The sequence below is a fragment of the Notolepis coatsorum genome, assembly GCF_963971535.1.
Source record: "Notolepis coatsorum genome assembly, chromosome: 3".
NCBI classification, from domain to species: domain Eukaryota; kingdom Metazoa; phylum Chordata; class Actinopteri; order Aulopiformes; family Paralepididae; genus Notolepis; species Notolepis coatsorum.
Window position 1 is genome coordinate 46,267,744 of NC_140167.1, and position 127,934 is coordinate 46,395,677.

General features: G+C 43.9%; 2 protein-coding genes across 2 annotated transcripts; both read left to right on the plus strand.

Annotated features, from left to right (window-relative positions):
- Positions 1-643: 643 nt before the first annotated feature.
- Positions 644-47,943, plus strand: rlf (RLF zinc finger; the record flags this gene model as incomplete). The annotated part of the gene is made up of 8 exons (XM_084310223.1): positions 644-823; positions 26,371-26,525; positions 27,030-27,111; positions 30,316-30,451; positions 30,602-30,804; positions 36,787-36,923; positions 39,039-39,180; positions 42,669-47,943. The coding sequence occupies 8 exons, from the start codon at positions 644-646 to the stop codon at positions 47,271-47,273; spliced, it is 5,640 nt and encodes a 1,879-aa protein (XP_084166349.1). The 3' UTR covers positions 47,274-47,943.
- A 6,792-nt stretch (positions 47,944-54,735) lies between these two features.
- zmpste24 (zinc metallopeptidase, STE24 homolog) lies at positions 54,736-80,983 on the plus strand. The gene is made up of 9 exons (XM_084310421.1): positions 54,736-55,124; positions 56,247-56,393; positions 59,482-59,685; positions 59,806-59,958; positions 60,246-60,387; positions 72,839-73,014; positions 73,165-73,269; positions 78,097-78,240; positions 79,528-80,983. The coding sequence occupies exons 1-9, from the start codon at positions 55,017-55,019 to the stop codon at positions 79,750-79,752; spliced, it is 1,404 nt and encodes a 467-aa protein (XP_084166547.1). The 5' UTR covers positions 54,736-55,016; the 3' UTR covers positions 79,753-80,983.
- Positions 80,984-127,934: the final 46,951 nt, after the last annotated feature.

Here is a 127,934-nt window from a genome sequence, read left to right on the forward strand (position 1 = left end):
TCATCATGTATGTCATATATGTTACGATGAATTGAAAATGGGGGACCCTGATGTAAACAAGACGAAAGTCTTTCTCTGGTCTGCATCCCCTTAACAATTGTATGTATTGAGCTGTACTGTACTGTACCCATTCTGCAATCTGTTAATAAAGTTTTCAATCAATCAATCAATCAATAGTCAGCTAAATTATTTCCCAGCCTTTTGTACAACGGTAGAATAAAATAAAAAGAAATATAAACTAGAAGCTAAAATAGAAGCATAATAGAATATAATTATACATTTTTTTCTTTTTCATTTTTCTTTTTTTTATAGGCCAGGGCTGTACAACTGTGCACAATGACATGTGGTCAAATACACTAATTAGAATAAAAATAACAATACAGTGTGGTGGAATATTTAGCAGGGCTGCGCAATTGAGCAGTGATGTGCAAAAAGTATGAATAGTGAAGTATGAACAAGTATGAAGAGTTTTGATTGTTTATACAAATATTACTACTACTACTACTAGTAATACTACTAGTGCAAAGCCACTTTGCTGGAGGAGAGTGAACGCGAGTATTGTAGGCAGACCTATAAAAGCCCGGGGAGTAGGTCACGTGACGTGACAGAATACACTGCATACGCGCCGTGTTGGAGTGTGAAGATGGCGGAAAATAATGTCGATCCAGAGCCTGACTGGAGCATTGGGGCCCTGGACACCGCTGATGACACGTTAGTCGCAATGGAAACGTTGCTGGCCACGCTGAGAGCCTTTGAAGATGTACTCAGGCAACAAGAGATGTCTGCGTTATCTTCCACCGAATACTGCGACAACTTCTGTCAGGTATAGTGCACAGGCATGATCGAAAGCTCGCCTGGCTAACGGCAGTTAGCAGGAATGTTTTCTTCACTGCCTGCTAGCGACATGACGACGGCTTGGCCAAAAAGATAGGCCCGCTTGCTAATGTTGGCTGAGATTGGCTAGTTAGCTTGCTAGCTTAGATAGGCTTTTCATTCCGTTTACAAGACTGTTGCGACTGAGCTATCATAATTAACATAATGTCGAATCAAATGTTTAGTTATCATCATCACTCATCAGTAGACTAAACGATGCGCGCTGTCTGCGTGACGTGCCAAGGTTCTTTTGCAGCACGTAGACTGGTATTTGCAGATCCGCTGATTTTACCTGCGTACTAACATACCTAACGTTAGACAAGTTAACCATTAGCTAGTTTTATTATGCAAGTTATATTAAAAAAGTATTGCAACGTAGCATTTAACAATGTGAAGGTAAAATAAACAGTATACGGCATGCTAACAGTTAGAAGTATAGTAACGTGTGGGGCGGGGCGGCATCTCGTTTTGTTTATCTCAAAGCCTGCAAACGTGCACGTTACAAGGCCTGTATGTGGTCTTTATAATTGGTTGCTAATTATGTCTTAAGATATTTCCCTGTTTTTTTTAATTAAATGTGCATTTATATCTATAGCATGGTATCACCACGCTATTTGCGTCATTAAGTAACGTATAACCACGTTTTCATTGCAAAAACGGGGATTGGCAATCTTCCATGTTGTTGACAATGGCAACTATTTCTATTCCCAGTTGTGGATTGGATTATATGCTTTCTTTTCACATGTAAACTCGTGGATAGTTAGTATAGAATTCCTAACACTAACAAGTCTGCTGGTTAAAAACGAGAGATTCATTAGACTCTATTCATAGTATTCTATAAACGGGTGATTTAACCAAATGGCAGGTGAATGTCATTAAATGACTGACCAATGAGCTTGGCACTGCCATATTGTATGCCATGGTAACAACAAACAACAAAAGACCTGACGAGAATATTATGAATTGATAATGTTACCAAGAGATCTATTATGAATATGATTTGATTTTGAAGGAATGGAAAAAGTTAAATTTGGGTGCAATCAATTGGTTTGATTTCTTAGAGACTTTCTTTTGCTTCTACCAAACATTGTTGCAGTAACGCTTATAATAGGTTTATCTTACTGCACGTTTATTTTTCGGAAACCTTTTTAGAATCGGAAGCAATCCTAGTGACAATTGGCACACCTGGCTTGTCACCAGGGTTTTGCTTTGTCTCTGGAGGGAGGCCTGCTATATAAACTGAAGGGAAGTCATTTGCCAGCTCGGGGAACAAGCCACCAGGGTCCTTCCGTCTGGCAAATGGGGCTCATGGGATGCTGCAATAGGTGGATAATATTAACCTCGCATCAAGAACCCAGGGTTCAAACCCAACATGGGGAGGGGGGTCCTTCTGTGACTGTGCAGTTGGCACTTTTCCCCTGTGTTTGTGTGGATTTCTTCTGGGTACTCCGGTTTCCTCCCAGTCCCACAGCAAAAGACCTTTGCCATTGCCTTTGACTAAGGTACTGGCCATAACCACAGCATGATGTGACGTCTGTGTCTGCACACACTGCAGGTGTGGTCGTGTGCCAGAATTGACATTAACATTTACCATTGTCAATGATGGCAAACTGGTCTGTTGTATTGTTATTAGCTGCACGCACCTGTGTTTACTTACGTCTGTGAGAAGGGTCCAAAGTGTAGGTGGATGAAACCTTTGGGACTTTCTGATATTTTTCTGTCGTAGACGTAGGATGGCTCGCATTATAAAATAATAGTTGCTATTCATATGGCTTCATGATGGATGGATCATACTGTATATAACTGACGTTCGAACCATCGTTTCCACATTTACGCATATAACGTAGCGCATATGCGCACATTGCTGCGTTAAGAGTACTGACTATGTACTGGTCACGGGAGGCTTCAATAACGTTTGTATGATAATCCATTTTGTGAATCCATTTGTTGAAACGATCTTTGTTGGCCTGACAGCTCCTGCTATCTTAATGTTAGCAAGCTAAAGGGCTGCTCTCTAACGTTACATAGCTTAATTAACGTGCATAACATAACTTACCTGTGTAACGTTAAGTAACTTGTGTTCTGCTGGGAAAGCATCAGCATCACTGCATACACTTGGTTTAATCCAAATGTCTGTTCGGAAACATTGTATTATGAAATAAGACTGGTGAGTGCAAGTCACTCAATTCTATTTTTTCTTTCATTTCCTGATATGACGGTAACCCCTCTTCATCTTACTAGACTGTGATTGTTGTTGTGTCTGTGTTCGCGCGTGACTTTCAAATTATTGTAACCGCAACATAGTACTGTGATATTCTGATATATATCACATTCTGATATATATTTTTAGTGTAAAATAAATGACAAATGTAAAACAAAAATTTCAAAATAAAAAAGCGGAGGTTCGAACCCATTAATTAACTCATTGACCGCCATGCTCTTTTCCCATCTTTACTCAATGGCACCAAGCCAGCGTTATTGACCATTTTAGCGATGTTTTCAGACCCATCGTGTGTTCTGTATTATAGCCATGGAGACAATAGTATGGCTCATTTGACAGGCATTGTTCATAGTCCATCACTGACTAACCGGTTAATTTCTACATACTGTAGTTTGTGCACTATTACACGCTAAACATCGCCCCTTTCCAAAATAATCCAGTCTTTTTTTATACCATGTATATATGTGTCTTCACAAAATCATCAAGGGGGGGGGGGGGTGTGTGTGTCGTTTTAACTCAAAACGGCGATCGTTACCAAAAGCATGTTTTGGGTCCGGTAAAATACGACACTGTGATCGGTACAAAAACATGTTTCAGGTTCGGTGACATAGAATAGACCTTACCTTAGCCAGAAGGTACTCCAAAAAGAAGAATCCCCAGTGATCCCTTTGTCATCGCTCGTGTATACGGGAAATAGGTTTGAGGCGATAAAATCTCAGAGCAATCGCTCTGTCCTCTGAGGGGGAGGAGTTCTTTTTTTTAAAGATTTTCTTTTAGCGTTTATTGCTTTTTTCTACTGGGCAGTCCAGTAGAGAGAGAGAGAGAGAGGAAGAGCGGGAGACAGAGTGGGGGGAAGACATTCGGCAAATGACGCCGGGTCCGGGAATCGAACCCGGGTCGGCCGTGCCGCGACGCAGCGCGTTACATGGATCGCCACTTGGGCGCCCCCTGGGGGGAGGAGTTCTTGCAGACAAAAAAAAAAGTGTCCCCTCCCCACACTAAACTATCCCAGTTCAAAAGGCAGGTTTTGATTGCCATTGCAATTTTAATGTAGGCAGCGGTGCAAGGGAAATAAAGGGAGGTCCGTGCTAGTCGTTAGAATGGGGATCAGAGAAAAAAGATCCAAGGATCAAAACCCGATACTCGGGTTTTGGCTCTCAACGGTTGGCGAGTAGAAAGAGTTAAGATTCGAACGCCAACGTAACGAACGAAGGTCCGAACATTCAAACGTTTGGGCTAGGGCTGGGCGATATAACGATAAATATTGCGATATATTTTAATAATCGATATCGTTGTGACCTGCAACAGGGCAGTTTTAAAACCAGAGACAGTGGACAGACTTGTCTTTCTTGCCTGCAACTTAAAGTAATGGCTTTGCTTGTCCAAATGACAATACTGACCAAATTGAGATTTATTTTTCTCTTGTCCATTTATTTCCAAGTTTCTTTAATAGTTGTCATACAGAAGTACAGAATACTTTTATACAAAATGCTTCTTACTGTTACGCTTTTGTTTGCTTTCTAATTTAAAATACAGTTTGAAACAGTCTGTACACAGTATATGTGTGCTAGCATAGAGCCATATGAAATCCGTTTTATTATTTTCCAAATTCCATTAAATTTTTTCCCAAATTCCGTTTTTTTCCGTTTTAATATTTCAGAATTCTGTATTTTGCTTTTTATGCTCATTTTACCATCAGAAATAGTGTCTAATAAGTGGGAATGAATAAATATCCACAATTGAATATGATATAACAGTCCATTTAATGTTTTTAAGTGCTGCAACTCAGAAATACAGTTCAATTTTACACAACTTTTCAAATAATATTGTGACAAAATAAAAATACACATTTCAAGTGTAAACAATAGATACAGCTAGCTACTACTGACATTATCACAATGACAATGTCGGTAGCCTAGCTATTATATTGTGATGAAATATAGTAATGCATAATTTAGGCACCTTTAGTTTAGTTTATTTCGTTTATAAAGGACAGTGTATAATGACAATCGTTTGCATTAAACAAATGGATGAGTGCACCAGATTTAGCAAGAAGCTATTTCCATCTAATATAGTCCTATGTACTGTAACGTTTCATAGCTATTTAATTTTATTTAGATTATAAAGGGCAGTGTATAATGACAATCGTTTGCATTAAACAAATGGATGAGTGCACCAGATTTAGCAAGAAGCTATCATTTCCATCTAATATAGTCCTATGTACTGTAACGTTTCATAGCTATTTAATTTTATTTAGATTATAAAGGGCAGTGTATAATGACAATCGTTTGCATTAAACAAATGGATGAGTGCACCAGATTTAGCAAGAAGCTATCTTTTCCATCTATAGTCCTATGTACTGTAACGTTTCATAGCTAAGTTTATTTAGATTATAAAGGGCAGTGTATAATGACAATCGTTTGTGGTATGAATGACTGGTTTGGCCTGTTTTTCGAAAATAATTTTCCTGATGGCATTTCCTATAAAACAGTAAATTTAGTCATAATACAACAAAGTCCTAATACAACAATATATTATACTTTTATGTGCTATGTTCATGTTGAATTTCTTTTTGTTTTCTACTATTCTCAGCATTTCATTGAGAATTGATATAGTGGAAATACTTTTAATTGGTTATATATTAAAATGTGTATTAACATAGAAAGATATAGACCTATAAATCAACTGAACAACATAACTCCTATATAGAAATGTCCAATAATGCCCAGCCCTACATGAGATGGGTCACATGGTGTATAGTTTCTGGTTGTTAGAGGTAGGTGTCATGAGCTCTTCAGTCTATTCCCAGTAGGTCCAATCAGGGGAAGACTGGCATCTCCTGGGTGTCGCACCCCTGTTCAACCAGATGGATATCTCCTCATCTAGTCTCGCTACGATGTTAGGAAATCACTACACCACACACCAGGGCTGTCCAACAAAAACATTTCTCAAGTCGACCCCACATGGAAGGCACTGCACTCGGCTGTCCCTGCTGCCTCGCCAACAGATCACACTTCCTTCCCTCAACCTTCACTTCTGTCACATCCACAGTCACACGTGCCTCCCAGGTGTCTGTCCACTCCTCTTCATCTACATCCTCCTTCTTGGTCAGGTTCTCCGCCATTCCAACCTGGACTCTCGCTGCCTGCTACACTGACGACACTCTGATATACCTCTGCACCAGTTCCCCCTACAACCCACCCCTCTCCCACATCGACTCCTCCAGGCTGGCAATTATCAAAGGACGTACAATACTGCCCAAGAAAGACCCTGGTAATAACGTTATGACAGAAACAAGCCGATGATGGCTGTTTTGTGGGCTGTTTCAGACAAATGACAAATGGTATGCACGCTTTTTATTGCCATTCTTTGAGTAGTGTTGATGATCAATAAAGATGATTGAGAGACAAGCATATCCCTGTAAGCCACAGAGCTAGTGGGTGTTTGTGCTGTGGTGTCGTGAATATTATTGTTGTGGGCATACAGTCTTTACTTGGCTCCAGGGAGCGAAATTAACTTTTTGACTCACCGGCAAGTGGCGGGTAGATGGGAAGAGTCTACCCGCCAAGCATATTTCTTACCTGCCAACATTTCTTTGATTAAAAAAAAATATATATATATTTTATAATTTTTTTTTTAAATAAAATATATATTATATACTCATACTTGTAGTTGTATTATCTGCGAGACATCGCCACCACGCAATAAGTCAAAATGCTTGCTATCTGCAAACAGCTCCACTGTCTGTGTGTATACTTGAGTAGCCTCCAGCTCCAGCAAGGATTCTCCGGCCCTGCAGCTAGACCCTATATTCAGCTAGACCCTACATTCAGCATGCAAGGATTCTCCGGCGATGCAGCTGGACCCTATTTATTATAACGTTACCGTTCTTTTGTCAAATCACATTCAACATGCCCTCAGCTAGAATATGCATTCAATCAATGTTATAAGACATTGATATCAGGAGCTATCTGTAGCTACTGCTAGCCCGGTAGATAACGTTAAGACAATTTAGTTTACTGGGACAGATGGATCAACGTGAGCTAGCTAAGCTAGCTAACGAGGGAACGGAGGTATTATGCACTCGAGTAGACTATTGCTGGAGCATTTGTTGATATCAGCAGCTATCAGTAGCTAGCCAGCTAGATACCGTTAGACAATGCCTCGTCATGTATTAAACTAAAAGTGAATAGTTGACTGGGTCATTGTTTAAACAGTAACGTTAGCTCTTGGAGGTTCGATATAGACTAGAGCAGACGGAAGTAAACAAGCCAAATGATAGCTTCCGATTGGTCATTTGCTTTTTTTTCTCATGAAACCAGTCACGTCACTCTACTGTGATTGGACCGTTGACTTGAGTGCGATGTGGGACTTGTAGTTTTTTAACGATCTCGCGGCGGAGAAAAAAAAGACGAGCGGCTATAATCTGTACTCGCACAAGAGTATCGTTATGACTATGGTTATGAACTACACGTCTACACGCCACACGGCGGGCAGCCCTCTAAGTGTCATGCGCCAAAGGTAAAAACAGACCGCCCCTGGCGGGCGGCGGGCTTTAGTTTCGGTCCCTGCTTGGCTCCATTGTCATGTCAGTAGATGCAACAATATTTTCTTTCGGTGCGCTGCACATGGTGTTTTTATCGAAATTGTTAGAAGTAATAAAAAAAAATTATCTTTTTTCCTTTTTTTTAACATATGTATGTTTATCTTGCAGCAATTCTTTGTCGTTGCCGCATGCCAGGTGCCGCTCCATCGGCGCTGATTTTGTTAGCTTACATGCTAACGCGATAGGAATATGCCATTATAACAGTATAGCATTGTGGCTAGAAGCTAACGTTAGCTCACGTTAGCCAGCCAGCACCAAACTGATGATATCGGGAGCTATCAGTAGCTAGATAACATTAGAGACAACGCCTTGTGTATTAAACAAAGGTGAATAGATGACTGGGCCATTTTGTTTAATGCTTGTTATGTTGAAAGATGAGCTCTGAGCTAACAGGGTCTGGTAGCTACGGTAGGTAGCTAACGTTAGCCAGCTGCTCATGCAATCGTTAATGCTAGCAGAATGAATGGATGTAAACTTTATTTAACATATCGCAGAATGGGTACAATACAATACGGCTCAATACAAAAATTGTTAAGGGAATGCAGACTGTTGTAGCTTGGACTGGGGTCCTTATAACAATAACTTGACAACACATGGTAGCTGCAGCTATAGCTCTGTTGTCACCGGACGTTGGTGAGGGCACGCAGATGTGGGTATCTACTGCGCATGGGCGTTGAGCAACAACGGCTCCGCGCAGATTACACAACACGTTGTCGGCAAGTATCCAAAACGAAAACACAATTTCAGCGTTCCTGCTAGGGCAACGCGTTTCCTGCCAAAACGCCATTTCTATCTAACGGGGACAGCAAACTTATTCAAAACGTATTCAAAACGAAAACAAAAACGGTGTGTGTAACAGCAATATCGGACCTACGTGGAGCGCCGGTTCTGGATGAGGCCGGGCAGTTTTAAAACCAGAGACAGTGGACAGACTTGTCTTTCTTGCCTGCAACTTAAAGTAATGGCTTTGCTTGTCCAAATGACAATACTGACCAAATTGAGATTTCTTTTTCTCTGTCCATTTATTTATTTTGTTTGCTTTCTGTGCCTCAAATAGATTGCTATCAGCTCTATCTTTAATCTTTCAAAATGTTCAGTTGCTATCGCTATTAGCTCTATCTTTAATTTTTCAAAATGTACAGTTGCTATTGCATGCACTCATCTAGGCCTGCCGCGATAAGCAATAAATCGATTAATTGCCGCGATAATTAAAATGAATGCAATGATTTTGACGGGCGCGATTAATTGCTATTTGCGCGTTTGTTTTAATGAGGCGGACCCAGTGCCCCTTGTCAGTCACTGTCCGTGTTGGGAGGCGGGCCGCTGGCTTTACTACAGAGCACAGTACAGGAGCTCCGTGGGGCTAACGTGGTGTCTATTCTACTAGCATTAACGTTACTCATACAAACAGAGTAAACACAGTTTTCAATCAATCAATAACAACATTAACGAGACCCTCGTTGTGTCTATTCTGCTAACGCTAACGTTACCTCTCATTGTGTCTATTCTACAAGCGTTAACGTTAGCTAGGCTGTCTATGCTAACGTTAACGAGCATTAGGCTAACAAGCTGTAACGTTACCAGTCGCGTCTATTTGCTAACGTTAGCATTAGGTAATAACCGGTTTAAAATGGATGGTGATTACCTCACGTTGTGTCTATTCTACTAGCATTAACGTTACTCATACAAACAATCAATAGCGAGTTATATTGATCACGCTATGTACGATAGCCATGCTAAAACGCTAGCACAACATTAGCACCTAACCTAACAACAAGCCTTAACAAGTCAGCGATCTTTTTGCGAGACTAAACTCTCCGCTCGGTGGCAAATTGTGTTGATGTCGGTTTTGTTTAATCAATAAATGAGGCAGAATACACAGTGACTGTATCCTTTGTTTATTGCACTTGTGCCTGCTGCAAACATAATGATTATGAAATCCTAGAGACGCGTCTCTATTCAGTGGTCTGCAGTGTTTCACAACAATACTTCCGGTCCGGTCGGTGGGCTTCAAAATAAAAGTCTTAAACACCGGAAAAGACGGAGCGGTGGGCTTCAAAATAAAAGTTTTGGGAAATAAATTTCTCCAAAAAAAAAATTCTCTAACCGGTCGCAATAATATCGCTTATCGCGATATTTTCGGGGGCAATTAATCGCCCAGCAAAATGTGTTATCGTGGCAGGCCTACACTCATCTGTGTTCCACTACACACATGAGTGCATGCTTACCAACTGTCCGTCTGCAACACTACTATCACCAACATCTAAGAAGGGAGATCCCCCCTTGAATGGCCCTTCTAAGGTTTCTCTCCTCCACACTGCCTGTGGAGCTTTTTTCCCTATCGTTAGGTTTTAGTGAGTTTTTCCTTACCTTCGCGTGGGGTATGTCTGGGAGTGCTTGCATTCTTTCATTTATTTGCATCCATCTAAAAATGTTTGCACCTTATGGTGTTCTTGTTCTGTTCTTGACTTATTATGTTTTCTTCTTGACTTGTTTAAAGAAGATCTGTACGGCCCATGGGGACATTAACGTGTGTTGTCGGGCCCTATAAATAAATTTGATTTGATTTGATTTCTAATTTAAAATACAGTTTGAAACCGTCTGTACACAGTAGGCTATGTGTGCTAGCAGAGCTAGACTCCAGTCACGGTGCACATGTGCGGTGGTTTGTCCACCAAAAAAGCGCCAAAAGATAGAAAAGAAACTAGCAGAGCCAGAACTGTTCAACTCCCCTGGAGCCACAGCCAGCAGAGAAGCTGGTTTACTTTCGCTTTTAAACCAGCTGCAGCCTGAGAACTGGAGTGTGAGGGGATGTAACACTAAAGATGGCGGCAACGACAAAGAATTGCTGCAAAATAAACACATGTTGTTTAAAAAAAATTATTTAACTTATAACAATTTCGATAATTATCGATATCGAGTGATATGATAACATTATCATATCGTTATCGCGATATGATTTTTTGCCATATCGCCCAGCCCTAACTCTCGCCATGTGTTGAGTTGAGTGCTTGTTTTTTTTGGTTGTTTCTTTTTATTAGATTTTTTTATTCATTACAGGTTCACGGACGTCGGTGTTACCATAGGAAATCATTCTGAAATCCCAAAAGCGCAATACCGGCTGCATCCTGCTAGGTGGCAGTATCACCCACCCTTTGAAACCTTATTTCACACTGTTACATCGTATATGGTCCGGGTGCAGAATTTAGACCAAGCCAAGTGAATCGCTTCATACGAGCACTTCGAAACGCGTTCAGCACACTTGAGGCATATCCCGTGCCACTTCGTGTCAGGGACCCGATCGACATCAATACTGGAAATCGCGATCAGACAATTGGAATATTCTTTTTGGGATACCTCCTAGTAGAGCTGCCGTGGTATTGATGTTTTCCTTCCTCTTTATAGCATATAGCCTGCCTCTAGTCTAAATGTCTATCTTTAGAGGATGACTTTGCAGCGTGAATATTGTTTGGGATTCGGCAAGCACGCATTCGTTATTGAAAGTGAAACACGGATTCGAAGTATCCCCTCTGGTCGTGCGCTGTTCACTCTGTGTCGCGGGCAGGGGTGGTAGCGGCGCGCCCGGCGGTTACCCCCCCCGACCCTTTCTTCTTCTTATTATAACGTTACTACTTATGATTACAAAGGCATTCGTTTTGTGGCATTAACGTTATATAGTTACACGTTCAATAACATCAGCGTATTTACCGGACCATAGCAAGGCAAGCATTAATCAATTCATATCTCGGTTCCTTTCTTTGCTCAGAGCGTGCCGAGTTGTGCCCATTCTGCGGTCTGTTAATAAAGTTTTCAATCAGACAAGTGTATAGAACGAAGGGCTTTTATTATAACATTCGTTGCAGTAAAATCATTATGCCTCGTTTAGTACTCCTGAGGAGCGACGGTAATCCACTCCGGCGGGAGCTAACGTATTAGCCGTGTTGTGAGCTCTGATCAATGGCTGACATTCAGGAAGTAAAAACCTAATACACGCTTGCCGATTGGTGGTAACACACTGCAGGACGCTCCAACGTGTGACGCGTCTCTCTTCTGACCAATCAGTGGTCTGCAGTGTTTCACGTGACTTTTCTGGTACCCAATAGGGTCGCTTGGAACCTCGACAGAGGAGTAGGGTATATCTGCAGAGCCGCAAGCCCAACGAGAGCAGGGTACTTTATTATTATTATAAAAAACAGCTGTGATGCGGCATTTAGCCTAACTCTGCGGTGGGAGTGATGTAACAGCGATACCGCGGTAATACCGATACCGCGGCAGCTCTACCTCCTAGTAAAGGTAAGGACTATATGACATCAATTCCACCTTGATCCTACAATGATTTCATATCGATCGATCAACGTATGTAGTATTCAAAACGAATACCGTTACCGGCGATCAAAGCATCAAAAAACGACCCCCCCCCCCCCCCCCCCCCTTTCATGCATTCATGATGAAACATAATACCTGTTATATACCTTTGAATTGGAAATGGTAGCGTGTACAGGCGAGCAACGCCAATGCTTTTAGCTAAATTCACGTATTGCTCCATAGCGCCGTTTTCAGGAATTAGCCAGGATCACTCTGAAACAATACAATATTCACCACGGTATAACACGCAAACGTATACAGCAGGGTGTCCGCGGATCCTTAAAAAGTCTTAAAAAGTCTTAAATTGGTTTATCAATAATTAAGGCCTTAGTTTGTCTTAAAATGTCTTAAATCCATTTTCAGAGGTCTTAAAAATGCCATAGAAAGGAAAGATAAAATGCCATGTCATGTTTTATTATGAAATCTGGGGAAGTACGGTTAACGGGAGATAAAGTCGGGAGTTTTTATTGACCGCGTTGTAGCATCACGCAGACCGGAATGGGGCGGAACCAACACGGGTCCTTATGTTGGCCGGGAACAATTTCAGTGGAGTCTAGCTAACGTTAGCAAGGCGAAGCGGAAGCGATAACGTTACGTTTAGTTTAGCATTTGCACTCGTTAATATGGGAAAGTGCCAATTTAACGAGAACTGGCTCGACAATCCACTGTTTGCGCGATGGTTGGTCCCAGTCAAAGTCAAAGACCATTACGAGGCCCGCTGCAACAACAAAAAAAGAGCAGTCGAGTCGCACATGCTGAGCAGCGCTAAGCGTACCTCTGCAAAAACGGCGCCTGCAAACTACTATTTCGAATTTCTTTTCGGCCCCGCCATCTCAGGTAGGACTATAACATCTGCACCAACAGAAGTCTGGATAACATGCGGCTCCACGCCAACACTTGAAGCTGAGGTCTTAACTTGAAAATAATCTATTCACGGATGTAAACAAGGACACGTTTGTGTTTATGTTCGATGAGAGTCACCCACTATGTATTTTTTCCTCCCACCCACCCCCTCCTAATGTACAGTATCCTCCCATCATATGTATGTTAGGATCTATGGGTAACAGTACTGTATATTTGCATATCTTATATGTCACAAATGTAACAGTACTATATACCTGTATGTCCCTATGCCATAAATGTCATGTATGTTGAGTGTCATAAATGTCACTATGAATTGAAAATGGGGGACCCTGATGGAAACAAGACAAACGTCTTTCTCTGGTCTGCATCCCCTTAACAATTGTGTGTATTGAGCCGTACTGTATTGTACCCATTCTGCAATCTGTTAAACAAAGTTTTCATTCATTCAACCAAACCACAAAAACAAAACGACTGGATGAATAAATGAAAAACTGTATTAACAGATAACAGATAAATACACACAATTGTTAAGGGGATGCAGACCAGAGAGACTTTCGTCTTGTTTACATCAGGGTCCCCCATTTTCAATTCATAGTAACTGTACTGTTACATTTGTGACATATGCAAATATACAGTACTGTTACCCAGAGATCCTAACAGAAAATATATACATATGATGGGGAGGAGACTGTACATTAGGAGGGGGGGGGGGGGGGGGGGGGGGCGTTGGACATTTACGGTGCCCAGTTTCTAATTGCAGCCTCCCGTAGGTGCTCTTTAAGAGCGGTTTTGAATGTGGGCAGGGGTAAAGTGGGTTTTAGGAGTGAGGTTAAGCAGTAGTCTGACCAGTTTGTTTTGTGATGTTTGTAATCTTGTTTTTTGTGCCTTTGAGGTGCTTTGGTACCATGAGGTGCAAGCATAGTCGTAGTACCCCTGAATGAGTGCTCCTGCCAGAGTCTTCAGGGTATTCTTGTTTACCAGAGAGCAGATCCGGTACAAGAATCTAGTTTGTTGGTTGACTTTTTTGATACCCTGGGGAGGGTGGTAATAGTTATGTGTTCTGACAGGTATCAGTCCTATGGTGATAATCATGTGTTCTTACAGGTATCAGTCCTATGGTAGTATGTGTTCTGACGGAAATGTGGCTGTTGCACTTGCTGCTTGGCCCCTGGTATATTTTGTATAGCTATATTTGCTATTTATGTTTGGTCACCCCTTTGTTGAAATTCATCCAATCCAGTTACTCCTTTAAGTTCAAGATTTTTAAGTTTCCAAGTTATTTTTTAATAAACATCTTTGGACCAACGTGTCCCTAAACTTAAACTAATTGGTGTCGTTGCATGATTTTTGCCATTTTGTTATTGTGAAATTGGTATTAAATTTAATTCTGAGTGGCATTAAAAAGTCTTAAAAAGCCTTAAATCTGACTGGGCTAAACCTGCAGATACCCTGTACAGAGAGAATTTCTTTTTCACATGTTGAACAATGGATTGTTAATGTCAAATGAGCCATAGTATTGTCTCCATAGCTATAATATAGAATATAGATAATAGCCCTGCAAACACCGCAACACACAGTGAAAATCCCTATACTTTACAGCGCTGGCACACTAAGTACAAAGATGGGAAAACAGTGTGGCAGTCAATGTGTTAATGAATATTATTGAATAAGCGGCTAGGTGGTGTAGTGGTCTAAGGCACTCGCCACCAGTGTGGAGACGCTAGGATTCGCGTGTTCGAATCCAGCTCTCCACATTGTTTTTCAGTTTGGCTGGTCGTCCGCAGTAATACACATTGGCCGTATTACGGGGAGGGAAAAACTGAAGGGTGGGGATCGAACGTTGTGAACAAGCGACTCCTACAAGTCGGTTGGTGCGCCTGCGCAGTAGAATCAGGAAGTGTCGGGGGCAGCGTGAGCCTCCCACGCGTTACTCCTCGACACTGAGAGGTCGAGCTGCGCAGGTGAAAAGATGCGACTGCTGTTACCTCAAGTACCGGAGGGGACTTGTGCTATGTATGACTTAGTCCTCACTGCAGCCGGCTTGTGGGAGGCAAGAAACAGCGTTCGTGACAGGGGAGGGTTGAATTGGATGATACGAAATTGGGATGGGAGAAAAAATATAGAAAATGGGAGAAAAAGTGGATCAAAAAAAAAATGAATATTATTGAATAAATAACTAACAGATAAAAGGAAATTAACAATAGGTGTTTATTGATTTAAAAAAAGGCATTTGATACCTTGGATCCAGGCCACGTGAGCGGATCGGCGCGGCCGAGAAATCCGCTCTTCGCTCTTTAAAGCTTGGTCCGCTCCGCTAATCGCTCATGTTGACCCCGCCCCCAAGTCGCTCTCCGCTCGCTCCCCGCTCACCTTGAATCGAGCGCTCCCCGCGCCAGATCGCTCGGCAGATTTTTTAATTTTTTTTTGGAGCATGGTGTAAATTAGCTCAAACTACAACAGTCTACACCCCCTGGGCCCCTTAACAATTGTTTGTATTGAGCCGCATTGTAATTGTACCCATTCTGCAATGTTAAATAACGTTGTTTATCCATTCACTAGCTCTATTAAGCGATGATAGGCTAGCCGAGCCACAATGCTATGGTCGCTGCCATTAACGTTAGCATGTAAGCTAACGACAACAACAATGGCGTCGATACTTTTTCTAACAGAAGTGAGTGACAAAGCCTGAACAGGATATCACAGGTTCACCCTTCTCATTGGTTGAAAATGGCCTTCATGTTTGTACATCGCCATCTGTTGCTTTGGCATTGTACTGCATGTATATATTACATCAACAGTGTTAAACCACTGTGAGCGGCCTGGAGTGGATTGGAGCGGAGGAGAACTCTCACTCCGGACGTCGCGCCGACTCATTTTAAAACCCACTCCTCGCTCACGTCAAAACCGCCCGCTCCGCGCCCCGCGCCGCTCACGCGCCGCGCCGCTCACATGGCCTGCTTGGATCATAATATTTTAATTTCTAAATTACATTCATATGGTATGAGAGGAAGTGTTCTTGAATGGTTGAGTAGTTATCTCCACAATAGGCAACAATAACTCTTTCTTTGATATATTAATGATATTTGTGATGTTTCAAAACTATTAGTTTGTCTTGTTTGCTGATGATAAAATTGTTTTGCTCTGGATATAATTTAAAGGAACTAGCTGAATATATTGTGTATAATAGTTACTGAATTTTGTTTTCTTGGTGTAATTATGGATGATAAACTAACATGGAAATCTCACATAGCACATGTTAAAAAAATTTTTTTTAACTTTAACTCACTTTTTAATTTAGAAAGTGAGTTTAGTAGGAGGAAATGACATTTGAAATGGTATGTGCACTGCAAAAATCTGTTTGCAGTGCACATACCACACAGGACAGATGTGTCCTTCAGTTATTGGTGTAAAGTTGTGGAATTCTCTCCATAGCGAGCTTAAGGGATGTAATGGTGTTTGTCAATTCAAAAATAATTATAAAAAATATATATTTAGTCGGTATGAAATTCAAGTGTGAATCTGAATAGTGAGATTTTCTTTTCTTCTTCTTCTTATTATTTTTTAGTTGTTTAATCTGTGGATTGTTCGTTTCTTTGTAGGGCTGACCTTTGAAGCTTTTTTTTGGCTGTCGGAAGCTTCTGGGCCCAAGATTCTATTTGAATTCTACGCTTCGAAAAAAGAAAAAAGATATCAATTCCCTTTTTTATATATAAAAATAAATAAATAAAACCTTTGTTGTTTTAAAATGTGCTCTTTAAATAAAGTGGATTGAATTAATTAAATTAATAATGAGCCTGGGAGGCTGCTCTCCGTTACACAGCTAACAACATTAATGGAGACAAAGGTAGAATTCGACTTAATTAAGCACAGTTTATTAAGACATGTTTTTATGCGGACTGAGTGTCTTATCCAACACAGGTAAAACAAAAAATTAGGGATCCACCGAATGGGAAATTCTTGGCCGAAACCGATACCGAAAATAGGAAACAGTTGGCCGAAAACCGAATGCCGAAAGGCCGAAAATGATTAATATAAATAAATATATATATGTTTTTTCTTTTTTTTTTTTTGCTACCTGATTATGGCAAAAGACATGATTATGGCTAAACTTAACTTAAATAATATTAATAATCACTATTATGGGCCCATAAAACATTTATTCAGCACTTTTGAATGCATACATTAATTCCAGACTGTTGAGACTAAAAGACTACAACGATTGATGACGACTTCCTGTCCTCGCATTTCCATTTCCGGTTTAACGATACATTTTCAACAACAGATTGCTGCTAATTAAACACTTCATTTAAACGGAGTAACGTTAACGTTATGTCTAGTTCATACGTGTAGTGTAGTATGAACTCGTCATAACGTTAACATTACTCAGTGTCCACTGTTGCTGCCACCGTTGCGTCGCAGATGGATGGTACAATGTTAGCTACGTAGCTAATCCGCTCCTAGACTACTGATAGCAGTACCGTTAACGTCGGAGCTGATCAATACTCCGGTTTTTTCTAATTTAGTTTAGAACCGGGTTTCGGGGGGCATCCCTACTCCCAAGTAGGGATGGGAATCGAAAACCGGTTCCCGTTGGGAACCGGTTCCTAATTGGCCGATGCCTGGAACCGTGTGGCTCCTGTGACTTTCGATTCCCTTAACGCTGCCAGGTTTTTCCTACAGTTGCGCGCGTTAGCATGTAGCCATGGCAGACTCTATTTGATTCCTTAAGGGCTCGAAATTGCCTGGCTTTTGGTCATATGCTCCCGAAATGCTCCCGCTGTTTGGCTACTTCTATGTGCAGTGAAAACTACTTGAATGCTTTCATTGATTTAGTTTAGGGTGAGCTAAAATTAGCCGCGGAGCTATCGCTAGCTAACGTGAGCTAACGCTATTTAATCAAGCTCACAAAGAGAGATAAACAGCTGACAGCGGATAGTACAGGTACAAATACAATAAAACAGCGGGTGGGGACTGTTCTGTAAACATTGTACTCTTTAGTTCACATATAATAAGAGCCGGATTGTTTATTTACTAAGTCCGTCAGACAGGAAGTACCATGGTGCAACATACAAATGTGTCCGTGTAGCAACACAAGCCAATACCTACAGGACAGGGGCCCGGGGAGGGAGCTCTGTGTGTCTGTGTGTGTGTGTGTGTGTGTGTGTGTGTGTGTGAGACAGAAGTCAGAGGAATAACGACTGTTATTCAATAGATTAAATTAGTTTAAGAATAAAAAAATAAATACATTTTAAGAGAATCTCAAATACATTATTTTATTTAAGTGTAGGCTATAGTTAATGTTTTATTTTTTACAGTTTTTGTATTTTTCTGACATGGTAAATGGCTGCTTTTTTATATAGCGCTTTTATCCAAAGCGCTTTACAATTTGTTCCTTACATTTTACCCAATCACTCACACATTCACACAACGACGGCGCAGGCAACCATGCAAGGTGCCAACCTGCTCATCGGGAGCAGTTAGGGGTTAAGTGTCTTGCTCAAGGACACATCGACACGCTGCCCGGGAGGAGCGGGAATCGAACCGGGAACCTCCGGATTGCCAGACGACTGCTCTACCTCCCGAGCCACTGTCGCCCCTGACATGGGGGCTCAACAATAAATGACAATCAGAAATGTCAAGTTGCATGTTGTTATTCTAACCAGCTTAGTTCTGTTGCATTTCCAATTTATTTATTTAAATTATAAATTGATCAGGTATCGATAAGAGAATCGATAAAGAATCGAATCGATAAGCAGAATCGATAATGGAATCGTATCGATAAAATCCTATCAATTCCCATCCCTACTCCCAAGAGGAGTTAGTTATCACAGGCTGTAGAATGCAGGAAGAGCTGCCAAGCTGCTCACGTTACATGTTGCGCATGCTACCGGTATGTCTGTAGCCGCGTTTTGATGACGTCATCACAACAACACGTTATTTGACTTTCGGTCATATATTTTCGGTGCTAAAACCCTTTCGGCCGTTTTAACCATTTTCGGCAGATAATTTTCGGTAGCCGAATTTTCGGTGCATCCCTACAAAAAATACTGGACTTGGGTTTGCGACGTTCTGGTGAGCAGCCACATGAAAGAGCTCCCGGTCAATGAATATCAAAAAAAGGAAGTAAAACAATTCAAAACGAAATAAAAAGTGAAGATTCAAGGACAAAAGAAAGAAGGAAGAATGAACACGAGGACAAATGAAAGAAAAGCAACCCCAGATGAAGTAAATACACGATGGAAAAGACTCGACACGAGGCAATGATGCAACAGGTAGAACAAGCTAGCGGGACGCTGAATGTCAATGCAGAGAAGCTACAGGCTATCATACGAACTAGCTTACAAGCTAACATAGAGGCTAACCAGGCCACCACGCAGATTGGATTAGGAGCAATGTGGAGCATACAATGTAACACTGAAAAATCCAACGGCGGTGGCAATGAAGCGTCGGAGCTATGTAGAAATAAAGAAAACTCAGAAAAAGAAACGAACCAGGTCCCGACAACGTGCAGGAGGCGGCGAAGGGACACGGCGCGGAGAGGATGAAAGATGCCGGGAGGGGAAGGAGAGAGGCCTACAGCCTAGGCCTACGCTGACGGATGGAGAGGGCGGGCAGGTGGACCAGAACCGAGAGACGAGGACGAGGAGAGGACGGGAGGAGGAAAAGAGGGGACCTGAACCGATTCAAAGCAGATCAACTATGAAGAACGACAAAGGGACACGAGAAAGGGGCATGAAGGGACACAGTGATCCAAGGAAAGATGCAAGACAAAATCAACGTGGAAGAGTACCCAATACAAACATACACAAGGGGGACCTGGGGATAAGAATGGATACAACAGAGGAAAGATAATTGAACAGTTACCCCAAGTAGTATAAGAAAACTATAACACCAGAATTTAGAATAATTAACTATGATTTACAATACACAAGTTATAGACAAACGATTTGACATTTCTTTTTAAAAAAGGGACACGTTGATTCTAACATTGGGGAATAATACACGATGGACTGGTATGAAGGAACTACAGGATTACACGTGACACACAATACAAATGAACATGTGCATAAGAAAGACAAATTCAGAACATTTACCGGGAGCTCTGAGGCCGTCCACAGAATGAATGTTGGACTAGTGCGCATTTCGCCACTAGGGGGAGCCCTCTCACTTCCAACGGGGAACAGAGGGATACGACTAAGATCCTCTAACACCATGGGAGCGCCAAATGTTGTCTTTTTTTCTTTGAGTTATGTTAGAATCGCAGTTATGTTAGAATAGCAGTTGCTTTAAACGTGCACATGGACATTTGTGAAGGACAAGAATTAAAAAATGTTGGACATGAAGAGAGGCTTGGAGAATCTCCAGGGGGTATCTCCAAAAAGTGCTAACCATATAGCTTATTTTCATTTCATTTTTTCTTATTGTGTTGTCAGTTTTATTTATGTTAACATACATGTATTGAGTGATATCGGTGAAATGGGAGGTACAGAGGTGGCAGGCTGAGTTCAGTGGGGGGGAATGTCGGGGGGAGGGGCCATCGTTCCGGCGGTTCAACCCGGGAGAGGGGGGTCTTGCGTGTTGTGGGATCAGTATGGGTGGGGTGGGGTTTCCTGGGGCCCTCGGCCGCCGTGGCCTGGGCGCCGGGCCGGGGGGACACCGAGCTTGGGGGGGTCGGGAGGCCATTGAGGCGTGGGGCTTTGGCCTTCTGCAAGCCTGGGCTTGGGGTTCTCGTGGGCCTGGGGGGCGGGTGGGGGCTCTGGGTGCTCGGCTCCGCGCATGGTGGACCAGAATATGGGGGTGCTCTGTTTCTCGGGGAGGAGGGCGGGAGGGAGGGGTTTCTCTTATGGGGGTCAGAGCGGCTGAGGGGCGAGGGGGGGCATCGTTTCTGCGGTTTGGCCCGGGAGAGTGGGGTCTTGTATGTTGTGGGGTTGTTGTGCGTGGGGTTTGGTGCTTGGTGACATGGTGGGAGGTAGCGGGCTTGGCTCGGTGGGGGGGGGTACCTTCCCTCTCTCCTCTACTGAGCCTGGCCCAATTAATTTCAAGGGACCTGTGTCGCTGTGTGCTCGACCCCGCGTGGGATGGACCTGGGATGTGGGGGAGCCCTATTTCTGGGGTTGGATGGGGGGGGACCCTCTTATGGGGGTCTGGGAGGCTGAACGCAGCCATATTCAAGGGGCCCATGTTAGTGCATTGTTGTGTTATGGATCTCATTGTAAGTATTATCTAAGAAAAAATTTAATAAATAAATACTATAGAGAATTGTCAGTGCTGTAAAGTTTAAACCTTTTTAAATCTTAGACAAACGAAAACACTTTGCTTTTATCAAATATTGTAAGCCGTCATTTGAGGCTTTATAAAAGCAGCACAATGAACACAAATCTGTCAGTGCCGAGTCCGACCTCATCTTAAATAACAAACGGCATTGCTTATTGTAGTTAAGAAATAGAGGCAGAGTTAATGAGGCGTATGACGTCTGTTGCATTGGAGGCGCAAGATTTTGCAGGTGGGAGGGGGGAGGAAAACAATTAATATATATATATATATTTTTCAAATGTTATTTTCCCGTTCGAATCCCGTGCCCATCGAACGAAGCTTCGAAGTATTTAAGACAGCCCTATTTCTTTGTATATGGTATGAATGATTATTTTGTGTAAATTAGGTTGTACGCCAACCATCAAGTAATACTTGTTTAGTTTAGGAATAGGGGGCAGTTAACTATAAGAATTCTTGTTCTTCCTGCTCCTTTTGCCTATGGTAGAACGTTATTTATGATTTTGTATCATAACTGTATGATTGTATTGCTTCCATGTGGCAAATAAAACTCTGAATCTGAATAACCTGCGCAACGTGTAATCTAACTAGTGCGCAATGAATCACATTTAAAATATAAATTACTTCTCTTAACTCATTCAGCGCCAGAGGTTAATCCGCGAGATGGTGCTAGTACGCCACCGCTGTAAGTCAATGGGGGGGACTGCGCAATTTGCGAGTACTTAAAATTAGGGGTGCACCGATGTATCGGCCGATAAGTGCCTTGTTGACTGCAATCGGCCTATCGGCCGATAAGCTCGAATGTGCCGATGGCAGTAGCCGATAAATTCAGTCGCGTCCTGCACAACGGCGCCGCCCCCAGTCCCCCCCACACACACACAAGCTACTGCATCAAAGTTACTACTAAATATTCAACATTCTCTTTTGAGACTCCGCTTCAGACTCTTATCATTTGGCACTAAAAGCTAAACATTGTCACCGATATGGCTGTCCGCAACATGTCATTAATTGTGTACGCAGGGAACAAAATAAGTACCAGCCAACCGCCAATGGCTGGTAAAAGATCTGCCTGGCTGGTAGTTTTTAAAATCTACCAGCCAAATGGCTGGTAAGTCAAAAAGTTAAGTTTGTTCCCTGAGAGCAGAGCTACACAGCAGTGCGCCTATTTTGCGAGCCGAAATAAGTCTGTGGTTTTTTCTTCTTCTCACAACGGGTCAAATGCATCTAACATGCATTGCATCGTCGCCATTCCTTTATGCCCACATCGCCCGAAATGAACGTTATGTTAGCGTAAGCTAACAAGCTAATCCTGATCAGCGGCAGAGCCATAGAGAACAGCAGACAGTGTGGACTGGGGAAAGGGAAATGGGGGGGGGGGGGGGGGGGGCACTCTCCCTTTCTCTGTGTGTGTGCGTGCGTTTGGAAAGACGATGAAGTCACTAGTCAGGACTCGGGAGAGGAGTATATTGTAGTAAATTGAGGATTACTGAGGATGCACAGATAATGTTGATATTCAAATATAAAAAGGTTTCGAGAGGAGTGGAAGTTTGAAGACAGACTAGACTACAATATGATGCGGGGGTGGTGAGCTGAAACAGTGTGTGTGTCCCCGACCCCACTTCTATGTTTCAATAAATTATTTGCATTTAAAACTATTAACGCTGACTCATTCCTTCAGTCTACTCAAAATTATGCTAATATTCCTTATGTTGTTTATGATATTAATTGAAAATAGCACATGAGAGTATTATATAGTAATAATAACACATGGCGATATACTAAAAAACTATTTTTAATTTTTGGCTGGTAAAAAATCTGCCTGGCTGGTAGTTTTTAAAATCTACCAGCCAAATGGCTGGTAAGTCAAAAAGTTAATTTTGTTCCCTGTGTGTACGCGAGGTGGTCGCTCAGTGACTACGTTAACATGAGCTAGGTTAGCTAGCATGAGCTACCGGGAGATGGAAGACTAATGTTACTGGTGAAAATGTGATTTACGTTGGAATACTCCTTTGCCAACTTGCTGTACTTTGCTTGCAGGTCTGCAGCCATTATTGCTGGATTATGAATAGCCCCAACTTTAGCCAAGGTAACGTTATGGCTAAACCTTTAACGTTAGTTAACGCTAGCTTTCGGTTAGCTGTTCAATGCTATTAATAACACAACCAAGCGAACCCATCACAGCTCACTGTCAACACCCCTCTCTCGGGAAGATGGCATTTAAGAAAGTATCTGCTGTTAAAATGACACAAACATTCGTTTTGTGGCATTAACGTTATATAGTTAGTGTTACACGTTCAATAACATCAGCATATTATTTACCCGAAGATAGCAAGTAAGCAAGGCATTACTCCGTTCATAGCTCAATTCCATTCCGTTGCTCATTCCTTACCCAACTACCCATTCTGCAATCTGTTAATAAAGTTTTCAACCAGACAAATGTATAGAAAGGCTTTGTTTTATTATAACATTTGTTGCAGTAAAATCATTGTGTCTCGTTTGGTCATCTTGTGGAGCGCTGGTCGGCGGGCAGCTAACGTATTAGCTTGTTGTGGTTCTCGCAAGCAGATCAATGGCGGCATGCCCGGAAGTAGAAAATGAATAAACGCTTGCCGATTGGTGGTAAGAACAGCAGGAGGTGGGTGCTAGCGGTGTCACGTAATTGGCAGAATCGACTGTCAATCAAAATGGTTCTATTGCATTGGTTGAGAGCGCTGGTTGAGCGAATAGTATCCATCTGCAGGCCGCCAGACGATACTGGGAGAGTGATAGTGCTACATGGCATGGTGGAATTAATACCATAAACATATTTCTTGATGTTTCCTTTTTTTAAGTAAGTAAAGAGGCCTACAAATACAAACATACACATACAAATATACAGTAGTTTCATTAACACTTTGACTGCCGGGAAACGCTTTACAGCGTCATTCCCGGCCATGCTCAAGTTGCCGGAGGACGGATATCAATATTTAAAAAATCTGCGATCGGATTCATATTTACCCTCCGCTGGCCTGAGATCCACCAGGAGGACCCACTGAGCTCTCTGGCGGTTCAGGAGCGCCATCTGGTGGCCGATCGGCGCAATCGCCAAACAGGAAGTGCTATGGAGGTTGTGCTGGTCGGCCATATTACTTCCGGGCACTCTGTTTGGCTCCCGGGACTCGATCTCGACACAATACATAGCGATCGATTGCCAATAACTCGATAAACAACATGATTTGGACATATATACTATTATACAAGCTGGAAATGGACCCGATATTTCTACATACCATAATAGGTAAATGACTGTTCCACGCTCATCGCCCAACGGCGCGAGGAGGATACGGTAATATTCAGCGTTATTTTTTATCGTATTCCATATAAACTGTTATGATGAACATATCACCCACACTAGATGAATGATATAACGCTGCCCACGGAATTATAAACGATCCCCCGCCCATCCGGTCATCATCAGATCATACGTAGATCATTCTAGAAGTACGTCCAATTGAAATTTTTTATATCGCCCCGATTGCCATCAAACTGTATTTCATCATCAATATGCATTTGGGGCTATATATCACGTTCTGGAGAAAGCTGCAGAAAGAGATGAAAACATACTTATACATTAGACCATACTTTACTATGAATATGTGAATGAAAAAGTTTAACGTTGCTACACAATGAACAATACATATAGGACTTTGAATGGGCCCTAATAATGGCAATGTAGCAATAGAATTTAAAAAGTTATAGCCCTGCAAAGAAGGGGAATTTCTCCATAGACAAATAGCGCTGGCAATCCACAGTCATTTTCCGGATTTCTGGCCGGCACCCATAGTGTTAAAAAAAATTACAAAAAATATATATATAAAAAAAATATTAAAAGATATTACAAATACTTATTTTTTGCCACAAATATCGGTATCGGCCGATTGTGTTAGTTGAACAATCGGTATCGGTGGCCAATTTTCATATCTGTGCATCCCTACTTAAAATATATCTTAAATTATAGCTATGCGTCTAATACACCCGTCGATTATCAGTGAGTTGCTTCCAGTCAACATGTACAAAACTGATTGTTTTTTCATCGGTACATTTCCGTTTTATAGCGTTTTGATTATGAGTAGTTTGGGTGCTTCTGAGTAATTCCAGAGAAAGACGCGATAATAGCGTTTTAGTGGAATACACTAAACAAGTTGTAATTTTTCGCCTGATTATCGAATCTTTCTGAAATCAACGCTAGATCACCATTATTATCCTTCCTCGTGCAAGCATACAATGTTGTTTAGACCTTTTTTTCTGATCCATTTTCATTGAGTCCAATCCAAAAGGGTGCATTACCATCTGGGAGACTATAGGGGCGATTTTTTCACATCTGAGCGCCTGGTGGAGCTGGTTTACCAACGGTAGACTCGGTTGATGAAATATGAATTCAGATCGCTAATAAATAAAAAAAATCACGAGATATCTCGTGATGGGCATTCAAAGTGTTAATAATACAAGATGATAATAATCGTAACTCCTGTGCTGGCACAAGCACTACCATAGAGTGGAGAGATAACACACAATAATGATATACTAAAAAGCCATTATAATTTTTGGCCAGTAAAAAATCTCTCTGGCTGGTAGCTTTTTTAATCTAAAGGGTTAATTTTGTTACCCGTTTTGTAGCATTTAGCTACAGGCATGGATACATTGCATGTAATGATAAACAATGTCAAAGTAATGGGTGTGTGTTATATTATATCAAGATAATAAAGTAGCTATAATGAGTCGATGGATAAAAAGCATTAATGGCATGTAGGTCACTCACCCTACTCATGTACAGTAGGTATCCACACCACACAGCATTTATAGACATAAATAAACTTCATGACTCATCGCCTACTTTGTGTATTCAGTAGGTGGTGTCAAAGAGGCAACTACCCATGTAACCTGAGGATACTAGTAAAACATTTTGAAATATTAAATTGCAAATAGAATCAAATTAATCGTTTAGATGAATTGATAAAATAATCAACAGATTAATCAATAACAAAATAATCGTTGGATTATTACAAAACACACATTTCTTACCGCTTGCTGGGCTCGACGATCTACAATCTGTTCATCTCTTGGTATATATTTTTGTCTTTTCTCATCCTTCTTTTTGCTGTTAACATTTTGCTTGTGTTTTCATTTCCAGGCGCTGATGCACTATGCTGGTAGCAGGAACTCTGTGGAGCACGGACTGCCTCTTTTGGAGGTGTACTGTCTGTCCATAAACTGCTTTGCTGACGCCCGGTCCCACCTCACTGCAGAGTCGGACAGCGTGGCCCTGGTTTTAAAGAGACTCGCTTTGTTAGTAGTTTTACTTTTTCTGTGTCATTGTTTTGTTTTATTTTAAAAATGCATTATTTAAAAGCATTTGTGCAGTGAAAGTTGTAGTGAGGACGGTGATGGTGTAGCTCTGCATAATAGCCTAATGTGACATCAATTACACCATGGTGACGCCACACAACATTTTAATAGGATGGATTGGACTATTGGGTTGAGTATGTCATACTAAGTCGAATAACTTTTCTAAAATATCAATGTCAACGGATACCTTTGGCTCGACCTTCAATGAGACAATATTTTGCTCATACCATCAACGTAATCAATAATGATGCCGTATTAGTAAAAGTGTCTGATCGCTATCTGCCATGTGTTCATCACTACACAAGAGTAAAGGAAACACCTTTATTTGTGTTTTAATTTCTTAGGAGATCCTGCATTTTAAGAAACTGTCCTGAATTGATCTTAACTTTCACATTTTTACTTGACACCTCACACCTTTTTTCTTTTTTTCTTTCTTGCTTGCAGGAGCTGTTTTGAACTGTTGCTGTCAGTGCCTGAAAATGAAATCCCTTACGAAGCCTGGGTTCAGTTCCACCAGTCTGTTCGGGTAAATAATCTGGTTTCAAACTAATGGTGTTGTAGGGGAAAAGGGCAGGAGTGAAAGTGAAAATGGGAGTGAGACTGTTTTTGAGTAAAGTCAATGATTTATTGTTTTTTTTAGATGAATGAGATTAAAAAAATAATATTTTTTTATCCACTTTTTCTATTTTTCTCACATCCCAATTTTGCCGTGCCAATTCTCCCCATCCCTGTCTTGAACGTTGCTTGCATATGCCCCCCACTGGCCGGTTGTAGGGAGGATAGAAGCCTTGCATCACATGTCCCCTCCGATACATGTGGAGGCAGCCTGTCACATCTTTTCACCTGCCAGCGCGGACTCTCATTTGGCGAGGTGTAACGTGTGGGAGGCTCACACTACCCCCGCCATTTTTCTGTCTCTGCTGTGCAGGCGTCCCCCAACCGACCTGTAGGAGTCGCTGTCCACAACGTCCAGATTACCACCCATCGACTTCCACCCGCTAACTCTGCCAATTGAGTTAGTATGACGGCCGGCCCAAGCCGGAGGCAACGCCGACAGCCGGAGTCGAACCCGGTGTCTCTTGCGTTGGTGACGAGCGCAATGTCCGCTGCGCCACCCAGCCGCAGATTAAAAAATATTTAAATTTATTATTATTTCTTTTTAATACATTTTTAGTACATTTTCATAACGCGATAATTTGCTGTCTTAATTAATTAATCTAATTAACGCGATAAACTGACGGCCCTAAAAAATACATGTAGAACCCTTTTCCCACAAGTTGACACATTTCTGAAGAACCATGAGGCCTATGCATCACATTATAAGCATAATGTTTGATATTGTATGGATTGCAACAATTTCCTCAGTAGGACATATCAAGACATCTTATTATACTGTGAAATTCCTATTTTGGAAAAAGGCTCAAATACGTTTTAAAGCTAAGACACTTGCCCCAATGGATTGCATTGTGGTAAGAAGATACACCACAGTGCTATGTTTCTCAATACTAAAGCGATCTATGAAATGATGACCTGTACTTGTCAGTCAACATCATGCCAGATGTTTAAATGGAGCCTGGGTTTAAACGAAGACAAGAATTGTGAACCTGTCTTTTTGAGTCACTCACTAGGATGGTCTAAAAACCTTCCGCTTATGGGGATTTATCCGACTTCTGCTCGGTATCAAAATATTCTTGGAAAAAAAACGCAAGCACAGGGGTTTGTTATGGGGTTTCTTATCAGGTGCATATTGATATAGGCTTGTCCAAGGCTGAGAAAGGGTGCTGCTGGGAAGCCTAGTTATAAAGAGTGTATTTGGCTTTGTTCCTGCTGACTTGCATTCTAAACATATTTCCCATAGATTCTGGCTTCATTTCTGTCATGCTAAAGTGGTGAGGAGGTCACATGTTCGGCTGTAATGTGATCACAATGGGAGCTCACTCTGAAATGTATGATCTAAGCAAATATAAAGTTATTGAATCATTTTAAAGTAACCTTAAGTTAGAATTTATTTTCTCTTTGCCTGCAGTTGGCGCAAACATCAGTTATTTGGTCTAATGTAAAATATCTAGCAGGACTAAGCCATTGTCATACATTTTACCACAATATAAAAATCACTCTAAATCATGTACATCCACTGATCATTATTTAGAGGTACTTTGGTCTAAATAAGTGTTAAATGCTCCGCACATCAGCACCTGGCTGACTACACTTTTAGAATTTAGCTCGTCAGAACGCAGTTTCGTCCCAAAAATGTTCAGCCACTCCCCTCACAAAAAGCCAAACCATAATTTATATTGGTAGATCAAACAACCACTCCGATTGTCACCCGCGCCTGTGCGCACACCTCATCGGTTGATGATTGGTTGGCGAAATACTGTCAAAATGGCATCTGCGTTTTTTTCATTCAAACTGCTATTCCCCTCAAATAGGAGCTGACAACAAACTTTTTGCATTCCAGATGTTTCCCAAAGATCGGATTATTCTTTCCGTTCGGGACTTCTGAGTTTTTAACCAAAGTATTTGGAATCCAGCACAGCGAAAGCACCCGAGTAGAGGCCTGAGTGTTCTCACGCTGCTATTTGCAATTCCTAACCTGATTTTGCTTTTAGAATTGGTAATATACGCGCGCCATTTGCCTAAAAGGGTAATATTTAACTAGGGAGTTTACTGCCGGGTCAAGTATTACAGGCCTAGTAACAAAAAATATGAATTTATTTTGCCACTAAAAACTAACTAACTAAACTAATTTATTTTACGTTGTAGACTATCTCCCAGAGGTGGAATATGCAATTTAAATAAATATTGGCTCTACCACCGATATATATATTCCCCCCAATGACGGCAGAAAATTTTTTGTTCTCCCTACATGTGTTTCCCAGCAATTTAGCGTATGTTGATAAAATATGTTGATAACATTTTGCTGGCCAAGCATACTTGTACAGTATACTGATACTGAGCACTATTTTCTTGAATGAATGAAAATATTTGTCCCTGCCACGTCATACTATCAAAAAGTTTTAGCCCAGTTCACCATCAACAGTTTGTATGGAAATAAATCAACATGGAACCAATAATCACAACTGTTACATCCCCTGGTGAAAATGTATCGGAGAACACCCAGCTAGCAACTGCATCTAGCAACCAAGCTTGAGCTATAGCATTAGTTGGAGTCTGAGGATTTATGTTGCGCTGATCATACATCTTAACTTTTTGTATCTTCTTGGGGAAGTCATATTTGTAAGGAATTCTGGAGCTTGTTTCTTCTTTCATAGTAATTGTCCTTCATACTTTTCTGCCATTGTGGCTGTGAAATAGATATTTATATTCTATTCAAAGTGGTCTTAAAAATCTCAAGTCTTAAAAGAACATGCCAACATTTTGGGAAATTATCTTATCATCTTCTCCAGAGAGAGAGACAAGAAGATGGATCAGCCTTCGGGGGAGGTGTTAGTTGGACAATACCTAGGATAACCGGTCATGTCCGCATCCATTCATTGTGCAAAGCTAGGCTAACATGCAGCCAGATAGCTTTCTACTGAACGCACAGAGGGGAAACTGGTATCGATCTTCTTGTCTCTCTCTCTCTCTCTCTCTCTCTGGAGACTGTAAGCTAATTTCCCCAAATGTTGGCATGTTCCTTTAAATGTAACTTATTGAAACCAGCAGGAACCCTGTATGATCTAATGGATTCAAGTAGATAATTACATGTTACCCTCTCTGTGTATTGCAGGTTGCCCATGATACCTTGTTACAGTATGGGAGCACAGACCTCCAAGCTCTACTCCAGATCACAGGAGAGGGAGGGGCATGGAGCAACCCAGTCCTCAATGCCCTCCTCACCGGTCAGCCCACAAACTCTGACGAAGGTTAGCATCTACATTGTTTAATTTCCAGTCAGCAGTCTCCACAGGCACCACTGAATTTCACTTTAATTTTTAACAGCTTAGTACCTTATCGATCACTTATCAGTCCTTTCTCTCTCTTTTTCCCTTTTTCTTTCTACCTCCTGTCCCTAGTCGATGCATACATTAGCTTGGAGGGTGAGGGCTTCATGGAGATGAGAGTGAAGCACTTGGAGAAGATAGGAGAGGTGGCCAAGGCTGTGGTCCTGGCCAAGGCCTGTACTGAATGTTGCCTCATCTCCAACCACTCCACCTTCCGCCAGACCTACGTCAACCTGCTGTGCCACCTGCTGCCCAATGAGGAGGCCATCATGGAGGTATTACGATGCTTGATTGGTATCACACCAGGTGGAGGAGTAATTTTGCTGGGTGTTTAAAGCCACTAGTCTATATGAAACAGCTGAAAACATCAAAGTTTTGGCAGGTAAATTGATTAACTTGGTTTAAACAACTTCTGGTTTTAATTATTTACCATTGTGAAAACTCATTGTAGGCTTAATTTTTCTGATTATTACTACAAGTGTAATAATGGCTCCTCGGTAGTGGAGCTGTTGGAGGACCCATATCAGGATTTCTAAAGGGTGAATTGGGTCGGACTCTTCCCTCAGTTTACCTGGGCTAGTTCAAGTCTAGTTCCCACCTTTAGGTTAATTTGAGGTTACCCCAGGCAAGGCAAATGTATTTATGTAGCACATGTCATACACAAAATGCTTTAAATAAAAATATATTAACACTTTGAGTGCCACGGACGCGTTTTGTCGTTCGTTCATGCCGACTGTTGAATGCCACCAACGCTATATAGCGTTTGTTTCTCGTATTTTTTTTTATTAGCGATTTGAATTCATATTTCATCAATCGAGCCTCACGCTAGTGCTGCAGACTCTCTCTGAGCTCCATTGGGAAAATACCGCCCCTTATCGTCTCTCCCTGTGTAACTGCACCCCATTGGATTAGACTGATGGGGGGGGGGTGGGGTCCAGTTTCCTCATTTTACTTTTCCGTCAAGCCAACTGAAGGATCGAAGTGATTGCCGAGTCGCAAAACGATGTGGAATACATATTTACAGTACCCGGCGCTGAATCAATAAACACGATCGATATTTGGAATGGCGATCAGGAATTGGAATAATCTTTTTGGAGAACATCTGATCTGAGGTAAGCAATTTATTTGACCTGTCTTGGGGTAATCTGATCTATTTTCACAGATATCAGCATTTGCCCCATGTGTGTGTGTGTGTGTGCTGATCAGGAAATGAGAGAATATATTTTTCAGATCGCTTCTCTAGCGTGCATAAGTACACATATACTATCGATAATCTAGCGTTTATTTGAAAACGATTCATAAATGGGCCAATTTTTTTTTTTTTTTTGTGTATTTCAGTAAATGCCGTTTATCACAGAATCTATATATTTTCCTGAAAACGAGGGCTTTTCAAAATGCTATAAAACGGAAATGAACCGATTATTAAAAAATAAAAATAAAAAATCTGTTTCGACAATGTTTACTGCAAACATGTCATTGATAAACGACGGGCAGATTAGACACATAGCCATAATTTAAGACATAGATTATGCGTTTAGAGCGCTATCATTGAAGTGGGTGGTGGCATTCAACGATAAATAGTGCACGCCACGCTGGCAATCAAAGTGTTAAAAGTAACACAATACTTAAAATCTTAACACTTTTGCCCCTTTTCCACTGCATGGTACCTACTCGACTCTACTCTACTCTACTCGCTTTAGGTACCTGTTACTTCGTTCCTTTTCCACTGCAGGTACTAAGTAGTAAGTACTCAGTTTGTCTCCGTGTGGGGAGGCGGGGCCGCTGGTGATCAGCATGAGAGCTCCAGCATAGCTATGTCCGTGAGCTTGATAGCCCCTTTCGTGACTGTGATGCACCGAGTGAATCCACAGTCACTTGCTCCTCAATAGGAAACCAACCTAGATTTACCCTGAAGGACTGGTTCTGGCCGAACCGTTCATTATACAAGTATGACAGAGACATTTCAAAGGTACTCACAGTTGCACGAGGGTTTCGGACAGAGATACGGGATGGTTTGAAAGCTCTGCGTTGCTAATAAACATTTTAAATATTTTTTATAAACTGCTCAAAACTGCATTATTTCCGGCGTTGGCTGCCTGGTGTGATCACAGCGCATGCGCATCATGCACCCAACGCCGGAAATAATGCCGTTTTGAGCAGTTTATAAAAAATATTTAAAATGTTTATTAGCAACGCCGAGCTTTCAAACCATCCCGTATCTCTGTCCGAAACCCTTGTGCAACTGTGAGTACATTTGAAATGTCTCTTTTGTTGGTTTCCTATTGAGGAGCAAGTGACTGTGGCTTCACTCGGTGCATCACAGTCACGAAAGGGGCTATGAGCTTGGCAAGCCAGAGTAAAACAGTTTTCAATCAATCAATAACAACATTAACCAGACTCTCGTTGTGTCTATTCTGCTAACGCTAACGTTACGTCTCATTGTGTCTATTCTACAAGCTTTAACGTTACCTAGCCTCTCGTGTCTATCTGCTAATGTTAGCATTAGGGTAACTAACGTTACCACTCACGTCCCTAACCCCAACAACAAGCGTAACTAATCATTGATCTTTTTGTCAGACTAAACTCTCCGCTCGGTGGCAAATTGTGTTGATGTCGGTTTTGTTTCATCAATAAATGAGGCAGAATACACAGTGACTGTATCCTTTTTTATTGCACTTGTTTCGTGCTGCAAACATACATATGACATTCTACGCGAGCCATTCAAGATGGCGGCTTTCTGTTTTCGTTCAGACTCTCCAAACAGTGACGCGTCTCTCTTCTGACCAATCAGTGGTCTGCAGTTTTTCACGTGACTTTTGTGGTACCAGTTCTACTCTCTTGGCACGCGCTAAGAACCTCGACAGAGCAGGGACTAAAAAAGTACCCAGAAAGTACCCAAAAAGTACCTGGTACCAGGTACTTTGGTAATGGAAAACCGAAAATGCCGAGTAGAGTAGAGTCGAGTAGGTACCATGCAGTGGAAAAGGGGCATTTGAGTGCCAGCAGGGGGCGCCAGAAATAGCGCTTGAGTGCCAGCGCTGTAGTCAATGGGAGGGCGATCACATTTGCGAACGCATAAACTATATCTTAAATTATGCCTGTGTCTAATATGCCCGTCGCTTATCAATGACTTGTTTGCAGTCAACATTGTCGAAACGGTTTGTTTTTTAATCGTTACATTTCCGTTTTATACCATTTTGAAAAACGCTTGTTTTTTTAAACTTCCAGAAAAAAAAAATATTCTGCAGGAATCGCGCTTTACTGGAATACACAAAACACGTTGTCATTTTTAGGCCTATTTATGAATCGTTTTCAAATAAACGCTAGATTATCGATAGTATATGTGTACTTATGCACGCTAGAGAAGCGGGCTGAAAAATCGATTTATCTTATTTCCTGATCAGCACACACACACTCACAGCCACACACACACATACGGGACACGCTGAGATATAGGTGAAAAGAGCTCAGATTATCCCAAGACTGGTAAAATAGATTCCTTACCTCAGATCAGATGTTCTCCAAAAAGATTATTCCAATTCCTGATCGCCATTCCAAATATCGATCGCGTTTATTGATCCAACGCTGGGTAGTGGAAACACATATTCCACGCTGTTCTGAGGGTGGGCAATGACTGGGATCGTCTCCGGTTACATGCCTGACAAGTAAAATGTGGATTCCGGACTCTTTTTTTCCCCCATCCATTTCATTCAGTCCAATCCAATGGGTGCAATACCATCCGGAGAGACGATAGGGGGTGGTATTTTCCTTTTTTTGTATCCACTTTTTATCCCCATTTTCTATTTTTCTCTCATCCCAATTTCGTATTATCCAATTCTTCCCTTCCCTGTCTTGAACGTTGCTAGACTATGCCTACCACTGGTCGGCTGTAGTGAGGACAGAAGCCTTGCATCACGTGTCCCCTCCGGTACACGAGGAGGCAGCCTGTCGCATCTTTTCACCGCAGCAGCTCGAACTCTCAGTGGCGAGGAGTAACGTGTGGGAGGCTCACGCTGCCCCCGCTACTTCCTGCTTCCGCCGCACCGGCGTCACCAAACCAACCTGTAGGAGTCGCTGTCCACAACGTCCAATCCCCACCCACTTAGAAACGATATATATATATATATATATATATAAGCTATATTAAACTATTCAAATTGTAATTCCTCTTTAGTCAATCTTAATTTAATGATTTAAACCAGGGGTCGGCAACCTTTACGATATGAAGTGAAATTAATATCAGTGTGCCATATCAACATTAAGTTTAATTATGACTCATACAAATTTAAATATCCAACGGATATGTGATTTCATTCCATCCATATAGGCAATGTGCATAGTGACAGTTTTGATAACCATTTGTCTCCCATAATCAGGACATTGTACGTATGCATGAGCACTATACAAGAACGCTGCCATACTTGGCTACATGAAATGCTTGCCTCCCATATCTAGACACTGTTTTATTCAGCCTGGTCTGCCTCGTCCTTGAAGGTTTTCTCATGTTTGGTCTAAAAAAGGCGTTAAACACTTGACGTTCGGCAAACAATATTATCAAGACATAATAATTTTGAAATTGTCACATGGTACTTCTGAAACCCAAAACCCTGCTCTTCTGTCGACGAGGGGGTGATTCAACTTTAGTAATTACAAAAGAAATATGGGCCAGGGTTTCCGTTAGAATTTTTTTTTGCAGGTCTGAGTGTCCGGTAGATTTCACTCTACCGGACAAATGGGATAAATTCCGGTCAGAGTTTATTGAGCTTAAAAACAATTGATATGCCTATATAAAGAATGACATCCTCAAGGCATTTATAACATTTTAACTTAAAACTAGGCTACTTTTGCGTATATACAGTCATTAATATATTCCAAATAAAATAAGTCCCTCGAGACTTCGTGCTGCTGCGCTGCCGACTTGAGGTGTCTGTGGGCAGTCTGCCCGACATTAATAAACAGCAGTCTGTTATAATCACATTTTTATGAGCTAACGAATTCCGTTATATTGGACATTTGTATTAATTATATCAAGCGAAGAACTGAGAAATTTGGCAGAGAGAGACGGCAACATTATCGTGGGTTTGCGTGATGTATATCTCCACCTCCCAACGACTTGGTGCTGGTCATAATGTCCGGTGAAAACAATTCCCTCCAAGCACAACCCGACCACCTGAACCGTATCAAAACAGGCCAAAATCAAATAGCCCATGCGATGAACGATTCATTACATTCGTTTCATCGTTGCTCCACCAAGCAGCCGGTCCAACAATGAAAGCTGTTGTCAGCGCGAGCCGGCCGCAGTTAGATTTGCAAGAAGCATCCAGCTGCAGACCCGCAGAGCAGCTTTCCAGGTCTGGGGACCGCACTGTGCCAGCAAAGCTGGTGGGTTCTGTGGGTCTGCAGCTGCATGCCTTTTCGCAAATCCAGCAGCAAGCTCTCGCCGACACAGCGTCGTCACCACCAGACCGGCTGCTTGGCGAAGCAACGACAACAAATGCAATGATTGTTTCGTTCATCGCATAGGCCATTCAACTCCAGCCCACCCGAATACAACCCAAATAATCAAATTGTGCCCAGAGGGAATTACTTTCACTGGACATTATGACCGGAGAGATTAAATATGTCGGACTTCAACAGATTTTGTCGGTCAAATACCGGTAATTACCGGCTAACGGAAACGCTGATATGGGCTACTAATGTACTGTGGCATCTACACCGCTATGCTTCAATTGGTTTGCTAATATAAATGCCCTGTATTGCATGGCGAATTGCAGGCTACATACTGTAGCCAAACTATGGAACAATCGACAGTCATACTGTTACATAGGTGTAACACGAGCACCCCCTACTGGTTGAGTGCCACTGTTGTGTGTGTGCAGCCCAGTGACATGGCGGCGAGAGCCCGGCGTGGATGTAAACTGGAAGAAATTCTGAGCTAGGTCTGTAATTCATTGCTTTTGTCCCCCTTGTGACATCAAAAAGCACAATAAATCTGAACCGCTTGTTAATCTGAAGACTTGGCCAAACGGTAAGGAGTACCTATGTCATTTCCCCCCACCGCCTAAATATTGCATGCTACCAAATCCACAAAAAGCGTTTTCCATAATTAAAGGTTTGCAGGGACACACCAGTGAAGACAGAAATACTATTCCACATTTATTTACAATTTGATTGTCTAAATGCCATTGCACAACAGTAAAAGAGAGAAAATAAACGGCTCTTCATATGTCTAAAAAGTTCTACTCCCTCCCTTACAGATATCCAGGCTGGACTGTAAGGACGTGCTGGAGATCACATGTACCCTGGAGACGGAGGGGGAGGAGAACACAGCCTTCATCTTGTGTACCACCTTCCTGACACAGCAGCTCCAGCAGCAAAGCCTGTACTGCTCCTGGTGTGTAGTCCATGTCGAAGGAGCACTGGAAAATTCCAATGGTTCATATCGGGCTTTCATTTCCAGAATACAGCTTATGCCGTCATCATATTGAGTCAGATTTGACATCCAAACACATTTAGAGTTTAATGAACTGTTGGAAAGAGCAAGGATGATGGCTCTCTAACAATATATTTTGGTTATTTCTCCACTCATAATATTAAAGGGGAACTATCTTATAAATGGCCTTTTCCAGTGGTTTGCATTGTTTTCTAGCAATGTGGGGTTGTACCAACACTGACTAGATGTGAAATTCTCATTCCTCAGATCAGATGAGACAAGATCCTCCCCCAGTGAACTAAGCCATTCAGAATTGACTCGCTATCCTACGTAGTAATGCGCTGCTGATCTGCGTAACCTCAGCTCCTTCTGTGGTTGTAGCCACCGGCCACCGCCCACAATCAACAATTCGAGGAAGTTAGTGTAACATTGAAGTTATGACAAACGGAGCAAGTGAAAATAATGTGGAAGCGGTTTCCCTGTCAGACACTTGCACTTCCCCAAGAGAGAGAGAGAGAGAGAGCGATCTGGAGCGATCTCTCCTCTGTCTCCCCCTGCATTTGACACACACTCGAGCCGCGCACACGCGTGCTCTCTGAGCGATCTCCTCTCTCCCCCTCCCTCTCTATCTCTCTCCCTCTCTATCTGCCTCTCCCTCTCTCTCTCTCTATCTCTCTCTCTCTCTTCCCCAAAGTTATCTGCCAGTGCAGGTGGGTGACTGTCACTCAAAGCGCGCATTGCGAGTATGGGCGGAGCCCAGCCAAAAACAGCTTGGAAACTGGCAGGGCAGAAAGTGGTGCACCAAAGTACTTGATTAAAAATACAAAACAATGAATTTTATTGGGTGGGAAAACGTACAGATGTGTTCCATAGATTTGATTTTAGCCCCATTAGCTGGTGCCATAGCAACCAGCTAGTCTTCTTGGGGTCCACACAAAAAAAACATACAAAAACAATTATTATTGCAAAAACAAAATTATTAAAAGTCAGTACACACAATGCATAATGAAACTAACAATTAAGATGGCTAAAATTACATTACAGTGTAAAAACTAAATAATAATAATACTTTACAGTGTTAAAAAATTTGTAAGATTATTTTTAAAAGTGAATCTACTGTAAATGCAGCAGAGGTGTTGAGGCAGGTTATTCCAAAGAGTTAATGCTCTAAAAATAAAATATCTCCTTAAAGATAGACTCACAGGAATAGTGTAAAATTGCCCAAATAGTGAAGGAAATAGCTAAATAGTTCCCCTTTAAAAGGGGACGTGCATTGCTATTCCTTGCAACAACAAAAAATCATTGTTTTATATTTCATCAAGTACTCAAAGGCCACATTTTTCTCCCTTTGGATTTCAGGCTCTGTTGGCCTGGCTCCGCCCATAAGCACTTTGAGTGACAGAGAGAGAGAGAGAGACCCCGGTCTCTCGCTCGTTGTCTGCCTTGCTCTGTTTGAGGAAGTGAAGATATTTCTGCTGTCGCTGTCAACCATGGAGGGGGTGTTAGTTATGCAAATCAGTGCCATATTCACGTCAGCAATACGTCAAATCAGAACAGCTTAGTTGAGTGAGGGAAGATCTCGAGACTAGACTGATGAGTCAATATGATAATTAACTAAACAGACCACATTGATATAATCCCCAATTGCTAGGATACAATGCTAAACACTGGAAAAGGCCATTTATAATGCATGGGACCTTTTAAGCAAGGAATGTTCTGTTGATTATCAAGTGTTGCCAAACCATGAAACCAGAATATTTTCTTTTTAAAATTGCGCAGGTAAAAATGCTGGAATAAGGCAAATGTAAAGTGTTATCCACTATATTTGTACTCTGAATTTATAGATGATGCAGATTATGAAACGCGTATTAGTCTACGTATTAGTAAAATATGACACGAATTCCATTGTCTTTATGCAAATGAGCCATTGCAATTTCCTACTAGAAATTAAATTAAATGATCGCAAATGTTGTGGGGTTGTAAGGGTGTCTTGATATATTTTTGTGTTTGTCTTTAATGCCTCTCCCAAGTTCATACTTTTCTCATTGCTTATTGTTTTCTACTTCTTATTCAAAGGGAGTTGACACTGTTGTGGAGTAAACTTCAAAGGAGGATTGACCCGTCTCTGGAGTCTCTTCTGGAGCGATGCCTCCAACTAGGTGCCATTGCCAAAACAGTATACCATTTACTTTACCTGGTCCGAGTTATACGAGCAGAGGTGAGACTATGGCTATACAGTCCTTTATCTCTATTGAAATCAATGTATATGTAAGGCGGCTGGGTGGCGCAGCGGAGATTGCGCTCGTCACCAATGCAAGAGACTCCGGTCTCGAATCCGGGTGTCAGCGTTGCCTCCGGCTTGGGCCGGCCGTCATACTAACTCAATTGGCAGAGTTAGCGGGTGGAAGTCGATGGGTGGTAATCTGGACGTTGTGGACAGCGACTCCTACAGGTCGGTTGGGGGACGCCTGCACAGCAGAGACAGGAAATGGCGGGGGTAGTGTGAGCCTCCCACACGTTGCACCTCGCCAATGAGAGTCCACGCTGGCGGGTGAAAAGATGTGACAGGCTGCCTCCTCGTGTACCGGAGGGGACACGTGATGTAAGGCTTCTATCCTCCCTACAACCGACCAGTGGGGGGCATATGCGAGCAACGTTCAAGACAGGGGAGGGGAGAATTGGAAACACGAAATTGGGATGGGAGAAAAATAGATTTTATTTGATTTTTGATTTATATAAATTATTTTGCTTGGGTATCTCCTAGAGCAGGGGTCTCAAACTCAATTTACCTGGGGGCCGCTGGAGGTAGAGTCTGGGTGAGGCTGGGCCGCATCAAATATTCCACAAAAAAGGGTTTCAAGTATTCCAAAAAAAAGTACAACTGATCCAATCGTCTCAATCTTTAGCAATAACAATTCAGAACATGAACAGTTCTTCAGAACATGAACGGTTCTTCAGAACATAGGCTTCTCAGTGGTGTCAGTGGACTCATCCACAGCTATGGAAATGCACTGTGCATTTTTTTTATTCTATCACAAAGCTGTTTATTCTGGTTGCTGTGCGATCTGAGGGGGATTTGCTTTTGTTTGCCTTCAAACATGGCCTCCATCACTTCAGTCATACATTATTTTATTATGTATGCATCAGAGAGAGAGAATGGCTTCTTGCCACTGAGTGAGGACTTGGTATCTGTATGTCATATATGTCCTGATGAATTGAAAATGGGGGACCCTGATGTAAACAAGACGAAAGTCTTTCTCTGGTCTGCATCCCCTTAACAATTGTGTGTGTTGAGCTGTACTGTATTGTACCCATTCTGCAATCTGTTAATACAGTTTTCAATCAATCAATCAATCAATACACATCAATTCTAGCCTCCGATCCCATGACGTAATTTATCTCCTGCGGAGTGAGGATTATAAAATGAACGTGTTTTAAAGTGTGATGCTGTTTGTCATTTTAACAGCAGATACACTTTCTTAAATTCCATTGTCCCCGACAGAGCGTGTGACGGGGAGCTCGGACGGGATGTGTTTTGCTTGGTGTTATTATAGCATTAGCTGAAAAGCTAGCGTTAGCTACGTTACATCAAATCAGATGATGGCCTGTCCTTTCTCCAGGACCTGACACTCTGTCCGTCTATCAACAATAATGCACCCACGGTGAATCGTATTTAAGTCAAGTAGCTACTGACTGCGTTAGCTGACTAACGTTATCAAATGTCAATGTGAAAACCTTGCGGGGAAGACAAGCTAGGTCAGCTAGCTTAGCTTGACAACGGTCCCGTGGCTAAAGTTGGTGCTATTCATAACCCAGCAATAATGGCTGCAGACCTGCAAGCACAGCAAGTTCCAAGTGCCAAAGGATAAGAGTCTCTGAGGCGGAGTCTCAAAAGAGAATTTATTTTGCATCGAAAATCACAACATTCGAACGTCACTACTAGCCAGAGTCTCTGCGACTGCTACAGACTGGGTAGCGAGTGCAACACCGTCTAATGTCCGTGCGGATCATTGGAGTAGGGTATATCTGCAGTGCCGCAGCCCCATAAAACGTCCAACTCTCGCGCAACGACTCAGCAAACTGTTGCGTGCGGGCCGCATTAACACTACACTTTGACGTCAAGTAGGGGGCCGCAAAATATCATCCCGCGGGCCGCGAGTTTGAGACCCCTGTCCTAGAGTATTCTCGATCTTGTTTGCTGATGACACCAACATTATAATGTCACATGATAATTTTGCAGTATTAATTAGGGAAGCAAATTATGGTTTATCTTGTCTCAGATTGGTTCCAGACTAATAAGCTATCGTTAAATGTAGAAAAATCGAATTTTATTGTATTTTGTAATAAAGGTAAAAGTTATTCCAAAAAGGAGGAAAAGCTATTAATCAGTAACACCGAAATCAAACGAGTAACTTCAACAAAGTGTTTAGGGATCCTAATTGATGATAAACTCAATTGGAAAAAACACATTGATCATGTTTGTAAAAAAGCAATGAAGTCAGTAGGTATAATTAGGAAGGTGTGTTCATTGATAAATAGAAGTTGTTTTTTAATCCTGTATTATAGTCTTATCTTTCCTTACATATCTTATTGTAACATAATATGGGCTAGCACTCATTCATCTCATCTTCAAAAAATTATTTTACTTCAAAAAAGATTTGTTAGACTAGCAACCCTCTCAGATCGATTTGAACCATCTGCTCCTCTTTTCAAGAAACTAAACATTCCGACTGTCTGAGGTTAATTCTTTACAGATATGTATATTTGTGTACAAATGCATTCATGATCACAATCTACCAAATGGTTTTAATAGTTTTTTTTCTTTTAATTCAGATGTTCATTATTATGCTACACGTCAGTCCAGGGACCTGCATATACCTTATTGTGGTACTTCACTTAGGCAGTTCTCAGTGAGGTATAGAGGGTCCAATCTTTGGAATGCAGCTGATCCTATGCTGAGGAAATCTCCATCTCTGCTTATTTTTAAAGCAAACTACAAAAAAATTCTCATATCCATATCCTTTGTAATACAACAATGATCATTGTTGTCTCATTGTATCTAGATGATGTCAGAATGAGATTATTGTAGGGCGGTTAGGTGGCCGAGCGGAGATTGCGTTCGTCACCAACCCCGGAGCTGTGAGCTGGATTCGCCTGTTCGAATCCAGCTCACAGCTCCGGGGTTGTCACCAGCTTGGCTGGCCGTCTGCACTAATACAATTGGCTGTATTAGAGGGTGGGAGAAGCTGGCGGGGTGGGTCCGGGTCGTTGTAAACAGCGACTCCTACAGTTCGGTCGGGGCGCCTGCTAAGCGCGGATAGGACTTGAGGGGGATAGTGTGGTCCTCCCACACGCTACGCCCTCTCAATGAGAATCCGCGCTGCCAGGTGAAAAGAAGCGGTGATTGGCTGGACGTGTGTCGGAGGAAGCACGTGGTAGCCTCCACTCTCCCAGATGATCTGACTGTGGGGGGTAAGTGCGCAGCGACCAGGAAGGGACTGGGAATTGGCATACGACTAACATTGGGATGGGAGAAAATCGGAGGAAAAATGGAGGATCAAAAAAAAAAAAAAAATGAGATTATTGTAAAATTATATAAGTGCCATAACAATATGATTGCATAACTTGTTTTAATGCAACAAACTGAGCTGAGGTTGGCTTTTTTTAAATGTTGTCTTATTAAGGTGTTTTTATTTTCCTTTACAGGCTGAAGAACTGGGACTGGCGTCATCGGTGGAGCTTTGTGTGAAAGCCCTCCAACTTCCAAAGCAGGACGACTCAGAAACAAGGATCTCCGTCTGCAAGACTGTGTCCTGCCTTCTTCCAGATGACCTTGAGGTCTTGCGGGCCTGTCGACTCACGGAGTTCCTCCTTGGCCCCAGCCAGGAGGTTTTTGACAGCCTGCAGGAGCTCTACAAGCGACCCGACCAGAAGTACGACCAGGAAAACGGGATAATCCCCAACTCGCTGCGCTGTGAACTGCTCCTGGCACTCAAAGCCCACTGGCCTTTCGACCCCGAGTTCTGGGACTGGAAAACTCTGAAATATCATTGTGTCACCCTCCTTGGAAGGGACCCGGAGTCTGAGGGGGAGGAGGAGGTGGATGAAAGGCCAGAAAGGGCTAAACCTGAACCACAGGTAAAAAAGGAGAAGGCTGTAGAATCTGAGCACCCAGGCAGATTAAATGGTGATGTTGACGATCACGAGGAGGAACAGGATTGCAAAAAGGTATCTTCTAAAATGACAAAAACCCAAGGTGAATCGAGCGGCAAGAAACACAAGTTCCTCTGTCGTGTGTGTAAAAGGTCATTCAGCGAAACGCAAATGATTCACCACTCCAAGAGGCACGGGGAGGAGAACCACCACCCCTGTCCCGTTTGTTTGGAGACGTTTCCGAGCAGGAAGGAGCTCATGCCTCACATTAAACGGCACGTCCAAAATAATCGGGCAACATTTTGCAAAAAACACGAAAAGAAAAAGAGCAAGGGTTCTGTGCTGAAAGACGCAGATGCGGATGAGCTAGAGCCAGGCGAAATCAGCATCGATCCTTCCCTAATGCAGTATTACCAATCCACACATGATCCAGATGTGCTGCACCATATTGTGCAGCAGGCCAAATCTGCTAATTTGAAACGCATGGATGATGATGAGTTTGTCACGTTTGATTACATTGACGCTCGCTACAACCTGAAGAACCGGGATGACTATTTATGCCCAGGCACTCACTGTACAAGGACTTTTAAGCATTCCAAGTACTTATATGTCCACTTGAATTCCTCGCACAAAGGGGACGACAATGTGAGACATTTCCACGAGATGAAAGACAAACGAGAGAAGTGTATTTTTTGTAGGCGTCATCTCATGTCTGCTTACCACCACCGCAAGCATCGCAAAATGCATTGTGGTGATGAGCCTTACAAGTGTGTGGTTATCGGTTGTGGGGCTGAATTTGGTACTACCAATGAGTTGGGTTCACACAAACAGACCCATGGCTATCAGCTTAATTACCAGTGTGAACTTGAAGGCTGTTATGTAACTTTTTCTGAGTTGGGAACGATGTATCACCACGAAGCACAGCACTTCAGAGACGCAGCGTTTGACTGTACTAGCCCCGGATGCAAGAAGTTCTACTTATCCAAAAAGGAATTCCTCCAACATTTGGCGACGCACGGCATCACCTTCTCTGAGGACGATTTTTTGACTCAGAGGAAAGCTAAACGGAAACTGCTCGGGACCGTCGCTGAGGAGACGATCACTACTAACAAGTCCAGTGAATCGAAGACCGAGTCGGAGGAAATGGTAAACGGCCAGGACCTCACTTCCTCAACCAGCTGTGCCTCCTCTTCACACGCCACAAGCTACAAGGAGACTAAGGAAATGGTGACCTCGGTGGCTGTGTGCTTTGACGGAAGTAAGTTCACTTGTGGGTTCGAGAAGTGCGGCATGACCTTCTTCAGGGCCAGGGATGTTCAGAGACACCTGAAGTGTGCCCACCCAGAGCACCTCAAGCTGGAGAACAAAGAACACAAACATGACAAGGAGCAGGGCTCAAAGTCCAAAGGGCTAATGATAAAAATGGAACCAAACATCAAGGAAAGGGGAAAACATGAGCATTCAACCCCCCCTCCATCTAAGGGGACGGGAAAAGAGAAAAAAGCATTGCCTAATCCTGGCCATGATGAGTCGTCCTCTTCTAGCCTTGGACACAATGATGATCTGAGTGAGATCGTAATCGGGCTCAGCAAACTCTACCTGAATTCCTCGGGTGCTCACGGTGGACTCGAGTCCTCCGACTCCATCTCGGGGGCCACCGCATCACAAGTCTCTCTTCATCAGGCTATTATGGCCAAGTACCCAGTTGTCTTGCTTCAGAAGAAGGCTCTCTGTGACCTGACTGAAGAGGGGGTGAAAGTGAAATTGGAGCAAGGATCGGAGACTGAGACTGAGACTGAGACTGATGAAATGACCAATCTTGAATTACTGGCCTCTGCTAAACCATATACCTGTAAGGTAAAAGCTTGCGACTTCAAGACGGCACAGAGTTTCAGCTTATTGCGTCACTACACCATTGTGCATGGCCGCACAGTGGCGCAGGCCAAAAAGATGACTTCTTTGAAAACCACATCTTTCAAGCCCTACGTGTGCCAAATCTGCTATAGGAGCGTCCGAGAGAAGGGAGCACTGATGACCCACTATTTCCAGATGCACAATCTCACCGAGGCTGCATTGGAGAAAATTAACTGGGCAACGTATCAACATGAGCAGACCGCAGAGTCAACTAAGCATAAGTCTCCCCCAACAAACAATGCACGTAAAACCAGGAGGAGAGAGGGCACCAGTTGGCAACAGAGGTACCAGAGGAGGCAAGCAAGCATGATGACGAGAGAAAATAGGAAGAACTTCCAGAAACCCCCTCCATCTGAACGAGAGGAGGAGGACCGAGAGGAGGAGGAGAAGGAGGAGAAGGAGGAGAAGGAGGAGGAGAACAATGACGACAATGAGCAAAAAGGAGAAAGTGAGAAAGGGACGTCGAAAGAGGGACGGGCCACTAGACGTTTAGTAACCAAAAGTAATTTGTGTTATATATTAACTAAATTCAACAAGCCCTTCCGCTGTGTAGTTAAAGACTGTGATGCCGCTTTCTCAAACCAGGGAGGACTTGTGCGACACCTACAGTTTGTACACCGCTATAATCGCTCCCAACTCTCCGTGGAAAAGGATTTGGACGTGCATCAGAATTCTGAAGTCAGGAGGGATTCTGCCAAGAAACGGCCTCAGTCACACTCTGATGAGCCCCAACCCCAATACAGATGTGGCTTTACCAACTGCGACGCCTCTTACCACCTTAAAAGCAGCTTAGTGCGCCACACTCGTGAATTTCACTGTCAGCCACAAGAGCAAATACGATGCAAGTACGAGGGTTGCACGAGAGCGTTCAGCCATGCCAGTGCCCTTGAAAAACACATTCTGTATAGTCACTTAGACTACTATGACTCACTAGTGTTACGTTTACAGAGCACCCACAAGAAGTCCATCAGTGGATGCCAGAAGAAGCTTATAGTTGCGTCGCCTAGTCCTCAGAAAGAAGTACCCGAGCCGCCTACTGCACAGTCGGAGGAAACTGGTGAGGATACTGAGGAGAAAATGTCGTTTGTCTTCCGATCTCACGAGGAAGCATTGCAGATGTGCCAAGACCGTTGTTTGCGAGTAGCCTACCCATGCATGATGCAAGACTGCGACTCTGTGGTGAAGTACTTGAAGAGCATAGAGCGTCACTATATGAACGTTCACCATATGCGCGTAATCGATTACAAAGAGAACGAGGACAAGCTCGTTTTCAATGCGGAGCAGCTCGAGGAGCTGATTCAGAGGAAGTCGGCCAGGCCGACCAGCGCCATGTCGTGCACGCCCAACGGCGTTCGCAAAATGGAGTACCAGGCGGAGCCGGAGAACCCCGGGGGACCGTCGGCGCCCATGAGCCTACACTCCATCAAAACAGACACTCTGGACAAAGATGACCATGACCCACTGGGCTTCCCGGAGGAGGAGCCGCCGCCTGTAGAGAGGAACAACATCCTCGTTGCGGCAGACGACGTGCTGTACGGGGAGCCGAGCACCGGCGGGCACACTGAGGAACCGGCCTCTGCGCCACAGAGCGGCCACATCCAAGAGGAGAAGGCAAGACGGCAGAACGCCAATCCTTCTCTACCTTCCGTCACCGTTGACCTTTCACCGCCAGCCTCGCTGCGCTTTACCATCGACGAGGGTGTCCAAGACGTGTCGAGTGGCAAAGATGGCAGTAAGATAAACGGGTCTGCGCCCTCACCCGTCCCTCTGGCCCGTCAGCCGCTGAAGCGTAAAAATGAACTGTCCAAGCAGCCTTCTAACCTGAAGGACGCGCCGCCTCACTGCGCCCCTCCTCGCCCCTTTGACATTGCCACTTACAAGCCTATGGGCTTCGAGTCGTCTTTTCTGGAGTTCATACAAGAAGGCAGTCCTAAGGAACCGCGAGACTCTTACAGGCACAGTTGTTCCGTCAAAGAGAACAACCAAATGGGTATCGCCCACACCCGTAGCAAACGCAGTCGGCCCCATCTGCCGAAGCCCCTTCCAATGATGGGAGACTTGACATCGGTCCAAAACTTGAAGTCCATCTTGGACAAGGCTCTGGCCGGGTGTGGGGACCTGGCCATAAAGCAGCTGCAGTACCTCAGACCTGTGGTGGTTCTGGAGAGACCCGTATCCTCCACCACCCTACCTGACCTCTTCCCTTCAGATAACAACAATAGCAAGTTACTTCTCAGTAGTTAGTTGAGTTGAGCACCTTTTTAACATTGCTGAAGAAAAAAACAAAAAGACAAAAAAGCTTTTTCTTTTGACTTTAAAAACTGTGCCCCAGTATTTGTTTCCTTTCAAAATATCAGTAAAATGCTTATGGTATGAAATATAATTACTGCTTTTAAGATGCCAAACAGAATGTTTGTTCTTTTTTGAAACATCTAGAAGTCTTTTTAAAGGTCTGGTGTTACATGTATTCAGAATCCACTTAACACTTCCTCTATTCATAGTATTCTATCGCAGACATTTTGGTCCCAAAACAACAGGTGATTGTAATGAAATAGGTGATTATCATGCAATGACAATGGAACTGTAACTCTGCGCCATATTGTATGGCAAAGAAAACCATGAGAATACTACTAATTAGCTCCTGAACTGGTCATAAATGTATATAGCTTTTCATGATAAACATTTTCAGATTGTTTAGAGAGAGACTGATGGTCAGTAGCCCATTGCAATGCCTTTCACTTTTAAATTAGAATGAGAAATATGTATACAGAAAAGTACATGAAGAATATCTTTGATTTTCACCATCCTTTGTACCAAGACCGTGCTTTGGATGCAATGGGCAGACGTTGGCATAAATGTAACACTTTATTATAATAAAAAATTAATAAATAAATGTTTGAGTAGGGCCTTTTAACATTTTGAATTGAGTATAATTCTTGTTTTACATTGTATTTTCGAAATCATTTCCAGGGACGTTGCTATTGTGAATCTTACTCTGGCGTGCTTTAAAGCTTATTCACTGAGAACATGTGTTGGCACAGCACCCAGACAAAAAAAACTAGACCGAAATCGGCAAATGATGTAGGCCTAGTTCAAGGTCTCAAGGTTCGTGGTAGCTAATGCAAAAAGAAAAGAAAATCACTTCTGTATATTATGCTGTTGCCATTCTTGATAAGTCATTTAATTTCAGATAATTTAGTCTGTTCTGGTTTTGAGACTAGTTGTTACACTAGTCATTGCTAATCCATAAGGTTCGTTACCAGAAATTATTTTAGGCTACTACGATTCCACATGATGGGAATCGATGGAGTCTCTCCCAAGAGTAGATTCCAGGCCCATTTTAGTTTTAATTCGCCACTTCTTTCTTTGACATCTTTGACATCTTTCTTTGTTTCCCTGTTTATGGGGGATGGTTCAGGGTTTTTGTTTTGTTTTTTAAACCCAAGCCCAAGTTCTTTCTTTACCAATCATGATGTTGATCGGTAGGTAGAGTCCTTTCTCAGCACAATCCATGACCAAGGAGCAAGGTCATTGGGGACAGGCTGAAGCTCCCTGAAATCTACTTTGTGTGCACAATGGAGCTTGTACAGACAGGAGCTTGTCCCCATTAACTTTGCATAGATTTTTGGCTAACTAACTGGAGCTAGTATGAGCAATAGCATGGATTGTGCTGATAAAGGACTACTGATCAACATCGTCATTGGTAAGTAGTTGGGGCTAGGATTTAAAAAAAATATATATATAAAAAAATCACTAATAAATAAAACCATACTTTTACCTAAAATACTGCCACACCAACATTGTGGAAGAAGGCTTTTTTTTGTCTGTCCTGCTCTCTAAATAGCTTTTCTGATCAACATGTACACATGAGAATAAATTCCACATCCACTAGGATTGTCAAGAATCAATTATTTTTGGAATCTACTCCCAGGCCTGCTTGGTGACATGGTTTATTTCTCCAAGCTCGCTGTAGCTTATGCCCCATCGGACAGTAAAGTGAAAGAAAAATTTACATCAGATGCTTGCAATTCCAGTTATCTTTTCCTCTCTGATTTCTGCATTGACTTCCATAGTAAAATTGGACATGAAACAAGTCACTGACCTTGCACCTATCTATTCTTTGAACCTGAGGGTTCAAAGAACACTCAATAGTCAACTACATATCCCATTATCCCATACTGTGTATGAGTATACTGACGGAGAGTCCACTGTACACCTAAAACCCCATAAAAAAAATTGTAACCAGTAGTTGTAAAGGATATCGGTTAGCTAGTCCACAAATGAGTAATAAAACTAGTTTGCTACAATTCAGTACATTTGAGTGGTTCAAAAACATGCACAGCAACTGATTTATTTATTTCCTGCTAGCACAGGTTAGCCAATGTTAATCTCCAATAGTAACCACACTGGTCCAATGAATTTGTTCACATTTGAAAGCTTCATTTATTATACTAATAACGACATCTCCTGTTGATGAACGGAACATAGATATAAAATATAACAGTTTTATGTTCAGGGGCTGTGGCCCTCTGTTCCATAGAGATAAAGGTTTTATATGGAACAGAGGGCCATGCCCCCTCAACAGAGTTGGCTGTGGTAACAAAAACAAAAATCAAATGATGCATCTGAAGCTAAAAGAAAATTACGCTCCTGATGTAATATTCCACAATAAGCTTTTTCTGACTGAATTAACATTGTACTGGATCTTTTAAGTCAAATGTAGTGAGGGGCATCAGTGTGTGCTGTTGGCAGGAAAGACTAAATGTACTGAGGGCCATCAGTGTGTGCTGTTTGCAGAAAGGACTAAACAGTAACAGTTTAATACATTTAAAGTTTTTGCAGACTTCAGGTAGTCATTGAGCGCAAAGGATTTGTATTTGATTTTTGGAAATTACAAACTCATCATAAAAATAATTATCATGACTAATTTGTTTTCCTTAGGATATCACCTAAAAGCATTCATTAAAACACTTATTTCCAAGGTGGTCCTCGATGGAAGACATAATTAAACATAAAAACACACCATATATGTCTACTCTAGCCCTGGAATCTGATTTTCTGCCCTATGGCTACTGAGCCATTTGCTCTTCCCATAATTTAGCCTTTTTTTTACCTTTGTTTAAAAAATGCTTTTGGGTTGACTTTGTTTGGTAGGCAGAGGTAGTTCATTCCAAAGTACAACATATGTGTACCAAAAAAATGAGCTTCTTGCTATCTTACTCCTCTGGTGTTATGATAGTGTAGCTCTTACCATAACCACATGACCTTTTAAATATTCAGGGACCCTGTCGTTAACAATGTACATGTGGTTTAGCTTAAGTTGTTTTACTCTTATCTACTGGTAATAGTCTTACTTCTTTTCTTTCCATCTGTCCTATGTGTCCTGTGATGGGTGTTTAGCATGTATCTACACACTGTTCTGTGCAACCTGCAGTTTATTTTTGAGCTTTTGGGAAAGACCACTATACCATGTAGAACAAGCATAATCAAAATGACACGAGTGTGTAACCAAATATTAAATTATGCTAATTTATCCTGTTACTTTTGGTCCCCTAAAATGGGGGACAACTACCGGTATGTATAAACAGCTGCAATTTCTATGCTGTTTGTTCACCGATAAGGATGTTATCATGCCCTCAAATTAAAGCTGAAAGTCTGCACTTAACATTGCAAATCCAATGTGCTGGAGTACAGAGCCAAAATAACCAGATGTTTCACTGTGCCTGAGGTTCCCAACCTTTTCCAAAGCTGGTCCCAAATTGAGGTTGGAAAATGTCTTTGACCACAGAGTCTATTTTAATGAAGGGATGAATTGCCTGTGTAGCTTGCAGCTTGCAAACTGCAAGGCTTCTGATGCCTTTTGTGCAGCAAAAAGTTTGATTCAGATGTTATTGTCACAACGTCATACCAGTCTACAGCATAGAGGAGTGCAGTGCAATGCAATTCCTATTATTCTTGGCTCTTTGACCTTGCAGCAGCATCATCAACAACAGAATAGGACAAAAATGGAAAGCAATACAAATAGCAGCATACGCAACGATAAGACCACTAATTTACAATACAATAATCACTGAGTGTAGCGATTGCAAAGTGGCAGTAGAATCGACGATAAAATATTGTCCAAATATTATAACCGGCATTTTAATATCATGACTTTTACAAGGGACCTGTTTATGAGCGGTAAGGTAGACTTAATATGCTTTACTGAAACTAAACTGGATCCACATCCATCTGTAACAGACCCTGAAATAGAGTTAGAGAACTATACTATAGTCCGTAATGACAGAAACCAGTATGGAGGTGGTGTTTGTATGTACATGCATAAGGACACCAAATTCATTACCCGTACTGACCTTCATCATGAGACAATTGAAACCGTATGGGTGGAAATTTTATTTGAAAGGGCAAAATCTGTTCTAGTCGGCACAATATACAGACCGCCAGATCAAACTGGCTTTTATGATACTCTGGATGTGTGCTTAGCTGGAGCTGAGGATGCGGAAAAAATTCTTATTGGGGATTGGAACACGGATATGCAACAAAAAGATGCACCCGTCTTCAAATCCTTCAATAGGTTTTGTGATCTGCATGGCCTCAGCCAACTAATCACCCAACCCACAAGGATATGTGAATCAACTCAGACTACCATTGACCTCATACTGACCTCTGACAAGTCCAAGATCTCCAATAAAGGGGTTATAGCATGTGGGTTAAGTGATCATTATATGATATTCTGTACCCGCAAAAAGCTAAAACAAAAGGCTGGCTGTCACAAAACAGTCACATCTAGAGACCTCAAAACCTACTCTAGAGAGGCCTTTAACCTAGAACTGGAGAGTATGGACTGGTCAGATGAGCTCAGTGGTACACTAGTTGAAGAAACTTGGATTAAAAACCAAATTCACAACAATACTTAACAACATGGCACCCCTAAGAACCACCAGGGTTAAAAATCACGCTGAGCCATGGATGCACACTGAAATACTGACCGCTATAAAAACCAGAGACAAAAAATGCTCGGAACTTCATAAAAGTCAGACAAAGCAGGGGAGCTCCAGTAGCTCACCGCATATCTCGGCGCTATTTCTGCGTCGGGGAAAACCGTGCTGCGTCACGGATCTGGTGGACTCCGAGTTCGATTCCCGGACCCGCCGTCATTTGCCAGAATGTCTTCCCCTGTTCTATATCCCGTTTCACCCTGTATCTGTCGGTCATGCTTGACCAGAAAAGCGATAAACGCTAAAAAAAAAAAAATCAGACAAAGCTTACCAAAAGTTAACAGTGAACTCCAAGCCCACGTAGTTGAACAAAAAATTCAAAGAAACAGCAAAAAGAAATGTCATCAATGACAAAACTGAGAAACAAAAATAAACCCTGTGAACTTTGGAAATTACTCAATAATCAACTAGGCTGCAGTAAAAAACTTAAAACCAGATTTTCAAACATAAACATAAAGACGGACAACACGCTCATCACAGACAAGCTGGATGTGGCCAATTACTTAAACATTTTCTTCACAAACATAGCCACAACACTGGTAAACAAACTACCCTCCCACTCAGGGCATTTTGGGGTAGAACACATCATAGCCTACTACAATAACCTAGGGGTCCGCAAAGACGATTTCAAACTCGAAATGGTAACAGATGAGGTACTCAAAAAATGTAGCGCCCTCCAACCTAACAAGGCCACTGGCCATGACAATATCCCCTCCAAATTCCTCAGAGACTCAGCAGCTGCCATCACCCCAGTCATCACACACATAATAAACCTCTCCATAAAAGAGGGACACGTACCCAAAGACTTCAAAACTGCGAGAGTAACCCCCCTGCACAAAAAGGGCAGCAAATTAGACTCAGGCAACTACCGCCCTGTTTCTATACTTACCTCCATCTCGAAGGTCATGGAATTTTTTTTATACAAACAGGTCGAAAAGTACCTCGCGGAAAAAAATCTAATCTACGAATTCCAATCTGGCTTCAGAACATCCCACTCCACTGACGCATGCCTTCTCTATTTGAACGACCACATCAAACAAGAGGTGGACGCGGGCAAATACTGCGGCATGGTCATGCTGGACCTACAAAAGGCCTTCGACACACAATTGGTTTTGATAGTCTATCAGTGGTGGAGGTAAACGGTACCCTAGCCCCCCCCCCCCCCCCCCTCCCAGTGAGCTGTGGTGTTCCACAAGGAAGCATACTAGGACCGCTACTGTTCCTAATTTATGCAAATGACAGGTCGTCAGCTTGTGACTGCAACTTGTTCCTGTTCCCGGACGACTCAGCCCTGCTGGTCTCTGACAAGAACAAGTTACAGGTTGAAAAAACCCTGAGCTCAGAACTCAGCAGAATCTGCACCTGGCTCGCTGATAACAAACTATCATTACACCTGGGTAAAACGGAGTCCATTCTCTTCTGTTCAAAAAACTAACTCAGCAAGACCGACGGCTTCTCAGTTACAATGGGTGACAATATTGTCACAAGGAAAGATGAAATTACATACCTAGGTTCCATCCTAGAGGCAAATCTTTCCTGTGACAATGGCATCCAATGTAATAAAAAAAAGTCAACCAACAAACTAGATTCTTGTACCGGATCTCCTCTCTGGTAAACAAGAATACCCTGACGACTCTGGCAGGAGCACTCATTCAAGGGTACTACGACTATGCTTGCACCTCATGGTACCAAAACACCTCAAAGGCGCTAAAAACAAAATTACAAACATCACAAAACAAACTGGTCAGACTACAGCTTGACCTTACTCCTAGAACCCACCTCACCCCTGCCCACTTTGACAACCTAGGATGGCTTAGAGTAGACGACGACAGAGTACAGCAACTTGCAATGGGCCTGGTCTACAAGATACACTACACGACTAAGGTACCCATGTACATGTCAAAATACTTCCCAAAGGTCAGTGAATACCACGACAACACCACCAGAGGGAGCTCCACAAATCATGTCAAACCCAGATTCGGCTCAAACAAGGGACTAAACACGTTTCGCAATTATGCCACATCAATGTGGAACGCCCTACCCACAGCTGTAAAGGAATGTGAATCACTACCCACTTTCAAAACCACTCTCAAAGAGCATCTACGGGAGACTGCAATTCGAAACTGGCCCCTGTAAATGTCCTAACCCAACCCCCTCCAATGTACAGTATATGTCCTAACCCAATAATACACAAGACCCTCTTCTTGGGACCAAGTAAGGTTTCGTCGACAATCCAATGTACAGTTACCCCCCGCCTACCCAACCCCCCCCCCCACCCACCCAACCAACTCCAATGTACAGTTCCCCCTCCACCCCACCTACCCAACCTCCTCCAATGTACAGTTTCTTCGTCAAATATATATACTCTATTGACTATTTTTGTATCACAAACAGTACTGTATTTGTAAATCTGGTATGTCATAAATGTATAGATGTAGCAGTACTGCCTAACTGTATGTCATGTATGTCATAATGTTATGATATTGAAAATGTGGGACCCTGATGTAAACAAGACGAAAGTCTTTCTCTGGTCTGCAACCCCTTAACAATTGTGTGTATTGAGCTGTACTGTATAGTACCCATTCTGCAATCTGTTAATACAATTTTCAATCAGTCAGTGGGCGTGGTTGATTCTTGGGACTCGAGCCAGGACGCGGAACCAAAATCATTGCTTCGGTTTCACCAACGGCACAATTCGTTGATGCACACCGCACGGACAATTTTGCATGAATGGAAACTGACAGCAAATGTGCCCGAGTTAACATAGCTAATCATGTCTATGTCTATTTAAAGTGGAAAACATTTTCCCGTTCATTTGTTAATATATTTTTTTAAAGTCTATAATAATCTGTCTTGAAGCGTGTTTGTGTGTCAAGTCAAGTGGGAGAGCAGAAGTCTAGTAGCTGCTAACTACTGTACAAGCTAGCGAACAGCTTGCCAAGCTAGTCAACCCAGCTTACTTGGAACATAGACCAATAACAGGATAAAGATGATTCAAACTATATTTGAACTACCCGTCGAAAAGCAGATATTTTATGCTGTGCTGGGATTTTCGTGGACGGTATATCTATGGGAGGCCTACCTTGCTTACAGACAGGTAAGTTCGCAGCTAACTGTCAAAAAAGCGCACAACTTTGTCATGTTATCATTAGCTAACATAGATAGAGAATTCACCCTTAACCATTATTCTGTTTTTTCGGACTGTTGAAACAATATTAATTGCATGCAGTATAGTTTTTCCCAAAACTGAAACCACGCGAATTGAGACCAATCCGAGATCATCTAACGACAGCTGCTCAAGCTGCTCCATTGGAGTGTGGGTGGGTGGCTGTCTGGCTGATTTTGTGGACTCAGTAATTGCTTGCAATTTTGCACCCAAATGAGTTAATGTACCCATTATACTTGGACCACCACCCTCCGTTCTGTCACTGCCTACAAAGTATGCTCTTATATGGTAAATGGAATAGGTCCAAAAAGTGTCCCAAATTTGTTTTGCATCTTATTTTTAGAGACATTTCAGATAAACCCATGATGATCGAAGGCTAATGACTATTTTACTTTATCATAATGTCACTCCACCAACTAGCTAAATGCATCACTTTTGCCATTTTCTCCTTATCTCCTGAATTTACTACACAATGATTAATAAAGATCCATCTTATCCTGTCCATTCTTTTTTTTTCAATTTCAACATGTAAATGGCTAAGTCAGAATGGCTTTTTAATTTTTATGCACTGATATGAACATTTTGGCCGATACAGATGACCAGTATTAATATTTCTGTTATGGCCGATATCTGATATTACAGATGTCAATATGATCTGTATAAATATAACACATTTCTTTGATAATAAAATTTTCTACATACTATTTCTGTACATACTCGAACAATATTTGCCCACAATCTTGTGCTGCGTCATTGTCACATGCAAGTGACGTTACCCAAACAAACTATGCGTGGCCAAAAAAAGAAACGCACACTGCAGCTAGGCAGAGAAATAATCATCAGTTGTTCACATCGGCCCAGTTTTGCTCATCTGACCGATTCTGATATATGACAGAGACACTGTTATCACCTGATACCGATATGTTAACCGATATATCATGCATCCCTACTTTTTAAATAAGCCAAACATGTTAATATGCATGATTTAGCATTCAAGTGCTCTTTGGGATTTTGAATGAAAGGTGACTTTGTTTTTTTCTTTCAATCACCCAGAGAAGGATATACAGGTCAACCACACACGTACCGCAGGAGCTGGGGTTGATCATGGACACTGACACATTCGAGAAGTCACGCCTTTACCAGCTGGACAAGAGCAATTTCGGGTTCTGGTCTGGACTCCACTCTGAAACTGAGGGGACGGTAAGAAGAGCTGATAGATCATTGGACACAAATTTCTTTTCAATATTTTCATGAATTAATCTCTGGGTGACCCAACACTGAGGTAATTACTATTTCTGGGTCTTTATGTGATCTTCGGCTGATTTCTGTCCTGATTTATTTTGTCCTAAAGTTGTAGATTGTGAACAAATGTTGCCTCCCCCTGTGTTTATTCCCCCAAGTTGTTCCCCCTCCTTAACAGTTTGAGTGCCAGCCTCCGTGTCCTATTTACCCCGTTGCATGCCACCACCCACTTCAATGATAGCGCTCTCATATTTGTGAACGCATAAACTATATCTTAAATTATGGCTATGTGTCTAATATGGCCGTCGCTTATCAATGACTTGTTTGCAGTCAACATTGTCGAAACGGATTGTTTTTTTAATCTGTTAATTTCCGTTTTATACCATTTTGAAAAACGCTTGTTTCTTGAAACTTCCAGAAGATTTCAGAAGATTCTGTGATAAACGCCCTTTACTGGAATACACTGGAATACACAACACGTTGTAATTTTTCTGCCTATTTATTAATCATTTTCAAATAAACGCTAGATTATCGATAGTATGTGTACTTATGCACGCTATAGAAGCGGGCTGAGGCATCGATTATCCATTTCCTGATCAGCACACACACACGCACACACACACATAGGGCCCACGTTGATATCTCTGTGAAAAAAGCTCTGATTATCCTAAGACTGGTAAAATAGATTCCTTACCTCAGATCAGATGTTCTCCAAAAAGATTATTCCAATTCCTGATCGCCATTCCAAATATCGATCGCGTTTATTGATCCAACTCTGGGTGGTCGAAACACCGATTCCACGCTGTTCTGATGGTCCACAATAAATCCGATCGGCTCGAGTTACATGCCTGAGAAGTAAAATGTGGAAGCAGGATTTTTTTTCATGTGTTTCATTCAGTCTAATCCAATGGGGTGCAGTACCACAGGGAGAGACGATAGGGGGCGGTATTTCCCCAATGGAGCTCAGAGAGAGTTCCAGTGGTAAACGGGAGGCTAGATTAATGAAATATGAATGGAAATCACTAATAAAAAATTAAAAACAAGATCTCTCGTCGGCTGGCACTCAACGGTTGGCATGAACTAACGAGATATCTCGTCGTTGGCACTGAAAGTGTTAAAAGAGGCGTTGCAATCACAGCGCAGTGTTGATGACTCGGTGTGATACATCACATTCCCAAATGATAATGATTTCTACCGGTACAGTGCTGGTATTTTGCACAGCTTTTCTGGGCAGTGATTGAGAAACTACATGTTTATATTAAAGTATAGTTTTGAAAAATGTTATGGAAAATTATCATGTTTAGTTATTGAAAAGGTTGGAACGGAATTAAATTGCATAGTCTGGGAAAAGTTTGGAAAAATACTGTTCTGTCCACACCAGTATGATATAACTGCATGTCTAAATCTATGTAGTTGCAGACCCCAGTGTTATTACACACAAAAGTAATGTCTTGTTGTGAAGATTAAGAATAACATTCCTATACGAGAGTTATATCACCTATGAATCACTGACCAAAATCTTGAAATCCAATAAAGAACTTGAACGTGTTCCAGGAGCCAAAATGTGTATTTAGTCTGTGTTGTTTATTTGTTTAGGCTGCACAGGTGCAATGTTTTTTGTTTACTATCAAAGGTTGGTTCTTTCTTTCGAAAGAACTTGAACTATCACTTCCGGTAATTAGCACCCAGGTGTGGTGTCACTTTTATTTACCTGGGCACTTGCACGGCAGAGAGGGAACAAAGAGGGTTAGTAGGGCTCCAATATTTTATATTGACAGTCACGTCACATCATATCACATCAGAGTATAATTTAGTTTTTATTTGATTATTTTAGTATAACAATTGCTTGTTGGTTTATTTTTGTTTCCATCAATAAACACCATAAACGCATCTGGACGTCATAATGGATTTGGTTTGAACGCATCACAATCAAGAGCCTACTTAGCCTCTTAGCTGCATTTTTCTTAACTCAATCAGCGTCAGGGGTCGGGCGCTAGAACGCCATTGCTTTAATCAATGGGGAGACTGCGAAATTTGCGAGTGGTTAAAATATATCTTATATTATAGCTTTTTTTTTTATCCACTTTTTCTCCCATTTTCTATATTTTCTCCCATCCCAATTTCGTATCATCCAATTCAACCCTCCCCTGTCACGAACGCTGTTTCTTGCCTCCCACAAGCCGGCTGCAATGTGGACTACATAGCACAAGTCCCCTCCAGTACTTGAGGTAACAGCAGTCGCATCTTTTCACCTGCGCAGCTCGATCTCTCAGTGGCGAGGAGTAACGCGTGGGAGGCTCACGCTGCCCCCGACACTTCCTGATTCTACTGCGCAGGCGCACCAACCGACCTGTAGGAGTCGCTGTCCACAACGCCCGATCCCCACCCATCAGTTTCCCACCCCCTAATACGGCCAATGTGTATTAGTATGAACGACCAGCTAAACTGAAAGCAATGTGGAGCGCTGGGCTCGAACAGGCAAGCCCAGCGTCTCCGTTATTCGTGGCGAGCGCCTTGCCCACTACGCCACGTAGCCGCCTCTTATATTATAGCTATGGGTCTAATACACCCCCCCCCCCCACACTGCAGCCAACGGTAAAAAGCCACACACAGTCCACACACACAGCTTCGATTGCGGTAGAAAGGGGGTGGGGGGGCAGCAGCATCACAGATGCATAGTTGTAAACGCTCGTCCTGCCGGAGTATTTAAACCCTGCCCGCACGGCTCAGATCGGCCCAGAAAAGAAACTACACCATTTCTAATGGGGTGCAATACCGACTGGAAGGCGTAGGCGGCGGTATTTGCCCTTTTGCGAGCTCAGACCCATTCCCAATGATAACATCAGGCTGGATGGATGAAAAATGTATGGATATAGCTAATAAAGGAAATACCGATTAAAATCTGAGTTTTCTCGTGATTGGCGCTGAATGGTTGGCGAGTTAAGCAGACTTTTCTCGTGACTGGTGCAGAATGAGTTAATAGCAGTTGATAGCAGTCATTACAGGTGTGTTAAAAAGTTTAAAAGATGTTTTCTTTCTCTTGTAGCTCATTCTGCTCCTTGGTGGAATCCCCTTCCTGTGGGGTGTGGCTGGTTGTGTTACAGCTCGCTTTGGGTTCGGCCTGGAGTACGAGATCACCCAGTCCCTTGTGTTTCTGACCTTGGCCACCCTGTTCAGTGCCTTCACCGGCATGCCCTGGAGTATCTACAACACATTTGTCATCGAGGAGAAGCATGGCTTCAATCAACAGGTAAAAACTGTCTGAACGTTAAAAGAAAAGTGTCAGATGAACACAAAAATCTCAACCTTTACAAGTCACTTACTCAAACTCACTCGTTCACTTTCTCCCGCCCCATCCCTGTCTTCCTAGACGATGGGGTTTTTCCTGAAGGATGCCATGAAGAAGTTTGTGGTGACCCAGTGCATCCTGCTGCCCGTCACTTCCCTGCTCCTTTACATCATCAAGATCGGCGGAGACTACTTCTTCATCTACGCCTGGCTCTTCACCTTGGGTGTATCTCTGGTCAGTAGGATAGGACACATCCGCTTTGAATGGACCCATCTCAAGCCCCGCCCTTTCTTCTTGATCCTCCTATCATGACTGCGTTTGTCCGAGGGAAGCAACAGTCCGAATGGAGGATCAAGAAAAGCGGGCGTTGCTTGTGATGGGTCAATCGTGGTTTTACTAACAATGGAATGACAAAATGTAAAGCTTTTAAATAATACTCTACTGTAAGAGAAGATACATTTGGGTGCAACCAAATTATCCTTATTGTTGTTGTTTTTTTCTTTCTATTCTCATGTTTTCAGGTCCTCGTGACTATTTATGCTGATTACATTGCTCCTCTGTTTGACAAGTTCACCCCGTTACCCGATGGAGACCTTAAGACAGACATTGAGGCTATGGCCAAATCTATCAGCTTCCCCCTAACCAAGGTGTATGTGGTAGAAGGTAAGGCACTTAACAATTATATCTGGGGGCTAAGGAATACAGCCACATATGCAATGTGAGATAGTCGAATAGCTCAACATGGTGTAACATCTCAAAATATGTTTAGAATTTGTTAACATGATTAATATATCTCTGGGTCTAGCATATTTTATGCGGTAGTCCTGTTTTTAGAATGTATTGGTACACAAGCCATATCCCAAAGCCAGAAACCAGAGAAGTAAGAATCAAGCTTGTAATATGTTATTTCCATGTCCTAAGATGGTTCAATCAATATTTGTGAACATGAGCTACTCTCTCTCCCAAAGCCAGAAACCAGAGAATTAAGAATCAAACTTGTGATGTCATCAAGTATAAAGTCTGGAGCTGCTCCATTGACAATGACTGGGAGACTGATTTTGTAGACCCACAGAACATTTGTTTTCTTTTGTCCAAATGAGCTGTATTATAGTATATATATATATAATATAGTAGTTCTGACTTCTGAAACAGAAAATCTACCTACAGTATGAACTCAGAACATTCCCCTGGGTACTCTGTTTCATCTAAAATAAAATCTTTCTCAATGAATTGTCTACGGACCAACTTCAGACTGTATATTTCTATATACTCCGTTTACAATTCAGCCATTAGATTTATCACCGGTGATAGTTATGGTACTCACCATTGTATCCTATATAATAAGGTCGGGTGGGCCTCTCTGGCAGAGAGACGTAAGTTGCATTGCAATCTTTTTATTTATAAAGCCATAATTAGTGATTGTCCAAATTATATTGTTCTTCATTGGAATGGACCACTGGACCCTGTCGTACACGATCCAGTTTTTGGCTTACACTTAGAGTGCCTAGAGTTTTTACGGAACTTGGTAGATCTGCTTTTGGCTTTTTTGCCCCTACATCATGGAATACCCTGCAGGAAACACTGAAACTAGACACTCTATTCTCTATGGGTCGGTTTAGAACCTTAATGACCAATCAGGTCACCACAATATGTAATTGTTTTTAAATTATTACCTCTGTTTGAATTTTTTTGCTATTTTATTCTTAAAAAAATATATATATTTTTTTTAATGTATTTTCAAATGTGCTCTTAATTATTCTGATTGTCTGATGTGTTTATATTTATGAACACACTGACACTTGTGTATGTAACATCTCGACGGCACTGTAAATTAGTTTAAAGGGGAACTAGGGCTGTCGCGGTATGACATTTTCTCACCGCGGTTGTGTGTGGCTAATCACCGTGGGATGCGGTGGTACCGCACTTCTATAAAAAGAAAATTTAAGTTTAAATTATTATTATTATTTTTTTATATACCTGTATATATTCTTTTTATTATTAATACATGCGAGTTTACCCGCGATTGTGATTAAAAAACTAAATATAAGTTGGGGCACTCTAGTAGCACACCATGTATCGTGCTGCGTCGCGAAGCGGCCGTCCCGGGTTCGGTTCCCACTCCCGGTGACTTCCATTTGTCGCATGTCTTCCCTGCCTCTTCCCCCCTTCATCCTCTCCTCATCTGTCGGTCATGTCTGACCATGAAAAGTGATAAACGCTAAAAAAAATCTAAGGCCGTAGGAGTCCGAAAACTATTTTAAACATGTTTGATAATCTATCCATTTGTCCCTCAATGTTCTGAAATGTGATAAAAGTAGATTAGGGTGTTGCCTGCTCCTTTTTAAGAGTGAGCGTTGTGGGATATATCTTTACTTTATAAAAAAATAAATAATAATAAATAAAGAACGGGAGTGGTTAGGCCTGCCGCGATAAGCAATAAATCGATTAATTGCCGCGATAATTAAAATGAATGCAATGATTTTGACGGGCGCGATTAATTGCTATTTGCGTGTTTGTTTGAGGCGGAACCAGTGCCCCTTGTCAGTCACTGTCCGTGTTGGGAGGCGGGCCGCTGGCTTTACTACAGAGCACAGCACAGGAGCTCCGTGGGGCTAATGTTACCCCTCATTGTGTCTATTCTACTAGCATTAACGTTACTCATACAAACAATCAATAGCGAGTTATATTGATCACGCTATGTACGATAGCCATGCTAAAACGCTAGCACAACATTAGCACCTAACCTAACAACAAGCCTTAACAAGTCAGCAATCTTTTTGCGAGACTAAACTCTCCGCTCGGTGGCAAATTGTGTTGATGTCGGTTTTGTTTAATCAATAAATGAGGCAGAATACACAGTGACTGTATCCTTTGTTTATTGCACTTGTGCCTGCTGCAAACATAATGATTATGAAATCCTATGCGAGACATTAAAGATGGCGGCGTTCTGTTTTCGTTCAGACTCCCTCAGACTCTCCAACGAGTGACGCGTCTCTATTCTGACCAATCAGTGGTCTGCAGTGTTTCACGTGACTTTTCTGGTACCACTTCTACCAATAAGATGCATGCATCTCACTTCTACTCGCTTGGAACCACGACAGAGCAGGGACTAAAAAAGTACCTGATAATCACAACAATACTTCCGGTCCGGTCGGTGGGCTTCAAAATAAAAGTCTAAAACACCGGAAAAGACGGAGCGGTGGGCTTCAAAATAAAAGTTTGGGGAAATAAATTTCTCCAAAAAAAATTCTCTAACCGGTCGCAATAATATCGCTTATCGCGATATTTTCGGGGGCAATTAATCGCCCAGCAAAATGTGTTATCGTGGCAGGCCTAGGAGTGGTTCTTGTATAGCAATAGATGGATATAGCAAGATAGCATAAGGATATATAGTATAACTGTATATTGTATAGTATTGTATAGTAGTGTATATAAGACCCAGTGCCTCATCTGTAGCTTAACACTGTATTGCACTATCGCAGGACCTTAGCATGTCTTTTACCATGCATTTTAAACTTTATGTACATTATACCTGTTATGTCTTATTCTTATTACTTGTATTATTGCACAATCGCTGCGGGCATGACCACCGTATTTCACTGTATGCCCTGTATGCCGTGACAAATAAAACTCTTGACTTGACTTGATATATGCCCTTCTCCAACTTAAAACTAACGTTATTTGAGTGAACATTTAACGTTATTATACCACTATTTTAACGTTAGTGAATTTGAATGCACATACATAGCTAGTTAAATATCACAACTTGTGTCATTGTTTATCATTGGGGGAAACTAGCCAATAGCTAGCCTATAGCTAACGTTATAGATGGCGAACGTTAACTAACGTTTGCAAACAAAGCTAACGTTATCCAGTTGACATTACAGATAATTTTTTATTTTATTTATCCTTTATTTATCCAGGAATGTCCCATTGAGATACAAGATCTCTTCTTCCAGGGAGTCCTGACCAACACGGCACACAACAAGTTTCAACATAAAACGGGGCATTAAACAAAAAACATACAATTCAAATATAAATACAGAAGGCCATTTGTGCAGTGGCAAGGAGCATAATCAGATCAGCAATAGCATCAGGTAAAACAGTTACATGTTTCATAAAGGGCTAATCGTAGCATACCTTTAAAAGCATTCACAGTAGGAAGTGCCTCTAGACCAGTGTTTCTCAAAGTGGGCGGCATGATGGGGGGGGGGCCTTGAGATAATTTTTTTTTTGTTTTTTTTATTACAGAAAATTATCACTAAAGTGCTATCTGTTGCAGCTGCACTGTTCTCCATGAAAATACCATATTTGGATAAGTTTGACCATTTCTCAAAATCTGAAAATCATTATTTAATAAAACACAGAAAAGGATCACCAAGTTACTCTCGATAAAAAAAACTTTACAGACAACATTGAGACAAAGCTTCCTGACACATCTCCATCCAAACTCTTGGAAGAACTCATTGAAATCTCATCTGATACCACCTGGAGAGCTAGTTTCAGAGTGTGTACCAAGTATCTCATGATGCAGCAGTTAAGGTGTTGATACCATTCAGCACCACATATCTGTGTGAAGCTGGCTTTTCATCCATGACAGCTCTGAAAACAAAATATAGGGCCAAGTTGAGCCTTGAAGATGACATGCGTGTTGCCTTGTCAAAGACTGACAGCAATAAAGACTTATTTCCTATGTTCGCTTTGTAAATTCCCAGTCACTGAGTTGAAGATCTGCTGTTTTGCAAATATGTCAAAAACAGAGCGACAGCTGATGAGCACTTCAAAATTATTGACAGTTACCTGACAGAACATGGACTGAAATGGGAGAACTGTGTGGGCTTTTGCTCTGACGGTGCGCAGGCCATGGCAGGGAAAAGGAGGGGGCTACAGGCGCTCATCAAGGGGGTCTCGCCAAACGCGCAATGGACGCACTGTAAATTCACAGAGAGGCGCCAGCGTCAAGACATCTTAGCCCTGAGCTGAATGAGGTTTTGACAGAAGTTATAAACGTGGTAAATTTCATCAAAACCCGACCCCTGAAAGCGCGCCTGTTCTCTGCGCTGTGAGGAGATGGGAGCTGACCATTCTGCAGTGCTGTTTCACATGGAGGCAAGGTGGCTCTCGCGAGGGAAGGTGTTGTCAATTTGAAAGGTCACCATATTGGTGTTATTTCAATAAATTTAAACATCGCCCCATTTCATGACTATTTTGTTGGGGCGAGGGGGAGGGGGGGCCCAAGATATTTTGGTCCGCCAAAGGGGGGCCTGACAGAAAAAGTTTGAGAAGCACTGCTCTAGACAAAGTTTTACTTGCATCGTATTCCATAAAAAGGGAGCATAGTGGGAGAATGCAGCTTTACCAAGCTCTGACTGCATCAAAGGAACATTTAAAAGCATCCCATTTGCTGCTCGTCTGGTATTAAAAAAGCAAGTATAAAAGGACAGAAGTCTGGAGATATATAAGGGCAGCTTACCTAGCAATGACTTAAGGATAAAAATCAACATGTGTGATTGTCTTCTTTGGTACAGAGAGGACCATCCTAATGACTGATACAAAGTGCAGTGGTGGGTGCGAGAGCCTGCACCGTTACAAAACGTATGGCAGTATGGTACGCAGAATCCAGCTTTTTAAGCAGGGAGGAAGGAGCATGCATATAGATTACATGGCCATAGTCTAATAAAGGCAGAAAGGAACTCTGCACAATTCTCTTCCTGGCTTCAGACGGGAAACATTTACTGGAAAAAGCCCAGTTTAGGTCTAAGTTTTCTCAGTAGGTTCCCAATATGAACATCAAAGGCCATCTTTTCATCAATCCATATGCCCAGATATTTATAGGATGCTACTTTGTCAAGGCATGTCCCTTCCAGTGTCAGAATCGGAGGGACAGCTGTATTAGCTCGAGAGCGAGAGAAGGTCATGTACTTGGTCTTTTTTGCATTAAGGACCAGTCTTAGCCTTAGCAAGGAGTGTTGTAGTGTATTAAAAGCATCCTGTAGAAGCTCTATGGCCTGAGTTAAAGAGGAAGCCACTGTAAACAACTGTATCATCGGCGTATAAATGAAAACATGCTGGGTTTATCCCATTTCCTAGTTCATTTATAAAGATGGAAAATAAGACGGGGGCCAAAATAGAACCTTGTGGAACACCTTTGTTTACAGTAAGAGCAGCTGAGGTATAATATTCTACTGAAACACAGTTCTTTCAGATGGATAGTTTTTAAACCAGCTCAAAGCCATTTTACCAAGACCTATGCAGCCAAGCCTCTGCAGTAGCAATGCATGATCCACAGAATCAAAAGCTTTAGACGGATCAACAAACAATGTTGCACAGTGTTTTTTCTTGTCCAGTGCTTCAATTGTCATTTGAGACTAGCATAGTCGCTGAAGTAGTACTATGGCCTGATCTGAAGCTTGACTGAGACTCGTTAAGAATATTATGGTCAGTTAGAAACTTTTTCAGTTGTTCGTTTCCAAGAGATTCAAAGACTTTGGCCATTACAGACAGTCTGGAAATAGATATCATAAATAAATCATAATAGCTATAATAACGTTAACGAAGTGAGAGTAGGGATTAGGGAAACGTTGATGTAGTCAAGAGTAGCGGGAACGGTACGGTAGAGAGAGGCAGCACTTAATTTGCGTGTAACATTAGTCAATAACAATATCACAACTTGTCATTGTTTATGGGGGAAAACTAGCTAACGTTATAGATAGCGAACGTTAACTAACGTTTGCAAACAAAGCTAACGTTATCCAGTTGACATTACAGATCATAATAGCTATAATAACGTTAACAAAGTGAGAGTAGGGATTAGGGAAACGTTAATGTAGTCCCGAGTGTAGCGGGGACGGTAGAGAGAGGCAGCACTTAATTTGCGTGTAACGTTAGTCAATAACATTAAGAATAGAGAGCTGCAAACGGAAATGAATGCCCAGTCCTTGAGAGAACGGTTGTCTGGTCTACTGTCACCACCTTACAGAGGGAATTACCCCGAAGTCCGGCTAGTTATAACAAGCAAGTTACATGACCGGCACTTCGGCCCGCGAGTGTTGGGAGAACGCTCCCCTGAACTCTACTGCGGTTCAGATGAATACAGGAAAAGGTATACATTGGGGGCTAGAGTCCGGGATATGAAAATAAATCCTGATTTCATCTGTGAGTTGTAAACTGTATGGAAACGTGAAGTTAGCTCATGCTACTGGAAAACGGACGCACAAGGCAATCTCGTCATTAAATGAACTGAGTTAAAAATGATGACTCCCCATTTGTTTTTAGTTTTTTTTTTTACCATGGTTGTCGCGGTTGTCTCTTCTCCATCCGCGGGTGCCTTGACACACCGCGGGATTGCGGTGATGCGGTTACCGTGACAGCCCTAAGGGGAACTATATTATAAATGGCCTTTTCCACCCGGCGGCTACGTGGCGTAGTGGGCAAGGCGCTCGCCACGAAATCTGGAGACGCTGGGCTTGCCTGTTCGAGCCCAGCGCTCCACATTTGCTTTCAGTTTAGCTGGTCGTCCGTACTAATACACATTGGCCGTATTAGGGGGTGGGAAACTGATGGGTGGGGATCGGGCGTTGTGGACAGCGACTCCTACAGGTCGGTTGGTGCGCCTGCGCAGTAGAATCAGGAAGTGTCGGGGGCAGCGTGAGCCTCCCACGCGTTACTCCTCGCCACTGAGAGATCGAGCTGCGCAGGTGAAAAGATGCGACTGCTGTTACCTCAAGTACCGGAGGGGACTTGTGCTATGTATGACTTAGTCCACATTGCAGCCGGCTTGTGGGAGGCAAGAAACGGCGTTCGTGACGGGAGGGTTGAATTGGATGATACGAAATTGGGATGGGAGAAAAATATAGAAAATGGGAGAAAAAAGTGGATCCAAAAAAGAAATGGCCTTTTCCAGTGTTTAGCATTGTTTTCTAGCAATGTGGGGTTGTACCAACACTGTCTATGTCTCAAATTCTCATTTTGGCGCATTCCTCCAATTCAGATGAGACAAGATCCTTCCCCACTGAACCAATCCATTCTGAATTTTGGTTTCTGTGACGGAAGCAGAATTATTTGCATAATGATATGCGTACCTCCGCCCCTTCTGTGGTTTCGTTCCACCACTCGCAATCAACAATTCGCTCAACAACGGAGCGAGTGAGAATAACACGGAAGCGGTTTCCCTGTCACTGACACTTCCTCAAAAGAGAGAAAAAGGGAGAGAGAGAGAGGGACAGACAGACAGACAGACAGATGAAGAGAGTGAGAGAGAGGCTCTCATACGGTGCGACTCGTCTCGGAGCGATCTCTCCTCTGTCTCTCCCCCTGCATTTACACACACTCGCGAGTCGAGCCGCTCACACACGTGCACACGAGCGATCTCGGAGTGATCTCCTATTTCTCTCTCCCTCGCTCGCTCGCTCGCTCGCTCCCTCTCTCTCTCTCTTGCTCGCTCGTTCAATCTCTCTCGCTCTCTCGTATCAGCACTCGCTGTATCACGTCAACCTGTTGCAAAATATCATAGCGCACGCTCCCACACGTATTCCGATCCGTGCAATAATATTCACGGGGGTATATGTTATTTGAAACAAGTTACCAATCCGTGGGATTATGCCCCCCCGCGGCGAAATTAATTAGTGTCTCTCTATCTCTCTCTCCCCCAAAAGGTATCTGCCAGTGCAGTGGGTGACTGTCACTCAAAGCGCATTGCGAGTATGGGCGGAGCCCAGCCAAAAACAACGTGGAATCTTGAAGGGCAGAAACTGCTGCTCTAGTACTTGATTAGAAATACAAAACAATGAATTATTTTGAAAAAAAAACGTACAGATGTGTTCCATAGACTCACAGGAATTATGTAAAATTGCCCAAATAGTAAGATAGTTCCACTTTAATTAATTTAATAGAGTAAAAATAAAGATTGCGGGGGGAGCTCCAGTAGCTCACCGCGTACCTCGAACGCTATTTCGGCGTCGGGGACAACCGTGCACGTCACGGATCTGGGGTAGCGAGTTCGACTCCCGGACAAGCCGTACTTTCTCAGAGTGTCTTTCCCCCGATCTATACCCCCATTCAACCTGTTTCTGTCGGTCATACTTGACCAGAAAAAAGCGATAAACGCTAAAAGAACCAGCTGACTGGTCAAAGTTTAAAAAAAAATAAATAAAGATTGAATTGAATATTTGATGACATCAGTTTGAGTTTTAGCACTCCGGTTTTTGAGAGTTGCTCATTTTAACGAATGTTTTTGTACTGTCTGTAGGGCTGGGTATCATTTGAAAATGTAAATACCTGGGATTCGATACCAAAATTATACTTTTTTCAATATCTTACTTTGCAGAGTTATTTGCGTAGCAGGGTGCTGTCTGAGCCAATCGGGGGCTTTGTTACATTTAGTAGAAGAAATGTTAAAGGTCCCATGTCTTATAAATTGCATTTTTCAGTGTTTAGCATTGTTTTCTAGCAATATGGGGTTGTATCAATGGGGTCTGTCTCTAATTCTCATTTTGGCTATCAGTCCAGTTCACATGTCACAAGATCCTCCCCCACTGAACTAAGCCTGATTTGACTGTTTTGCTGATGTGAATAAGGCATTGATCTGCATATCTCAGCCCCTGCTTCACCGCCCACAATCAACCATTTGCTCAACAACGGAGCGAGTGGAAATACTGACACTTCCTCAAACAGGTTGACGTGGCGCGGGTGCCGACAGAAAGAGCAGAGAACAAGCGAGCAAGAGAGAGAGAGAGGGAGGGAGGGAGAGAGAGAGATACTGAGCATTTACACACACACTCCCGACTGCGTGTGTGTGGGGAAACACACACATGCAGTCTGGACGCATCTCTCCTCTCTCAGCTCAATAAATTAGAATATCGTGGAAAAGTTATTTTATTTCAGTAATTCAATTAAAAAAGGGAAACTAGATTATAGATTAATTACACACAAAGTGAAATATTTCAAGCCTTTATTTGTTTTAATTTTGATGATTATGTCTTAAAGCTCATGAAAGCCCAAAATTCTGTATCACCAATAAAAAATTAAAATAGATGTATTTTTCTTTTGTATATTGAAATGTCGGCCTTCTGAAAAGTGTTCATGTATGTTCACTCAGTACTTGGTTGGGGCTCCTTTTGCACAAATGACTGCAGCAATACAGCTAAATATATAGACTTTTCCACAATATTCTAATTTATTGAGCTGCACCTGTATATTGTCATTTGAAACAAGTTACCAATGCATTGTCCCGTGGGATTATGCCCCCCGCGGCGAAATTAATTAGTCTCCCCTCTATCTCTCTATGTCTCTCTCTGTCTGCCAGTGCAGACTGTGGGTGACTGTTACTCAAAGCGCTTTGCGAGTAGGGGCGGAGCCCAGCCCAAAACGGCTTGAAATCTTGAAGTGGAAAAATGCTGCTTTAGAGTACTTGATTAGAAATACAAAACAATGAATTATTTTGAAAAAAAACATACAGATGTGTTCCATAGACTCACAGGAATTGTGTAAATTGCCCAAATAGTGAAAGGAATAGCAAAACATGGGACCTTTAACAAACTTGCTTATTCAGGGTTCCCACGGTACCTGGAAAACATGGAAAACATGGAATTAATTTGTTCATTTTCCAGGTATGGAAAAGTCATGGCAACTGAGCAAAAGTGAACACTTACATGGAAATAGAAACAGTTGTGCTGGAAAATTGTATTGGATGATGTGTAAAATAGTAATAAAATGAAACTATTGAGCACAAAATTAAGATGAGTTTATAAAAACCCTTTACATGTGAACAGCTTTTACTGTAGATAGAAATAGATGGCATCCTATATTGGATGTTGGAATTTGATGCAGGCAACTTGGTGATATGGACTTTAAAAGTATAGTTTCGGATTGGTGGACTTCAGAAATAATAACATTACTCACGATCTTAATGGAAGGGTCAAATACATGCATTTCCCAGCCAACACGGGAGCCTTGACATCTACAGTGAAACTTCTTATGCAAGTTTATCCTTAAATGTAAGTACTGTAGCTGTGTTTTAACTGTGTGGTAAACCTGGGTTTATCAACGTTAGTTAGTAAGCACTAAGCAGTGCAATCTTGCTAACTAGCTAGCAACTTGAGTTTGAGTTTGTTTTGAATTTGGATTTTGTTAATGATGCAAGCCCATAGAGTGCAATCTTGCTTGTCAACATTTAGTTTGCTAACTAACTAGCTACTAGCTAGTGTTGGCTAGCTTGCATTGCTAGCTAACTACCAATACATTTTCACATTAGGCTGTGACATTACTTCTATACTAGTTGACATGAATAGTCTAGTCTTGATACATTTTGTAACATTCATTCTTATATCTACTTTTAGCTATTTTGTGATTTTTTGTTTTTTTCTTGAAAAAGATTATACTACTAAATAGGAACATTTGGGGTGAGACATTTTTGAAAAATCATTGATCATGCCTAGACTGATTCTATACATCTATACTGTTAAGCTAAGCTTACTAGTGGGGTTGCTGTACTGAGGAACCACAGGGAAACCAGCCTTATGTTTTCCCTTTTAGGTTCATTAGTTTGATTTACAAAAGAAGAGTAGGCATACTACCCCTTCTGCGTAAGACTCATTATCTAATAAGACTAATAATAAAGGAAAGAGGGAGGAGGAAGAGAAGAGGGGCGAAGATGAAAGAGGAGGAGAAGAAGAGGAGGAGAAGAGAGTAGAGGATGACAGGAAAAGGGAGAAGAGTGGAGAGGAGTTGAGAAGAGTAGGAAGAGAAGACAGGAGCGGACACAAGAGGGGAAGTGTGGAGAGAAGAGGACAGGATGAGATGGGAGAGGAGTGGAAGAGAGAACATATATCAATCCCAGTGCTCATGTGTTTAAAAGTTCCAGTTCAATAAATAGTTTTTCATCTACAGCTTGTTGCATTATTTCATGCATTGATATTATCAACAATTAGACATAATCTCTAAGCATTTACAATGTCGACTTGACTGGCACATCTTTTAAATCAAGTAAGTAGTCCGGTGTCCTAGGGGGTTGTGTGAGGGGAGGGGGGCGCGGATTGGGGCGGAAAGCTTCAGGGGCCTATAGATCATCACTTAATATGGTACCTGGAAAATCAGGAGGTAGCATGGAAAAAAAATTCAAGGCAAGCGTGAGAACCCTGTTATTGGCTCACTGACACTGAGGAGATCACAACACCAGAGGGAGCTCCACAAATCATGTTAAACCCAGATTCGGCTCAAACAAGGGACTAAACACGTTTCACAATTATGCCACATCAATGTGGAACACCCTACCTAAAGCTGTAAAGGAATGTGAATCACTACCCACTTTCAAAACCACTCTCAAAGAACACCTACGGGAGACTGCAATTCGAAACTGGGCCCTGTAAATGTCCTAACCCAACCCCCTCCAATGTACAGTAAATTACCTAGTATGGACTTTTGTCAATATTCCAATGTACAGTTTTGCTTGTACAGTTGTACAGTGTCCCCAACCACTCCTATCCAACCCCCCCACCACCCAACCTCCTCCAATGTACAGTTTTAACGTCAAATGTATATACTCTCTTTTCTGGACTCTTTTTGTATCACACTCAACCCACCCACCCAACCCCACCCAACCTCCTCCAATGTACAGTTTTTACGTCAAATGTATATACTCTTTTTGTATCACAAACAGTACTGTATTTGCAAATCTGGTATGTCATAAATGTATAGATGTAGCAGTACTGTATCTGTATGTCATGTATGTCATATATGTCCTGATGAATTGAAAATGGGGGACCCTGATGTAAACAAGACGAAAGTCTTTCTCTGGTCTGCATCCCCTTAACAATTGTGTGTATTGAGCTGTACTGTATTGTACCCATTCTGCAATCTGTTAATAAAGTTTTCAATCAATTTCAATCAGATACTTGGGTATCAAACTTTGTTTTGAATGACTGAAATGATTGAATGGTTTTTCAATACTCAATAATAGTATTGAAGCAATTTCGATTCCCAGCTTTCTTAGTCCAGTGGAATAATGAATTCACAAATGTGGCACAGTTCCCATTTTAACCCATTTCATACTTGCATTAAAATGCTGTCAACTAAACAATCAGTATCTGCCTTACAAATAAACGATATGTTCTTCCAGGTTCCAAGCGTTCCTCGCACAGCAATGCATACTTCTACGGCTTTTTCAAGAACAAGCGCATTGTGCTGTTTGACACCCTGCTGGAGGACTACTCTCCTCTGAACAAGGCTGGAGAAGCAGAGCCAGAGCAGACGGACACCGAGGACACGTCCAGCGAGGCCAAAGCCAAGCCTAAGGTTACCATACAGCGGGTTGCTATTCATTGTTCATGAAAGTTCTACTTGAAAATCACAAGTTGGTAGAAAGCTTAGTCACTTTTTGTTTTCAAGATAATATTGCTAGTTATTTTTTGTAAACTGACATTGTTTTTCTCATTATTTGTCCAGAACAAGAGGCAAGGCTGCAACAACCCTGAGATCCTTGCTGTTCTGGGCCATGAGCTGGGTCACTGGAAGCTGGGCCACACTGTTAAGAACATTGTTATCAGTCAGGTCGGTTGAGTTACCTTGAGAGAGATTCACCCATACCTCGCTACCTCAAGATTGATTCACCCATACCTCGTTAACCTCGAGAGAGATTCACCCATACCTCGTTACCTTGAGAGATTCACCCATACCTCGAGAGATTCACCCATACCTCGTTACCTCGAGAGATTCACCCATACCTCGTTACCTCGAGAGATTCACCCATACCTCGTTACCTTGAGAGATTCACCCATACCTCGTTACCTTGAGAGATTCACCCATACCTCGTTACCTCGAGAGATTCACCCATACCTCGTTACCTCGAGAGATTCACCCATACCTCGTTACCTCGAGAGATTCACCCATACCTCGTTACCTTGAGAGAGATTCACCCATACCTCGTTACCTCGAGAGATTCACCCATACCTCGTTACCTCGAGAGATTCACCAATACCGAGATTCAGCTATATCTCTTTACCTTGGGAGAGATTCATCCATACCACTTTTTCACAGCCTTCTCAATTTTCATTCAAGTTCTTATCCATTACCTATACTGAACAGTATGAACTTAGACCATTACCGTACTTTTCGTACTATAAGCCGCGGCTTTTTCCCCCATTTTTCGACCCTGCGGCTTAGGGCTGGGCGATATGGCCAAAAACGTTATTGCGTAAAATTATAAAATTATTTTCATATAATTCGATATCGATAATTATCATCGATATAATTTCTGTCAAGTTTAATTAACTTCTTATGCCCGGCGCCGATGGACGGGCTATTAATAGACTTGTTTTGCTGCTGCGAATGTCTCGAGTTGATGTCGTCATCAGTCCGCGCACGTTAGCAGTTAGCCAGAGCAAGCGGTGTATCCCATGATAATGTACTAACTATCACCATAAAATACTCCGTTCCGCCCCAATACATTGCAACGACGTCCACCGCATACCCCACACTACTCTAACCCATAGCTGTCAACACACACGGTTTTACCGGGATTCTCCTGTTTTTTCGACCCTCTGCACGGCCTCTTCACGGCTCACGGATTGGTACGTATTTTGTACTTATTATTATTATAATTTTTTTTACAAAATTGGTGCAATTCTCCTCCGTGACGACAGGTGGCAGCAGTGTAGATTAGACCGTTATCACAGGAAGTCAGACCGTTGCGACCAGAAGAAGACAGCGACGCGACCGGATAAAGCTCAGAGCTCAGGGGATTGAGTAGACTGACGCACCGAGGCAGCCGCGGACCGAGCGTGTCAAATCAACTTAGCCAGTGTCTCTTGATTGCCCACTCTGTGGCTTTTGTCTCTGGAACAAAAGGTTTGCAAATATTCTGTGGATAAAACAATACAAATGCAGGAATGTGTAAATGTGTTGGTTGGTGAACACTAACAGCCGTTTGCGCCTCTGCGCCTCCACTGTCCCCTCCTCCCATTCCTCCACTGACGCCCAATTTCCTGAATGCGATTTATACATATAAATAAATTGATCCGTTTTAAAAGTTGTCGTGAATTGTCATGGTATGACAAATACAGTTACTGGTAACTCGCAGGCATTGCAGAGATATTGAGGAAAAACACAAAATCGCATTGGCTTTTTTTCTATCATTTTTCTCTGTAGAATGAATGAAAACTTTATTTAACAGATTGCAGAATGGGTACAATACAGTACGGCTCAATACAGACATACAGACATACTACACAGACATAATAGACGCACACTGTTCCAAAAATGATATTCCCATTTCCCACTGCTAAATTAATGACCATAGGTATTTTTTATAGCTTTTTTCAGGAACATGGCATGTCTTTTTTTATCATGCATATCCTGTTACCTATATTTTTTTGCATTTTGCACAATCAATGCGGGCGTGACCACCTGCATTTCACTATGTGACAAATAAACCTCTTGATTCTTCTTGAGTTGTCGTATTAATATGTAGCCTACAGTGATGAAGGTATAAAGACACTGGTAATACATTGATTGATTGCTAACTTTAACAGATGGGTACAATACAGTATTGTGCAATACACAATTGTTAAGGGGATGCAGACCAGAGAAGGACTTATTCCCCCATTTTCAATTCATCATAACATTTATGTATGAATTGTAAGATTTCAATAAATATGAACATGTTAATGCTACTACTACATAAACTGAATTTATACTGAATTTGTCTTACACTTAATGCAGGGATGTTCACAGCATTTCACTTTCAACCAGGTATCTGATTAATTTAATGTAGCAACTAGTTCACCCAGTCCTTGTTGGACTGATAACTTTAAGTGGTTGCCTAGTGGAGATTTAGGATTCACTGACTGTAGACTGTAAGAAAAAAAGCTGCAAGAAAACTAAATGTCTGGCATCTATGGTTTCCAAATACTGTCAAATTACAGTAAAATCGAATGCATTTACAGATTACAACCTTTATTTAATGGTTAATATTTTGATAAAAGGTAATTTACTGTATTTGTATAGCATTTACACTCTACACAGTAGGAAAACAAAATTATACCGGTTTTGACCAGCAGCGACGAGGCAGCTCCATTAGGAGGGGGCGGGGCCGGGTGGGAGGGGGCGGGCTGAGGGGGTGGGGCCAGGAGAAGGGGCGTGGCTAAAACCTGCATGTTTTTTTCAAATCGAAATGTTGACAGCTATGCTCTAACCGTGGCCTCAGAATTCACGCCACACACCCACTCGGCACGTAAAAACTATAAAATAGCGGCGTGCAAGCTAATTATCCTAGCCAGCCTTGTTTACTACCCAGAGGCAGAGGTAGCGGGTCTCCTTCGCTGTCGGCCATCTCCTTCACTGATTGGTTGTTAGTGCGTGTGCTCATATCCAAGCTTGGAAAATCGATATATCGAAACTTTGCGACCACGTTTCATGTTTATTTCGAGGAAATAATTTATCGCGATAGTTATCGTTATCGTTTTATCGCCCAGCCCTACTGCGGCTTATATAACGGTGTGGCTAATCTATGGATTTTTACAGCTAACTGGGCGCGCTCACTCAGCTCTGTGACCGTCAGATCAGACTCCTAAATTTGCTGCAGCAGTGCACGCCTTGCCCCTCCTCCTCCCCCTCACGTCAACAAACCATTACGGCAAGAGTCTAGTGTATGAGCAGCTCAGGGCTCCTCTTTCAACATGCTGCCTACCTACTGTACCCGGTGCTGCTAACTGGTTAACGTTATGAGTGCTAACGTTGCTACCTACTATACCTGGAGCTGCTAACTGGCTAACGTTATGAGAGCTAACGTTGCTACCTACTATACCCGGAGCTGCTAACTGGCTAACGTTATGAGAGCTAACGTTGCTACCTACTATACCCGGAGCTGCTAACTGGCTAACGTTATGAGAGCTAATGTTGCTACCTATTATACCCGGAGCTGCTAACTGGCTAACGTTATGAGAGCTAACGTTGCTACCTACTATACCCGGAGCTGCTAACTGGCTAACGTTATGAGAGCTAATGTTGCTACCTACTATACCCGGAGCTGCTAACTGGCTAACGTTATGAGAGCTAACGTTGCTACCTACTATACCCGGAGCTGCTAACTGGCTAACGTTATGAGAGCTAACGTTGCTACCTACTATACCCGGAGCTGCTAACTGGCTAACGTTATGAGAGCTAACGTTGCTACCTACTGTACCCGGAGCTGCTAACTGGCTCTATCGTTATGAGAGCTAACGTTGCTACCTACTGTACCCGGAGCTGCTAACTGGCTAACGTTATGAGAGCTAACGTTGCTACCTACTGTACCCGGAGCTGCTAACTGGCTAACGTTCCTGTTTAAACAAAAATGTTAATAAATGCTTCCTCAAACAGCCATCTCTTTCCCGACAATCCCCTCTGTGCACGAACCCTTACATATGGTAATTAAACATTAAAACACCTGCGGCTTAGCGGTCAGGTGGCGTAGCGGAGATTGCGTTCGTCACCAACACCGGAGACGCTGGATTCGCCTGTTCCAGGTCGTTGTAAACAGCGACTCCTACAGTTCGGTCGGGGCGCCTGCTCAGCGCGGATAGGATCTAAGGGGGGTAGTGTGATCCTTCCACACGTTACACCCTCTCAGTGAGAGTCCGCGCTGCCAGGTGAAAAGAAGCGGTTGATTGGCTAGACGTGTGTCGGAGGAAGCATGTGATAGCCTCCACTCAACCAGACCGACTGTGGGGGGTAAGTGCGCAGCGACCAGGAAGGGGATTGGGAATTGGCATAACGACTAACATTGGGATGGGAGAAAATCGGATGAAAAAGGAGGGGGGAAAAGATAATAAAAAAAAAAAAAAAAACCTGCGGCTTATAGTCCAGTGCGGCTTATATATGTACACATTCAATTTAGCTGCTGCGGCTTATATTCAGGTGCGGCTTATAGTGCAAAAAGTACGGTAGTTTAGGTTCACTGGACAAATATGATTGAGATATAAATGCAAAAATTCCGATAAACAAGTTGCTTCACTTGGATTTTTTTATATCGTTATGTTAATTGTTGCTCCTGCTATTGGATTTTAGTATTTGGTGTTTTTGGAATGAACAGTAAATTACGGTATGCATTGATAAATAATATTCATTACTATATTATTTAATTCCTTTGCATATTATTATTTATATATAGATGGTTAGGGTTACCAGTTTCTTATTGGTGCTTCCAGTTACCTCCCATGTGTTTTAGACCTACTGTATATTAGTAGATCACTGTTACCAATTAAGTAATGCAACCAAACCATATAGAAATACTCAATAACAATACACAATAACACTCAATATGCACTGTGTAGATGCAAGTTAATAGAATGCTAATGACACACAGTAAGTACTTTTTGCTCTGCCCCTCTTTCCGTGCAGATGAATTCCTTCCTGTGTTTCTTCCTCTTCGCGGTTCTGATTGGTCGGAGGGAGCTGTTTCTGGCCTTTGGTTTCCATGACAGCCAGCCCACGTTGATCGGCTTGATGATCATATTCCAGTTCATCTTCTCCCCTTACAACGAGGTGCTCGTTGCTTTCATTACTCCATGGCTAAAATTCAGGAACCTTGTTTTTATTAAAGGAAATTACCCGCTGGTGAATTTCACTTTCCCATTCAGTTTCGATTAAATCTGATCCCAATGGTAGGGCTGGGGATCGGGACCGATTTCCTTCTATATGGATACATTTGGCCCAGATTTGGTTGGGCATGATTTGCGCTGGTTTCAGGGGGGCCAGCACCTGCCATTGTTGTAAAAACATTTTATTTGGTTGACTTGAGTTTCCATAGTAGTTGAACAGAAACGCAATGCAAACTAGAGATGTCTGCAGGACAGGAGGCACGCTGGAAATCTTCATACATCCACTGAAAAAAGGCATAGATTATGGCTGGATGAATTTCCCCCCAATAGTTTTTCCCAGCCCTACTCGTCAGTGTCCATGTCATTTATGAAACCAGCTATCCTGTTCCTCTCAGGGCAGGGAGTTTCTGTATGAGGAGTGTGAACTAATGTCATCAGCAGGAACACATTTACATACACACTGGCATCGATTATACATGCCAGAGTTTGAGCTAGTTTTGTGTTAAGTGCAGAACCTCAATAATCTGTGACATCAACAAGGCACCTTAGGGCGGCTAGGTGGTGTAGTGGGCAAGGCGCTCGCCATCAACGCTGGAGACGCTGGGTTCAAATCCAGCTCTCGGCGTTGCTATCAGCTTGGCTGGTCGTTCATACTAACACAATAGGCAGTGTTAGGGGTGGGAAAGCTGATGGGTGGGTCCTGGGCGTTGTGGAGAGTGACCCCTACAGTTCGGTCGGGGCGCCTGCACAGCGAGGGTAGGATCTGGAGAGAGGTAGTGTGACCTTCCACACGTTACACTCTCCCGGTGAGAATCTGCGCTGCCAGGCTGGCTGCCGGCTGGCTGCACATGTGTCGGAGGAAAGCATGTGACAGTCTCCGGCCTCCCGGACCAGTAGGGGGGAGTGCGCAACAACCAGGAAGGGGGTTGGGAATTGGCATAACGACTAACAGTGGGATGGGAGGAAAATCGGAAAAAAGGAGGGGGGGAAAAGATAATAAAAAAAAAACAAAAAAAAAACAAGGGACCTTAGAGTTAAAGGAACCATAGATAAAATAATAGAAAAACCATGCAGTGGGACATGTCCTATAGGTGTGATGAAGGAAATATATAAAACACCTGTATTGTCCATGATATGACAAAGTAGTTCTTCTCATTCCACGTGATTGTATGTAATGTTACGTATGTAAACACATTGAACATACTTTTAAACTCAAAACGTCTCTCTCCAGCTCTTGTCCTTCTGCCTCACGGTCCTGAGCCGCCGGTTCGAGTTCCAGGCGGACGCCTTCGCGCGGGCCATGGGCAAAGCCTCTGAGCTTTACTCAGCCCTCATCAAGCTCAACAAGGACAACCTGGGCTTCCCTGTGGCCGACTGGCTGTTCTCCATGTGGCACTACTCCCACCCCCCCCTCCTGGAGCGCCTCAGAGCGCTGGGCAACGTCAAGCAGGACTGATGGGCACAGAGGGGTGGGTCGCCCAAGGGCCTCCGCAGACCGCTCCTGGCCCTGTGATGTTTTCTATTTATCTGTACCCCCAGCCTCTTTTTTTTTTTTTTTATTGTTTTAGTTGATCCCACACTTCGCCATACTTTCCAAAAGGTTCCTTTTTGCCTAGAAGTATTTTCTTAATTTCTTTTCTTTTTTCTTTTTAAACCCAAACAAAACCAAACCGATCAGCCCAAGCCTGGAACAAGCGCCTCAAGATCATACCGAGTATGAGATGAAGTCATAACCTCTGCTCTCTTCTTTCTTAAGGCGAACATAGAGATGCGTCTGATAAGCATTTATTGTGAAAGCAATGCATGAGAGCAATGCGTCTTTAAAATAAATGCCATCGTCGGTAGACCTCACGTTTTTCAAGGGTCTAATTTTATTTCTGCTAAGATTTTATTCCTTAGTCAGTTTTATTTAATTGATATATTATTTTATGTGGAAAAAATTTAAGAATTCCGAACCATAAGCATTTGTTGTTCCCAAAAGAAACCTCATTAAACCTAAATTGTACTTATAGAATACTGTAACTACTGTAAATACTGTAACTATTGCAGGTGTCGTGTTGAAGTTGTAGTGTCAGGGTGATGTTTCTGAGGAAGAGGAAACTGTGGGGTTGAATTGGTTGTGTCTGCAAGACCTAGGAATTGTACCAAGAGTGCAATGTTGCTTATTTGGCAGTGCCTCTCGACAGGCACGCTCAGCCATATAATGGTCCCAAGTGATTGAAGTAACTAATCTCAAATAGTTTCACCCAGGGCTGGCACTCTGGCAGATGCAACATGGCCCATTCTGTATTGTGATGACAAGATTTGAGTGCCTGTAATTCTCTTGGGAATGGATCTGACTTTGGCTTGGTAGTTTATATGTTGGAATGGAGTAGACGTAACATTTTGGCGACGCATGAGTAAAGGGAGAAATTATCCTTTTAAGTTGGAATTTACTTTATTTTTTTCAATGGGATATTTGTTTCTATTTCTTTTATTTTTTAAACTTTGTGTGAACAAGCGTCCAGTTGTACCTGTAAATAACTTTGATTAGAGTAATAGTAAATAAAGGGGAGAAGTGAACCATGGAATATATTGAATGTGGTTTGAAACCTTGTGTTGATAATACAGTATGATATTGTTTAGTTTCTTCTCTTGGTTTGGTGCCTGTGTGAGCTTATCTTTGACTAACAAGCAAAAGATTTATAGGGGACTTGGGGGGAGGGGGGGGGGGGGGTGACCTCTCACTACAGGAGTCGATGTCTGGTTGGATTTATCTGGAGAACATACCATTTTTTCCTTGCTGCATTGTGAATAAAATCCTTGAAAGCTAATTTTTTATCTCTTATTTTGTTATTTACTTATTGGCAACAGAGCCCAAATGAGCTGGTGGTTATTGATAAAAACACCCATTGTATAGCGTTGTCTGGTGAGATATAGAAAATACCATATATTTGGGAAAAATTGGCTAACCGATATTCTTTATTAAACTAATAAATAATTGCATCTTTTAAAATGTCACTATTGTGCCAACAAAGTCCTAAATATAAGCTTGTTTTCCACCAGGGCACTTCAGAATAGACTACCCAAAGTAAAACACGGGCACTCAAGTCTGAATGTTTATTGCAGGAGGGTAACCGATATTTCCACAAGCGCATTCCTCTTTAAAACTTGGCTGAAGTGCGTTGGACATCACTTTTGGGACTTTAAAGTCCTAAATATATCATAATGCCAAAAAACATTCCATAAGGTGTCAAATGATGGACATAGAAGAAGAAATTAAAGGTGCACTATGCAGTTTTGGCAGACATTTTAAACTGAAGTGAAGGGAAATAATTATTGTATATTTTCATGAATTAATAAACTGTCCTCAAAGGAAAATTGGGTTCTTGGAACAATGTTTAACACTAGAAAGCTATGGCGGCTACGTGGCGTAGTGGGCAAGGCGCTCGCCACGAATGACAGACGCTGGGCTTGCCTGTTCGAGCCCAGCGCTCCACATTGCTTTCAGTTTAGCTGGTCGTTCATACTAATACACATTGGCCGTATTAGGGGGTGGGAAACTGATGGGTGGGGATCGGGCGTTGTGGACAGCGACTCCTACAGGTCGGTTGGTGCGCCTGCGCAGTAGAATCAGGAAGTGTCGGGGGCAGCGTGAGCCTCCCACGCGTTACTCCTCGCCACTGAGAGATCGAGCTGCGCAGGTGAAAAGATGCGACTGCTGTTACCTCAAGTACCGGAGGGGACTTGTGCTATGTATGACTTAGTCCACATTGCAGCCGGCTTGTGGGAGGCAAGAAACAGCGTTCGTGACAGGGGAGGGTTGAATTGGATGATATGAAATTGGGATGGGAGAAAATATAGAAAATGGGAGAAAAAGTGGATAAAAAAAAAAACACTAGAAAGCTATCAGTTTAGATGCTGATTTATGAAATTAATTACATGTATACTCAATATGTTTAGCAGGTTCTGTAAATGTAAGAGTTCATGTAAATCTCTCCCCATACCGCACCTTTAAATTTCCATTGTGACCACGGCCTACATTCCCCCGGATGTTAATGCAGCTAAACTAGCAATGAAGGAACCACTACACCATCGTGCCGCTTTAATGTTGCAGGAGATTTTAATCACATTTTGCCCCACAAGAGGAGACAATACATTACTGTAGGCCATGTTTACACCTATATAGCTGATGCATATTTTCTTCGAGAAAAAGGTGGAGAGCATCCACAGCTGCTTCTCCCAACCCCCGCCTGTTCCAAATGCTGAATCGAGAACCTCATCCTTTGTCATCTTTCTCTCCCATTACAGAAACCGAGGCCTTGACACTGGTAACGTTGAACCGTCCCACTACATGCCAGCTGGACCCGATACCCTCCCCACTCCTCCAGACCATAGCACCAGACATCCTCCCACTCCTAACGGCAACCATCAACTCCTCCCGCAACTTGGGGGTGATTCCCATAGATATATATAGAACACTAGATAGCTTACCCGCGCTGCCGGCCAATGGAGAGCGACGTTGTCGTAGGGCGGCCATCTTGCCCCAGGCAGCTCAGCTACTGATAACATTAATGTCTATGTGCATGTACTATTTAAATAACTAAATTAACTTATAATTTTTTTTTTTGTATTTTTTTTTTTTATTATTTTTTAAACAAACACATAAACAAACATGACAACACACGATAAGATATACAAGCATTAGTTGACAGTGCACATCCAATGAAATCACATTTTAGTTAATTGTCATATATAGGATATACCCTTAATACCTGTTATCTAAAAACCTACACACATATGCTCCAGCTCGTACCCCCCCTCCCGGACCCCCCATTGGATAATCCATCCATTTTCCCTCGCTCCTAACCAGACATTACCATTATATGCTAGCTTTTATTTTCTCCACCACTTCTAACCACAATGTCATTTTGGATTCATTGAGACCCAAAATTCTTGCTGTACATATTTCTTGATAGATCACATCGAGATATGTAATAATCCAGACATTCGGCAAATTTTTTCCGGTTGGAACCATTGTGATGCTATCAGCTTTTTAGCCACTGTGATACCCGATAAAACCAATCTCTTTAGCTGTGGATGTACTGCACACTCAAAAACATCATTCAGCAGTAATATAGAGGGGTGTACAGGTATATTCCAAGTTAAGAGATTTGATAATTGCTGGGTCACCTCTTTCCAGAATATCTTAACTGGTGGGCAGTCCCAGTACATGTGCATAAATGTCCCCTCGTCCCCATTTGTACATAAAGAGCATTTGGAGTCTTGTATAAGACCCATTTTTTTCAGTCTTATAGGAGTCAAGTATGTCCTGTGAATATAGTTAAGATTGATTTGTTGATGGTCCGGGTTCCTTGATGTGAGTTGAACATTTGCCCAGGCTTCTTGCCAATCAAAATCACTTTCCAGGTCTGGTATATCCCTCCTCCAGACGGAGTCTAGGTGGAGGGTTTCATATGAGGACGTTAGTAATTGATGATAAAAATCTGAAACAAAACCTCTTGATGTCTCTCTTTCATAGAAGAATTTGTGGTATCTGTGGTGTTCAATTGGTTTCGTTAATGGAACACCTTGAGTCTTCAAACATAACAATAACTGTAAGTAAAAAAAGATGTGTGGACTTGGTGAGATTACATTTCTTCTGTATTTCTTCATAACTACAGAAACCCTGTTTGTTAAAAACATCCCCTAATGAGTGTATGCCTTGCTTTTCCCATATAGGGAATCTTATAGGTCGTTTTCCAATCAAGAGTGCATTGTTATTGAATAAGGGAGTATGATTGTGCCATTTATGTGGGTTAGGATATTTTTTTTGTGTTTCACGCCATATCCGGATCGCATGAGTAATTATGGGGCCAAATTTCCGTTCGCAATGCTTGATTGGTAGTTTAGTGTATGCTATGTCCTTCAGTCTATGTGGGGCTACTATGTTTTCTTCTAATTTTCTCCAGGATACTAATGCTTGGGGATCAAACCATGTTGTCAATGGTCTTAATGTGTACGCCTTAAAATAGTGGAAAAAATCTGGAAATGCCATGCCACCGTCTGCTTTATTTCTCTGTGCGGTGGATCTTTTTATACGTGGTGGTTTGTTATTCCAAATAAATTTGTATGTGGAGGAGTGTAATCTTTTCCAGTAACCCTCTGGAGGGGGTAACGGTAGCATTGAGCTGAAGAAGTTGATTCTAGGTAGTACGTCCATCTTAACTATTGATATCCGTGCCTGTACTGAGTTTTTAAGTTTTGCCCACCTATCAAGGTCGTCTTTGATTTTGTTTTGGATTTTTGTGTAATTGTGCTTCACCGTTTGTCTTATGGTGGGGAATATTTCCACTCCCAAACATCTAAAATGTTTTACCATAGGTATCTCTCCTGGGAGGGTTATATCTTTTTTTGCAGGGGCGTTAAGTGGAAGGAAAGCCGACTTCGGCCAATTTATCTTGAATCCCGATAAATCTCCAAAGTTCTCAATCAACTTGAGCAGATGAGGCAGTGTGGTGTTGGGGTTTTGCATGAACAGTATTACGTCGTCCGCATATAAACTAATTTTATGTTGTGTGCCCTTGATTACGATTGGTTCTATGGATTGGGATTGTCTTATATATTGTGCTAAAGGTTCTAATGATAGATCGAATAGTCCGGGACTAAGAGGGCAACCCTGTCTAGCTGAGCGTGATACCGGAAAGATTCCGGAGGTGATTATACCTGTTGTAATCATGGCCGATGGGTCTTTGTATACTACTTTAATCATATCAATGAAACCTTTACCTAACCCCATCTTCTCTAATACTGCCCATAGATACGACCATTCCAGCCTGTCAAAAGCTTTCATTGCATCCAGGGACAGCATCGCCTTAGGTATGGTGTCGTCCTTGTCGGCATCTAGTACGTGCAGTATTCGTCTTATGTTATCAGTGATTAGGCGGCCTCTTATGAAGCCAGTTTGGTCCGGATGAACTAAAGACGTCATATGCTTTTGTAATCTGATGGCTAATACCTTAGAGTACAGTTTGATATCGGTTCCGAGGAGGCTTAAGGGTCTGTAACTACCGCACTCGGTGGGGTCTTTGTCTTTTTTGAGAAGGACTGTTATGAGTGCAATATTGTCGTTCTTATGGAAGTTCCCCTCCTTGACTGAGTATAAGATCATATTTAGTAATAAGGGTCCAATTATGTCCCAACAAGAGAGGTACATTTCTGGTGGGATACCGTCTCTTCCAGGAGCCTTACCACTTTGCATTTCGGATATGGCCTTCTTGAGTTCCTCTAGTGTGATCGGTGTTTCTAACTGTTTAGCGTCATCCTCTGAAAGTTTAGGGAGAATAATTTGATTAAGATATGTGTCCATTTTGTTTTGATCGAAGGTCGTTTCTGATTTATATAAATTGGAGTAGAATTCTTTGAATGTCACGTTTATTTTTTCCGGGTCTGTTTCAAGTACTTGTTGTGCTCTAATGGTAGTTATATCTGCAAATGTTGCATTAATTCTTAATCGCATGGCTAATAGGTGACTAGGTTTAGAACCTTGGGAGTACTGCTGTTGTCTTGTGCTACGTATTTGTATTTCCGTTTGTTGTCTGTATATGGCATTGATCTCTTTTTTTAGTACCTTAACTTGATTTTCTAGTCGAGTTGAGTTGTTGTATTGTAAAGAATTAAATAACGCTGAGTAGGGGAGCTCCAGTAGCTCACCACGTACCGCGAGTGCTATTTCAGCGCCGTGGACAACCGCGCTCGCGCGGATCTGGGGCTGAGCGCGTTCGAATCCCGGACGGCAGCCGTGCCTTTCCCAGAGTGTCTTTCCCCCCCATCTGAACCCTTTCAGCCTGCTTCTGTCGGTCAAACTTGACCAAGTATGAATGCGACGAAAAAGCGATAAACGCTAAAAAGAACCAGCTGACTGGTCAAAGTTTTTAAAAAAAAATAACGCTGAGTAAAGCGTTTCCAGTTCAGCCAGTTTTGTGCATCGATTCTTGCGCATTTTGGAGGAAAAGCTATCAGTGAAATCCTTGATCATTCCCTTTACCGACATCCATATTATTCTGGGGTCTTGCACCGAGTTTGCATTCTCCCGTAGGAATACTATAAGAGCTTCTTTGAGTTGTGTAATGAATTCCTTGTTATTAAGCAGCATCGAGTTAAATCGCCATCTTGGGGCTCGGGAAGATAGTATACCAAATGTTCCTTTTAAGAGTAAATAACAGTGATCTGATAGTGCATTGGGTATCATTTCCACTTCATAGTTATCAAATAGTCTCGGGGATGCAAAGACATAATCTATTCTGGATAATGTGTTATGTCTCGCAGATCGACAAGAGTACTTTCGGGTCGTGGGATTAAGTGATCGCCATAAGTCATTTACACCTGTAATCTTCGACCAATGCATTAGATGAATTCTTTTGTTCGCTGGAAAAGGCGAGGTAAGATTTGTCCATCCTTGGATTCCAAATGGCATTAAAATCCGCACCTATTATAAATGAGTAATCGGGAAGGTCTAACATTGCTTTGGTTAGTGTAGTGAAGAAACCCTCTTCGTACAAATTTGGGGCGTATACCGCTGCCAACGCTATTTTCCTGTTCTTGTGTACAATCTTAGCTATAGTTATCCGACCATCTACATCAGACCATAGTCCCTTTAATTCAATATTCAACTTACGTCTAACGACTATGGCTACACCTCGAGTTCTCGTACCAAAAGAGTGACTAATATTATGATATGTGTTGTCAGCTAACGTATCTATGTCTTTCTCTAGAATGTGCGTTTCGCTTAGCAGAGCAACGTCCACCTGTTTTTTCATCAGTGTGAGCACGCTTTTGCGTTTGTGTTGGTTATTTATTCCCCCAGTGTTCCAGATCATTATATTCAAACTAGCCATAATCTATACATGTTGTTGTGTAGTTATTGGTAATGCTTCTGGAGTGCGAGGCAACAATAGATATACATCCAACTAGTGAGGTCCCGTTGAGAGCCGAGCTTAAAAACATACATATATACAAATAAAAATCCCCTTTCCCCCCCTCCCATCGAGAGTCGTACAGGATTGTGTCCCATAGACACATCCTACACTTATGACTCCCTCCCTTAGGCCACCGGATTACCCAAATTGAGTTTTGTAATCCTATTCTTCCTATGCTAATTGCCATAGGATCTAAAACTTTCATTCTAATTCGATAGAATGTCGCTTTTGGTCTTGCGCCTTCCCATTAATGTACTAACAATAGTTTGAAAAATGAACAATATACCTTCATTAATATATTCATTTGAACCTTCTACTAACTTATGTAGGAAACATCAGAAAAAAGGAAAAGAGTGGAGATAAACACTAACACCTTAACACTTTAAGTGCCGAAAACGTGTTTAGGCGTCCTTCCCCGCCATGCTCAAGTTGCCGAGGACGCCGTAACTCGTCTTTAATATCAATATTTCAAAAATCTGTGATCGGAATCATATTTTCCATCCGCAGCCTTCACACACAGTTCTGAGCTCCTCTGAATCCTCTAGCGGTTCAAGAGCGCCATCTGGTGGCCGATCGGCAGAAGCGCCAAACAGGAAGTTATGTGGATGAAGTGCTGATCACCCATATTACTTCCGGGCACTCGCTATAGGTCCCGGGACTCCATCTTGATACACTGGACATCGATCGGTTGCAAATAACTCGATAAACAACATGATTTGGACGTATATAGTATTATACAACCTGGAAATGGACCGGGTATTTCGACATCCCATAATGGAAAACTGTCTACCCCACGCTGATCGCCCAACGGCCCGCGGAGACTGGGGTGAGTTTTAGCATGTAATATTACCGTGTTCGACACTAACTGCTATGATGAACATTTGACCCACATTAGATGAATGGTATAACACTGCCCACGGAATTATAAACGCCCCCTCGCCCATCCGGTCAACATCAGATGACGTGTAGTAACTTCCAGAAGTCCGTCCAGTTGGATTTTTTTATATCGCGCCGATTGCTATCAAACTGTATTTGATCATCAATATAATGCATTTGGGGCTATAAATCACGTTCTGGAGAAAGCTGCAGAAAGAGATGAAAACATACTTATACTTTATATCATATTTTAGTATGAATATGTGAATGAAAAAGTTTAACGTTCATACACCCTGAACAATACATATAGGACATTGAATGGCCCTAATAATGGCAATTTAGCAATAGAATTTAAAAAGTTATAGCCCTGCAAAGAAGGGGAACTTCTCCATAGACAAATAGAGCTGGCAAGGGATGGTATATCATGAATTTAGCCTTAGGCAATCAAAGTGTTAAAATGAAAAAAGATAACAATGAAAGATAAAAAAATAAAAAAAGGAGTGAGAACTAAAATAAAACTCATCAGAGAAAAACAGAGAAAATAAAATTGAGTAAAGAGAAAAAAGAGAAAAATAGAGACTTTTAGAGCTACATTGTGCAAATCTCTAAATCAGTGGAGTTAGAGCAGCGCACAATCAAAGGGGGAAACTGAAATATGGTGAAAATTCAATAGCTATCTACGAAGATCTATGTAAGGAGGCCATCGCTCAGCGTTTCCCCTACAAGGATGTGATGCAGAGAATGTTCAAGAGTGGTCTCAGGCCAATTCTTAACTACCCGGCACTATTATCGATCATGGGAAAAGACGGTATTAGACAGGGAATACACACGCCTAAAGCCGCCGAAGATTACATGAAGCTACATGGATCAGGTCCCCCCAGGCAGGACGCAACACTGGCTCGAATCAGATAAGCTTACTCATCTCTCTATTTCAAGATGTTTAATATGGCTCGTAAGGCATTATATTTACAGTCTTCTGGTCTCTGTGGAGACAATAATCCAACATTGACATTATGAATATTCTGGAACATTCTGGGCTCCTCTCTCGACTGCTCAGGGACACAAAGGAATATCCCGGAAAATACTAGAAGGTCATGACCCCTGGGTAGGAAGATCATTCTGGATCATAACAGCAGTGTTTACATATTTACTAGTATTGTACAACCTTCTAGAATATAATGCACCCCTTCAACAAAGGCCTGTAAATTTAACACTAACATCCGGTGTGAATAAGCATAGGATTCAAGGACTGAAGTTTAATTAGGCTTTAATAAGGCTTTAAAAAAAAATAAAAAGACATTAGCCACATCTAAATGCATAAGCACAACAAGGTTATTCTAATATTTTAAATAATTACTCCACTGATTTAGAGATTTGCACAATGTAACTTATAATATTTTGTTGATTTTTTTGTTGACGTTTTTTTTTACAAACTGCTTGAATCATAGCCACGTTAATAATGCTTGTAATAAACCAAACCGTTTGTAAATCCGTCAATATTTCAGCGAGTTATGACTATTTTTGTCTGTGCAGATCACTCACCCTCCAACAGCTACCATAGAACGTAACAGAAAGGCTGACTGGGGCAAGATGGCGGCGGTTCAGCGACGCTGGTGACTCCGCCTTAAGCTATCTAGTGTTCTATATATATCTATGGTGATTCCCACCTCCCTAAAACAAGCCACAGTCACACCGCTCATAAAAATGTAACCCCACTGTCATAGACAACTATTGTCCTGTCTCTCTTCTCTCTTTCGTTTCTAAATCACTTGAGCGTGCTGTATCCAACCAACTTACTGATTATCTCTTACAGAATGACCTCCTAGACCCTAATCCGTCAGGCTTCAGGACTGGTCACTCCACAGAGATGGCCCTCATAGCGGTCACAGAGGCTCTTCACTTAGCAAAAGCAAAGGGCCTCTCCTCTGTCCTGATTATTCTGGAACTGTCGGCAGCCTTCGACACAGTCAACCATCAGATCCTCCTTGCATTCCTCGCAGGAACTGGCTCTGCGCTGGCATGGCTGACATCCTACTGTAGTATCGGATAAAGATACTAGGTACCCTCGTTGTTGTCAACCCAGAAGTAATACTCTTGTTAAGAATGTGATGTCCAGACAGGCGCTTCCAATGGTTCTTGAAAGTTTATTAATAAAAGCAAACAATGGTTGCTTCTTAAAAACACTTGCTGTCACTCAAAAACACTGGATGTATACAACAATTCAAGGTCTGAATCTGCGTTCTCCAAACTAATCTAACAAAAATGTCCGCTGATCGTATCCCGTCTTTGGCAACATGGATATAACTTGTTCTTCATCGATGGGGCAGTCCGTTCTACGTATTCTCCGTCTTCTCACGCCTTTCTCTCGGATCTCCTGTCTTCTTTCAAAACCACCATATTTATAATGAATCATGAGCCGGCTCGATGACGTCATTTTCATAGCAACGTCATTTTTGCCGGCCCAATCAGCATCGAGCCTTTGGTACATTTCAAACAACAATGAACTGTGAACCTCCTCCTATGGCTACATTAACCATATCTTGTAATATAGGTAAAATCCACTTGAATTCATCTTTAGTTTACTACAATATACCAATATTATTCTTGGTCTTGTTTTACATAACATTATCATTTATAATCTTTTTCTCATAATATTACCCCATATTATTAAAGTCGTTTTGATTTGGATTGTGAGTTCACTGTGGTTCTTTGAACAAGCAGTTTTACTTTCATACAAAGGTGTTGTTGTGAAGGGCCAGATTAAACCGAATATATATATTTATTTATATATATATATTTAATTGTATTTGTATATTCTCTAATATTCCCTGATATCCCTTGTATATTCCTTGTACAATATGCATTGAATATCCATTCTAGCCTACTGAACATCCCATAATAGTCTCCATTCTACTATTGGTCGAGACCTTGGTGCCAGGCTGCCATACCCCTCAGACCCAGTTCAAACGTACCGCTCCACATGTACGAACAAGTCCTAGTTCCGCGTAGGAATCTGGCTACCGCACCACTAATGGGACTATTTGTTCATAGTGCGTATATATACTGCGCTACTAAAGTAGGACTTTCTTTTCAGTCCAGTTTCTTACCCTCCAATAGAGTCACAGACGTAAAGCCTCCCCGCGACGCCACGTGTGGGAGTAAGGCCAAGTTCGCCTACCATCGGTATTGAGACATCGTGTATATTAATATTTGAATAGTCATATTTGGCACTATATCGTCGAGTTGGACGTAGTCTATTAAGCTAATAATAGTCTGTTAATATATAGTGCTTCGTGCGGTGAGAATACTACCGTAGTCAGTACCCCATCGTTTCGGGCAGAGAACTGGCTGCTTATCCAGGGTGGTTGACCCCACGTGAAGCTGCACCCGAGGAGCCCCAGAGCCGACGAGCGAGTGGACCTGTATACCAGATTATTCTACCGACGACAGCCCGCCTTCCCAGGCACGGATTATGCTTTGTATACTTTGATTATTCCATGGATAAAGACCCCCGACACTGCCGTGTGTTGGAAACCCCCCCCCCTGGAGAGGACGCAAGGTGAGGAGACGCTCTGCAAGACGAGGTCGCTTCACGTCTCTCCCCCGTGGACCGGAGAGACGCCGGCCCACAAAGAGTCCACCTGCTTTCATCTGTGGTCCAAGGATCGCCGGCGCATTGAACGGCACTACAGTGGGTTCACCTGGGATACCCTTGGCCGGATGAGGCAGCCGGATTCTACCCCCCCCCCCCTCCTACTCCTGTCGGCTTACAAGCGACCGGATTAACCCCCCCTAGTGTGTCCAGTATATAATCATTAAAGTATCATTGCTGTTATTCCTTAAACTATTCCAGGTCGTATATGTACCACCTGCGCCTTCAGAGATTGGACATTCTCTATTGATATACCGACGAATACTCTTGCCATAAAAGTGCATACTAATTTCCATTCATAAATGTGATTGATTTGATTAAGTGCTTGCTCTACACACCATCGCTGTGTAGAAATAAAGACCTATTTCTAATTCGTACATTTGTGTTGGATCCGTTTCATCTACGTGACAGTGTTCATCATAATATATTTATGCCGTGTACTGGGTGGCCGAATATTAAGTACAAAGGTAGTGGTAGTAAGTATCATATCTAGTAATACAGTCAGGGAATTGTACCCCTCAGTTACAATTGGTCCTTCGAGCCGGATGGTAATCAGTGTAATATTAATATAGTGTTATTAATATTGAAATGGCCTATGATGAACACTCCACGAAACGATCCTCCTAACCAACGCCCGCAGCGCGAACGACGGCTCCCTCAGTACTTAGAGGCTTACGCTGTCAGTCAACAACCTAGTCTTCTACTAACAGTAAACGCGGTAAAACTAGAAAGTAAAAGTATGTCTAACCCCAACGCCCAGACTACCCCGACCATAGAGGCCCCTACGGGTTCTAATGTAACTGACCAAGTTCACGGTGGGGACCAGTGGGAACCAGACATGACTTCACACCCCGCCAGTACTGAAGAAGTAGTCCCCGATGAGTCCCGGGAGGAATACAACGCTACCGAGAGAGAACTCGGCACGGAAGAAGACGGGGAGAGCACCGTGGAGATAGAGCTCCAAGGCTCCGCAAGGAGTACCCCGAGGGAAGGCTCCCCTATACAACCGCCTTCTCCCAGCGAGGCAGAGAGGACCCTACAGCAGGCCTTCCTCATCAGCCTGAACGCCGCTGCTGAACGCGACCGACTGCAGATCCAGCAGCGGAGCGAAGAAGAGCATATACGTCTAGAAATAAGACGCATTCAGAGAGAAGAGAATGTGGCCCGAGACCGAGCAGACAGCCAGCGAGCAGCTGCTGGTGCTCTACGGGACGCAGAGCGCGACAGACAGCAAGCGCAACTAATAGAACAGCTGATCAGACGGACAACACCCTCTCCCTCCGCCAGAGGCTCCAGGAACTCGTCTAGACACACCTCCAGGGCGGCATCCCCTAGCCGAGTAAACAACCCTGAACTTGACCAACAGACGAGGTCTATACCCCCCACAGACCACCTCCCCCCACCGGTCCAAGCGAGACCTAGCAACCGGGAAGGAGCAGCATATCCTGTGGAGAGGCTAAACCAGAGACTACAAGCACTGGATGACCTAACTGAAGACGAAGAGGAAGAGGAGGAGAACCACGCCCGACGACAGCACAGTACTCTACCGGACCAGGAGGTCCGGTACAGCCCAGGCTATACTCCCGCGGAGCTGCGCTACAGACCCCCGACTCTATACACGGGTGAGCACGACGCACGACCCGCACCGAGGAACAGCACCTGGACAAGCGGGCCATGGTACACTGCCGGTACCAGCCCATACCAAGGAGCGGGAGGAGACTCGCCTAGGAGGCCTCTCCCCCAACACTCGCCGATGTATCCACAGTCAGCGTCATACATTGGCACGCCTATGGTACCCGACTTCACCCAAGAGAACCGGGCCCAGTATACGGAACTCCGCATGTGTCTGGAGACCATGTTGGTGGATGTATTGGATGAACGCCACAAATACGCCACCCTACTGAAGAACTTAAAGGTACCCCGCGCACATAATATAGCGCTCGCCTACGCGACTTCCACCACCCCATACACAGCAGCGCTGGTAGCATTGGACCAGAGGTATGGGCGCATATGGGATTACGTGATCCAGGAGATCCGACACATCGACCGCTTACCCCCAGCAATAGACAATCGAGCACTGGACGACCTGTCCATCAGAGTGCAGTCCCTGGTAGGGATGTTGGGAGCGCAGAGAGAGAAGGGGAGGCATGAACTTTACGCCAACTCAAATGTGGAAAGGATCTTGGAGAAGCTGCCGCCCGCTCGACAGGAGCGTTTTAGGCGACAGAGGGACCACCGAGACCCGAATGGCCCCGAACCGAACCTCCTCGATCTAGCAGACTTCCTGGCGAGAGAAGTCAGCAGCCTACGGCTAGATACATTCGGACGGAGCACCCCTGGCTCCAGAGAAGGAACCAGACGACTAAATGATGGAAGAAGATCGGTGACCGTGATGCACCAATCGGAGTCAGTACCGAGCAGCAGGAGCCACAGTACCCCCTCCAGAACGGAGAAGTGGAAGATAGTGTGCCCCTACTGTGAGAAAGAACACTGGCTAGCGCAATGTGACTCCTTCCCCAAGCTGAACGCGGAGGAAGCAAGTCAATGGATAAAGTCCAACAAGCGCTGTTTTCGCTGTGCGCGCTCACACATGGCAGCCGAATGCCGCTTAAAGAAAAGGTGCACCAAGTGCGATGGAGCCCATCTGGACATACTTCACGACAGTAACAGACGGCGCCCTTCACTCGCACCACCCAGCAGCAAAGCGAGCGTCATGTACATCGATCCCGCCAGCAGCAGTGGAGCCCGAGTACTCCTAAAAGTAGTGCGTGTGACACTAAGCTACCAGAATAAAGTCCTGGACACTTACGCCGTCCTCGATGACGGGTCAGAGAAGACCCTTCTGCTCGCCTCCGCTGCGGCCCAGCTAGGGCTGCGGGGAAGCGAAACCCAAATGACAATTCGGACAATAAGACGAGATTTGAAGACGATAAAGGGCGAGAATGTCTCATTCTCTATCGCAGCAAGCGGCCAGCCTGAGCGACGGTACCAGATTACAGACGCTTTCACCAGCCAAGAAATAGGACTGTCGCGGTACACATACCCCGTCGCCAAGCTGATGGAGAAATATGTACATCTGCGCAAGTTACCGATCCCGCTCATAGACAATGCTATGCCGACCCTGTTGATAGGCTCCGACCATGCAGACCTCATTGTCCCGATAGACCGGGTTCATACCGGACCCCGAGGCTGTCCTGCAGCAGTCGAGACCCGTTTGGGATGGACTCTCCAAGGCCCGCTCGCCAAATCTCTCAACCGAAGTACAGCCACTAGATGTCTCCACTCCCGAGTCACAGAGGGAGAAACCGCACTCCTGCAACACGTAGAGCGGCTATGGACCTTGGAACAAATGCCCTTTAAGAACGGAAAGAAAGACATTCGCTCTAAAGATGACATTTACGCCATTCACCTCCTCGAGACAGGGACCAAGAGAGTCCCGGTCAACGGCGTGTTGAGATACGCCACGCCACTCCTGCGGCGAGAAGGAATGCCTACTTTCCACGCCAAGACAGACGCCACAGAACGGTACCTGCTGAACACGGAGCGGCGCTTAGCCAAGAACCCCGCCCAAGAGAGTGTATACCGCGCTGAGATTGAGAAGCTCATCACAGCGGGACACGTCACAAAGATGGACATTAAAGAGGCTGACCAGACCACTGAATCGTGGTACGTGCCTCACCACAAGGTCCATCACAACGGTAAAGACCGCATAGTATTTAACTGCAGCTACCAGATCGGATCCCAAAATCTGAATAAAGAGTTACTGCCCGGTCCCACACTCGGCCCCTCCCTACTCGGCGTTCTACTCCGCTTCCGCCAGGAAAAGGTGGCCATCAGCGGGGACATTAAAGGAATGTTCCTGCAGGTGAGATTAGTAGAGGCGGACAAGCCCCTGTTACGGTTCCTATGGAGAGAGAAGCCAGGAGATGAGCACCCAGCCATCTACCAATGGGAAGTTCTCCCCTTCGGAACGACGTGCAGCCCCTGCTGTGCTACATTTGCACTACAGAAACATGTAGCAGAGGACCCAGCAGCGGACGAAGAGGTCCGACACAGCGTAAAGAACAGCTTCTACGTAGACAACTGTCTACAAAGCCTTTCAACCCAGGAAGAAGCCGAGGCTCTCCTGATTAAACTCCGCGCCTCATTGATCAAAGGCGGCTTTGATCTCAGGCAGTGGGCCAGCAGCGATCCGCAAGTACTGCGCAGCCTCTCCTCCGAGGACAAGGCAGCCAGCAGCGAGACCTGGATGGCTACAATCCCGGGAGAAGCCCAGGAGATGACCCTGGGATTGGTGTGGCGATTCAAAACAGATTCGCTTCACTACAGACACAAGCCCCTGACTACGGAGCAGGGAAGGCCGGCGGCGGCGCCGACCACCAGACGGAGTGTGTACACAACACTCGCCCGACAATATGACCCGCTAGGATGTATTCTACCGTACACCACCAGGGCAAAAATGATTGTACGAGCATTGTGGGACAAGGACCAGGGCTGGGACGACCCCATTCCCGCACACCTTGCATCCACCTGGAGAGAGTGGGAGATGGAGCTCCACTCACTCCCAGGCGTTAATATGCGCCGAAGCTACTTCCCACCCACGGTGAGGCCAGAGACATGTAAAATGGACTTACACGTCTTCAGTGATGCCTCAGAGGTCGCATACGGATCAGTAGCCTACTTGCGGGCCCAAGAAAGGGGGGGAGAGATCTACACAGCATTTGTCCTCGCCCGCTCGAGAATAGCCCCACGCAAGCAACAATCTATCCCACGTCTAGAGCTCTGCGCAGCCCTAGCCGGAGCGCACCTAGCCACGCTCATCGAACGTGAGCTCACCATACCGGTGTCTAGAACAATCCTGTGGTCAGATTCCACGACAGTACTCGCCTGGATCCAATCGGACTCATGCAAGTACAAAGTCTTCGTGGGAGCCAGAGTCACCGAGATTCAAGACTTAACCGAAGAGTTAACCGGAGAAACAGAGTGGCGCTACGTTGATACAAAACAGAACCCAGCTGACGTCATCACCCGGGGGATGCCCCTGGATGACCTCACCCGTCACAATGCTTACAGTGACGGCCCCGCATTCCTAAGACTCCCGGAAGGACAGTGGCCCATGCCTATCCCGAGGGAAGCAAGTCCAGAGGAGGTGGAAAATAAGAAGTCTGTGTTCTGTGGATTGAGCACCGTAGCCTCCACCGACCCTAACATAGACGATTGCACGTCCATAGAGAGTGCACAACAAAGAACATTCCTGCGGTACCACCCGGAGTGCAAGTCCCCCGCTGATATGTCAGCAGCTAACTACGAGGAAGCAGAATTGCTTCTACTGCAGCGAGCCCAGAGAGACAATTTGACAGAAGGAACAGTCGTCATGATTATTGATCAATCACTGCCCAGAGCTATGTGGCCGGCCGGCCGCGTAAGCAAAGTGATCACCGGTGCCGACGGCAAGGTCCGAGCAGCTGAAGTGCTCATCCAGGGTCGCACTTACACCCGTCCCGTGGCGAGGCTCATAGAACTGCCCCGACTCCCAGACACAATCGATGATGACCATGACCCTATAACCCTATGACTTTGTGAAGTTGACTGACCCCTACAGCAAACCCTTATGTGTAAATAGACAACGCGATTAATCTGTCTCTGTTTAACTGATTAGGTCTGGGACCAATCAGGGGGTGGCTGTTGTGAAGGGCCAGATTAAACCGAATATATATATTTATTTATATATATATATTTAATTGTATTTGTATATTCTCTAATATTCCCTGATATCCCTTGTATATTCCTTGTACAATATGCATTGAATATCCATTCTAGCCTACTGAACATCCCATAATAGTCTCCATTCTACTATTGGTCGAGACCTTGGTGCCAGGCTGCCATACCCCTCAGACCCAGTTCAAACGTACCGCTCCACATGTACGAACAAGTCCTAGTTCCGCGTAGGAATCTGGCTACCGCACCACTAATGGGACTATTTGTTCATAGTGCGTATATATACTGCGCTACTAAAGTAGGACTTTCTTTTCAGTCCAGTTTCTTACCCTCCAATAGAGTCACAGACGTAAAGCCTCCCCGCGACGCCACGTGTGGGAGTAAGGCCAAGTTCGCCTACCATCGGTATTGAGACATCGTGTATATTAATATTTGAATAGTCATATTTGGCACTATATCGTCGAGTTGGACGTAGTCTATTAAGCTAATAATAGTCTGTTAATATATAGTGCTTCGTGCGGTGAGAATACTACCGTAGTCAGTACCCCATCGTTTCGGGCAGAGAACTGGCTGCTTATCCAGGGTGGTTGACCCCACGTGAAGCTGCACCCGAGGAGCCCCAGAGCCGACGAGCGAGTGGACCTGTATACCGGATTATTCTACCGACGACAGCCCGCCTTCCCAGGCACGGATTATGCTTTGTATACTTTGATTATTCCATGGATAAAGACCCCCGACACTGCCGTGTGTTGGAAACCCCCCCCCCTGGAGAGGACGCAAGGTGAGGAGACGCTCTGCAAGACGAGGTCGCTTCACGTCTCTCCCCCGTGGACCGGAGAGACGCCGGCCCACAAAGAGTCCACCTGCTTTCATCTGTGGTCCAAGGATCGCCGGCGCATTGAACGGCACTACAGTGGGTTCACCTGGGATACCCTTGGCCGGATGAGGCAGCCGGATTCTACCCCCCCCCCCTCCTACTCCTGTCGGCTTACAAGCGACCGGATTAACCCCCCCTAGTGTGTCCAGTATATAATCATTAAAGTATCATTGCTGTTATTCCTTAAACTATTCCAGGTCGTATATGTACCACCTGCGCCTTCAGAGATTGGACATTCTCTATTGATATACCGACGAATACTCTTGCCATAAAAGTGCATACTAATTTCCATTCATAAATGTGATTGATTTGATTAAGTGCTTGCTCTACACACCATCGCTGTGTAGAAATAAAGACCTATTTCTAATTCGTACATTTGTGTTGGATCCGTTTCATCTACGTGACAGTGTTCATCATAATATATTTATGCCGTGTACTGGGTGGCCGAATATTAAGTACAAAGGTAGTGGTAGTAAGTATCATATCTAGTAATACAGTCAGGGAATTGTACCCCTCAGTTACAGGTGTCATATTTATCTATTAAACTTATCCCTGTAAAAATAAATTGAAAAACATTTTTCCATCATAGAATATGCATTCTTAATAATAACACTTGGTCTTCCTTAGTATAAACAGTTTCTACACCAGATTTACTTTTAACACATAATTTGAAGATGTATTGTTTTTGACGTTATTTCTTGAAGACTTTCTTTACTCAAACCTTAAGTTATATTTCATTTGGTCTGTCTTCACACAGCTGGGACCATTTCGGTCTCAGCCACAGTATATCTTAATTTCACATCCTGGCCTGAAACTACTCACTGACATGACCAACTGGTCTTTTTGTTGGCAAAGTCTTTGAGGCTCCTCTATGTGTGAACTTTAATCAAGAAATTCAAATAGCCTACTGTTCTAAATTTAGTTGCTAGGTGACCAAACTTTTATTATTACCTTTCCATTGTCTTTGTAGGCACAGCTGCCTTGCATGTAAATTAGCTGATTTAATTGCCTACCAGCAACCCCATATTATTAGGGCCCTATAACCACTTACACTTGGGAAGTCAATCCAAAGATTTTCATAACTTCATCCTTGTTTTGCACTCCCAAGTATAATTGATCAGATAATTATACGACACTACCTCAACGACCGCTCCTACCAAAGTATCATGGAGAGGAACCCTGTCTGCCCCCCGCCCCCTTCGGACAGGTGTCCCCCAGGGCTCGGTCCCTGGATCCCTCCTCTTCTCCCTCTACACCAAATCTCTGGGTAACATTATCACATCTCATGCCTTCTCGTATCTTTGCTATGCCGATGATACCCAACTCTTCCTCTCCTTTCCTCCCTCAGATTTCCATGTCTCTGAGCGGATCTCGGCTTGTCTGTCTGACATCTCCGCCTGGATGATGATGATGAACCTAAGCAAAAAAGAATTGCTTCACCTGCCGGCCAAATCCTCCCCGCTGACCGACCAACCCATCACAGTGGAAAATGTAGCCATGGCCTCGTCCCTGACCGCCAAGAACCTTGGTGTAGTCCTTGATGATCGGCTGAACTTCTCTGCTCACATCGCTGCAACGACCAGAACCTGCAGATTCATCCTGATCAATGTCAGAAGGATCCGCCCCTTCCTGACAAAAGAAGCCACTCAACTCCTTGTCCAATCAACTGTTATGTCTCGCCTCGACTACTGCAATGCACTGCTCGCTGGTCTACCAACCACCGCCACCAAGCCTCTTCAACTCATCCAGAACGCAGCCGCCCGGCTGATCTCCAACCTAGCAAAATCAGCCCATGTTACCCCACTTCTCAGAGACCTGCAGTGGCTCCCCATCGCCACACGAATCCGCTTCAAGGTCCTCGACCTAGCATATCGCGTGGCAAAGGGAACGACTCCTGCCTACCTCCGGTCAATGGTCTCTAACTACACACCTCAAGACCCCTCCGCTCTACATCCTCTGGTCACCTCAGACCCACTCCTATCCGAGCTCCGGGAGGGTCATCAAGTAGAAGCCACCTATTCTCTGCCCTTGCTCCACAATGGTGGAATGAACTTCCCACTACAGTTAGGACAGCCGAATCCCGACCAATCTTTCGCTGTCGACTAAAAACACTTTTTCAATCAATATCTGAAATGAAAAAATGTAAATAAAAAAACACTAACCTTCTTACAAGTCTATGCACTCAATACTGCAGCACCCAAGTTTCACCACTGTTTGATCATTGTTACTAAGAGTTGTACCCTTCCTGCTGACTTGTCGTACAGAACCTGTAAGTCGCTTTGGATAAAAGCATCAGCTAAATGACTAAATGTAAATATAAAACTTCCCCTCCCTCACCTGGGACAAAATTACAACCTTTCTTTGTTCCTTTAACCCAAGTACTGTACACCCCACTCATCAAATGTATGAAGCCCTCAGTTAGGATTGCCACACCCAGGGATGCGTTCTTCATGGGACGGGGTTGCACTCCGTGCACCCAAAGATTTGAGCAGAAGCGCGTGCACGCGCGTGCACACAGGAATGCGCTGCACTCGCCAACTCGCTATAAGTACCCACCTGGGCTACTTTGCATATCAATAGCGCTGGTCGTCAGGTGTGTTAAATACGTTCTCAGATACATTCACACCTAACTTGTGAATGAAATATGTTACATTCCATGAGTAGAGGCAATTAGGCACTGTCTTTAGTCTGCTTAAGCGAGGGAACATTTATGCGCGGGAGCGCGCGTGCACGTGGCGTCATTAGCGTGCGTGCAATCAGAGTTTATATGAGGAACGCACCTCTGGCCACACCCGTTTCAACACACAGACTGGAGTACGTTTGCCATCCACTCCACCCTGGATTCCCATACATATATTGACTCCTACACCTCCGTTGTGGACAACATCAACTCCAACATGTTCAGCCAGGGCTAACCTGAATAGGAGAATCAAGCGGGCCAAGCACAGCCACAGGCTAAGGGTTGAAGAGCACTTCAACAACTCTGACCCCAGACGCATGTGGCAGAGCATCAAGTCCATTAGAGACTACAAACCCACCAACCACTTACCCCTCCCTTCCTAATGAGCCCACTTTGACAGAGACAACCAGAAGTGGGAGGTTGTCCCTGCCAGTGATGCAGTGGTGGTACCACTCTGTACCACACCGTCCTAGCAGTTCGCTGAGCAGAAGTGCACGCATGGATGTGCACGCGCGAGCGCACAAAAATGCGTTCACAACTTTCACTCTACTGTCGCGCCGTGTACCAAGTACCCGGCACTTATCACCTAGTCTTTGCATAGCATAACAAAGAAAGAGAAGTGCAAGACCAAAATACAAGCCCTGTGGGGGGTTTGCTTGAGCTGGTCTGTGCACACGCGAGGGAACATGTATGCGCGTGCGCGCGCCGCGACGCCTGCGCAATAGAGCAGACGATGCACGTGCTCCAGGACTATTGAACTTGGGGGAGCAAGGATATGATCTTGCTCCACCACTTTTTGATCATATGAAAAATATGATATACCCCCCCCCAATATATAAATCTAAGCATAACTACGTAATTTCAATCAAATTAATAATACGCAATGACACTTAATAACACGTTTTTAAGTTTCCAAAGATTGCGACCCCCCCCCCCCCCTGCTCCCCCATATGGTTTGATCCAGTGCCTCTCCCACCCCCAGCAGAGCAGACGGCGCACGGCGCTGGCTGCAGGTAGGCTGAGTGTAAATAAAGGCCACAGAAGTGTGTCATTTGGTGGCAGGCAGGATTTTCCAGTAAGTTGTTATATTTCGTATTGCATCGCGTCCCGCTCTGAGCCTTACGAGATACTCCTATCTCCTGTGATACCTAATGTATCTCCCACGAACAAAAACACATGCACCCCACCTGTATGGGGCCCCGCCCCTTATGGTGGTACCGCCCATATAACCATGACCCTGGTCATGAAACACCCTTCCTCTATTTTCGTCCCAGCGTATTGGATGCGTGCACCATACGAGCTAGCGGAATGAAAAGATTAAGGAAGATTAATAATGTTGGAAGCTTACCGGAGGTTGCTGGCCCCTGGCATCTTCGACGCATGTTTTCGGCGACACGACGGGCCTGTGATGTTCCTCGTTTGATGACTGCACATCGAGGTTCAGCTGTACAAGGCTGGCTGTCGGGCCAGCTTGTACTCAGGTAGGCCCTGTGTCTTCAGGCATGGGTATTAGTGTTAGTAATGCTGGTTTGTGTTGTTAACACAACCTTGTTGTGTGTTGGCGCCAGGGGCAAGATGGTTTGGTGAACGTTCTCTGCAGGGAACGGTTTCCAAGCTGTCTTGGGCGTGCTGCTAAAACATCTAAAGCTATGCTAACATGCTATCGCTACTGCCGCATGCTATCACTACTGCTAATTGCTATGCTGTTTTAATGTCTCCGCCGTGAGATGTTGTCACTCTCCCGCCTCTTGCCCGGTTCATCAATGAAGGTCAGTCGGTAGCTGTTGTGGGGTTTTGAGTTCTATTTACCTTTTTCGGGTAAATGGGTTGACAACGGGGTAGGTCGTGGCTAGGTTCTAGCCAGGTATTACCTTGTGTTCCGGCGGGGTTTGTTGAACGGTGTTCCCATCTGGGTTGGCGTCGGGTAGTGGGGCTATGGGTCCAGCCGACATGGTAAACATGTTGCGTGTCTGTGCACAGGCAATTGTTGTCTTGGGTTCCACATTGCCTGGCGTTAGGCTGCAGTAGTATAAGGGCAGGGCCGCTTGGGAGAAATGTGAGGCCCTGTGCGTTTTTAGACGCGAGGCCCCCATCTCCTGGGGCGGCCCTGTGTAGGGGGCTATTGTTTCATTTTGTCACTCTGCTATGAGAAGGTCTGTCTTGCTACAGCTTTCTCTCCTCTCAAACCATTCATACTGACGGTCAATCGGTATACTGGGGGAGTAGTGCGGGGGGGGGGCTTTGTTTACCTTTTTTGGTAAATGGGCTAAACTAGGGCTGGTGTTCTGTTGTGAATATTTTGAATGAAGACGGGTCTGGTCCGTCTCCCCTTAAACTTTGTGTGTATGGGTTTGCTCATTCTACAGTTTTTGTGGTTTAGCTCTTTTATTCATTTAACCTTTTCATGGTCCACACCACAGTGGAGGGTGCTGTTTGCAATCACCACTGGTGCTCCATGTTAACGTCAGTCCTTTGTTTTTGATATATTGAAACAATGCCCCGCCCGGCCGACACCATGGGTCGGCCTGGCGAGTGGCTGGTGGGCTGTTAAGGCTTGTACCGCCACGGTATGGAATTGGCAACGATTAGAACTGTGTTCGAATTGGTGTTTTTTCTATTAAAAAAATGGTGTCTGGTGGAGGGGCCTTGAGGGCCAGCCGACGTCGACACATCACGCGAGGTTGTTGACGTTATTAGCTTTGACCCAGCCGCAAGCTATAACCGCTCAGGGTTCCCCTCTCCGCAGGGGATTTTGGTCTTCTGCTGGAGCGCGGGCGGTATTGTCCTAGGCCCTACACCGCCTCACACCGCGCAGCCAGAAGAAGAGAGAGCACGGCCTCGTCAGCGGCGATGACGGGGCCCTCGACAGGCGGCCATGTTTCCCCCGCCAGTGGTGCCCTGGTTGGAGAATCGACAGGGTATCGCGAGGCCGACAGTCTTGGCGGCCGAGGGATCGGCCATTTTGGGTGATTTCGGTGTTGGTAAACCACTCCGTCGTCATTTTGCCGCGAGCAGCCCGCTCCCCGCTCAGTCCGCTTTCTGTTACCCTCAGAAGCGGGGCTCTGGGTGTGTTCCTTTGGCTGCGGGCCGCGAACCTTCTTGAAGCGTATGCGGCCATATTCTTCGCTTCTCATGGAGACAGGGGCTGACACCCAGTTGATGGCTGAGCCTGGGTCTGTCCGTGAGAATGTTGTGCTGTCAAGCGGCTCCCACACCTTGAACTGTGTTGGTTGAGCCTGGTGTTACGTCTGTCAACTTAAGTGTTGTCAGCAGGGGGGCTCGAAACCTTTTGAGGCACACAGTGCGGGCTTCCCCGGCCTCGCCTTCGCCAGGCCAGGTATCATGTTGGTGCTCCCACTCCTGGAATATTGGCAAGTGGTCGCAGCTCACATGGTTTGGGGTGGTAGTGATATCACTGCAGGGCTACGGTGTGTAGGAACCCATGGGGGCCTTACACCTTGCATGTCCGGCTGCAGAACAACTCCTTCAGCATGTTCTGGAGGGGTGTTCAGTGGGGGGGCTTTTTTGATCGGAAGCCCCCCGTATCAGACAGGCCCTTTTCTGTCGGGGTTCCCCCTTGGGTGCGATTGCCTCGTGGGTGGTGTCAGGGTCAGGTGTTCCGACACGGAACGCGCTCCTCGCATGATTCCAGGGTTGTCTTCGCACAGCGGGGGGGACCGGGCCAACTATCTACAGTTCCTGGCGGACCTGCGCCACGTGACGGCGGGTGCGTTGGGAGTGTCGTCACATATGACTACGGCAGTACCATATGTCGAGGTAGATGGAGAGAATGGTGAGGCGGGGACTTGTGTTTACGCAACCCCACCCGTTTTCAGGTTTGGTACAGACCCTGTTGTCGGGGTCTCCAGCAGGGACAGCTCTGGTCGACGAGATCCAATCTCTGTGGACGAAGCAAGCCATCGTCGTGGCGTTCTCCTCCCGGTGTTCTCTGCCCGAGAAGTCGGGAGGGAGGGGTGTAAGACCCAGGCTGGACCTGTTCCATGGGAAGGTTCAGCATTTTTTGGATCGTCTCCTACCTGTTGAACACTGTCAGGTGGGGGTCTGGTTCTCCTCCATAGACCTGTAGGATGCGTATGCGCATCCCCGATCTTCCATCCTAGGGCTTACCTACGCTTCCTTTGCAGGGTTAGCGTATGAGTACCAGAGGCTGCCGTTCGGTTTTCTCTGGCTCCCCGCATCTTCACCAAGTGCGTGGAGGCCGCACTGGGGCCTCTGCGTCATCCGGGGTTACGGAGTGTTCTGCCCTGATGACGTTCTGGTCCTTTGCGGTCAAGGTGGATCGTCAGGTCTCGTACCAGGCAGGTCTCTACCAGCCTGGGGTTGCTGTAGACTGGATGTAGAGTATTCCTCTTCCCAGTCAACGGTTGGAGGGCTATGGGCATCCATCTCAGAGTGTGTTGTCAACACGCTCGGGAGGTTCCGTCCTAGGACGGTTACGGCGCTGTCTCACGTCGCGTTTTCACCGACGCCTCCCTCGCTGGTGATGCGTCGGGCCAACGCAGTAGGGGGCAGCTGGCAAACCATGCTGCCCGGTCTGCGCTACGTTCAATGTGTTGGTGTTGAAAGCGGTCCTTCTGGTCCACAAATGGTGTTGATCAGGACGGACGATACGACGTCAGTGTCGTGTATCGACAGACAGGGAGGAGTACGCTCCCCCTGTCTGCACCAGGCGGCGGGCGGCTGGCTATGGGCGTCCTCCATCTGCGCGGCCTAAGGGCTCCCCACATCCCCGGCAGGGAGAATGTGGGTGCAGGTGTACTGTCGCGGGGCGGCCCTCATCCTGACGGGTGAGGATTGCGTCTGGACATGGCCAGGCAGGTCTGGGACCGATGCCGTGCCGCCAGGGATTCTTCCCCATACATCTGTTAGGTCAGTTGTTGGGACGGGTACGTTGAGGGGCGCAGGTTCTTGATCCTGATGGTGTTACCATCTGGAATGCGCATGCTCCCTCCACTGTCGCGCTTACGCGGGCAGATGACGTATGTTCCAAGTGTGGTGTAAGGCGGGGGGCCAGGACTCAGTCTCCTGCCCCCTGGTTGCTGTCCTTAGTTACCTCCAGTCTCTCCTTGATAGACTGTCGGCTTCGACGGTGAGGGTATATGCAGCAGCTATATCCTCCTATCATGAGGGGTTTGAGGGGATGTCTTGTTCAGCCACCCTCTTGTGAAGCGTTTCCTGCTTGGCGCTCGACGCGTTAAGCCGGTGCAACGCTCCTTGGCTCCGACTTGGGATCTTCAATTGGTCCTCGTCGGTTGTCCTTGGCCCCGTTTGAGCCGCTCGAGCGGGCGCCGTTGGGACAGCTGTCCTTCAGGACCGCGTTCCTTCTGGCTGTCACTTCCGCTAAACGCGTAGGTGAGCTCTGTGCTCTCTCGGTACATCCAGAGTGCCTGTCTTTTCGGACCGATTGCGGTGTCACTCTGCGACCTAATCCTGCTTTCGTGCCTAAGAATATCCGGAGTTCCTTCCGCTCCCGGGATATTGTGGTTCAGGCGTTTCGTCCTCCTCCTCACACTGGTGAGTTAGATGCGGGCCTTCACCTGTCATGTCCAGTCCGTGCTTGGGGATTTACCTCAGCCGTACTCAGGATTTCAGGGTTACCGACCAGCTTTTTGTCTGTTGCGGTGGGGCTCGTGCTGGTAAGGCACTGTCGGTGCAGCGCCTGTCCCATTGGTTGTGCGAGGGTGTTACCCTCTGCTACACGCTGGCTGGGCAGGATCCCCCTGGGGGCGTCAGGGCGCACTCCACTCGTGGGGTGGCTGCCTCTGCCGCTCTCCTGGGTGGGGCCTCGGTGGAGGCCATCTGTGCTGCAGCTTCATGGTCCTCCCCGGGCTCCTTTGTAAGGTTTTTCCTCATGGACATGACCGGGGGTTCTGTCTCCCAGGCGGTTCTGGGGTCTGTGGCCTTTCCTGCTTCCCGTCCTTTGGTCGGGTAGCAGGAGTGTATGGGTATGGGCCGCAGTGTGTTGAGTCACACGTGGTTCCGCCTGTACGGTGTGTTCAAGGGGTTCTGGCTCCCTCTTGTTCGCATTCAGGTGGAGTTGACTGCGCCCCCCCTTCGTTAGGAAGGATGGGGTGACAGGGCTCCCCGCACCCCTTGATGTGGGCTTACGGGTCCTCAGGGGGTACATCTGTCGGGTCTCGCGCCCGCTCTTCCCCATTATCTCGTAAGGCTCAGAGCGGGACGCGATGCAATACGAAATATAACGATAGGTTATGTAGATAACCTAGTTATATTAGTATTGGCTAAGCGTCCCGCTCTGCGCGCCCTGAGTTCCCTCTTGAGGGATCTTTTCCTGGGACGGGTTTTGGCGAGGAAGGGTGTTTCATGACCAGGGTCATGGTTATATGGGCGGTACCACCATAAGGGGCGGGGCCCCATACAGGTGGGGTGCATGTGTTTTTGTTCGTGGGAGATACATTAGGTATCACAGGAGATAGGAGTATCTCGTAAGGCTCAGAGCGGGACGCTTAGCCAATACTAATATAACTAGGTTATCTACATAACCTATCGTTTATGATTGTTAAGATTATTTATGTTAGACATGTCTTCTATTGAGTGGTAGAAGTTCTACCACGCAATACAATAAAAGTGTTTCACGTCCCGAAATGCCATCTGGTCATACCAAACAATAATAATAATAATAATAATAATAATAATAACAAAGTTTCCCTCTGGTTGGCGTTAGCTTTAGTGCTAGCCGCTAGGTAACGTTGTCATAATCTAGATATGTGGTGTCGTCAGCTGGATAACGTTGACTTCGTTTGCAAATTTTAACGTTCGAAGCAGGGCCGTATTAACGACGGCCGCGGCCCGTGGGCCTTTAGTGATGAGGGCCCCCCAATTTTTTTTTTTTTTTTTTTACTTTTTTTTTTTTTTTTTTTATAATAATAATAATGCAATAAGGGGACCCTGATGTAAACAAAACAAAAGTCTTTCTCTGGTCTGCATCCCCTTAACAATTGTGTGTATTGAGCCGTACTATATTGTACCCATTCTGCAATATGTTAATAACATTTTTAATCAATCAATAACAGATTGCAGAATGGGTACAGTACAGTACAGCTCAATACACACAATTGTTAAGGGGATGCAGACCAGAGAAAGACTTTCGTCTTGTTTACATCAGGGTTCCCCATTTTCAATTCATAATGAATTGTAAGTAAGGGTGCAATAGAAATGTTTCATAATGATGTTCAGTGTATTCATAAGTGTATTGCTCTCCTTAATGTAGAATGATATGGTGACTGTGCAGACTCAGGGAGGAGGCAGAGAAGGAGAGAAAGAGACCCAAGAGTTACAGGTAATGGAAATATCAGACAGCTTAAAGTGTAGGATAACATAACAAATTAAGACACAAAATAGGCTATATTTACAGCAGACCCTGTTATTGTTCCTTGTTGGTATTTTTTCTCTCTTTCTTATTAAAAACTTGGCCTATTTGAAAGGAGATTGATTTAATAAAAATAAAAGAGCGAAAAATCAATATACAGTATATATACAGTATATATATATATATATTAATATATTATTATTATTATAGTAATTGGCTATCATACTGCAATATAAACTGAGTTTTATAGTGAAAAGAGCAGCTTTATTGGTCAAGATTGAAGGCTCTATATTGCAGGAAATTGCATGTACAGGTTCATTAAATGAAAAAAAATTCTGCCCCTTGCCTGTCAAAAAAAAAAAAAAAAAAAAAAAATTATAATAATAATAAAAAAAAAAAAAATTATGCACCCCCACTTTCAACTATAACTAGGCGGCCATGCGCGGCGCGCGTGCACGTGGCGACGGCGTCCAGGCAGTTCTGATATTACGACTGCACCCCTGGTCCCTGCTAACCGCCAACCCCTCATTCTCTCCCTGTTTGATGTGTGTGCCGCACTGAACAGAACTAATGCACTAAAGCAGCTGGCCCTGATGGCATCCACGGTCATGTGCTCAGGAACTACACTGAGCAGCTGACCGGGGTGCGTGTATGCTTTTACCAACGCATTTGTGTTTCCGCGTTCCCGTTTTGCGCTCTGATTGGCCGCTGACCTACGCTAGCACGCCCCCCTCGCTACGCCCCGCAGCAGCGGACGCTAAATCGAACAGCTGTTTCCACACGTACGCCCCCCTCGCTATGAGTGACGCGCGAACAGCTGTTTTTCCGCATACTACACGACTTTCGTCTTGTTTACATCAGGGTGAACCCTGTTGCGTGCCACCACCCACTTCAATGACAGAGCTCTCATATTTGCGAATGCATAAACTATATCTTAAATTATGGCTATGTGTCTAATATGGCCGTCGCTTATCAATGACTTGTTTGCAGTCAACATTGTCGAAACGGATTGTTTTTTAATCGGTGGGTGAACCCTGTTGCGTGCCACCACCCACTTCAATGACAGAGCTCTCATATTTGCGAATGCATAAACTATATCTTAAATTATGGCTATGTGTCTAATATGGCCGTCGCTTATCAATGATTTGTTTGCAGTCAACATTGTCGAAACGGATTGTTTTTTAATCGGTTCATTTCCGTTTTATACCATTTTGAAAAACGCTCATTTTTTTTTAAAGTTCCAGAAAAAAATGCACGAACAGCTGTTTCCGCATGCTACACATGTACAGTACAGCTCAATACATACAATTGTTAAGGCGATGCAGACCAGAGAAAGACTTTCGTCTTGTTTACATCAGGGTCCCCCATTTTCAATTCATCATAATAAGCGTGACTCGCTATGAGTGACAAACGAACAGCTGTTTCCGCGTGCTACACGCGTACAGTACACGTACAGTACAGCTCAATACATACAATTGTTAAGGGGATGCAGACCAGCGAAAAACTTTCGTCTTGTTTACATCAGGGTCCCCCATTTTCAATTCATCATAATAAGCGTGACTTTATATGTGCGCTAAAGTTCGCGTTTAAAGTGCTTAGAAATGCCGGTAAATGCCCGGTAAATGCCGGTTCATTCATGCTTTGAGGCACGCTTCCTGACAGGATTTTATAATATTGTATTTTATAATATTGTAGCTTGACAACGCTCTCAGCTGAGAGTCAAGAAACGACGCTCTCAGCAGTCATCTTATGCAGCATCACTTTTCACATCAAAACAAAAGTAGAACTGTAATGTGGAGTGGACTTAAACATATTTACAATTAGCATTTTATAAAGTAGAACTGTAATGTTTACTTTCTCAGTCAGTGCTAAGTGCAGCATCCCTTTTCACATCAAAACATGTAAAATATTTAAACAACCATTAAGCAGTGTTGGGCAAGTTACTCAGGAAGTATAGGAGTTGCGGAAAGCAGGATGAGAGAGCGTAGATTTCAGTGTGTATCATTTAATCATTTATCATTTATCATTTAACATTTAACATTTGAAAGGCATACACACATTGGGGGATATCTTCAATGACTATGGTCTCTGCAGTCTTCGAGATATATCCAACAAATTTGACCTCACTAGTTCCACTTTTTTCGTCTATTTACAAATAAGAGCAGCTTTAAAGGCTCACGGAGTCCCATTAGATGTTCCACTTGAGCACCACAGGTTTCACAAATTATTTTATGACAAGGAGACGTCGAGAGGCTTCGTCTCTGACATGGGGTTGGGGGGGAATCGCGGTCCCCCATTTTCATTTTCAATTCATCATAATAAGCGTGACTTGCTCGTCTTGTTTACATCAGGGTCCCCCATTTTCAATTCATCATAATAAGACGAGCGAGTCACGCTTATTATGATGAATTGAAAAAGAAAATGGGGGACCGCGATGTAAACAAGACGAAAGTCGTGTAGCACGTGGAAACAGCTGTTCGCGCGTCACTCATAGCGAGGGGGGCGTACTCGTGGAAACAGCTGTTTTTTTGTATCCACTTTTTCTCCCCATTTTTCTATTTTTCTCCCATCCCAATTTCGTAGTATCCAATTCTTACCTCCCCTGTCTTGAACGTTGCTAGAGTCTAGACTATGCCTCCCACTGGTCGGCTGTAGTGAGGACAGAAGCCTTGCATCACGTGTCCCCTCCAGTACACAAGGAGGCAGCCTGTCGCATCTTTTCACCGCAGCAGCTCGAACTCTCAGTGGCGAGGAGTAACGCGTGGGAGGCTCACGCTGCCCCCGCTACTTCCTGCTTCCGCCGCACCGGCGTCACCAAACCGACCTGTAGGAGTCGCTGTCCACAACGTCCAATCCCCACCCACCGGCTTTCCCACCCTCTAACACTTGCCAATTGTGTTAGTATGAACGACCGGCCAGCCGGTAGCAACGCCGAGAGCTGGGCTCGAACCCAGCGTCTCCTGCGTTAGTGGCGAGCACCTTGCCCACTGCGCCAATCAGCCGCCCGGGTATCAACTGACATATTCTATTCAACCTGTCACTAGCCCAGACAGTTGTCCCAGCATATTTCAAAGCCACCTTCTCAGTGCTACATTCCACCCTCTCCCTCCTGGATGAGAGCAACACCCATGTGAGAATCCTGTTCATCGACTTCAGCTCAGCATTCAACACCATCATCCCCTCCAAACTCATCTCCAAACTTGGTGATTAAGGACCTCGACATTAACTCCTCTGTCTGCAACTGCTTACTTGACTTCCTAACCAATATACCCCAGTTTGTTAGGATTGTTAGATGTTCCGATGATCCCAGTGAGTGATGGCTATACGATAGTGTCCTGCGTTGTGTACTTTTTTAATGATCCCTCTGGTGTGCTCACGGAAACATCTGATAATCCCAGGCAGAATGAACACCTCACACGATTCAGTTGACAATCATCAAGGAGAACATTTATTCAACCAGACAGGGTAGTTTTACAGGAATAATGTGGTCTTCCTTGACATACGCAGCGGCTTGTGATAAGGTCCGGTGATTTAAAGTTCATTTGATAAAGTCCGTTAATAAAAGTCCAATTGATCAGCTCCTCATAATCCTCTCTCTCTCTCGTTCCGTTATTCCTCAACTGAAGATGAATCACCCCCCCCCCCCCCCACCTCCTCCTGCTCTCCATCCTTATCTTAGGAATTAGTGCACTGCAACCTTGCCCAGGCCCGACGGGGCCCGGCCCGGCCCGGCGGGTTCGGGCTGGGTAGGGCTTTTTTTAATAAATAATTCGGGCTCGGCCGGGCCCGGGCACCGCTGTTTTTATTTTTTTATTGCGTTTTCTTTTTTTCTTTTTTTTTTTTTTCATATAACTAGGGTTATAGGATAACCTTCGTTTTAAGATTCGCTTTCTCTTTTGCGCCAGAGAAACATTTGGATGTAATTACTGCAGCGCGCAGGGAGAAGTCAGCTAGGGGACAAGTTCAACTCGATTGGTTGTGTTGGAATATAGCCAGTTGGCGAACGTTTTAATTTGTTCTTGGGATGTACAGTATGTAGCCGGTTTTGTTAACGGTGTTCAACGCGTTGCTGACGTCTGGTGAGTGATGTTATTATTTGCTGGGTCTCGACTCGCTACCTGTTTTGTTGTGATTTTCATTACGTTGCTCTGCTCGAAATCTGATTTCTGTTTTCTGTTTGTTTGTTTGACTGAGTAGGCTATTGTGTGTTGTGTGTGTGTGTGTGTGTCAAAGAAGATTCTATATAGCCTTCAATACGTTTTACGAGGCTGATGTGTGAGTCAGAGATATAAGCGAGCACTGGGAGAGACGGCATTGCGAAACAGGCTATGTAAATGCTTTTTAGTTTTGTTTATTTATTACGTTCATATAAAACCGTGTTTCGAATATTTAAAACAAATACAAAATTTTTTATATTTTAATAATAATAATAATAATAATTTTTTTCGGGTTTTCAGCGGGCTAGGGCTTAAAATATTATTTACAGTCGGGCTTATTTTCGGGCAGGGCCTCAAGTTCAAGGGCTCGGGCAGGGCTCGGGCTTTATTTCAAGGCCCTTGCAGACCACTATTAGGAATGCTGTTGTGACTGCTAGGCACCGGGTCGCCTAGCGACCTGCTCCAGTCTTGCCCTACTTACACTATCTGAAGAGAGGGGTCACACCTCTTCTCTGCCATGCAGAGAGTGACTGTTTTGCTCCCATCAACATTCATTCATATTATAATCACAGACGAATCACCACAATTCTTCAGTCCCAACTGTAAGATTCTGATCAAACTGGCCAGTATCACGTCTTCATCTGTTTTGGCCCTCCATCCAATTCCTCTGCGTTGTGTCATTTTAATGGTCCTGACGTCTCAGATACTGGCAGATAAGATCCTTATCTCCCCCCGTTAGTGCAATCCATAAACCATAATAATTCTCCACTTCCGTAAGAATTCGACACTCCGACACCGTGAGATACCTTATGAGGAAAAGCGTTGTTTTATTGCTATAAACAGAACCTCATAATCAGATGTTATCAGATGTTATCAAATTGTATCGTCCGTGGCATCCCCGCTTCAGACACCAAGAATGTGGTGGATTTTTGACGTCTCTAGGGATGACAGAGACAAGAGATTGGCCTTAAATCAGAGTGCAAACCACCAGGTTCTCCACGGACATCCAGCAGCCTAAAACAGTGTCACACTGCGAATTAGATATTCTGAAATAATAAAACAGGAGCAGAAAGAGACAGCCGGAATACTCACGTTAAATGAATACAATACAGGTTTATTGGAAAAGAAAATAATTCAGTACGCCCATACGGACGGACTTTCAGTCTGTCAGAGTGCATATTCACAGGTCTGTCAGAGTGAAAGTGACAAAAAGCAAAGTGTCATGTGTTTTAACACAGTGGAATAGAGACGCCTTGCTCGTCTCTGATTGGGTTGGCTTTATATGGTCATTTAGGGAGTCAAATGGAATGGGCTTTTGAGGAGGGCTCGCTGCGGCCTTGGATGCAAGCATTATCTGGCCTGCTCTGAATATAATGAATGGATATAGTGTTTTAACAGTTTTTGAGAGAAGGATAACATGACTTCACGATCAACCCTGTTGTGGGGATTAAGAATGTGAAATTACCCTTCACATTTAAACAGAAATCCTGACCTCACAAATAGAGGAGGGGGGGGAGGAGGAGGAGGAGGGAAGGAAGGAGGAGGAGGAGGAGGAGGAGGAGGAGGAGGAGGAGGGGGGAAGGTGGAGGAGGAGGGGATGTGAAATTACCCTTCACATTCCCCACTTTGTGCCATTTTTGGCACATCCTGGTAATTTCAACCATCAATATCACTAAACCACAGTCTCAAGACACCATACAGAACATCAAATCAATCAACATTAATACATCATAATGTCATACTTGGCTAAGTAGGACGATAATTCCAAGCAGGTAATTGCAAAATGTTGCATCCTTAGGTACAATAAAAAAAATAAAAAAAACATAATAAGGTAGAACAATAACTCTTGAGAAAGAAAGAAGAGGGGGAAAAAAGTTCAGGTGCAAATTGAAAAGGGGAGGAGTCCCAGGCCGGGGACAGATTGGTCGCTGGCGCCTTATAAAGCGCTTCTCAGTGACCCGAAGCGCCGACAGCAGTTAATAGGAAACAAAGAACAAAGAAAATAAAATGGCAGTCTTAATATAAGTAGTATTTTCAAACTCTGAATATGTACCCATATCTAAATCAGAAATTTGACTTTTTAATATGCACACTGGCTTCCCTTGTTGTCGTCCTCAGTAGCAGTCAGGTGTCTTCCCACTCCTTCACACACAGAACGATATATATCTGTTGCAAGGAGGCTGGATGCCGTTGAGTACAGTAGCAGTCAGGTGTCTTCCCACTCCTTCACACACAGAACGATATATATCTGTTGCAAGGAGGCTGGATGCCGTTGAGTACAGTAGCAGTCAGGTGTCTTCCCACTCCTTCACACACAGAACGATATATATCTGTTGCAAGGAGGCTGGATGCCGTTGAGTACAGTAGCAGTCAGGTGTCTTCCCACTCCTTCACACACAGAACGATATATATCTGTTGCAAGGAGGCTGGATGCCGTTGAGTAGAGTAGCAGTCATCTCCCCATAGTTGAATACAGCAGCATACCAGGTGCAGGGAGTAGGGAGGTAGGATATTCGTAGCAGGCGTTGTTTGTACAGGCCGGGGCCGTCGTTGGCGTGGTGGGGTAGGTCCTACTTATGCAAAAGGGCTTGTATTGCCGACTGGGGTGCGTGGTAGGGGTTCCTGTGGATCCCAGCAGCGGTGCGTTCTTATCTTCGTGGCAGGGCGGGGCTATCGCACAGGGAGCTTAGCTGGAGTTCCTGTCCCAGTTGCCCTCCCAGGGCCTCCACTGATCCCTGGGCCCGCTTCCGTAGCACCGGCCCTGCTGTGGTGTTGCCATATCATGCGAGATGTTGAGCAGGCGGTTCCTGTTGGACTTGGGACTGAACCTGATTAGGTTGTCGTCGTCCTCCGCGGGTTCATATGGGTATGGTGGCTGGTGTGCCGGTGGAGATGGGGCCCCTAGGTGGTGTGGTTGCCCAGGGACAGCGTGGCCCTGCAGTGGGAAGTACGGCCCTGGTGCATATTCGTTATCTTCTTTCTCCTGCGCTGAGAGAAACGCACCATCCTCCCCCTCACATTCCATAGATCTGAGTTCCACAGCATTGATTAATACTGCATCTTGGATGTCATGCGTCGCGTTAATGAGATTGCACCGGCCAAAGGAAAAGAAATCAAACAAAAAACAAAACAAAAAAAAAAACAATTTCAAACATGGTCAGTGTGTTACATGTCTGGATATACAACAGGGAGGTAGGGACTCCCTCATAGTTGTACTGGCTGGAAACAAAGAGAAAAAAAACTGTTTACAGTTAGCTGTCGCCCAAGTTGAAACATGTGGAAATAGTGACCACCAGGGGTTACAAGTTGTAACATGCAATCAAATATCAAAAGGAATGACAAATCCAACTTTAGGACGCTGGTATTACAAACGCTGTGATGGCGGAAAGACAAGTGCCTCAATAAGCTGTATAAGACAGTGTCTATGGAATTTAGAACATTTGAATAGCACTTATATTCAAAAGTGCTTGGAATAGAGGCCAAAAAATAAAAATAAAAATGCCTAACTGCTGTGCAGTGGCAGAGCAGGTATAACATTGGAAAAGCATGATAGAGATAAACACAGTGACCAAAGCCTTGAACTTATCGCATTGTCACATACATAATCAATAACACAGATAGTGACCAAAGTAACCAGGGTTGACTTCTCGCAGTGTCACATACATAATCAATAACACAGATAGTGACCAAAGCCTAACCAGGGTTGACTTCTCGCATTGTCACATACATAATCAATAACACAGATAGTGACCAAAGCCTAACCAGGGTTGACTTCTCGCAGTGTCACATACATAATCAATAACACAGATAGTGACCAAAGCCTAACCAGGGTTGACTTCTCGCAGTGTCACATACATAATCAATAACACAGATAGTGACCAAAGCCTAACCAGGGTTGACTTCTCGCATTGTCACATACATAATCAATAACACAGATAGTGACCAACGCCTAACCAGGGTTGACTTCTCACAGTGTCACATACATAATCAATAACACAGATAGTGACCAAAGCCTAACCAGGGTGGAGGAGGAGGAGGAGGAGGAGGGAAGGTGGAGGAGGAGGGGATGTGAAATTACCCTTCACATGATCTTTCGGTGTGTTCGTCTATCGTCCTTTTGTGATTCAGTCCAATAGTGTTCAGGCCTGTTCGTTAGCCTAAGACCATCCTCGTGGTAGCCGAAGCTACTGGTGATGTGGCATTCTCCCCCCCCCCCCCCTCTCTCTCAATGAGAGGAGAGAGTGTCTGTGTGATCTCAGTCCTACTCGCTCTTGGTCGGATTCTCGTCTGCCTTACACCCGGAAACACCGTTCGACTCATAGATGTTCGTCGTCGCAACGACGGCCCCGCCTTCTGGTTGTCATGCGACGTGTTGTCATGACAACTGCATAACCTTTAACACTAATAAACTCACGTTTCATTAAGATGAACCTCTCTCCCTCCTGCCCTGGGAGACAGTACACTCTAATCTCAGATGTTCTTCCAAGGAATTCATAACAAAACCCTCGCTGACACGGCCTGTGCCTGTGAAACCACTGGTTCCACCACTGTCAATATCACCGTCTTCCATGCACATTTCAATCACCGTTTTAGCTGTGGTCACCTCCCCCCAATCTATACATCACATACATTGGAAAAGCACCCCAAATCTCTCATTCCCCCCTTTGATTCTCAATCAACTTTCAGAATCAACAGACTACTTGGTTTTTCAATTAATTATACACAAAAATAGCCTCATAACAATTAGGGCCCCGCCGTCTGCTGTTTTTCCTTTTGTTTTCCATTACCCGCATCACACCCAAACCAGAAAGGATAAACAACGGTCAGGGAGGAGAGAGAGAGAGAGAGACAGAGAAAAACACAGATTGCAACTTTTCAGACGACACACCCTAAACCCTTCGGCCCCCCTATTAGGTACCCCACGTCCAAATCAGAGCGCTCCCTTCCCTCTTACAGTACACCTCCCATCCTGGGCCGGTCCCATCTTCTAGGGCAAGGGCCCCTTTCAGTGACGGCTCCTTTCCTGAGCTGGTCCCCCTCCCAGGGCGCGGTCCCCTAGGCAAAAATGTCTCCCCTGGTCTGCTACTGCTCAGTGTCTCTGGCTGTCCTCTCCACATCTGCTCCTCCACCGCCGCCGTCTCCTCCCTCTCGTCGTGGATCATCTGTGTACCAGGCTGCGGTGCCTGGCCCCTGCGGCTTCCTCCTCCTCCAGTCAGTCTCCTGGTCACCTCCATCTCTGTCTGTGTCATTCCCCCCTTGAAAGCAGAAACACAACACCGGCAGTCGTCTGTACATTCGACTTCCCTTGTTTTGCTATTAGTCTACCACCTTCTCAACACCCATATCTAATCCTACAGGGCTGTTCCCTGTTTTGTTGTCTTCCGGCGTGACACCAGCAGCTAAACGATACCCACTCGGCGCTCTACGTTTGTCCCACGGGTGACCCCCAGCGCGCGCCAGTTCTTTCTGGTGACGTGTCCCCTCAAGACTCTGCCTATTTATTAGGTGTGAGAAGGCCCCACTGGACTTCCCTCTTTATTCCATAATTAACCCATTCAAATAACTGCACAATCTTTCTGTGCAATTCTTATTTAATCCATTGTATAATTAAACTCTATATCTAATATTATTATTATAATAATAATCCACTCTCCTCCATTTGCCTGTATTATCCCACTGCCCCCCTAGATGGCGGCCAAAACTCAGTCTAGAGGATTGTAGGTGACGTGTCACTTCCTGATTCTAAACCCCTCGTGGCTCTGCGGCCATTTTGACTCGGTGCAAATGGCTACTCTCTCTCTCTCTCCTCCCTGACCGTTGTTTATCCTTTCTGGTTTGGGTGTGATGCGGGTAATGGAAAACAAAAGGAAAAACAGCAGACGGCGGGGCCCTAATTGTTATGAGGCTATTTTTGTGTATAATTAATTGAAAAACCAAGTAGTCTGTTGATTCTGAAAGTTGATTGAGAATCAAAGGGGGGAATGAGAGATTTGGGGTGCTTTTCCAATGTATGTGATGTATAGATTGGGGGGAGGTGACCACAGCTAAAACGGTGATTGAAATGTGCATGGAAGACGGTGATATTGACGGTGGTGGAACCAGTGGTTTCACAGGCACAGGCCGCGTCAGCGAGGGTTTTGTTATGAATTCCTTGGAAGAACATCTGATATTAGAGTGTACTGTCTCCCAGGGCAGGAGGGAGAAAGGTTCATCTTAATGAAACGTGAGTTTATTAGTGTTAAAGGTTATGCAGTTGTCATGACAACACGTCGCATGACAACCAGAAGGCGGGGCCGTCGTTGCGACGACGAACATCTATGAGTCGAACGGTGTTTCCGGGTGTAAGGCAGACGAGAATCCGACCAAGAGCGAGTAGGACTGAGATCACACAGACACTCTCTCCTCTCATTGAGAGAGAGGGGGGGGGGGAGAATGCCACATCACCAGTAGCTTCGGCTACCACGAGGATGGTCTTAGGCTAACGAACAGGCCTGAACACTATTGGACTGAATCACAAAAGGACGATAGACGAACACACCGAAAGATCATGTGAAGGGTAATTTCACATCCCCTCCTCCTCCACCTTCCCTCCTCCTCCTCCTCCTCCTCCTCCTCCTCCTCCTCCTCCTCCTCCTTCCCTCCTCCTCCTCCTCCCCCCCCTCCTCTATTTGTGAGGTCAGGATTTCTGTTTAAATGTGAAGGGTAATTTCACATTCTTAATCCCCACAACAGGGTTGATCGTGAAGTCATGTTATCCTTCTCTCAAAAACTGTTAAAACACTATATCCATTCATTATATTCAGAGCAGGCCAGATAATGCTTGCATCCAAGGCCGCAGCGAGCCCTCCTCAAACGCCCATTCCATTTGACTCCCTAAATGCAGGGAACACCGGCAGTCGTCTGTCCATTCGACTTCCCTTGTTTTGCTATTAGTCTACCACCTTCTCCACACCCATATCTAATCCTACAGGGCTGTTCCCTGTTTTGTTGTCTTCCGGCGTGACACCAGCAGCTAAACGATACCCACTCGGCGCTCTACGTTTGTCCCACGGGTGACCCCCAGCGCGCGCCAGTTCTTTCTGGTGACGTGTCCCCTCAAGACTCTGCCTATTTATTAGGTGTGAGAAGGCCCCACTGGAATTCAAACTCCCTCTTTAATTCCATAATTAACCCATTCAAATAACTGCACCATCTTTCTGTGCAATTCTTATTTAATCCATTGTATAATTAAACTCTATATCTAATATTATTATTATAATAATAATCCACTCTCTGTGCTCATTAGATTGACTATTGAATCACTCTCTCACTCCGCTACTAGATGGTAGTACAGGCCAGGGGCGTATCTAGACCCAGCACTTCAGTAGGGCACAGAAGGGCACCAACAACTACGAAGCGTGAGCGCGCAGCGTGACCGCGAAAAAAATTTGGCCGGTTTTGGCCGGTTTGTGGGCGAAAATGGGTGGATTTTGTAACAATTTTTTTTTAACTTTATTTCGGTTTTAGGGTTAGGTTAGGGTTATGTTATTTAATTATTTTGGGGAGCCAGCCCCCCAAACTCCTGAAATGCATAGAAATCTATGAAATAAATAAAACAATCTGACATTTATATTAAAAAGAGCTAGCCACACAAACCCCTAAAATACATAGAAATCTATGCATTTTGGAACAGTTACTATATATATAGTCAATAAAGCATTTAGTCATACTTAAAGTTTAAAGTGCTTTACTTGCATTGAACATTGCATTGAACATTGAACATTGAGGAGACATCATTAGAAAGCACAATGTATGTTTCCATAGTTACGCAGATGACACACAATTGTACATCTCCGCTGAACCAAATGATCACACAGCTATAAACTCCATTTCCGCCTGTCTCTTAGCAATAAACAAATGGATGACGAACAACTTCCTAAAATTAGTTTATAACTAATTAGGTTTAGTTGACGTGTCACTTCCTGATTCTAAACCCCTCGTGGCTCTGCGGCCATTTTGACTCGGTGCAAATGGCTACTCTCTCAACAAACGAACGCTGCCCTTCCTTCCAAGGCCTAAAAACACAGCTGTTTTTCCTCTCTTTCCTATCCATTATCAGGGGACGCTTTCTCAGACTAATACTCTTGCCTGATCGGACATAATACACACTGGTACAATCTCCTTTCGACTTTCCTTCTGTTATGAAAACAGTCCCGCCATCAACAATTTTTCGATCTGATTCAAGCGCCCCCCCCCCCCCCCCCCTTTCCTCATCTCGCATTTACCCTCCTTAAACCAAAACTGTGCAGCCTGCCTCGTTTGCTTTTCATTCTCTGTAGATAACACCCTCGATTTCACCATGGCTCTCTGCTCATATTATTACAGCTGGCTACTCTGTCGCTACTTATTTACGGATGCACTATCTGTTCGTTTTTATTTGGCTTAAAAGATCAAAACAACCGTGTGCACAGTGAACTCACATTTTTGATTGGAGCGCTGTTTCCCCTACAGCGCTGGTTCGCCTCCTGACCGCTCGACTGGCCGCTCTCTCCCAGGGCTGGCCGGCCTTGCTTCGATCATGATTCTCCCACACATTGATGACTGTTGTCCACTGTCGCCCCATTATTGAAAAAGTCTTTATCCGTTGTTCTTATCTCTTGCAAATCCGGCTGTCATCAACAACCAACTGTTCCCGTTGTTTTAATCTCTTGCAAATCCGGCTGTCATCGGCACCAACTGTAAGATCCTGAGCTAATTGGCCAGTATCACGTCTTCGTCTGTTTGGCCCTCCATCCAATTCCTCTGCGTTGTGTCATTTTAATGGTCCTGACGTCGCCGATACTGGTAGATAAGATCCTTATCTCCCCTGTTAGTGCAATCCATAAACACTATCTTAATTCTCCACCTCCGTAAGAATTCGACACTTCGACACCGTGAGATACCTTATGAGGAAAAGCGTTGTTTTATTGCTATAAACAGAACCTCATAATCAGATGTTGTCAGATGTTATCAAATTGTATCGTCCTTGAAGAGTCTATTCTAATGATCTTTCGGTGTGTTCGTCTATCGTCCTTTTGTTATTCAGTCCAATAGTGTTCAGGCCTGTTCGTTAGCCTAAGACCATCCTCGTGGTAGCCGAAGCTACGGGTGATGTGGCATTCTCCCCCCCCCCCCCCCCCCCCTCTCTCTCAATGAGAGGAGAGAGTGTCTGTGTGATCTCAGTCCTACTCGCTCTTGGTCGGATTCTAGTCTGCCCTACACCCGGAAACACCGTTCAGATATAGATGTTCGTCGTCGCAACGACGGCCCCGCCTTCTGGTTGTCATGCGACGTGTTGTCATGACAACTGCATAACCTTTAACACTAATAAACTCACGTTTCATTAAGATGAACCTCTCTCCCTCCTGCCCTGGGAGACAGTACACTCTAATCTCAGATGTTCTTCCAAGGAATTCATAACAAAACCCTCGCTGACGCGGCCTGTGCCTGTGAAACCACTGGTTCCACCACCGTCAATATCACCGTCTTCCATGCACATTTCAATCACCGTTTTAGCTGTGGTCACCTCCCCCCAATCTATACATCACATACATTGAAAAAGCACCCCAAATCTCTCAGGATAGACAATCTCACCTCCTGAACAGGTGTCCCGCCGCAAGGCTGTGTGCTGAGCCCCCTTCTCAGATTCAGATTCAGAGTTTTATTTTCCATATGGAAGTCATATAAATCATACAGTTCTCATACAAACACATAACATTTAGTCATTTAGCTGACATACATATACATATATCCAGTTCCCCCATGAGAAAAAAGCTAATGATAGTCCCCTTCTCTACTTCCTCTTCACCCATGACTATTCCTGTACATGGCACCAACACCATTATCAAGTTTGCAGATGACACAACGGTGGTGGGCCTCATCAAAAACAACAATGAGTCGGCCTACAGGGAGGAGGTCCAGCACCTGGTGGTATGGTGCACCGACAACAACCTGGCCCTCAACACCAAGAAAACTAAGGAGCTCACTGTGGACTTCAGGAAGACCAGAGCTGGTGCCCGATGTCCATATCAACTGAACGGAGGTCGAGCATGTCTCCAGCTTTCCTGGGTGTCCACATCTCAGAGGACCTCTCTAGGACCCTCAACACCTCGTCACTAGTCAAGAAGGCTCACCAGCATCACTTCTTCCTGATGAGACTGAGGAAAGAATCCTCAGATTCAGGTGAACTTTTACTGGTGCGCCATAGAAAACATACTCACCAAATGCATCACAGTATATGGCAGCTACACTGCCTCAGACCGGAAAGCACTGCAAAGGGTGGTGAAAACTGCCCAAGCCATCACAGGTACATCACTCCGATAATTCCCTGCAATTGAGACTATTCATCACAAACAGTGTCTGACGAAGTCACGCAGCATTGTCAAGGACACTTCTCATCCCAATCATGGACTGTTTGCCCTCCTTCCCTCTGGTAGGCACTATAGGATTCTCTGTTTCATGTTAAGCAGGCTCAGGAACAGCTTCTTCCCTTCAAATAATAATAATAATAATAATAATAAATCAAATTTATATAGCGCCTTTCATAGAACCCAAGGTCGCTTTACAATCAGGACAAAAAATAGGGCAAGGAAAGTAGGGGGGGAGAGGGAAGAGGGGATGAGGGAAAGTAGGGGATAATGGACCTAATTTAGTCTAAAACTAACTGATGGGGAAAGCCTTGGTGAAGAGGTGTGTTTTTAGAGCGGATTTGAAGGTGTCCAGGGTTGGGGCGTTGCGGATTTCGGGGGGGAGAGAGTTCCAGAGGGTAGGGGACGCCACGCTGAAGGCTCTGTCCCCAAAAGTCCGTAACCTGGTGCGAGGGATGGAGAGGAGACCTAGATCAGAGGATCGTAGGTTCCGGGATGGAGTGTACTGGTGGAGGAGATCAGACAGGTACCGGGGGGCGAGGGCATGGAGGGATTTGTAGGTGAGGAGCAGGAGTTTGAAGGTGATGCGGAACCTGACTGGAAGCCAGTGGAGAAGGATGAGGGTGGGGGTGATGTGCTGCCAGGGCTTGGTGTGAGTGAGAACCCTGGCAGCTGAGTTCTGGACATACTGGAGCCTGTCCAGGGCTTTGCTGGGTACCCCGAACAGGACTCCATTACAATAGTCCAACCGGGAGGTGACAAATGAGTGGATCAGGGTCTCCGCCACAGAGTCTGAGAGTGAGGGTCGGAGACGGGAGATGTTCCTGAGGTGGTAGAAGGCAGACTTGGTGACAGATTTGATGTGGGAGTGAAATGAAAGTGTGGAGTCAAGGGTGACGCCCAGGTTACGGACTTCGAGAAACGGGGAGATGGAACAGCCGTCAACGTGGAGGAGGCTGTCATCTCTCTAAACTCTGTACCACGATGAGAGCCCCACCCCCATACTGTATAAACTCTGAACCCCATTGCCTATACTGGTCTGTTATGCATACTGTATGAACTCTAAAATCGGTTGCCTATATTCAATTTATATCTGCCTACTGCTTTCACTGTCTACAACTGCCTTACACTGTAATCATAACTACCTACTTCAAATTATAGTCTACCCACATAACTCTGTATGATAGCATGTACAATAATGCTGTATGTACCGTGTATATAATATATATATATATATATATATATATATATATATATATATATATATATATATATATATATATATATATATATATTTAACACATATATATATCCACATCTGTCTGAATATACCTGCATATAATCCTTTTTACATACCTGTATATCCTCTATCTATATCTGTATATATCCCTTACCTACTCTTACTAGAACATATATATCCACATCTGTCTGAATATACCTGCATATAATCCTTTTTACATACCTGTATATCCTCTATCTATATCTGTATATATCCCTTACCTCTTACTAGTTATAACACTGGCCTGTCCAGTATGACTTAAAGTTACTACCATAGTGTCTTTATACCTGTATCACTGTACATAGTAATACTATAGCACTGTACACATACATCTGATTAGTATACTCAGTAGTATTCATCTATATATACTCCAGTTTATTCATCACCTGTACATTGTATATTGCTATTGCACTTTACTGTCACAAACTCACATTTTCACTCTGGTTAGATGCCAATTTATCTTCGTTGTACAGTACTGTTTGATTGATTGATTGATTGAAAACTTTATTAACAGATTGCAGAATGGGTACAGTACAGTACAGCTCAATACATACAATTGTTAAGGGGATGCAGACCAGAGAAAGACTTTTGTCTTGTTTACATCAGGGTCCCCCATTTTCAATTCATCATAACATGTTCTTGTGATGTAGGGCGGCTAGGTGGTGTAGTGGTCTAAGGCACTCGCCACCAGTGTGGAGACGCTAGGATTCGCGTGTTCGAATCCAGCTCTCCACATTGTTTTTCAGTTTGGCTGGTCGTCCGCAGTAATACACATTGGCCGTATTACGGGGAGGGAAAAACTGAAGGGTGGGGATCGAACGTTGTGAACAAGCGACTCCTACAAGTCGGTTGGTGCGCCTGCGCAGTAGAATCAGGAAGTGTCGGGGGCAGCGTGAGCCTCCCACGCGTTACTCCTCGACACTGAGAGGTCGAGCTGCGCAGGTGAAAAGATGCGACTGCTGTTACCTCAAGTACCGGAGGGGACTTGTGCTATGTATGACTTAGTCCTCACTGCAGCCGGCTTGTGGGAGGCAAGAAACAGCGTTCGTGACAGGGGAGGGTTGAATTGGATGATACGAAATTGGGATGGGAGAAAATATAGAAAAAATGGGAGAAAAAGTGGATCAAAAAAAAAAAAACATGTTCTTGTGATGTATAATGACAATACATTTGAATCTAATCTTTTTTTTTTATCCACTTTTTCTCCCATTTTCTATATTTTCTCCCATCCCAATTTCGTATCATCCAATTCAACCCTCCCCTGTCACGAACGCTGTTTCTTGCCTCCCACAAGCCGGCTGCAATGTGGACTAAGTCATACATAGCACGAGTCCCCTCCGATACTCGAGGTAACAGCAGTCGCATCTTTTCACCTGCGCAGCTCGATCTCTCAGTGGCGAGGAGTAACGCGTGGGAGGCTCACGCTGCCCCCGACACTTCCTGATTATACTGCGCAGGCGCACCAACCGACCTGTAGGAGTCGCTGTCCACAACGCCCGATCCCCACCCATCAGTTTCCCACCCCCTAATACGGCCAATGTGTATTAGTACGGACGACCAGCTAAACTGAAAGCAAATGTGGAGCGCTGGGCTCGAACAGGCAAGCCCAGCGTCTCCAGATTTCGTGGCGAGCGACTTGCCCACTACGCCACGTAACCGCCCAACATTTGAATCTAATCTAAAAGCAATGCACATGCACAAATTAAGTGCACAGCATTGAGCTATGAGTCCTGATGTCCTAAAGAAACTTGAACTTGAAACTTGATGTTACGTTCGATCGGTCCTTGTCAACTCCAGTCAAATTGGAAATATATCATGTGACAAAATGGTATGATTGATTGATTGATTGATTGATTGAAAATTGTATTAACAGATTGCAGAGGGCAGCTAGGTGGTGTAGTGGGCAAGGCGCTCACCATCAACGCTGGAGACGCTGGGTTCGAATCCAGCTGTCGGCGTTGCTATCAGCTTGGCTGGTCGTTCATACTAACACAATTGGCAGTGTTAGGGGTGGGAAAGCTGATGGGTGGGTCATGGGCGTTGTGGACAGCGACCCCTACAGTTCGGTCGGGGCGCCTGCACAGCGAGGGTAGGATCTGGAGGGAGGTAGTGTGACCTTCCACACATTACACTCTCCTGGTGAGAATCTGCGCTGCCAGGCTGCCAGGCTGGCTGCCGGCTGGCTGCACATGCGTCGGAGGAAAGCATGTGACAGTCTCCGGCCTCTCGGACCAACAGTAGGGGGGAGTGCGCAACAACCAGGAAGGGGGTTGGGAATTGGCATAACGACTAACAGTGGGATGGGAGGGGGGAAAGATTAAAAAAAAAAATTGCAGAATGGGTACAATACAGTACAGCTCAATACACACAATTGTTAAGGGGATGCAGACCAGGTAGGATTGCATCCAGCTCACTGATAGACTATCAAAACCAATTGCTTTTAGCTTGTCAATCAGAATGGAGTGATTGACAGTGTCGAAGGCCTTTTGTAGGTCCAGCATGACCATGCCGCAGTATTTGCCCGCAGCCACCTCTTGTTTGATGTGGTCGTTCAAATAGAGAAGGCATGTGTCAGTGGAGTGGGATGTTCTGAAGCCAGGTTGGAATTCGTAGATTAGATTTTTTTTCGCGAGGTACTTTTCGACTTGTTCGCATTCTATTTTTTCCATGACTTTCGAGATGGAGGTAAGAATAGAAACAGGGTGGTAGTTGCCTGGGTCTAATTTGCTGCCCTTTTTGTGCAGGGGGTGTGGGATATTCGTGGATATCCTGAAGAAGAATGTTCTCAGTCAACCGAGGTTCAGTTAATAACAAAGGTTTATTAACCAAACAGATAGAAACATACACATAGTATTTAGAGAGAGAATGGCTGAATGAATGAATGAATGAAAACTTTATTTAACAGATTGCAGAATGGGTACAATACAGTACGGCTCAATACATACAATTGTTAAGGGGATGCAGACCTGAGAAAGACGTTTGTCTTGTTTCCATCAGGGTCCCCCATTTTCAATTCATATAGAAGGCTGAGGCTCTCGCCCCAGGTGATCAACTGAAATGACCCAGGTAAAGAGACCTGGGCCCTCATTCATCAACATGTTCTACGCACAGATCTGTGCTTACCCTGTGCGTACGATCATTTCTAAGCAAAGAGTGGGATTCATCAATTTCGATTTGAACTTGACTCCGTGCTTACGTCTACGCACAGGTCAGAGCACACTTACCTGACGCCCAGTGGTAGAATATATTATTACAACAAGGAAATGAGCTTCTGTGCATAATAACACTGGCATGTTCTGTACAAACCGTAGTTCATTATAGTTCATTGTAAAATAGCAACAGTAGTGTAATTATGGTCAAAACCCTATAAATAGCATTTGGAATAATAGATCTTTCTCTCAGAATGAATGCAGCATGGTTTATATAGCGTTATCGGAATATACGGGGTGTAGGCTACTGACTGACTGCGCTCCGCGTAGCTTGATTGATTGATTGATTGATTGAAAAGTTTATTAACAGATTGCAGAATGGGTACAGTACAGCTCAGTACATACAATTGTTAATTGGGGATGCAGACCAGAGAAAGACTTTCGTCTTGTTTACATCAGGGTCCCCCATTTTCAATTCATCATAAATCATAAAGCTCAACTCGTTATTATTTTGCGCAGACCGCAGAAACACGGAAACGTTTTGATTATATTTAAAA

What these genes read in the sequence shown, in the direction of transcription:
- zmpste24 (XM_084310421.1), top strand. Translation starts at nt 55,017, where the DNA reads ATGATTCAAACTATATTTGAACTACCCGTCGAAAAGCAGATATTTTAT. An exon ending in CCTACCTTGCTTACAGACAG is followed by an intron (nt 55,125 to 56,246) that starts GTAAGTTCGCAG and finishes TCAATCACCCAG; the next exon opens with AGAAGGATATACAGGTCAAC. An exon ending in ACTCTGAAACTGAGGGGACG is followed by an intron (nt 56,394 to 59,481) that starts GTAAGAAGAGCT and finishes TTTCTCTTGTAG; the next exon opens with CTCATTCTGCTCCTTGGTGG.